We start from the raw sequence: 144,179 nt of genomic DNA on the forward strand, positions 1-144,179 counted from the left end.
TAACAACAATAATAGTAGGAGTGTTGAATCATTCAACAGTCACTGTCCCATATCTTGTTGTAGTATGAACCATATTACCAAAGGGACATGATTTGTACAGACTATCCTTAAATTTAATTATAAATTAAGATATAGAATCGTGTTATAGGAAGATTTATCAATCCTTTATAAAAGCTGATAACACATTCTGTGTGTAAGTCATGTTATATGTTCAGGATTGCTGACATCGTGTTTGCTGATTTATCTTTGGAGAACTTTAAGTGTCTTAAAAGGTGCTGTTTTTTTGTTTTGTTTTTTTGTTTTGGTCATGTGGTTAAAGTTCTAACAGAATGATAGTTTGCATCTAAAATAGCTCTCGGTACATTTTAAATTAAATTAAATTTAATTTAAATTTATGCATTTAGCAGACTGCTTTTATCCAAAGCGACTTTCAGTGCATTCAGGCTATCAATTTTGACCTATCATGTGTTCCTGGGGATTCGAACCCCCAACCTTGCGCAGTGCTCTACCGATTGAGCTACAGGAACACTAACACATTTTAAGTATATCTTGTTCGTATGTAGTCTTACTCTTCCGAGGACACAGTTATTCATTATTCATTTGAGTTTTTGTTTAGTTTAATAGTCGAGAATGAGAATTAAATGCAGTCAGGGAATATTATTGCTACATTATTTTTGTTTTGAGAGCACAACATGTAGGTCACAGCTGGCCGAGCAGATTGCTGCTAACCACATTTCTCTATTGTGTTTGAATTTATTGCCTGCTATTTAGCAAATCTGATGTCCTTGCTGTCTTCTTTCATTAATACTGTATGTACTCTCTTGTCTGGCAGCAGCACGGTGCATGTGGAAAAGCAATGAAAGGCTTCCGATTGGGTTTTATAAAGCGAGGCCATTGTGAGATGACTGCAGGAAATCGATGAGTCATATTGATGAACATGAGCAGTTAATAAACGAGGTGTTTTTAGTCAAAAGGATATCTGGGTCAGGTTTTGTCTGCAGATTCAAGACCGCTTACAAGTTTAGATTGAGGACACAAGGCAACCCCTTCAAGAAGATGCTGAAAGGAAAGATGTTTTACAGAAAGCGCATCAAGTTTCATTTTCAAACAAATGGTGATCTTTTGAACTCTTTTCAACGTCGATAATAATCAGAAATGTTTATTTAGTAAATTGGCATATTAGAATGATTTCTGAAGGATCATGTAAAATTAAACACTGGAGTCATGATGCTGAAAATATTGTATTAAATAGAGTACAAAATAGAAAATTTTTATTTCACAAATAGTACAGATTTTACCCCAAAAAACTGAATGGTAGTGTGTGTGTATAGTATACGGTTGCTAGGGTGTTTTTGGTGGTTGTTGGGTGTGTTCATATCCACAGTACACCCTGTGCAATATAAGTTACACGCCAGACTTTAATACTTTAGGGAGTATGAGCATAGTGATTCTTCGACTTAACAAACACCGCTAATAAATCTTGAAGTTTGATGGCGTGCATCCCAGCATTTATGTTTCAAGTTCTATTTTTATTCTAGCACTGAATGTTTTCCAATAGAATTATGGCCTTGTCTGTTTAAAGAGAGTTCCTTAGTTGTTGATCTGCCTCAAGGCCTTTGCAAATGCAGCTTTCGTGCTGCTTTTTAATTTTTTTCCAGAGCGACGGCTTTAGAATTGCATTTTTCTGGTTTTTATGTATTGGGTTTATGGTCAAAATGACTCTTCCTTTTTTCATTTTATTTTATTCCCTCTTTCTGACTCATGTTTCACTCTCTATTAAATGTCAGCAGTCTGAATGCAGGTTATGATCTGTCTGATTTACTGGCCCCAGCTGACTCATTATTTGAGCTTTATTTCTATGAGCAAAACCATTTTTCATTTGAGTTAACAATTATAACCCTGCTTTTTAGATCAAAATGAATAATAGACGATATATAAATATGCACTGTTTCAACACCAGCATTTAACAGAGGATCAAACGTCTGGACCAGACACAAATATCTACAAGAGAAGTACAGATACAGACACACAGATTGACTCTGGAATAAAATGAAAACAAGAATTCCAGTAAGATTTGTTGAATGTAAATTAGCCGACACTTCAGGCATTAGAGAAATGTGTTAGTGTGTTTTTCATCGACACATCTCTCACACATTAGTGCCACAGCATATCAAGTCGATATTTCATACATGAGGATTCATGTTTGGGCATAATACTGTCTAGGTAGGCAGTTCAATTGGTTTTGAAAGGCAGCCTGTGAGCCATGTGCTTGAATGAAGAACATAAATTGGTATAAACACTTTTATTATGAGACAACACCCCATAAAGGATGACATTGCAAGATGTGGGTCTCTGTCTGTTGGCGGAGCATCAGTCAGTGACTGGTTTGTAACATCCCTGTGAATGTCTAATGAAAGAAACGTCATGCCAAGAACTTGTGTACTGTAATTCTTTATGTAATTGGTCACCACACAAGCGTCTGCTCTTTCGCAGTGACGATGTGGAGGATGTAAGTGGAGCACTTGTCTTTCTGTTCATGTGTCCACTTTCTATGTTCTGTCGAGGCCTGGGTGATGAAAGCGTCTCTCCACGTCAATAATGCATCAGCACAAATGCACTTGCTGCTAATGGCTTCGACGCTCCCAAAAAGTGCTGAAAAACCTCTCAGCAAAAAATAACCCTGCAGGGAAAAAGCCCAGATTCACATGTGAAGAAAGGAGGAAGAATTTTTTTTATTTTTTTTAAACCGTAGGAAGTACACAACTTGTTCATTCATTTGTTCATTAATTAATTTGTTACTTCATTGTTTTACTGAAAATACTGTTGTAGAACAATGTTTTAGACATTGACCTTAGTAATACCATGTTTTTGGATATTTACCTTAATAATTAAGTGTTTTGAAAATGTACTGTAGTAATATCTTCTTGGTCATTAATAAGAGCCTTTTTTTTTTTTTTTTTTACATTTGCCATAAGTAATGCCATGTTTTTTGGACATTTACCATAATAATTCCATCTTTCTTGGTCATTTATCTTAGTAATACAATGTTTTTTCTTTCGTTCTTTTTTTTTTTTTACATTAAAAGTGACGAAAGTGACGTGACATTCAGCCAAGTATGGTGACGCATACTCAGAATTCGTGCTCTGCATTTAACCCATCCGAAATGCACACACACACACACACTGTGAACACACACCCGGAGCAGTGGGCAGCCATTTATGCTGCAGCGCCCGGGGAGCAGTTGGGGGTTCAATGCCTTGCTCAAGGGCACCTAAGTCGTGGTATTGAAGGTCGAGAGAGCACTGTACATGCACCCCCCCCCCACCTACAATTCCTGCCGGCCCGGGACTCGAACTCACAACCTTTCGATTGGGAGTCCGACACTCTAAACATTAGGCCATGACTTCCCATTAACCATGATAAAAATGTATTGGGACATTTACTAGGGTCATGCTTTTTCTTAGACATTTTCCAAATTTCACTATGTTCTTTCTTCAACTTAGACGAGTTGATATGTACCTCTCCCATCTCAGTGCTTGCACTTTTAATCGCTGTAGCGCACCGCGCCACTATGTTAGCATTTAGCTTAGCACCATTCATTCTTTAGGATCCAAACCGGGATGAATTTAGAAGCCATCAAACACTTCCATGTTTTCCCTATTTCAAAGACGGTTACACGTTAAACAAGTAAGTATGGTGACCCAAAATAAAATGTGGTGATTTCGCAGCACTTCGACCTCGGCGCAGTAACGTCATCACTCCTGAAACTGCTAAGCTAAATGCTAACATAGTGGCACTGCATGCTACAGCGATTAAGTGCATGCACTGAGACGTGAGAGGTACGTATCGACGTGTCTAAGTTGAAAGAAGAACATCGAAAAACGGTCGGTGACGTTTTCCTTTACCCTTAGTGATACCATGTTTTTTGGGACATTTACCATAGTAAAATGATTGACTTGCATGATATTAATATTGAAATGTTTATCAATATAAATAATAATTAGCCTTCTGCTCTCTTTCCTCTAGTCCTAATGTAATCTTACTGCTGTATTCTGTATGGAGAATCTATCTGTCAATCATTCAAGTCCCCACCCCCTTGTTGCCATGGAGACACAGCCACACCTCCAGGTTTCCATCCCCAACAGGCTGAGCCAATCTAATAAAGCCAGTGCGGGATCGGTCATGGATTGGTCAGGTCTGTGAGCGCTGCTCTGAGCTCAGCTGTGTTCAGTTGGTGCCCGTCTGCTGCCTCTCATTACACACTGATCTCTCCCTGCCGTCTCTCTGTTTACTGTCTATCTCTCTCTGTCATCGATTCTACCTGTCTCAGAAGGGAAGCGAACAACACTGCTCAAGGCTTTAAATAGGGGGGAAACATTCCCTCTTCAACTTTGGATTTTTACAGTCTTGGATTTAAACCCAAAAGGTTTTTTATTTTATTTTTTTGCAAATTATTCCTCATGGAAGGGGTCTGACTGTCTTCAGCCTGTTGCTGCGTATCTCCTGGTGGAGGTGATCGAGCTGTTGGGTGGGGGGGCTTGGGGTGGGGGTGCCGATAGCTGTCAGAACCGCCGTCACCAGGAGGGCGAGGGACACGTGTCGTATGCTGCAGATGGTACGGACCCTCGCCCAGTTCACCATCGCCCTGGAGGAGATGCAGGAGAGCGGAGAGAGCACCAGTGATGACGGAGGAGGAGGAGGAGGGGTGGGTGAAGAGGTGGACAGGGGCGCTGCTGTCGAGCCCAATAGAAACAGGGTTGGGGGCAGCTTCAGCGCCCCTCAGACCAGTTCTGAGGTACGAGTCTTACAGCAGAGACCAGTGATGGTTGTTGTACTCTGAACCTGTTGCCGTGGTTGGTTTCTGTGTTGTTTTTGTTGTAAGAGAGCATCTACGTTTGTGAGGCTTTATCGTCAGGGTTTTTTCATAGCAGTTAAACTGTTACTTGTTTAATCTGTTCAATCTGTCACTTTTATTTGTCTTTTGTGTTTTTCTTACAACTCTCAGTAGGTAGGTAGGTAGGTAGATAGATAGATAGATAGATAGAGAGATAGATAGAGAGATAGAGAGATAGATAGTGTACAGTAGATAAGCTGTTAGAGGAATAGATAGGTTGGCAAATAAACATGTCAGTAGATAGGTCAGTGTATAGATAGATAGATAGATAGATAGATAGATAGATAGATAGATAGATAGATAGATAGATAGAAGAAGGATATATTTTAAAAACAGAAAGGTTGATAGATAGACAGGATGGTAGATGTGTAGTCACAGATAGACGGAGCAGAGAGGAGAATCTTTGGATTATGTCCAGACACTGAGGGGATTTACCTGTCTGCACTGACCCTGTGGGCGTCTGTCTTAAGACTGTCTCACAATCTGGCACATGTAATTAGGTCCATCGCTGACCGGTGTGAATCTGCAAGATGATTGGCTCATGTTGGTTTTCGCTGCAGCCAATAGAGTTTTGTTTCTCCAGGCTCATTGCACTCTGTAATCTACAAACTACCTCGTGTTCTTGAATATTTTCCTGCTATTTTTACTTTCCATCTGCGTTTCTTTTCTTTTTGCTCATTTTTGGCTTTGTTTTACTCTGCGATGCTCTTTCTCAGCGTGTTTATTGCTCGTGAGTGTTTTACTCCAGCCAGAAATAGCCGACTGGCTGTGATCCCATGACCTGTTTTTGTAAAGGCCTGGCAGAGCTGGCATTGAGCGTCTGGTACTGCGTGCAGTAGAAATATCTGCATGTGTACATCTCTTTATAGTAGCTTTTCTTGCTTCGTTGTTCTACGTTAGTGGTTATTAGTATGTTGCTAGAGTGTTGCCATTTCTGGTCTCTATGTTATTCTTGTCTCTAAATCCTTACTGAAATGTAAGTTTTGGGGATTTTTTCAACCACTTATTGTTTGCTACATGAAAATAACAAAAGTCTGATTGCTTAGAAGCCACACAATATGAGGGATCATTCATGTCCATTAGCACAGACAGTGTGTGAATTATTGTGTACTTTTGTTGTTATTGTTGGTTGCCTTTGTTGCTTGTATTGCTTTAGATTTGACACATTTGCTAAGATAAACAAAGACAGTAAATCTGTCTTATGAGGGATTTTTGTTATGGTCTAGTGAAAATAGCCATGGCCTCAGGACAAAGCCCAGCAAAACAGGGAACAGTGTAGTCTCGACTTATTTATTAATTCATGCATTTATGCATGCCCTTATTTATTCAAATTTTTCAATTTTCATTTATTTATTAAATTATTAATTGTATTTATTTATTAAATTAATATTTTAATCTTTTTTTTACAATGGGATCTGATCTGATCTGATCTATTTTATTTCATTGCTTTTTTTATTTGTTAACCCATTGTTTTTGTCAGCTGCTGATTTGGACAAACTGGTCAGTGGTGTTTTGATCAGTATTGCAAATGGAAAGTGATCAGGCAACGTCAGCCTGACAGACTCATGCACAGCGCCATGTGCTTTTCCAGAGTCATTGTCATAGTTGCATAACCTTGTTGAAGAAGCTCTATAGGACAGTATATTTCTTCCTGAAAGCCAGTTGATGAACTGAGGGAAGGATTGAAAGGAGAGCAGGATGAGCTGACTTTAGGCTGTGTGATTTCAGCTCTTGTGATGTGGGAATGACGACAGTGGAGATCATCTATGGTGTGGAGGGAGACTCTGGTGCTAAGCAACTAGCTGCCTGCATTTTCAGTGCTCGGTTTGCTCTCTGCTGCATTTGTTTAATTTCAGTTAAATTGATGTGATTTTATTTTTAGCACTGATAGTTGACTATATCACCAGATTTTTGCTTTGATTTTAATATATCATGCAAATTAGTAGTCATTAAGCAGATGCTTTTACCCCAGCATAACACGATTATAGCTCATGCACCAATTCAACCAGCAACTTTTGATTACCAGCCATATGCTTTAACCAGTTCAGCACACCACCTGTATCTGTAGCGTGCCGGACACCGACAGCACCTGTTTGAACCGTGTCCAGAAGACAGATTCCCATGTAACGCTTGAACATTCTCTGCCCCTATTTCGTGATTGACCGTGCAGAATTTTCTCGTTGTGATTAGCGACCGGTGACCATTTCTGATCAGATCAAAGCGAGGTTGATTTGATTGCTGACGAAGGATCAAATTGCAGATTCCACCTGCTTGATTCAGAGTGCAGTAAACGTGCTCTAGCATGTATATGTGTGTTTTTCTCAAGCCATAGTGGTTGGCACAGAGACTGCGTTTGGCTGAAATGCATAGTGTACCTCAGGCTTTAGAAGGTAATGAGATCTTCTTGTAACTTAAACACACTCTTGCTTCATTCTGCTAATAAAATAACCAATCAAACGCTACAGCCAGCACCTCGGACAGAGGTGTCCCTTTGATCAGACATGGGTATTTAAACCAAACATGGATGTTTTCAGATTCAGAACATTTTTTTACCTTGAAAATCTGAAATTAGACTGCTGTGATTAATAGTACCGGTAAATCTCCATCACGTGCTTTCAGATGGAAATTATTCAGATGCATTTAATACACAGAGCTGTAGATCACTGACAAGCTACGCTCTATCATGTTCATTAGACTGTCAACACTGTTAGTGTTTTATTAATGCCATTTGTTTTTATCAAATAAATTAATGTAACATGGCAAATATGAATGCACTTTCGGAAGTTGAATGTAAGGGAAATGTAATTTTGGAATTTCTGTGGTCTAATGTGATATTGTTGTTCGTGTTCTTGTTCATGATTCAATTTTATTTTATTGCTGTAATTCATTTATAGCATTAACAAGATGGCCCATTGTATTCATTTTGGTAGTGATGACTTGTGAATGTATTTTTAGTCCAGTGCCTGTATATAAGATTATTGACTATGTTCCGAGGCTGTCATGTGTGGATCAACTTACTGTGGTGTGCATTTTCATCAGTTTCAGTATGAAAAATAAATTTCATATTGATTAAATAGATTTCTTGCATTTGTTTTTATTTTATAATAAATATTTATTTACCCGTATTTTATTATATTTTTTATGTTATTACAACCTAAAGATGCTAAAAAGTTAGAAGTTTGAAACAGAAAATAGTGAAATATACTCTCTCTCTCTCTCTCTCTCTCTCTCTCTCTCTCTCTCTCTCTCTCTCTCTCTCTCTCTCTCTCTATATATATATATATATATATATATATATATATATATATATATATATATATATATATATATATATATATATATGAAATACTCAAATCTGTAGTTTCAAATTATTTTTATTTTTTTATTAAATTACAAGAAAAGCATTTGGATGTTCCTGCATTCATTATATGATTTCATTACAAAGATATTGCCCCATAATTCATCAGGGGACCAGCTTTGATGGGTGCATAAGGCACCTTTTGACGTTATGTAAGCCAAACAGCAGGAATGTTCATGGCTTACGCTGATGTTTAAATGAATTGTATTCATGAAGTTATGAAGCTGTGCTTTGACTTTGAGACCTGCACTGTGTGTGTGTGTGTGTGTGTGTGTGTGTATCTAGCTGTTGTGACCAATCTAGTCACATTATGATTATTAGAGCCATTAAAGGGTTTAAAGCACACATAATACTTGTGTGTGTTTGTGTTTATGAGATCAGGCTACTATTGAAATCCAAGTAGTAGTACTGAGAGAAGTTTTTTTTTTTTATGATTTTCATTTTAGTCAGTGTAGAAGTATTGAGAAATAGTGTATACATACTGTAGTTATATTATAGTTTCCATTAGAAAGTTATTTTGGATAAAAGAATCAACCAAGGGCAGGAGTTTAAAGTTTAGGTTTTCATTCATATTTCAGTGCACATTTATATTTTCTGTTTAACATCATTATTTGTTTGTTTGTTAAGATTTGATTTTTTTTTTGTAATAATAATAATAATAATAATAATAATAACAATAGTTTTAATAGACAAGTCTTTCCAAATCCACAGGGTGTACCTGTGACTGGATGTCAAGCTGTGTCTTTCCATCAGGGCATTTCAGAAATACCCCAGAGCTCTTTTTTGGATGTGTTTTGTGGCTCCCACACATGCTGTTGGAGCTGCTGGGCACATTTCTGGCCCCCCGATGAGACTCCAGAGGGCGTTTCGCTCTAAATGCAGTTTAAATGTGTTTTTATGGCCAGTTTATATTTAGGACCAAGTTCAGGCAAAGGCTCAGTGATCTCCTAAAACTCTTCGCAGCATATACAGATCCTTCTGTGTGTGCCGGTTTGATTTGTCCTGGGTGAAAAGTAACAAGATTCTTGGGAAATTACTTTAAACCAGTCCAGAATTAGTCTGTTTAGAGGAACTCACAGCAGGTCTGTAGGTTTGTTTCAGGTTTATTCAGTGCAGTTAAGAGCCGAACGTGTCAGCCAAGAGAGCATGCTGGTTAGTTGATTCTGTCAAACTGTCTGCTTTTTATGGGAGGAAATGGACTGGATGACATGAGCATCAGTCTGAGAGATACAAGCACACTTAGCACATATCAGCCACTTGTTTTCTTGCTTTCTTTCTTTCAATTTGTTTTTTTTTTGGGGGGGGGGCTGGACATGACCTTTTTCCAGTTCTATACTACCATGATAGTACAATTTTTTTAAAAAAAATATAATCAGTTAATTCTATATAAGATAGAAAAAAATATATACAAAAAATATACAAAAGAGCAAAAAAATGAAATATTACGATTTAAAATAGCTCTTTTCTATTTGAAAATAATGTAAAATTGCATTTCAATTGCTATGATCAAAGTTTAATTTTCAGCATCATTACTCCAGTCTTCAGTGTCACATGATCCTTCAGAAATCATTCTAATATGCTGATTTGCTGCTCAGTGTCAGGATATCCAGCTGGAGTTTTATTTATTTATTTATTTATTTATTTATATATCAAAGTTTAATATAACTCACGTTGCCCAAAGTGCTTCACAGTCACAAGCTGAAAAAAAAGATAGACATATCCATCTCACATAAACTAACATAAACATTAACCCATTTAAATAAGCTCTTCGTTTGAATTTAAAATATGTTGTTTTAACACAGCTTTGCTGTGCCCATAAGTTACTCTAGAAGGCACTCCATTTACCTGTACTAGAGCTGTAATGGGGCCTTAAAAGTTAGGCCCGACAGGACCCGAGCCCGACAGGTTTCGGCCTGAGCCCGACAAGTACATTTTGATTGACAGCTTTTTTAAAGCCCGAACCCGTTAACAGCCCGACATTATTAAAATGTGCGCACGCACACAGCTATTTTGCCTTTTGCCAACAATTAGTAATTTATATATGTTTTAACATAATTTACTCATAACTAACGTGGACTAGACCACTTGGAAGTTGGAATAAAGAAATAAAATTCTGTGTCACATCGTAACATCTCAGCATTCTAGACATAGGCTTATTTAACCTATAAATAGACCAACTCACCAATAAAAACGAATCATTAAAAAAAATTAAATTAAGATAAATTTTAAATTAAGATGGGTATTTGGCAATAACGAAATTAAGATAAAGGCTCCGCCGGATTTGCTTTATTTAATAAAAGAATAATGCCAACATTAGCGTAAATACTCTGTCAACATTATGCATTTAAGACTCAATGAATATTTAGTTCATATTTAGAAAAACCTTTACTCACAGAGATTAGGCTAAGCCTACATGTTTTTGTGGAGGAAAATGAATGAATCCACTGTATATGTCTTCAGCGCGCTCCTGCGCTCACTGATGGTGCATCATTATTCACTCATTATTCTCATTATAAACATGGTCAAAACTTTTCCACACCTCAGAGTTTGCTTTAGTTGCTGGTGCAACCAAAACGTAATCACAGAAGCAATCCTCCGTTACACCTGCTCAGCATTCATTTTCGCATCTGTCTCGCACTAATCGAAACACATCACATGACCGCTCGTTTACCTCGCAAACTGGAGCGCAAGCCCGAGCCCGGCCCGAGCCCGCATAAGATGATAGAAATTAAGCCCGAACCCGTCGGGTCCCGACGGGTCCCGTCGGGTTCGGACAAAGATCTTCAGCTCCAACCTGTACCCTTGTTTTAAGAACCACATCTCCCATAACACCCCTTGCCAGGAACTAATTACATGCACAGCTGTTTCCTTTTAGAAGGACTATTTAAGTTACACAAAATCACTCTCGCATTGCAAAGTATTGATTTGCCATTGCCCTTACCTTGTTTCATTTATTTGTTACTTTGGACTGTTCACTTGGATTTTGACCATTGCCTGTTGCCTTGGATTACTCTTTTGTCTTTGCATTGGATTACATTGTTTGTTCTATCTTTACCCTGCCTGTTTTGACAATGCCTTTTGCGTTAATAAAGTTTGCACTGGGATCTATCCTCCTCGTTACAGAAATACTTCACCTTACACAGAACCAGCAGCCTGTGCTTCACCGCACTCCTGGACTTATGCTTGATTTGGCTTAAGGATGGAGGGAATGTCAGGATCTCCAACTGGAGTGCACATGAGATCCTCTAGAGGGCACTCCATTTACCTGTACCATTGTTTCACTGACTTTATCTCCCATAACACCCCAAACCAGGAGCGTATTACTTGCACAACTGTTTGCATTTAGGAGGACTATTTAAGTAACACACAATCACTCTCACATTGCGAAAAGTACTATTTTGCTGTTGCAGACTCTACCAAGTGTTTTTTCAATTGCCATTGCCGTGGCCTTGTTTCATTGATTGGTTTAATTGTTACTTTGGACTGCTCACTTGGATTTTAAACATTGCCTGTTCCCTTGGATTGCTCTTTTTTTTCTCTGCCTTGGATTACATTGTTTGTTTGATATTGACCTTGCCTGTTTTGACCATGCCTTCTGTGTTAATAAAGCTTATACTTGGATCTATTCAAGAGTCCCCGTTACACTCAAGAAATCATATGTGGAACCAATTTTGTATGGTGATTTTTGTGTGAGATGCTACTGACGTACTTTCAGAAATAAACTCTTATGAAGCCGTACAGGTGTTTTAATAAACATTTGGAGCTTTTCTACTCACAGTAACCAGTTTAAAAAGCAAGCCTAGTAAATGATCTCTCCTCCGGCCTGTTTCATGGTATACGTGACTTTGGGTGGCATACGCTGGACGTGACTTCCTGTTGAGATTACATCCGTGTCACATTGCGTGTTTGAGCTGGGCATTTCAGAGAAGATGCTGCTTAACATACTCCATCATGAAAGAGCAGCACACATCCTGCCCATTATCAGCTCTTCTCTTAAACGTCTCTGTGCCTGTCTTGGTCAGTTGTGTTTGTGGTGTGGTGTCGCTCAGGGCTGAATCACAGTGGTTAGTGAAGGTTATCTGCTCTTAGACGGAAACATAAACATATTTGGCTCAGTCTCTGACATGAACCAGTAAACAGGAAACTCTTATTTTGATTAGAGCTTCATTGTAAAGTGTGTGTTCGTGTGTGTTTCCGTTTCCAAAAATTACTAAAGCATCCAAAATGCCATAATAATGTTCTTGACTGCTTTAAAATCATTATAAGTTTTTTTTTTTTTTATTACAGAATTTTTTCCTTTGGATAAAATGGAGTAAAACTCACTATGATGTTATGCCATAGTGTTTTTATGAGGTTGCTGCGATCTTAGATGTCTACTTTAATGTCTATTTTTGTTCTTTATTTTAAGTGCATTCATTTTGTTTATGTGTGTGCGTACTGTGTTTTATGTGACTTGCTGTAAGTTTTATCTCTATATTTCTCTCTACAGGATATGAGAAGACATGTGATCATGACTCTGCTGGATACTGAACAATCTTACGTTGAGTCTCTGCGCACACTTATTCAGGTATTAAACACATAAATAAATCAATACTGGCTGCCTTTGAGCTTATATAAAGCTGATAATATTGACTACTGGTTTTGACTTCTGATTTTACCTCTGAGGATGTCTCCAAAGGAAGTTTTTGTCATTTTGATTTGCTTCTTGGGACAGTAAATAACAGTCATCACATTAAACACAATGGCCTAACCAAGGATGTTGCAGAACATTCTTCATTAAAATAAAAAAAGTACTCTATCATTAAGAATATGTCATTTGTGAACAGAACAGAAGAACAGAAACATGATTTTACTGAAAGAGCAAGAGCGGAAGCTGCATACAGAATTTAATAAGCAAAAGAGAGCAATAAATCATCATCTTTTCCAATCTCTCCTGACTCATAACAACCTATTCTAGCTGGTGCAGCGGTTGCCGTGGTAACAAGGTGAGCAAGTCCTGGAGCGCAGCAGTGTTTGAGCTCGATCACCCAGCGCTGCTCTAAAATGTCCCATTACTGAGTAATTCTCACCAGCGTTAGTGCTGTCGTTCTGTGTTAAAGGAAGCGGTTAGCTGTGGGGTAAATGATTGTGTTCCAGTCAACATCATTACTTGTAGATGGCCCGCAGCGGGCGAATCTGAGCCAACAATGAGAGAGAAGCACAAGCGCAGGTCAATCAGCTTCGAGGTGTGAATGTGGACGGACGGATGACAGGCGAGAGCGCTTGATCGTGGCACTGGCATGTCTCTGGGCACGTTTTAGGGCGTTTGAAATGCTAGAAGAATGTTGGCCAGATGTTTGCTTGTCAAAACACAAACTGAACCAGACACACTACTGTGTGCCAACAGGGTTGTGTGTGTGTGTGTGTGTGTGTGTGTGTGTGTGTGTGTGTGTGTGTGTGTGTGTGTGTGTGCTCTTGTTTTTGTGTCATATCAGGACACAACTCTGTATAATGACATGGGAATGACACAGGTATTACAAGGAGAGGGTGACTTATGAGGACATAACCCATGTCCCCATTTTTCAAAACGCTTATAAATAATACAGAATTAGTTTTTTGAGAAAGTAAAAATGCACAAAGTTTCCTGTGAAGGTTAGGGTTAGGTGTAGGGTTGGTGAAGGGACATAGAATATACAGTTTGTAAAGTAATAAAAACCATTACACCTATGGGATGAACACACTTAAACAAACGTGTGTTCGTGTTCATGTGTGTGTGTGTGTGTGTGTGTGTGTGTGTGTGTGTGTGTGTGTGTGACTATATAGCTGACTATAGCAATAGTTTTTTTTAAAGTATAATTTAAATTATCATGTAGACCATAGTATAATGTATGCGTATGATTATCATTCAGTACCATAAAATACATGAAATAACATGAGATCTAAATCAACAAATTATATTCTTTTTAATTCCATTTCAGTAATAATTATTTGAGGTAATAGTAATGTAATGCTGCCTATCTAGTGTTTGTGTGGATGTGTGTGTGTTTTATGTATTATTATTATTTATTCTGATTTATACAGGGTGGGGAAAAATAAAAATTACAAATAAATATTTGTGTTTAAAGGTAATGATTAAATAAAACATGAAGGTAAAGCATTGAAATATACAAACGTAGATGAACAGAATAGTAGAATCACTAAGTGCAAACATTCTGAATGTTTTTTTTTTTTTTGTTTAGTTTAGTTTTTAAGTGTCTTGTTGGTTGTTAACGTGTCATTTTAAATAAAATGTTTTGGAAATGACATTTGGAAATGAAACCCCTTTAGTACCCAGAAAACCTCCCCTAAAAATTAAATAAAATATGAAGGTAAAGCACTGAAATGTACAAACATAGATAAACTAAATATAATGTGTACTTTTTGTTTCATTTAACATTCTATTACATATGAATAAGTTGTTTTATAGAAGTAAAATGGGTTGCACATGACATTTAACCTGAACTTTTTTGAATGAGCTTGAGTAAGTCATTGAGATGCATCTTTGGTTTTATAAAGGACTTGTTTTGTAACAGTAAAGACACAGAAGCAGAATGTTTATCTGCATTTGATGTGACACAGTTTACGTCCCAAGAGGAGAGGCAGGCATTTCCTTTAATCAGAGTCTGTCCCAGACCACCACAGGCACACACCAACACATTCTGTCATTTACTAATGCAGATCCTTTACTATTTGCATGCATACTCATTTAGGTTTATTTTTGAGCTGGCCATAATGCATTGCAATGAAAATGTTCAATAATAATTAATTCAGTACTAAAATGTAACAATTGTTCCAGTTTCAGCTCTTCTCACATTACCGCTGTCTCTCCGTGTTGTTGTTCTGGTTTCAGGGCTACATGAAGCCCCTCAAGCACCCGGAAACCTCGCCTCTCTGTGACCCGTCTCTGGTGGACGAGATGTTTTACCAGATCCCTGAGATCTTCGAGCATCACGAGCAGTTCCTGGAGCAGGTGCTGGACTGTGTGAACCAGTGGCACGACAAACAGACGATCGGTCATGTGCTCATACAGTCGGTGAGATCCTAACCACTAATTCAAAACAATTTGTACCGTATTATATGAGAATAGCATCCAAAACCATATTAGGCTATGCTGAAAATACTGTACTGTACCAGAAAAGCTCAGATGGTGAACATTTTCAATGGTTTTTTTGGTTTTCTGGATCCGTGCATGTTTTTAGGATAATATTGCTCACTGTCTGGAAGAGAAGAACGAATGCTGTGTCCCGGTTTGCATACTATCTATTCTAAGTAGTATGCAACATTAGTATACTGAATATAGTGAATATTAAAGTATAATTGGATGCTAATATGGGGGCCCTTTGTTTGTGGAAAATCATCCAGAATCAAATTTCACAATAATTTCATTTGATTAAAACTATCATCAGTCACATACAGAAATCAAAGGTCTTCACTGCTCTTCACTTCCTGCCATGTCTCATAGTGATGATGTCATTCATCCTCTGTAATTGGCCACACACAAGGCTGGTGCATTTAACCAGAGATCTGCTCTGATAGTGCATGAGAAAGCTAGGCTCTCAGAACGTGTAGCAGGTGTTTGTTTTCCGTCCTAAAGAGATGTCAGCTTATTAGCCGACAGAGACGCCACACTGTCTCACCTCACTGTCCTTCACACACACACACACTAGGGCTGGGCGATATGGAGCAAAAAATATATCTCGATATATTTTGCTATATCTCGATATACGATATATATCTCGATATCTTTACAGGAAAAATAACCCCCAAAAAACTACTGCAAAAACAAATATGGCAAAAATTACATGTTAAGGGGCCTATGAAACATTTTATTTTTTTCTTCACCATATGTTTTATTGTTACCTAATTCTGTGTTTTAGCATGTGCAATTATTTAAATGCATAAAAACAACTTAATTAGTTAAAAACAATTCTTAAAATAGCCTTATGTGAAATGTTTTTTCCCTTCAGAAATTCTGTGTATTTACATTTTTCTGATTATCAAATGAAGGCATAAAACATTCATTTAATTTATCTTTTAATTATTTAAAATTAAGCAAACTTTATTTTTTGGTAAACAAAGGGGATTTACTATTAAAAATAAAACATGGGAGAAATGTTGTGTGATTATTCCTTATAAAATTATGTTCGTTTCATTTTAATAGTAGTATTAGTGGGCTATGTAAATTCTGCTGAACAATAGTGATAGATTTCAGTCAAATACTTTTATTTTGACGGGTTTACCTTTACAGTTCTGTGTATGTGATACTACAGTCTATGATGTGATATATGAGGGTAGTTTTACTCAAATCAGACGGTCAGATGCTCATGAAGTGACTCTCAGTGCAGTTCTGGAGATGTTCCTCATGTGTTCACATCTTTATTTAGAGAGAGGAAAGACAATGAAATCAGCGCGAGCGTTATGCGAGCTTCAGTGTTTAATGAATGAAGACGCGCTTCTGCTCCATTCGTTGACACAGACACGCAGAACATGCAGGATTCATATTTAAATAGACTTTTCCGGGTTAATATTTGCAGATATTAGTCCATTTCGCGATTTGATGTAAGTGCATGACCGACTTTTGATTAATTTATTTAAAATTTGACCAATTCCGTGACATTCCGCGTTAAACTGTAAATTCCATTTTTATGACTGGATTCCGCGATTCCGTTCGCGTTTCATTGGGCCCTACAGTAGACATCTGCCTGCCGTTCGCCCTACGCCTTAAAACTGAAGTATCTCCATATAATGGAGCCAGTTGTCTTTTTTTTTTGACTAGTTCTCTACACGCGAGGTGAGAAGGGACAAAAGCAAGGAGGCGGGGGGCGAGCGAGCGGGGGCGAGCACAGCACAGGGAAGGCAAACAAGCAAAGTGGCGGAATCAGAATATAAACAATATATCGATATATACGATATGTCAAAATCCATATCGTGTTTAAAAAATATCTCGATATATTTTAAATATCGAGATATCGCCCACCCCTAACACACACACACACACACACAGCATTTCTCCTGCTGCTAGTTCCACATTTTACCTTAAATATCATCTCTACCATTCAACAGTGTTGGGCAAGTTACTTTTAAAAAGTAATTAGTTACAGTTACTAGTTACTTCTTCCAAAAAGTAACTAAATTAGTTACTCAGTTACAAATTTTAAAAGTAACTAGTTACTTAAGAAAGTAACTATTGCGTTACTTTCAAGTAAAATTAAATTTTAAATGCTCAAATGTGACCCCACCTCTACCCCTCTTTAAAGGAACTTAAAATACATGTGCATGTTCAATTATTTATGATAAATCTGAATAGTATAATGAAATGGACACTTAATACAATACATTATTAACAGAAACATGAAGCATTGTACACACATCTGAAGTGAGACTAGCCTCCAATCAAATTCCATGTATGTAGATATTATGTTTATATAGTGGATCAATGCAAATAACACGATAGATTTTTGGGAACTTTTGATATTTCCTTTTATTGTTTCTTTAATTTCTTGAAGGAAAAAGTAATGTATACTTCTATTTAGAGAAGGCTACTGTTGGATTATTTGGGCTCGTCGCCATACCTGTCTCTCGTTGACTGACTGGCTTGTGTTGTTCCTTGTGTGTCCTGTCCTGTCCGACTATGCGTTATGATGTGTTGTTCGCAATTCATGAGCGTTAGTGATGATGGGTTGTTCGCGAATGAGCGTTAGTGATGATGGATCGACTCGTTCGCGAATGAGCTTTTGATGAGTCGTTCGCGATTCGCGAATGAGCCGACTCTAAGAGCCGGCTCTTTTAGTTGAACTTCGGGAGCTGGCTCGCATATCTGAAGAGCCGACTCTATTTTATCAAATTTAGCCTATAGAAATTAAATAATTATGTAATAAAAATTGAAATATTATAGTCAAAGTCATTTAAAGAGCCGTTTGTGAGCCAAAGAGCCGGCTCTTTTCAGTGAGCTGAGTCAAAAGAGCCGAATTCACATCACTACCTATGCGTGCTTTCGAACACCCGCCCAACTCTACCTCTGATTGGCTTACAATGAAATTTTACTCTACCTCAGCCAATCGTCAGGATTTATGGGCTTGTCTCGTGCTCTGCCCACTAACCAAGGAAGAACAGTAAAAAAAAAAATATTTGCCTCTCGCTCAGAGATCTAGTTGGTCTGATGAAAAAAAAGAACAGCTTCATCATCAGTTATAGTAACGCGCCGCATTTTTTGGCAGTAACGGTAACGGCGTTATTAAGATGAGAAGAGTAATCAATTAGATTACTCGTTACTGGAAAAAGTAATGCCGTTAGTAACGCCGTTATTTATAACGCCGTTATTCCCATCACTGCCATTCAAAATGAATACTTTCTTTCAGCAAAGACAATTTAAATGGATCAGTAATGACAGTAATGACATTTATCATTTTACAGGAGAAAGCTATTTCAAATATATGATAAATAAAATATAGCACAGTTTCCAAATAACAAAATGAAGCAGCTAAACTATTTTCAACATTGATAATAATCCGAAATGTTTCCTGAGCAGTAAATGATCTGAAGGATCATGTGACACTGAAGACTGGAGGAGTGATGCTGAAAATACAGCTGCGCATCACAGAAATAAATGATATTTTAAAATATATTAACATAGGAAATAATTTTTTTAAATTGTAATAATATTTAAAATTTTTACTGTTTTTACTGTATTTTTAATAAATAAATGAAGCCTTGATGAGCATAAAAATCTTTTTTGAAATATTTGTAAAAATCTTACGAAGCCCAGTCTTTGGAACTCTAGTCTCTGTTGTGTAAGTCTGCTGAAGCTGAAGGGACGCTGAGTGTCTCTGTGTGGGGTTTTAATCTGTCTGACCCCCTGTCCCGCTATACTGGAGTAAACCACCTCACCATTGCTAGTTCAGTGTTGTTTAGACGTTCCAGCCAGAGTCGACCAACTCAGGTAGTTAGAGTTTTATGAGTTTCTTTCAGGATCTGCGTCGCTTTATAGTGCCGCACTGAACCCTGTGTCTCTTATGCTCATGCCTACGCTCATGTTGTTATTTGAGTGTTTTCATTGTCGTTTTGTAATAATTCCGATGTTTTTTATGGATCTGAAAGACATTTTTCTTACTAGTTTTTTCCATAGGGACTTTTAAAAGCACTGAGATTCATCTAACATTATAGACACACACACACACACACACACACACACACCTAGCAAAGTTTTGTGACTTTTTGTACTGCAAGAAAGGGGCATTATCTTGTTTTATTAATTTTATTAAATAACAAAAAAGCCAAGTCACATGCTGAAGCCAGAATGACCAAAAACAAAACATAAAAACTGAGGGTCGTTCACCTTATATTCAGTAATCTACAATATCAAATCATTTCAATTATTTCATCGAACTTGTGTTTCGTTTGTTATATTACATTCATGCGCACTTTAATGTACGACTTAAAACTAGACACGAGGAAACCTGAGCATCGGGTGGCGGAACATAAACTATGAAACCGTTTATTGTATTTTTTTATTTATTATTTTCATGTGTACTTGTAATGTTCAAATGCAAACTAGACACAAGGAATCCTGAGCATTAATAATTATTATTAACTTCATTGTTTTTATTTAATATTTTATTTTACATTCATGTGCACTTTAATGTTTCAGTACAACTGTAAACTAGACTCAATGAATGCTTAGGCAGCTGTACCTAAAGCTTATAAAAATATTTTCTTTATTTGATTTGATTTACTTTTTTTGCATTTATGTGCACTTTAATATTCAGTATAGCTGTGAACTACACAAAGGGAAACCTGAGCATCAGGTGGTGGTACATAACATTTAAAAATAGTTTTTATTTTATTTTGTTTTATCGAAGTGTCAGAATGAAAAGCATCCATGAAATGGAGATTGTGCAGATGTGTCCGCCTGTTCTTCAGGGCTCGTAAAACAGGGCAAATTATCCCCCTGTGTGCGCTACAGTCATACGCTCATAGCGCTGGAGATGATCTGTTTCTCCTCATGACCCGCCAGAGATGTATTTGAGGACACACACCATCCACAGACAAAGATAATACTCAGTGTTGTCCTACTATCACATAGGAAGCCGTTTCAGTTACAAAAAGCACCTTTGTGTTGGTTTTTGTTTTGTGGCTTAACATGATAACATTGAAAAATTCTCTAAAGCCATAAGACAGGTTTCTATCAATGATTTGAGTTTGTGACGGTGCACATCTGTTCTGTTCAGTGCTGCTAATGTCTCGGCTTTCTCCTCACAGTTTTCCAAAGAGATCCTCGCCAATATTTATTCAGCGTACATCGACAACTTCATGAACGCCAAAGACGCAGTGAGAATCGCCAAGGAAGCCAAGCCTGCTTTCCTAAAGTTTCTAGAGGTACATTACAACGTTGTTTCTGTGCGTGTGTGTTGGTAGAAATACTTTTACACTGCAGTAATCCTCTCGAGAGGCTGTTCTAGCAGCTCTTGGCCATTTGGTACAGTTTAGCTTTGAATGATATGAAGATGTGCAAAGAAACTGTTCAAACAGCTACACTGGGTTCATTTTCAGTGTTTAAAGATGGACTACACATGAGTGGTGACACACATGAGGTTAAACCAGTGTTATTACAGTATTATTTATACTAGTATTATTTATTCATGGTTTGAAATCACTTTTATGTTCATGTTCTTTCATTTTCTTTTTTCTGTTTTACTTTTAGTAAACTTGAACCTGTTTAAGTTAATTTCCAAAGCAACATTTATAATAAATATATATACACATAAATTCCCTCCTCCTTTCATATGCATATTTATGCTTTCATATACTCCCAGCCGAATCATAAAATGTTTCGAGGGTTACTGCCCTCTAGTGGTGCCTCCTTAAACTGACCCGAAACCAAGTTATCTAGTAAAGCATGGTTGGGTAAACTGTACACATGTAGTTAAAATCAAGATAAAGTATAGTTGTTCTTCTAAACTTTTTGTTTGTCTCTCTCTTTCCTCTTCAGCAAAGCATGCGTGAGAATAAAGAGAAACAAGCTCTGGGTGATCTGATGATAAAGCCGGTACAGCGGATCCCACGATACGAGCTGCTAGTTAAGGTGACACTAACCTTCTCCCATTTTTCTTTTACCTTTTTGTGCCTGTTTGTTTTTTTATTGATAACATGTCTTGTTCGTTTGGAACACATCAGACAGAGCTGAATGATTAATTTAAATAATTTCAGAATTGTAATATAACGTGCAATTGGCAAATTGCAAAAACTGCATTATATTTAAACATGTGCACAGCGTGTTTGTAACTGCTAGCTGTGTTCATTCACAAGCATGTAGCTTTTTTAAACACTGTTTTTACAGTAAATGCATCGCTGCATAATTTCAATCTTCGTATCATTGTGTCACTTATGTTCATTTGGGAATAAAACATGTGCCATCAATTTGAGCAAATTTATAAACCTAAACTTGGCATATTTTCCCCTAAATATAAGCTCAAAGATATAATGTTTGAAATTAGGAAATTACGACATACATTTTAATATTGTAATGTTACTGTTGTGCTATAAAATAAATAAATAAATAAATAAAAAATATATACTTTTTATTTAATAGTAGTAGTAATAGACTATTGTTAGAGTACTCAATTAAAAACTATAGTTTTATTTTACAGTCTAACTTTAAAATTACAGGACTAAAATGTAATAATTTCTAAAAATTTAAAATGATAATAATATAATGAGTCATATTGATAAATAACCATATTTTTTGTTTTTATGGCCTAATTACAAACAACTAAAGAAAATCTGGACCTCTTTAAAAAAATACATTTTAAATCACAATCACAATTCTTATCAGGAAAAACGAATGCTATTTGATATTTCACAAATCACATGTTTTGTATGTGATCACAGTTTAGCAGCTAGTTAAAATCCTTCATATTTACTCATCTCGTCTCTTAATGTTAAGGACAAAATGCTTAAATTCATTGTCCTTTTGCTCTGAGATGCTGTTCTTGAATATTCAGCACCGAAACTATGCATTTTATAGGTGTCTTTGTTAGTTTTGGTAGTTTAGTTTTTAAATGAACCGTTCTGTTTCTGTGCTTCAGGATCTTCTGAAGCACACTCCCGAGGATCACCCAGACTACCTGTTCCTGCAGGACGCCCAGAAGAACATCAAGCGATTGGCTGAGAGGATCAACAAGGGCCGACACACCGCCGAGGAGCTGGAGCGAGAGACACGCGTCATGCAGGAGATCGAGGCGCACATCGAAGGCGTGGAGCACGTGAGATCACTCAGACTCACTCCTGCAATTCATCAGCTGCTTTGATTAAAACATGATTTTAAATCCATTTTTATTTATGATTTTTTTTTAAATCGCTTTTATGAAATTTGGCATATAAATAAACTTCCGTTTCCTTGCCTAATTGTTGGAGGACTAGTCCACCATTACAGTTACTAATACATTGTAAAAATGATTTTTTTAATATCTTCTTGTTTTCCATTTTAAATATCGAAACATTCTTTAATCCAGATTTATATATTTATTTGAGAAGCAAGATGACATTAAGTCTTGTTTTACGAAAAATAAAAAAACGTCAAAATTAAGTGCTTTTTGTCATAAAATCAAGAAAAATATTATATTTGTTAGTGAGGTAAGAAAAATAATATTGTTTTCTCTTTGAATTATGTTATTTTTTATGACACCATTTGCAGATTTTTTTAAAGCTTAAATTTTGATACATTTTTCAGAAGACAAGGCTTAATATTTTATATCATCTTATATCATGTTTAGATATTTGTACGGCTGGAAAAAGACAAAAAAAAGTGAGCAAGAAAATGTAATGGACTAAATATGAACAAACAAAAACTAAATAAATCCCTTTATTTAAAGCAGTTTAAATTATCATATTAATATACCTTGCCTTACTCTACGATATTAAGTGTTGTTTTGTGACAAATGCACAAATTGCACAAAAAAAGGAGAATATATTTGTCAAATGGAAGTTTATTTTTATAACCTCACTGTCAGATATTTTTATTGTTTTTCAGAAAACAAGGTTGAATATGTTTGTGTATATTTACTTGTGAAAACAGACAATTATCAAGCAATAACCTTTTTTCAGTGTATTTACAGTTTCGGTTGAAAATCTGATTAAATATGTTCGATTGATACCACACAAACATGTTCCAGTGGTATGAAGACTAGTTTGCCCTCAGTAACACCTAATAATGTATTTTCCTGTCAGATCCTGAATCCACAGAGGAAGTTCCTGAGACAAGAGATGGTGGTGGAAGCGGTGAGCACTAATAAGCACAAGAAATCAAATTAGTTAAAGCAAACGGTTGAGCTTCCTAAACCTCTGTCCTTCTCTGTGCTGTAGAAAACGGTGGGCGGTAAGAAGGACCGCTCTCTGTTTCTGTTCAGCGATCTGCTCATCTGCACCACGCTGAAGAGGAAGTCTGGATCTCTGCGCCGGAGCTCCATGAGTCTGTGAGTGCGGCTGTGCATTTGCAGCGTTCTTTTAATAGTCCAGAGATGTGAGAAGGGCCTGGGAAACTGCTGTTTGGTTTAGAAACCCCAGAGTCCCCTGAGCTCTTCTGTTCTGATGGCCACAATAAAAGCGGTTTATTTGTGAATAGCACTGCGCTCTAGTGGACAGTCATGGAAACAGCACAGAGACAGTCTGTTTCATGTGTCGTTAACTTGCAGGACGCTTATTTCTTTGACAGCAGCAGAAATATGGAAATGCATCACATTAGAGCTCTGTAAACACTCTTTTGTGACTTGTTTAAGAGTTCGGTGACCTTTCATGATGAACCCTGCACCGCATTTGAACCAGCAACATTTCAGACACCAGACTAGGACTACAAGTGCACACTAACGATGTTGGAAATATCCTTGACTGATGAACATTGGTCTCTCTTTCAGATACTCCACTGCTAGTTTCATTGACACCTCCAGCAAATACAAGTTCTTGTGGAAACTGCCTTTAGAAGACATTGAAGTGGTTAAAGGTACTGATTTTCATCTAACATGCTCTTAAAAGTTTAAATTCACACTGAGTTCATTTTTAAAATTAAGAGCCCTTTCTTGAATGTCCTAGAGTTATCTTACCTTTTCTTGCTTGTTTCTTTATTTAAATTAACGAATTATTCATTTTAATTATCATTTAATTATTTAATTGTACCTGGTGTTTTTTTGTTTTTTTTTTTGCATTTTTATGATTCTTTTCTGTTATTTATTTCATGCATTATTTTTATATTTAATGAATAAATTTTATGCATTATTAATGTATTTTATTTTATCCCCCTTTTATATTATTCTTTGCTATTACACTTGAACTTTGGTGCTCTGTTACTGACCCATTGTCATTTCTTCATCACAGGTTCTAATCAAGCCACGAACAGAGAAAACATCCAGAAAACCATCAGCCGTCTGGATGAAGATCTCAGCACGCTGGGCCAAATAAGCAAGCTGTCAGAAACACTCAGTTTCCCCCATCAGGTCTTTCTGATTTAGCATTAAAAATACTTCATTCAGGTTTTTTCTGACGGATTACATAGCTGTCCTGATTGGTTGTAAAGTGGTGGGGAAATAATGGTGCATGCAAATAAACAAAATAAATTTAAGTCTTTCTGTGCATATTTGGGATATAAAAATAGAGAAACTTTTAGAAGACAGGATAAAATGTTGTTTTGCTTGTGCCGACTTATTCTGAAGTGAGTTTGTGTGTGTGTGTCAGAGTTTGGACGATGTGATAAAGGATCTGATGGCGTCGGTTCACCGGGAGCTGGCAGATAAACAGTCTGTGGCCTTCAGCATGACGTTACTGCCCACTAAACTAGAGCTGACCAGCACTTCAGCCGAGACCACCTTCATCTTTGAGTTCAGCAGCCCTGATACCCGCAGTAACTTCGAGCAGGCCTTCGAGGAGGCCAAGAAGAAGCTCGGTAAATCATCAGAGCTGACCCTCTGTTTCTGTTCTGAGTGATGTACAGTGATCTAAGAGCAAGTCACATCAAATGATTCTTTTCCTACAGAGAGAAAAGGGGGAAATTATTATTTTCTGTTATGAATCTTTCGTTGACATTTAGCACAAGACAAACTAGTGAATAAAACAAGAAATCGAGAATCCACTGTATAAACAGAAACCAGTGTTGTTTTACTAATATTTATTTGATTGTAATTAATACAGTATTTGTAAAACTATGATATAAATAATACAAAAATATTATATATATATATAATATATATATATATATATATATATATATATATATATATTTTTTTTTTTTTTTTTTTTTATTTTTTTTTTTTTTGTAATTTACTAATTTTGTTTTGTAATTTGTTTTACCTTTACTGACTGAAATTAATTTTTAAAAACTAAAATTACAAAAAATTAACCTATTTTAGTTGCCAACATTTCAGATTTTTTTTCTTTTTCTTAAGTTTTACATATAAAATGTATTGCCATAAATCAAACAGTAATTATATATATGCACAAATGGCACAAAAGTACTTAATATATTAATGTGTGTGTGTGTGTGTGTGTGTATGTGGGTCTAAAGCTCTGAAAGTACCTCATATTTTCATGAGAAGTTTAAGAAATACTGCATATTGATTTATAAATACAGTATTTGTTGAAGCTCCTATTTGCAATAATTTTTAATGTGTTTTTGTAAATTGATCTAGTATTTGTTAGGATTTTTCATAGATATTTATGCATAGTCCGAGAAATACTTCCTATATTCATGTAAAATCCAATTAATACAGGATATATTAACTAATGAAAAGAAAATTGTATATACTCAATGAAAATGCCAATAAATGCTGCACAAAATTCATAACAAAGCCCAAAAAATACTACCTATTTTTTATGATAAAATACAAATTTGCATATATTTTTGAGAAGGCCAATAATATATACTTCATATATTTCATGTTAGCCCTTTAAATATGCTGTATATTGATTATTTGCCCCACATTTTCCTCAAAAGCACGCTGTTTCCCATCTTTTGTCCAGCCATGAACAAAGACCAGTGGGACCCTGAGTTCCTGAAGGCCATTCCCATCATGAAGACGCGCAGCGGGATGCAGTTCTCCTGCGCCTCCCCCAGTCACAGCTGTCCAGAGAACACATATGAGGTGTGGGTGTGTAACAGCGATGGCTACGTGGGTCAGGTGTGTCTGCTGAACATCCGGGACGAGCCCACGGTGGAGGCCTGCATCGCTGTCTGCTCCGCTCGCATCATCTGCATCGCAGCCGTGCCGGGCCTGAAGAACAGGTGAGACCCGACCGGACTAATAATAGAGGAGCTGTCCTAATGAGCACCATGAGACCAGATGCATCATGCTCACACTGCTAATGTCACAGTGTGCTTAAAAGAACAATAGAGGTTATTTTCAGCCTGATGTTTATGTTCTGCATATGAGGCATGCTTGGAAATTAGTTTCAACATTTTTTGATGTATGTAAAAGAACAGAACATGTCCACTAGATCCACCTATTAAGGATAATCTATGTTTTAGACAATTTTGTAGCACAAATAATAAACATTTTTACTGAACAATTTGTGCATCTACATTTATAAGTGCACACGTATGTGTGTGAATATATACAATTATGTGCATGTTATTTTAGTACTATTTTTAATTTGATTTTATTTTTATATTTTTCATTTGAATTTCATTTTAGTCATTTTGCTGCGTGCTTGAGTCAAAAAAATACTATATATATATATATATATATATATATATATATATATATATATATATATATATATATATATATATACATATATATATATATAATATCTTTATTTTGTTAAAGATATTTTTGTATCTGCATTTTGTTTTAGCACTTTTACTTACAAAACAAAAAATGTTTTATCAAATATTTCGATTTTATTTCAGGTTGATTTTAATTGCCAAATTTGTTTTTATATAGTTTTAGTTAACAATAACAAGACTGATATTCTAAATGATTGTTTCTGGTAACTGACAACATGCCATACACGTGTTATTACGTTGAAAATACCCTGTTTTGTGGCTGTATATTTTTTGTATTTCTATTTAGTTTTAGTTTCATTTCAGTTTTAGGACTTCATCTTAAATTTATTTACGTTGCAATAAAACAACATTTCATTATTTAATTTTCAACCAAGCAACAGCTTTTTATGTTAGTTTTTCATTGAATGTTAGTAAATGTTTTATTTCAATTGCAAATATTTTTAGCTCTTCACGTCAGCATGGAAGCTGTAGGGGTTGGGGGAGTTAGTTCAGTCCCTGTAATTTCTTTCTTTTTTAAATAGACTTTTCTTTTTAGGGTAGTAAGTTCTTGGGAAAGAGGTAGATTCAGTTTTTGTTTATTATTTTGGCCTTAGCCCAACCCTAAAGCCCTCACTTTCTATTTGTGCGCTGTTTATTGCCATTGAAATTGACTGGTAATTAAAAATTTAAAATTAAATTAAATTAAATTAAATTAAAAATAATTAAATTAAATTAAATAAAAAAAAAAAAAAAAAAAAAAAAAAAAAAACAAGCAGTCCGCTGTTAAAGACCTTTATTTATGCTATTTTCCTAGCACCTAGATCTGGGATGTAACAAGTTTAACAATAACAACACTAATAAATATTCCTGGACAATTCTATATGATTATATGTGCTAATCGTCCACATCTCTTGCATGTTATCAAATTGAAAATCCCCTGGAATATGCCTTTTAAAACAGGTTTGCCTTTCAGTATAATACACAATGTTTCCACACATAATAAGCAGTTTGCATGTTCAAAAATGTCCATTCTGTTTCCTGCAGAGAACGTGTGGGTCATTCCAGCCCCTCCGTCCCATCTGAGTCAAATCCTACCGCGTCTACACAGCCCCAGCTCCACATCTGCATCTCCGGCTCGTCTCTGGAGCTCAACGAGTCGCCCGCGGTCCCCGCCGCAGAGCTCGTGCCCTTCGATAGCGACGACAGCGATGATGAAGACTCTCCCAGCCCTTCATCCACACTGCAGAGCCAAGCCTCCCGTTCCACCATCTCATCCGGCTTCGGCAGTGAGTCACACTTACAGTCTCTAGAATCACACAGAGTACTCGTGTTTGTGATCTGGGTCGTATTGATGGTGATTTGTTTCTGTCAGATGATGAAGTAGCCGTTTCAAAGGACATGGTCACTGAGACCACCAGCTCGGAGGAGGAACAGGAGTTTCCCGTCCCCAGCTCGTTCAGTGCGGACAGTCCCATGGACGGCCGAGCCATGCGGCGGTCCAGTCGAGGGTCCTTCACCCGTGCCAGTCTGGAGGACCTGCTGAGCATCGACCCCGAGGCGTACCAGAGCTCTGTCTGGCTCGGGACCGAGGACGGCTGGTGAGGCAGCGCATGACAGAATAAATCACTTCTGCATTGGGATGCACAGTAGGGCGGCACTTTAAGCATTATTTATATACTTTATATAAGCATTTATTTTTACAGTTTTTAGTTTAGTCTGGTTTAGTCATTTTGCTGTGTGCTTTTGGAAAAATATTTCTAAAATTTCATTTGTATTACTTAACTTTACACCTTAACCTTTATTTTCCAAGGCAACATTTCTAATTTAAGTTTTCTTTTTAAGCTTATGTTTATATGATAAGAGAAGAAATAACTCCTAATGTTATAAATGGAGCTATTTGATTGGATCTGTTAAAGTTAGATATTAAAAAGTAGATATTATTGGTTTTTATTTTCACCAGCCAACTCACTATGATTATATCAGTATAAACCAATATATATATATATATATATATATATATATATATATATATATATATATTTATATTTATTGTGTTTGAAACGAAGACTTTTTCTTCTTTAAAAGTAACGTGCTACAGTGACACCTGAAATTTAGAGAAATTATTAAGAAGGTAAATAATGCTCATTTTATGACGTTAACTTTTAGATGCAGGTTATATATATATATATATATATATATATATATATATATATATATATATATATATATATATATATATATACACAACAAGTAATGACAAGAAAAAGAAATATAACATATAACAACAAAAACAATATTAAAATGCTTTGTGTGTGTTTATAAGACATTTATATTTAAAAAAATTAAGAAAAAAATGCATTCATATCAGTGTAAAAATTAACCGTTGTTTTCATGACACTTCTGATTATTTGAATGAAAAATGTATAATCTGTTATATAATGTGACAATGTTTGTTAATGTAATATTAGGTAGTTATTATGAGTGTTCAAACTGGTGTTTAGACAGCATTTAAAAGCCCATGGGCCTAATTAAAAAATGAACGATAGTAACTGTGCTCCTTCTGTTTGGGGTTAACCTGAGGTGACCCTGCTCCCGTGTACCGTGTTCCCACAGAGACACTCATTACCTCAAGCTCAGACCTGCTCGTGTCCTCAGTGCATCCGTCTCTTTCCATGCAAACATTTACTCTCTCTCTCTCTTTCTCTCAGCGCTTGCTCTTGCCTCGCTGCCAGCTGCCCGTCAAAACAAACTAAACACAGTCAGATGTCTTAGAGAGCGTTTGATTGATGCCTGAAAATATAATGCATTTTAATTCCTAATAATATAAACTGCTTCATGTTATTTCGGATGTTATTCAAGTGCATTGTAATGCTTACCAGTTTATGATTACACCTTTAAAATGCATTGAAATCAAGACATTACACAGGTGTTGATCATGTGTTCGCATTGTGAGTAAGATGAAGAGAAGTATGAATGTCTTTTGGGCCGATTCATTTCTATTCAAGTCAATGTTAACTAAGTTAGATTTGTTGTTGTTGTTGTTTTGAGATTGTGCTATTTCATGCCCAGTCATTCTGTCTCTAATATCAATCATTTTTCATTATTTTATATGAAACTGATTCTCAAATCCCAACCCAAATTAACAACACATTTATAATTCATTATGGAAACAAAGATCAAGTAAAGTGTTACCAAATATGGTACTCTTCAAGAGAATATTTAATATTCCATCAAGAATTTATAAAATTGATCAAGAGTGAAATATTTCTTAAGCAGCAAATCGGCATATTTTCATGATTTCTGAAGATCATGCAACACTGAAGACTGGAGTTATGATGCTGAAAATACAGCTTTGATCGCAGGAATAAATTACATCTTACAATATATTTAAATATGCAACAGTTGTTTTAATATGCAATACAATTTCACAATTTTATTTTTATTTTAAATAATTGTAGATAACAACAAAAATGTCAAAAACATTAAAAACTGACCCCATACTTTAACATTTGTGTAACTTAAGTTCATGATTACCAAGGAAAAATTATTGCATTTCATAATCATAATGCTGTTGTAATAATGATTGTTCTATTTCAGTATTCATGTGTACCAGTCATCAGACAACATCAGAAACAGGAAGAACAGTATGAAGATGCAGCACTCTGCCTCTATCCTGTGTATCCTGTAAGCAGCTTCCTCCTCAATGATCTGACGCAACGTCTGCATGGACACTGAACATCTTTTTCTATTCCCAGGTATCTGGACAACAAAGTGTTTGTGTCCCTGGCCAACGGAGAGGTGATTGTCTATCAGAGGGAAGCAGGTGAGCTCAGATCCATCCCAAATGATTCATTTGAGTGATTTTCGCCAACTCTCTGTGCTTCTTCTGCACAACAGGAAGTTTCTGGGATCCTCAGAGCTCTCAAACTCTGTGTCTGGGCTCTCCAAGCGGACCTGTGACCAAAATGGTTCCCGTGGCAGGAAAACTGTGGTGTGGCTGTCAGAACCGAATCCTTATCATCAACACCAGCACTTTAGCACAAGAGGTCAGATGCAAACTACATGCAGACATTTCGGTTTAAGCCTTACGCTGGATATACTTTACCTGATTTAGTGTTCTTGATCAAAAATGACCACCTTTTTAAAAATTGATTGTAAATTTGTTTCAAGTTAGCACAGGTTTGGATTCCTTCTTGGAACTGATTGATCATAAGATTCATTGATCTGTGTTCATGCACCTCAGATTTTGAGCAAAAAAATGCATTGAGATGCATTAGCTCTGATCAGTGAGGCCTATGATCAACCAGTTCCAAAAATGAATGCAAAACCTGTGCTAACTGAAAGAAAACAATTTGACAAAAAAATTGAATCAAATATTGGGTTATAATATAACATTTGAGAAATGCATCATTTTTGACTGAAAACATCACATGTGCAGCAAGTTGGGAAATTATCGCCACTTTTACGAGAAGTTTTTATACCCTTTGTGAGAAAAGTCAGTAACTTTTAGTCCAATGCCAAAACATTTTTCAGAAAATAGAAAAAGGGTTAAAAGACTATTCAGTAATATTATCATCGGATAAGAATAACATTTGAACTGAATAATGACACTAACTCTGCAACATCCACACAGAAATAAAAATGAATTGAAGATTGAGCAGATTGAGTTTAAAATATGACAATGATGTATACACTTGACATCACATTCATGAACAGCGATAGACATTCATGCACTTGAATCATTTTTGCCATTGTGTGTTTGGATGTGTTCTTCAGCACTCGTTCCAGGTGGCTCAGGACAGCGCGCGCTGCGTGACCAGTATCGTGAGCTGTGGTAAAGGCGTGTGGATCGCTGTTCAGGGCAGCGCTCATGTGCGACTCTATCACGCCTCCACCTACGAGAGCCTGACGGAGGTCGACGTGGCACCAGCCGTGCACAAGATGCTTGCAGGTACTGTTTAGTGTGCATTATAATAACAGCCCTGCATCATGAAAACAGGATGAGAATTATCTAATCTGATGATGCCGAGTTCAAAACTATCTCTATTTTGTGTAAAAACTTTCCATCACTTTAAAGATTTTAGATGTATTATACAGTACCGTATTTTCCGGACTATAAGTCACACTTTTTTTCTTAGTTTGGCTGTTCCTGCGACTTAGAGTGCGACTTATTTATCAAAATTAATTTGACATGAACCGAGAGAAATGAACCAAGATAAAACATTACCGTCTCCAGCCACCAGAGGGCGCTCTATGCTGCTCAGTTCTCCTGTAGTCTACACTGAAGACACAGAGCGCCCTCTCGTGGCTGGAGACAGTAATGTTTGTAATTTCACTTACAATATGCATTTTTTTTATATATATTTAGAACCATATAAAAAAAAGATAAAAACTGAATAAAATGACAAAAAAGTTTACTAAAATATAAAATTAAGTCTAATTAAAAAATTCATTAAAATGCTTTTTAATTGAGCTATAATAGTATATCAGTGATAGTAAAATAACTCTGCTTTTATAAAGAACTAATAAAACCCCTGTCTGATTTTTGTCTTTTAGGCTCTGATGCCATTATCCGGCAGCACAAAGCAGCGTGTTTGCGGATCACGGCTCTTCTGGCGTGTAAGGACCTGCTGTGGATCGGCACCAGTGCAGGGGTGGTCCTGACTCTGGCCATCCCACCCGTGTCCTCCAGCACTGGGCTGGGCTCGCTGCGTGCCCCCTCCTCCCCATGGGCTCCGCCCACGGACACACCGGACATGTGCGCTTCCTCACGTGCATTGAGCTGCCAGAGGGCTTTGACGTCAACTTCCCACTGCCGTCTGAATCAGGTAAGTTTCTCACTGCCTATTGCAGTGAGGGTGATATTAACAGAGGACCTGGCAACATAATTCTACATTAGTGCAATCAAGTAGTTTAAACTTGCCTGGTTAGGCCTGAGTAATACTTGTGATTGGATGCATCCAAGACAGATGTCTAGAAATAGAGGCGTTCAATAAAATGCATCCAAATGGCATCAGATGACGAATCTGTGATTTCTGTTATAGTGAACTCCACACAGAACAGCTCAGAGAGCAGCAGTGGAGGCCTGCAGAGACGAGACTCAGCCCGACGGCGTGCCTCCACCATCCTCCCCGTCAAATCCAACCTGCTGGTCATCAGCGGCGGCGACGGCTATGAAGACTTCAGACTGACCAATAGCAGCGAGACGGTGGGGCGGGACGATAGCACCAACCACTTACTGCTGTGGCGCGTGTGACGGAAGCCCCGCCCCCTCGACACAGAAGCCGCTGGACCAGCCCACGCACTTCCCATGAAACCCCGCCCCTTCCTGTTCTCTGATGCATTGTGCATGAGCGTGTAGGACGCCGACCAATGGGGTGTTTGTTTATCGTTACGTTGTGTTATGGGTCATTTTGTTTCTTGACGTAAAATCTAGCTTACCATGTGTTGTTTCCTGTGGCCGCTTTTGAATATTGTGTTGAAACTTTAAAGCAGCTTTAAAAGAAGTGGACAGAACTATTGTAAAAACCCTTGAAGAACATAAGATAGACATCAGAAAGAGAAAAAGCAGGAAAAGGTGAAGTAAAAAAAAGCAAGGAAGCAAGATTTGTTGGATAGCGAGAGGGTTTGAATGCATAGCATGAGGCAGGGAGGATTGTGGGTAATCTGAATGGACGTGCAAAGTGTAAAGACGTGTTTTCTTCATCCTTCACTTCATTAGAGGACAGTCCGCACACTTTTATGGTCAACTACTGGTCTTGACAGACTGTGATTTCATTGGAGAATGAAGATGTTTTTGTTAAAGCGAGATGAGAGTTAATCTTACATAACCAATGTGCAATATAAGGCTAGAGTACCTACAGACTGCTATATGACACGCACACACACACACACACACACACACACACACAATTTACTACTTCAGTAATCATCAAACTCACAGTTAGAGTTATTACACATTATCACTTTATTCTTCTGGTTATCGAATCATCTTTGTGTATATAAAAAACAAGATTTCACTATGTTATGTAAAAGAACAGCAATGACATTCCATATATAGGTATTGTGACAAAAATCCTTTTGTACAGTATTTATGTTTTTTCATTTTTAGTTGTCTTTTTTTTATAGCACTTAATTTATAAATAAAGTAGTCTGGCGTTTTTCTTTACATTCCATATATAGGTTTTGTGAGACCCAACGCTCAACTCAAGTTGGGTCAGTGAGGTCGCAGTCGTACGATTTTTGAAACATTCTTCAGGTGAATCTCACAAAGTAACATCCAGGTCATATTTCACCCCAAAATCAATATTTTGCATAAAGAAAATAAAAACCACTTAAGATTTTTTTTTTTATCGTCTTTGTTTTCATCACAACCCCCCCCCCCCCCTCCAACCAAAAAAAAAAAAAAAGATTTCACATTCCTGTAATACAGTTTCATTCTTCACTTCACTTTTTTTTTTTTATTAAATCTAGTCCAAATAATACTTTTCTTATTTACTGTATTTTTTTCACATTAAACGGTAACAATTTTGTGCATTACAGCAATTAGAATTTGGGTTAAATGTGATGAATTATGTAAAAACAAATGATTAATTTTGTGGTGAAATATAACTTCAGGATTGCTGCGATCTATTTCAATGCTCGTCTTCATCACTATGATATTTCAGGAAAAGGGAATTGTGTTGTTTCTTAAATGATGTTGCTGAAGACGGCTGAAGTGTGTCTGTGTGTAGATTAGGACATGTAGAATGAAGTCAGACGGGTTACAGCCCTTCGGCTTCTTGCGCGCACTTATGAAAGACAATTAAATCACTAAATCGCTCCATGAACAATTTCAGCTGCCTTAGTTTGCCTATTAAGAACCGCGTCAGTCACAAACACACCCAAATTCTCGCTCACCTGAAGGATGTGAAGTCAGACTTTTCCCAGACCGCATCACGTGTGTAGAAACGTCGAAGCATTGCAGAACGTAACTTCTTATTACAAACAGGATCCTCAGAGATTCATATTTTCGTAAACTGAGTCTGCTTTTTTATTTGTATTTTTTTATCAAACATCTAAATCAGTCAATGATGACAGTCCCGAGTCGAGTCATACTGTTGTAAGTGACCCTCACAGCCTTTTCTAGTGAAAGACATCATCACTCTTTATTGTATATATTGCTTTTCTCTGTACATAGTGCTCTCACAGTCCACGAGTGTTCATATGAATCTAATGGCATATTTTTATAAGTATTTTTTTTCCTCATTTGGCATGTGAAGTCTCATTTAAATTAAAACTATTCCTTTATTTTATTTTTTCAACTATTCCAGTATAAAAGAAGAGAAGAGAATCCGCTCTGCGTCTGTGGTTCCTGTAACAGTCGTCGTGCTTATTTCACACCGTTGTTTTATTTTGTCACTGTGGGTTTCTTTGTGATTAAACATTCACTGATGCCAGAATCCAGAGCCTCTGATGATTCCTTAACAAACACGCTCACACATGATCTCACCCGTCAGATGAGTCGCTGTCAGTGCCAGGAAGTTTATGAATTAGTTTTTAAATTCAAAAGGGAACAAAACAAAACTTGTAAATTGTAATGAAATGAGGTGAAGGAAATTTTGGGAGTGTCTGATGTGTCTGAACAGAACTGAACAACAACAAAAAGTGACATTAAATTATAATATAAATAAATAATGTAGATTTCCACTATTTCTCTAACTTCTGGGTATCACAGATTTATGAAACATCACATTTTTAAAATCACGCAGTAATGGTTGCTCACAAAATGTAGATCACAGCTAAATATTATGTGTGTGGCAATTAAAATAAGTTCATTTTACAGCGTGCTCTTTTGTCTTCTTTAAGTTATATTGGTGTCAAAAGGTGATGATTTATGCTTAATAGTTTTACTGATTGCTCTAATTAATATTTGCCCTGTGTGTGATAAGTGGAAAACTTGATTCAAGTCTGAATCATCACCTAGCTTAGGATTAATTTAACTTTCAAAAGCTTTGTCACAATTTTAAGGAGCTAAAGGACATTTTATGTGTTCAAAAGTGTGTGTGTGTGTGTGTATGTATGTAATAAACATTACTATTTTTTATGTTTTTGAAAGAAGTTTCTTCTGCTCATCAAGCCTGCATTTATTTTGAAAAAAACAGTAATATTGTGAAATATTATTACAATTTAAAATAATTGTTTTTAAATGTATTATACTTTAAATTATCATTTATTTCTGTGATGCAAAGCTGAATTTTTAGGATCATTATCACATGATCCTTTAGAAATCATTCTAATATGATGATTCATTATCAAAGTTGGAAACATTTCTGCTGCTTAATATTTTTTCCAGAACATGTGATACTTTTTTAGGATACTTTGATGAATAAAAAGTAAAAAAAAAAAAAAAAAAAAGAAGTTATGTTTTTAAAATATAAATATTTTGCACTATATATATATTTATATACTACTGGTCAGTAATTTGGGGTCAGTTATTTTTTTTTCTTTATTTTTTTTAAATAAAATCAATACTTTTATTCAGCAAGGATGTGAATTTTTTTTTTTTTTTTTTGAATAAATGCCGTTCTTTTTAACCTTTTATTGATCAAATATATTAGACAGCAGAACTGTTTCCAACACTCATAATAAATCAGAATATTAGAATGTTACATGTGACACTGAAGGCTGGAGGAATGATGCTGAAAATTCAGCTTTGCATCACAGGAATAAATTATTTTTTTAAAGTATATTCAAATAGAAAACTATTATTTTAAGTTGTAATAATATTTCACAATATTACATTTTTTTCTGTATTTTTGATCAAATAAATGCAGGCTTGATGAGCGGAAGAAACTTCTTTCAAAAACAAAAAAATAGTAATGTTTCTAAACTTTTGGGGTGTACTGTGTATATATATATATATATATATATATATATATATATATATATATATATATATATATATATATTAGTCATTATAAATGTCTTAACTGCTACTTTTGATCAGTGCTTGTGTTTCTGGTGTGTCAGCAGCACATGGTTTTGAATGACTGTCCGGCATTCATACAAACTGAATGAAATACACAAGACCAATTCACGTCATCTCACAGTGAACTAGTTGTGCGAGAACACAAAGAAAACTTTATAATGCCATGCAGTGAATGTTCATCGCCTGACTCTGCAGTTCATGGTTTGTGTGAGAGATCTGGTTTTATTCTGACGCATGATTCAGTTCAGTTGGCGCACAAGAAACCCAAAAATCATATACATACATACAAGCATACATGAGCTCGCTCTGAGTAACTAAGAACACTCATTTAATTAAAAACTTAAGGTTTATACAGAAGCATCAGTTAAGCCAAATATGCAAAAGCTTGAATAATTGTGTGCATAGTGAGGAGGGTGAACACTGAATAGATGGGTTGTGTTAATTTGTGAAAATTGTGAAGAAGAAAAAATTATATGATGATTAAATCTAGTTCTATTTTTATTGTTATTGTGCTGAAAGGTCTTTGCCATCTTGTTTGCTCAATTGAACAGGCAACAAAAGTTCTTTTGAATCACCCACTGCTTTGATGCTTTTAATGATTTTCAAAAACCAAAACCAATTATGTTTGGTTATTATTAAACACAAGCTGAAAAATGTCAAATATAATATACACTTTCATTGGCACCTGAAAGTTATTACAAATGTCATGTTAATTTAATCAACTGTGCAATTACATTTTAAAGGCAGGTGGGTTACATGTGCTTTAGACTCGTTCCAGACTTTAGTATTTAGATCTTTAATTGAATGCACATTTCATTAGATGGCTGCTTTCATCTGTACGACAACCATTAAATAACTTCAGAGTGATATCACTATTAACCAAAATTTTCAATGATTAACTTTTTTTTTTTTTTTTTTTTTTGTAGTGTTCATTGTTTAAACACACCCGGAATGACAAGAAATTGGTGTGCGATTTGTTAAACCACCCTACAGCATGTGCTCATACTGCGCTGGAGAGACAGAAACATTCAAATCCAAAAGAGCGGAGCGTGCTGTATATAGTCTCTATTTAGATTAAATATGTGACCCTGCAGCACCAAACCAGCCTCAAGTCTCTGGGGTATATTTGTAGCAATAACCAAACATACATTGTATGGGACAAAATTATAGATTTTTTTTAATGCCAAAAATAATTTATATTATATTGAGTAAAGATCATGTTCCATGAAGATATTTTGCAAATGTCCTACCGTAAATATATCAAAACTTCATTTATTCTGCTCATTTATTCTGATGGTGTATATACAATATGAAAAATTGACACTTGAGACTGGTTTTGTGGTCCAGGGTCACATAAGGTGAGATTTTACTTTTATATTTGTCCCAACCACGTAGAGAGAGAAAGATTTCCACATTTCTGCGTTATTTTACTTTGGGAACATGCTAAATTAATGTAATTTCATTATCAACTACAGTCATGGCCAGAAGTTTTGGCAGTGACATAAATTAAGTGTTTAGCAAAGTTTGCTGCTTAAGCTGTTGTGCTGTTCATTCACATGGTTTCTAGATTATTGTGTAGAGTGATCAGATGCATTTTAAATCATCGCTAATAGCTTCACTTGCCAAAAAAAAAAAATATTTTTACACATACACACAAAAAATCCCTGTTTTTTGATCCTGTGAAGTGTGAATGAGTACTATGGTTAAATGACTATCATACTAATTAGATTGTTAGAGCTTGCTCAGGAATGGCAGCATTTTGGAGTGAGAGCATCTGCATGCACAGTGAAGCCAAGACTTTTGGACAACGGCCTGGTGTCAATAAGGACAGCAAATAAGACACTTAATTCCAAGAAACACCAATTTTCCTTTTCCTTTAAGAGTGATTCAAATGTTCTAATACTTTTTCCGTTTCCCGTTTCTCTTATTTCCTTATGTATGCTGTATTATTACTAGACACTGTTTTGGCAATGCGGTAAATCTTCGTCTGAATGGTTAGAGAGCGCGCGCGCGCGCACGGCAGGATGGGAGGTGCACGCGCAGTGACGCGTCTCTGTGTTAGTGACTCGGTTCACATGTTGGATCTCCTGCTCGTCTCTGCGGTTCTGAGTCTCTCTCCCTTTCTGTGTGTAATTATAGAGCACATATCCAGCATATGATGATTATCGAACACTTATGATATCACAGTAAAACAGGTAAGAAAAGACATGAACTTTATTGACTGTGTGATGGGACAGTTGCGGTGCGGATGCGGCATTTCTGCCGGTGTGTTTTCAGTAACTTATGGATCGGGTTGTGTTCTGAACTGTAGGGTATGAGGGATACTGAGACGAGTGTGGATATACCTGTACTGAGCTGTACTTCAGTATGCTGGTGTTTGTAGAGTTTTGATGATATTTCTCTAATGAAACGTTCGATATAGGAGACAAAAGAAATGTGTTGAGTTGCTGTGGCGTGATATCTTTATGCACTATGATACTTTCATTCACTCCAATTGCTGTAAAACATTGTCGTCACTTTTTTAAAACACTAAAATATTGTTATTTTATAAATCCAATGTCTGAATATTCATGACCTTTGATTTTCATTATTTAAGAAAGCTCGATATTGAAACTACTTTTAAGTTACTACTCTGTATTATGATTATAATTCCTCCTTTACAGACGAATAAAATACGATTTAACAGGTCTTGACAACACTAGCTATATACCGTCATGACTTTCATTGAAAAGTTTACAAATATTATATAATTACTGTATAATGCTGAAACTGATGATTCAGCGTTGATTCAATTATTTTAATAATTGCATAAAAGCATATTTGAATGTGCATAATCTTTAAATAAAAAAAATTACCTTGTACCATTATTTTTTTTGACAAAATTCTATTTATTTGCTGTTTATTGGCTTCTAAAATAACTTTTTAACCACCAAAGTCACTGAGGAAGAAGGGAAATCAACAATGATAAACGTTCTGAAAGCTTTATACATTTATTGTATTACGTAATATTGTAATATTATTTTATTACCTAAAAAAGTTTATACAGCAATAACGATAGCTGTACTGTACCATGGTACATTGTTGTAAAGGGAAGTATTATTTATAGTTTGTATATATTCATTATGAAGTGTTACACTTACATGAGAATACTATTACAAATGCATAAACAATTTTTTTTAATATTTATATTTTAGATAGTACCTATATTTTATTATTGCATTATGCACCAAAACAAAATGTATCATTGCAGGATCATTGTGTTTTACTGTATGTTGTAAACTTACCAAAATCATTTATGGCTGGTCTATAAACATCTCGTACTTGTTACATTTTCCACAGAATCTGATATATGAGGAACAGCATTTATTGGTTTTACGAAACGAAGCATAACACAATAATGTATTACCATCATTTACCTCCTGTCATGGTGTCATCCACTTCAGCTCTTTAAAGTACCACAAATTGTTCTGCTCTTTTCCAGCGAACTCAGTTAACTAAGAGAAAACAGCGAGCATGTTTAAATACTGCTCAGCATAATATGTCGCCCACTAGTCAGCTTCTCTCTCTCTCTCTCTCTCTCTCTCTCTCTCTCTCTCTCACACACACACACACACACACATTCTGGCTCCAGACTTTGGCACGCACCGTGCCAGCTGCGGTTTATACCGGCTGGAAACACATGTATTTGCTGCATGCATAATTTATAGTCTTTACTATAAACAAAAATGCTGTGTTATAAAACACTGTATAACATAAATGTATAGGCATCAGAGGTTGTTGGATATATCCCAACATTCCTATTTAAAAGACTTTAAGTTACAAGGCCCATCTTTGTTGTTATAATTAACATCTTTTGTGAACCCTCCATGAATATTATAGTGATACGCAGCACTGGCACACAGCCTGGACTATTATAAAGCAGGATCTATTTGCCAAGTTTTAGTAGTTTAACTTTATTTCTCAGGCATTAAGACTAAGTTTTATGCTTACGTTTGAAATAAATCTGCACTATTATTAGCCTGTTCAGCATTACCTTCTTTATGAGCCATACACATGCTTTAGTAACTTCCAGGCAGTGTGATTAAATGCATGACTCTTATACAGGCGATGTTTGTCATCGGAGGGGCCAGCAGACTCACTCTGACATTGTAATATATTTGGCAATATATCTGTAATATATTTTAAGTCTGCACCACTTTACATAATTTGCAATTTTTAATCCACCTTTAATTCTGATCCACCCTACTGTACACAGCAAGGCATTAGAGGCAGAATATGTGAAGTACTTGGTAGTGGAAGCTGGACAAAGACAGTCAGTCTCATTAGAATTGATTTCAGCTAATTATTAGCATTTTTGCGTGCAATGTGCATTAGGCAGTTAATAAACAGACCACTAATTGGTGCCTTTACTGTTCTGTGCCTGCTCAAAATTCAGTGCATAAAATCCAGACTAAATTATGCCTGCTCAGACCCACCTCAGCCCCTAGTATTGTAATTGCTGTGCAAATGCATTCATGCCAGCTCTGAGCAACATTAAGCTGTCTGTATATATGTCTAAATGCTACTTCAGAAACACCTTTGCACTGTAAATTTGAAGCACTTTTGAAGCATTTAGGTGTCTTTACACCACCGTTTTAATGCTGCTCAGAGGTGGCATAAATGCATCTACAAAGCAACTGTAACTTAGTACTTTGAATCTAAGGGGCTGAGGTGGAATAGTTTAGTCTGGCTTTTATGTGGCTTTGTGTCTTTACACACAGAAGGCACAGAGCTCTGTGCCTGCTTAAAATTCTGTGCAAAGCAAAATGATGCAAAAAAGAATTACTTAATTATGCCTGCTCTCACCCACCTTAACCCTTAGTTTAAAAGTATACAATTAAACTGCAGTGTAAATGCATTTATGCCACCTCTGAGCAGCATTAACAGGCTGTGTTAAGATAACTAAATTGCACTTCAGAGGAGCTTCTGTGCCACATTTACACTGTAAAAATGGCATATGTTATTGTATTAAGATTGACTTAATACAATAAAATTCACTCTTCAAATTTGGCATTTAAGAGGCATTTGATTATCTTTCCACAGACTGTTTAATGCTGCTCAGAGGTGGCATAAATGCATTTACACAGCGATTACAATGGGTTCTTTGATACTAGGAGCTGAAGTGGTTCTGAGCAGGCCTTTTTTTCTAAAATTGTGTCTTTACAGTGAACTTTGCGTAAAGCTGATTATTTATAATGAAAGATTAGAGGATCTTCTACTCGAGAGACACATTGTTCAGACAAATTAATCTGCACAAGTGCCAGACTGTGGCAGAATGTTTTCATATAAACAAGACTTATGTTCATCTTCTCACATAGCTGGCCATGCATTTTCCACATGCTTGCATAGTTTAGTTTTTATAGAGATTATTTGACCATCCTGATTCTGTTAGTGTGACTCTGCTGTCCAAACAAGAACCAACTCTGCCCAGAAGCCCGAGAGGTCTTGCTAGGTCTGTTATCTGTAATTAGCCATGCTCTTTGCTTGACCCATACTGGAGCGACAGCACCAATTTTGAAGTAGACTTTGGTTGGCAGGATTCATTGCGCTCTGACATTGGGCACGCTCCTCTGAAATTATGAAGCAAACGTTTGGACAGAATTCAAACCCTCCACGGCTGGATGCAGGAATCAATGGTTTAATTAAAGCTTTATTATTTGTGTTGGTGGACCGTTTAGCCAGAAACAGCCCAATTTACTGTATACTTTCCGTCCCTCGCGTGCAGACATCTACCTGCGTTGGCTGCTGTGTCCGTGTTGACCTCTGTGCGGTTTGGGTGCTTCTGGCACGCTGACACTCTGACCTCAGATCAGCAGGGATTTACTCTGTGTGCCTGTGGCTTCTGCTGACTCCACTGCTGTGATACATTGAGTTGTGTGACTGATCATTAAAGGCACATTATGATATTTCTGCGAATTATGAAATGTTGAAATGGCTGTTCTGTAACACTATTTGCTTAGTCTTTTGATAAGAAGGTCAATAAATTAGTTAAAAAAAAATATTCAGTGATTCTTTTATGGCTTTTTACATGTGCCAAAAAGTCGTATGCAGGCCCTTTATTGTGTTTTTTTTAATTATTATTATTAATTTGCATCTCGTGTCTGAAAAAGTTTTTACTTTTTTTGCTTCAAACGTTTTTAATTGTAGACCCAAGAACCCCTGAAGGATTCACTCTGATTTGTGAATTAATCATTTTTGGTACGATGAGTAGGTGGGTTGTATTTTTAGAGAAATTAGAGAGATTCAGTTTGGTTTGTGAACAAATTTTTATGATTCATTTAGTCAGTGAGTTTTGATTTTAGCACTGAATCAATTCAAAGTGAATCAATTTGAATTGTAAAAAAATATATAAATATGGTCAGGTTGTTGTTTTCGAGACCTGCAATCTTAATTAATTATTCTTAGGTCAATGAGCCAGTGTTTTTTTGTTTGTTTGTTTTTTATCTGGGAGCTGCTTCAAGCAATTTAGTCTGATTTGTGAATGAATCATCATTGGTTTAAGGACTCCGTTGTTGAATTTTGATCTTCTCTGAATGATTCAGACTGTTTTGTGAACAAATCATTCTTGGTTCAATGATTCAGTGGTTTGTTTATATGAGAACTAATTCAGTCTGGTTTGTGAACAAATCATTCTTGGTCCATTGTTTTGTGAACCATTTCAGCCAATTCATCACAAAGATTTGACTCAAGAGAACAGTTCATTCCTGAATCAGAATTACTAGCATTTTGAAGAGCACTGTGAGTCTTGTTTGTGTATTTTACAATGTGTGTCCACTAGGAACTAAACCCAGGATCTTGGCATCACTAGCACTATGCTGAGCTCCAGGCATGTTCGTTTTTACACTAGCTGTGACCACAAAGACCAACACAAAGGGAAAATGTTGCTATTCAAGATGTGATGATACAGCACTTGGTGCCAGAGCCACATTTGGTCCACATTCAGGGAGTTATTTGAGGGCATAGATGGACATGTGACAGGAAGTCCCCTCTCCATCAGATGCATGGCCACATGACTCAGGCCTACACCCTCCCCAAAGGTCGACATCCAATTATTAGCATGGGTAGAGTGGGTAATATGAAAGCTTTCTTGGAAGAGTCAGCAAATGTGCTTCTTTTGTTTACAAATTATAATATGAAAATATATTCCATAAGAAGTGTCATAAAACTGCTCTTTGTCAATGGCATTCTGGTGCATTTAACATTCTTGCCATTACAAAACTGAGAGTGGAATTCCCCCTCAGGAAGTGGGATTCATCCACATCAAGGAAGTGTTCTCCTGGTATTTAATTTCCAACCTGATGAAATGAGCTAGTCTCACACCACATCTCTCACTTTTCTTCTCGTTTTCCAGCAGGCATTCTATTATGAAAAAGTAGCAGCAAAGAGTACTTATTATGAAAAAAATCAATATACTTTAATTGAAATAAATATTTTATTGTTACTTGTATTTAAATGAAAATGTATTATAGTTTAATATGTAATATTTAATATTCATTTTTATATTCAATTTAATTAGCTGAACTTAAGAGTTACTAAGTACATCTATATGTAGTTTTATAATTATTTTTATATCTCTGAAACACACTGAAAAAAAAAGTAAAAAAAAAGTAAAAGTAAAATATTGAGTTAAACATGTTTTTTTTTCAAGTAGAAACACTGATTTAATATTTTATATTTATTTACAATAAACATTTTAAATTCCATAAATTACATTTGGAGTAAACTAAAATGTAATGTAATTTCTGTGGAAATGTGTATGTTGTGAATTAAACATTTTGTAATGCCACATTTGTAATTTACAATATAAAACGAATAACACATTACAGTTCAAATTAAAATCATGTAGGCTATTTTACTTGCATTTTAGTGAGACAACACCTCAAAATAAGTTCAAAGCACAGCACTATGCTTTATATTATATTATATTAAAACGTGATTTAACGTACTTTAAAGTAAAACTTTTACAACTTTTATATAACTACAAAGTGGAATGTTTACTATGTTAAAAAACAAAGTTATGAAAGTGGCATTTTGTTTCATAATTTGATATTATCTGCAAGTACGGTTTTTAAATACTTCTGAGATGTGAAGTGTACTTCAAGTGCACACTAAGCACACTTTGTTTTCACAAGGGTTTGGCTGTTTGCATTTTACAGCTGCACTATTTCTTTTCTTTTCTTTTCTTTTTTGCAGATCAAGCTGTGAGAATCTCAGTTGTTGGCAATGTGGAATCACTTAACATATGGTTTACATTACCATTTATTTGCCAGAATGATCTCAGCAATGTTTTGACAGAGATTCCTGCTTTGTGTGCTTTATTAGGTTTATTAGGTTCAAGCATCTTATGATGTCCTTTTTCCTCCTTTCATTTTTTACGTTTCCTTCTGTAAGAAATTATTTCCTTCTCTTTTTCTATTATAGATAGTGAAATGTTTGTTGGATGCTGTGATAGTCTGCAAGCAAACACAGAGTCTGTTCCCTTGCAGGTGGTGATGTCAGCCTGTCAATCAAACGAGTGGAATCCTACACCAGTGACGTTCTTTCTCACTGGGTCCGTTTACATTCCCAGCATTGACATGGTTACCGCCAGCTTGTGTTTACTAATGTAAACAAACACAGCAGATACAAACAGTTGCAAAAGTACATGCATTGCACTCAATAGAAGTTCTGACACTACTAATGTCCCTGCGCTGCATTTTGCATAATATATATATATATATATATATATATATATATATATATATATATATATATATATATATATATATATGTGTGTGTGTGTGTGTGTGTGTGTTATGTTATATTACAAATACATTTTAAAAGATTTTGCGCCCTTGAAGCTGAAGAGCTTGATTTTTGTGGCAATGGCATTAAAAAATGAATTTGCATAAATAATGACTGTTTTCACACAGGTTTCCAAAACACTAATTAACAGATCGTCCTGTCCTACCATCAGTGCTGCTGTTCTCTACTCAGTATTATCATAGCTCTGGATGCTCATTTGTTCAGAAGCAATATAAAAGGAAGCCCAATACAGCTTCATGAGCAGAAACTCCCTTTTCATCCCATTGTCTGATTAGGTTTGTCCCTCTTTGGATGCTGTAATTTTTGTGTAACGTTCCACACCCCTGGTGACAGAGGGATTGTGGTGGTCACCGGCCACAGCACGTGGCTGGCACGTATCTTGAAACAAGCAAGACATACGACATAACATGCTGTTAGCAGCTCAAAACAAAGTGTGGTCAGTTCATTTGAAGGAACAGAGAGAGAGAGAGATGGAGGGAGTGAAAATGAGGGTAGGAAAATGGAAAGTGTCTGGTTAATAAAATCTTAGGCTATATCTGTCAGCATCGTCAGGCTGGTGGGGATTTGAAGAAAGACGGCGGTTTTGAACTTTCAGAGTGAGAACAGGAAGTGACATGTGGTCATATAGTACGTCAGCATCAAAACTTGCTGACAGGATTTACAAGACAAGCTCACATGGCTTGAAATCTTTAATAAGGTCAACAGGGTTTTTTAATGCTTTTATTCATCAAGGAGGAAATAGATTTCTCAAAAGTAACAGTAAAGTATTTAGTTTGACAAATATTTTGTAACAATGAAAATGAAAAAAATATATATTTTGAACTTTCTATTCATCAACGAATCTTAAACATATATATATATATATATATATATATATATATATATATATATATATATATATATATATATATAAAATTATAAAAGCAGCAAATCAGCATATTAAAATGATTTCTGAAGATCATGTGACACTGAAGATTGGAAGAATGATGCTGAAAAATCAGTTTTGATCATAGGAATAAGTTACAGTTTACAATATATTCAAAATAGAACACAGTTATTTGTTTATATATTTTGAATTGTATTTGAAGTCTGTCCATATATTTTAGCTAATCAATACTTCTGAAGGCTCAGCAAGAATGTGTCAGTCTAGCGATGGCTAGACTGTGGTTTCTGGTCTGAAGGTTTGGCTGTAGAACAGAGCTGTACTCTTGGACCGGGACTCTGGCTTTGTTTTGTGTTATGGCTTGATTCAGGTCTAGGACTCGAGTGTGGATCCTGGAGCAGCATGCTGGCAGGACGCGAGCTGCAAAACTCCACGCTCCCTAAAGTCAGGCCAGGGCAACCCCTTCATCGTTTTCAAATTTTTAACATGACCGATCCTAAACTGGAAAATTCTAGGTGATTGTTTTATGTTTGTTGTTTTTTTATTTACTTTGTGCCATTTTTCCATGTGCTCCAAAGCCACGGAATGGAGAAATTGGACAGTACGGACATAGATCTGTAAGAACTTGTAATTACTGTTCGTTGGGACTTTATTGCTTTTTAATGAAAGAGCTAAATTTAAGTAGGCATGGGGCACTTCTGACTGGCAGCTGATCTTGAAATGCCAAGGACGAGCCGTTTCTGTGTGATGGTTTGTGGGTGGGCGGCCGGGGCGGCAGAGGAGGAGGAGGAGGTGGGTGTTTGTTCATTCTTAGAACATTTCTCCCAAATGCCCTGTCATTTGTCAAGAACGATATATGATTACAGATATATGTGTAGAGTAGGTAATGAACTTTTGCTGTACCAGCACGGGCCAAAATGTCTTGCAGACAGGCCTTTTTATCTTTTTATTCATTCATGTTTTATATTCTTCACTTGGGTTTAGAAAACATTCATTTGGAAAATAAACTCTCCACCACAATCATCAGTAAACTCATGCGATTGGAGGATTGTGGTAAAGGAGGAGGGGCCTGTCTCGGGTGGTGGGAGGAGTCGTGGTTTTGAGTGGCAGTATAAGGAATGACAGCGTGATGCAGACAGGTACAGTGGGACAGTGAGCAGACGTCATCATAGTGAGCAGAGCATCCTCAGCTGTTACCAGGGCAACAGAGCACAGCACCACCCTGGGGTAAGTGTGTCTCTCAGTGGCACCTGTGTGTGTTCTGTTGTCATGGCGACGAGATCAAAGCACCACAGGCGTCTGGTTGTCTTAGAGATGATGCTGTTCTTTATTTATCTTTTTCATTCCTGCTGTGGAACTGGATGCTAAAGTGTTATATTTAACATTGTTTTATAAAGTTTAAAAAAGTTAATGTTATTTAGATATGAAGTATATAGTTTTTGTATTAGAAAACAGATGTCTAACACATATAGAAAACTAGCAAATAAGTAGACCAAAAATGTCTTATCTTACAGAATTTTGCTTTTTCAGATAAATTTGTCTAGTTTTAAATGACTTAACACTCTAAGAAAAGTCTGAAAACAATTATGATATGAAGTATTTTCATATTGATTTTCCACAGGTGTTTCTTCGTTTTTTTAAATGATGTATCGCATTGCATTGTGATTTAAGGTGAAAGGAAATATCTGTAAATTACTTAAATTAAAAATTATTTTTATTAATATTCATTCATTTTCTTGTTTTTTTTTTTTTTTTTTTTTTTTGTACAGTGTCGTTTTTTTTTTTACCTAACTTTACAGTTTTATATAATGTTCATTAAGTAGTTATAATATTGTCTTAAATATCTTTAAAAAAAAAAAACTAATATTGTATAAAACTATCTTAAAAAAAAAAAAAAAAAGCTTATTCAAAGCCCTGGGAAATTTTCACTGAGAAATTGCTAGTAAATTTAATGAATTTGCATATTAAGTATGTGACTTTTAATTAACACACTGAAGCAAATTTTGAGACCTTGCTGAGATCTCTTATTAAACGAGATTGGACATGTGAGAAAACTAATCATTTCCTTTGATACAAAATCAGAGATGTGAGAAACTCCATCTAAAGTCTGGTCTCCAGACTCTTTTATTTGTGATGAGAGTCTGAGATCCACAGCTGGCATCTCAGGGTCTGGTTTAGATCTTGATATTGTTTGTACGAGGGCTTTTTGAGCAGTAGCTCAACAGTGATGTTATACTCCACTATGACTTCATGACCTTCTCATCAGAGAATTATTCCTTTCACTCTCTCGCTCCAGTAGATCCAGTGAGTGGTTTCTGGCATATGTGGTCTAAAAATAGGCCAAGAAAAGCAGTCCTGCCCCAAACCACAGGCCTGCTTTAGTTCAGCTAACTATTTATACCACGCTTTAGCTTATAGATCACTTCTGTACAAGTACAATCCCACTTTGCCCATCACAAGAGAATCTAATTGCTGTTTACTTGTCTCTGGCATTGTGTGGTTTGGGTGGTTTCTGCTGATGCTGATGATGTTATATTTGCTGCCCGTGTCATTGAGTTCCTGCCGTATCCTTTTCAGATTACATGAGTATAGAAGAATATTTTGAAGAAGATGAAGAACCACCTTTACTGCTCAGCTCCTGTCTGTCTGATCGTAAGTATCAGACTCTTCATTAAAGAGAGAGAGAGTGTGTGCATGCGTGCGTGTGTGTGTGTGTGTGTGTACCTTTGATAATTGCTGTGTGCTGAAGTCAGCAGTGATACAGGAGGGATATTACAGTGTGGTTTCTCTCAGAACTGTGTTTCTTCTCACACTTCTTTGAATGTCCCTTCCATCAGTGCAATCTTATGCATCTTATTCTGTAATGTATACTATAAATTGCTACACTGTGCCATATTGTGAAATGTTAAGCTATTTTGCTTTTATAACTTGTCTTCTCTTAGACTAGTGGCAAGAAACTTACAAAATACAAATTTAAGTGTTTATTATTTGTTATTACACTTAATCTACAGTATTTGCATCTGTAGATTTCAATTAAGAAACACATTTGAGAGTTTCAAAAAAATTTTTTTTTCAAGCCAGAAATCTACACTGAAAACAGTTTTGTGTAGAAACAAATTTCACTCAAAGATTTTACATTTACAGAGAAACAGTAAGTGATACATTGAATTAAAAGGGAAATTTCTCAGTAGAAACACTTAAGTTTATTTTTTATTTCTATTTTATTTTTTATAACATAATCCAGTATTCTTCTATTTTATGAAGGTATTATGAATCATAGTCTTTATTATGAAGGTTTTTAAAGAGGGGTTTTTAAAATATATCATTTGACTGATTTAAAGAGTTACTTAAAAAAATGGTAATTGGTAATTTCTTATGTGATTGAAAGGAATATCCAAAAATCCAAAAATGCGATCTGGCTTTATCCAATGTTCAGATTTCTGTTCTGGAAATGTATGCATATTAGAGCATATTCAGTTAGATGATACCTTTTTTGAATATTTCAACATAACATTCCAGAAAACTAGTAATATATGACTAAACTTCAACTGAGGAATATATGGTGATACCCTCCTCACCTGTAGTGTCTTGCCTTAAACTACACTTTACTCTACTCTCCTGTGTTTTAGCCAATGTGTTGTACTAGTATTTATACAGTTTAAACACTGACTGCTGTCATTTGTGTGTGTCTCTGTAGCTGCTGGAGTTATGTGGGACATTAGCGGCGCAGTGTCGGTGGGAGAACGGGTGTGTGTGTCCTCTCTGTCCAGCCGGACAAGAGCCCACCACGGTGAGAGATAACACCAAAACACAGTCCATAAACATTTCTCTGTTCCTCTACGTCCTACATTACGATCTCTGTCCAGGGAATTCACAATTTATTATTGCATTTAATATTGCATTTTATAAAACTTATAAAGTGCAGTATTGTGAGTATATCTCATGAAAAAATTTCCAGGGAACATTTCACTAGAAATAAAAAAATATATACTGGGGCCCATTGAGATTTTTTTGCATTATGACATTATTTCCATTGTTTCCATTGTACAACCAAGTACACTTTCCCCGTAAATTGTCATTACTGTTTTCAATCTTATTTTAATACCAAGTGCACACACATATATAAATATATATATATTAATATATTCATTTGTTTATTTATTGATCTTTTCTAAAACACATTTCATTCCAGAATGAGAGACTTAACAGATGGTTCTTCTTTCGCACAATCTTAGGGGTGTGTATTTGTTTCTTTAAGGCTTGTGGGGAAGTTGAGAGTCCCGGTGAGACCGGATTGTGCCGGACTTGCCCAGCAGGCAGCTTCTCTGATACCCATGACACTGAGCCGTGCCGCCCACATCTCTCCTGCGGGACACTGAAGCGCTGGATCTCGACCGCACCGACCTCACTCTCTGACGCTGTGTGTGGAGGATGCCTTCCCGGGTAAAGAGCAAAAAATATTAAGTCTTCATCCCTGCATCACTTTGATTTCACAACAGATGTGTTTTTCTAGTCCCGCAAACTTTCCAAAACTGAATGAAATGGAAAGCGTAGAGGAGGCTTATCGCTGAACTGACATATTTTTCAGGTTTCACCCTGCTGCTACACGGAAGTCCTCCACCCTCCACGCCTGCATCAGGAGTAAGTGTTCAGCATTTCATACATCAGTGCTGTATGGAAGATACACAGCAAACCTAGAAAAGTGAAGGCAGCACCCCTCTATCTGATCAGTTTACTCATATCACATACAGTACAGACCAAAAGTTTGGAAACATTACTATTTTTAATCTTTTTGAAAGAAGTTTCTTCTGCTCATCATCAAGCCTGCATTTATTTGATCAAAAATACAGAAAAAACAGTAATATTGTGAAATATTATTACAACTTAAAATAATAGTTTTCTATTTGAATATACTTTAAAAAAATATTTTTTTCCTGTGATGCAAAGCTGAATTTTCAGCATCATTCCTCCAGCCTTCAGTGTCACATGTAACATCAGTCGATCACATGATCATTTAGAAATCATTCTAATATTCTGATTTATTATGAGTGTTGGAAACAGTTCTGCTGTCTAATATATTTGATCAATAAAAGGGTAAAAATAACTGCATTTATTCAAAATAAAAGAAAAAAATTCGAATAATATATATTCTAATAATATATTTTCTTTACTATCACTTTTTATCAAGTTAACACATCCTTGCTGAATAAATTGTATTAAAAAAAGAAAGAGAAAAACAATTTACTGACCCCAAATTACTGACCGGTAGTGTATATTGTTATTACAAAATATTTATATTTTAAAAACATAGCTTCTTTTTTTTTTTTTACTTTTTATTCATCAAAGTATCCTAAAAAAGTATCACATGTTCTGAAAAAATATTAAGCAGCAGAACTGTTTCCAACTTGATAATGAATCATCATATTAGAATGATTTCTAAAGGATCATGTGATAATGATCCTAAAAATTCAGCTTTGCATCACAGAAATAAATGATAATTTAAAGTATAATACATTTAAAAACAATTATTTTAAATTGTAATAATATATCACAATATTACAGTTTTTTCTGTATTTTTGATCAAATAAATGCAGGCTTGATGAGCACAAGAAACTTCTTTCAAAAACATTAAAAATAGTAATGTTTCCAAACTTTTGGTCTGTACTGTATATACAATACATATATTATTACATGATTTTTTACAATATTATTACATGATTTTTTACATTTACTTGCCCCTTTTGCATATTCTGAGCCTAGAATTGTTTCATTTGTAATTATGTCACTTGTATTCAATCTACAGAGCCCTACAGCCGGCGGAGACGTAATGTTGGTAAGAGCACCTCCATCAGGAACGCCACCAGTGTTCAGGGTCCAGAGGAGAAGAGCACGGAGTATGCCGTGTTTGCCCTGGTGCCCATCTTCTGTGTGATGGGCCTGCTGGGGATTCTCATCTGTAACCTGCTCAAGAAGAAGGGCTTCCGCTGCAACGCTGAGAAAGACGGGGTGGACGCAGAAGCTGGCACTCCGCAGAAAGAAGGTATTGCACACAATTACATGGGGACAGATTTATGCATAGATATTCTAAGCACTTCGAAGTGGGGTGGGCTTTAAGTTCAACTTAAAGATTCACTTTTAGTAGTGATGTTGAGAGACGCACAGACGCAGGTAATTCACACGTGCTTAATCGCTCTATCTATTTATTAGACTGCATTTATAACTGCATTAATCTATATCAGAGGCTCAAGCCTTCGTTATTAGATCTAAAGGGACATTAGGAATTGGAATTAGCAATGGAAAGCTTTGGATGAGGCATGTGAGAAACAAGTTCAACAAGCATGTTTTAATGACAGGAAGATGGCAAATTTCTTGAAATAAAAAACATCTGAACAATGCTTTGAGATGTGGTTGAGAAAATAATGCACATCTGAGGTGGTAATGCAGCCATGACTCCGGAGTCAGTATTCCTCCTTTACTTAAACTGTCTTCCTCTGTTGGAAAATAAAAGTGTTTCATGGTTTCCACAAAAATATGAAGCAGCACAACTGTTTTCAACATTGATAATAATCAGAAATATTTCTTGACCAGCAAATTAGAATGATTTATGAAAATTCAGCTCTGCATCACGTGAATAAATTTCATTTTTAAATATATTCACATAGACAAAAGCTGTTCAAAATGTTAATAATATTTCAGAATATTACAAATTGTACTGTATTTTTGATGCAATAAATGCAGCCTCAGTGAGCATAAGAGACTTAATTCAAATACATAAAAAATCTTACTGACCCCAAACTTTAGATTATATGGCTTTAACAGGACATATATACAGTATTCTGATCGGACCAAAAAGACATCATGTTCCACCATCTCTGATTTTTCTCTTAATAGTTATCAAATATTTAAATGCATTCATTTGACATCAGAAATTTGTGGATTTTTAGAACGCATTGTTTTTGTAAGCTGGTTTCAATAAATGCACTTTCTGGACTGTGGAAGATGTTTTGAGTCTTTTATCATATCAAATTTGATATGAACCTTTTAAAGAAACCCCTGTAATCACAACTCCCTGAAAGTCAAACATACAAAACAGTCCAGCACACACCTACAGTATATTAATGATGCAAACAGCTCCATACAGCTCGCCTGCTGTCTGTTAAGACTCACTCGACCTGAGTTTGATTTATGCTGTTCTCTGTTCTCCTTTGTGTGTAGTGTATGTGAATTATTGGGTGGATCCGCCACTGTTGTGATGAGCTCAGTGTTTCATTTACAGCAGCGCTAGTGTATGATGATTCAGGTTCGGCCTGTAAAGCGGGTACATCTCCAGGTATAAGAAACCTCAATCACAGCGTGTTTTACAGCTGAATAAGCAGAGCAGCAGAACTGGATTCAAGGTTTTGTTCAAGATGTCAGCCAGCATAATTAATTGTTTGCCGTAGAATAATGAAGTTAATCATGTAAGCCCCAAGAGGCTGTGCATGATGGTAAAAGGAAGAGTTCACCTGAAAATGTACTCACCATCAGGATATCCAAGATGGAGATGAGTTTGTTTCACCATCAGATTTTAAGAAATGTTGTGTTATATCACTTTCTCACCAATGGATCCTCTGCAGTGAATGGGTGCCGTCATAATGAGAGTCCAAACAGCTGATAAAAACATCACAGTAATCCACAAGTAATCCACACCACTACAGTCCGTCAGTTAACATCTGGAGAAATTAAACGTTGCATGATTTTAAGAAACAAAAAGCCATGATTAAGGCGATTTTTGTCTTTTATCTATAACAATGCTTTTCCAGTGTATCAGGAGAGAAATATGCACGGATCAAGTACTGTTTATAATCCAAAACAGTCTGAGGGGACAACAGAGATTGACTTTTTCACTGGATTAAGCATTATTGTGGATTCTGGAATCATATTTTTGTTAGAAGTGATGGTTTAATGTTAAAACATCTTGATGGATTTGTTTCTTACAAGCATGCAGCTTTCTGCTTCACCAGATGTTAAGTGGTGTGGATTATTGTGATGTTTTTATCAGCTGTTTGGACTCTTATTCTGACGGCACCCATTCACTAAAAAGGATCCACTGGTGAGCAAGGGATGCAATGCTACATTTCTCCAAATCTATTTTGATGAAAAACAAACTCATCTACATCTTGGATGTCCTGAGGGTGAGAAAACTTTCAGCAAATACATTTTTTTGAGTGAAGTATTCCTCTAAAGCAGTACAAGATTGTGAGAGAATTATCGCTTTATAGTATAGCAGCACCATCAATATGATAAAAGATGCAGATTTTTGGTTCTTTGCTCATGCAAAACTCTTACAGTGCATCAGGGCATTGCTGTGTGGACACTTAAGTGTTCTCCGCTTTCCTCATCTATCTTTGAGCAGCATTCAAAACCCTCCTGCTGTATCTCCTTTCCTTAGATCAATAATTCAGTCGGTTCTCTGCTTGTACAGTAGATGTTCTCTAGTTCTAATGTGGTCGGTGTGAACTACAGCAGATTCACATCGTTCTTATATGCTTCAGAAGAAGAAAATAGCCTACTGGGTGACATAGTGCACGTTTATGTAAGAAGTCAAAGTGCTTTCAAGCATTCACGAGCACTTCTACCTTGACCAGCACTTGTATACTTCTAACAGTCGAACAGTAATCTGATATAGACGTTTCAGCTGTGAGATGAATCCGTATAGATGTCCGAGCATTTGATTATCAGCTTTACTTTCTAAGAGAGGTCTGGTGCGGTATGAAGAAGATGATTCAGCTCAGGTGGCATCAGCATTGTCTTTATGTCGTTTGCCACACTTCTTCTTCTGAGATAAAACTATAAAGATGTCAAAGATGCATTTCCCAGCATCCTCCTGTCACAGCCGAGACACTTCAAGCACAATAAATGTATTAGTACAATAATGACAGAGCTAAAAAGAGCCTTTTTATGGCTTGCAGCAAGTTTGAAATTAAATGGAAGCTACTAGATAAAATCGTTCTGCAATACATTGCATCAAGTCTAGTGGGAAATTTTGTTGTAGAATAGCCTCACTAAATCATCTGAAGGTGAAGTCAGATGTTTTAGATCCATGAATATGTTTCTAATGTGTGTCTTTGGCTGTGCGGCAGTGCTGACGTGAATATACAGTAGCAGAGCGCTGAGTGAGCTCTTCTCTCCGTCTGCAGCTGCCTCACTGTGGAACTCTGGGATATAGTTACCATAGAGACACTGTTAACTGCACACTGAGCCTTCTGTATGCTCCACAAATGTGTCACAGTCAGAGTTCAGCAATGGTGTTACAACATTTTTGGTGTATTATGATCCCTTCTGCCTGTGGTGATTAATGGTGAATTGGCGTGTTTTAACTGGTATGGATGTGGACGGAGCACAGTGGCTTCCCTTTGCTGTTAAACTCTTAAAAATAGCAACTAATGATGGGGGTGACATCACAACAATACCCCATAGGTATACAGTATGTGTCATTTGCACAAAGAAAGTGAGAAAGTGAAGCTTATTTTTAGGTTAATGTTCCCCCAAGTTGTGAATCATTGTTGTTTTAGAATTATATATATTATATCATTTTTTTTTTGTTTATTTATCTTTTTACTTATTGTTAGGTATTAATATTTCAGTTGGATTGGCAAGGCAATATATAATTATTTTAGGTTTATCATCTAATATTTTGTATTTATTTATTTCAGCTTCATTTTAATTACAGAAAAATATTTTTATTAGTTTTAGTTAACAGTAATGTTGAAATAAAACAAAACTTTTTTTAATTGATAAAAAAACACATTTAAATTGTTAAATATTTATACAGTATTTATTATAATTTGCATATATGCTAATCTTTATAAAAAATATTTATTAAATTACCAATTATCAGGACAAAATACAATAATAATAATAATAATAATAATACAAATAATAAACTCATTTTATGAATCCAAAATACAATTTGTTAATTCTAAAAATATAATTTATTTTTATGAAATTGGGGTGAAACTGGACTGTGACATTTGATCTTGCGATTCATACATTTATGTCTTATTTTTTAAATATATTTATTTGGCTTCTATTTAAAAACTCTGAGATAAAATATAACAGGAAGTATATAAACTTCAACAGTTTTTGCTCTTCCTCCTCAGGAAACTCTTGTCCATACATCATTGATGACCCCGATGAAGACACCATCAGCATTCTGGTGCGGATCATCACAGAGAAGAAAGGTGTGTGTTGTTTCTCGGCACACTGAACTCACATCACACATCACACTGTGAGATCAGAGTTTGATTGTGTCTTAATGTGTTTGTGTGTTACAGAAAATGCAGCTGCTCTGGAAGAACTTCTGCTGGAATATGAGAATAAACAGATGGCCCTCAACAAGAGCTCATCCATCAAGTAGGAATATACAGAAACATGCTCGAAATACTTACACACAGAGTCCAAAATTAACTTTATACTGAGAAAATGCATTGTCCATAAATATTCCTTAACAGCCATGCAATTATATTTTGGCATTTTTTTTATTACACAATATATTTTTGTCCCTAAATCGATGGGATTTTTAAGATGTTAAGGGCAGCTGATTCCACTGAAACTTTGTATTCATTATGTTGCTGTTCCTAAGAAAGTTACAAAGTTCATTTATATTCACATTCCCTAACTAGGTAGAGAGTGACTTGTTTGCTCGAATGCTAACTTAAATATTCCCCATTGTAAATAATAAAAAGCAAGCGATTTTTAAAGCATGTCATTTATGAGATTATAGGTTTAATGTTGCCTTATGAGATAATTACAAGGATTTAAAGTGTGAAATGTACATTTTACACATAAGATTGAATACTGAAATTAATATTTTTATTCAGCAAACAGGACAAACATTTATAATGTTACAAAAGATTTTTATTTCAAATAAAAACGCTGCTTATTGGAGCTATTCATCAAAGAATCCTGAAAAAAATTACACTGGAGACTAGAGAAATTATGCTGGAAATTAAGTTTGTGTTCACAGGAATATATATTACATTTTAAATATATTCATTTCAAATAGAAAAGTATGGTTTTAAATTTAATAATATTTCATATTTTAATCAAATAAATGCAGCTTTGGTGATCAGAAGAAACTTCTATCATAAACAATAAAAAATCTCCCATCTTCTAAATCTTAGTGTATATGACTGAAGATGAACAGTTCATGCTTGAGTCGTTGCATGTCTCCTCTCCAGCAGTAACCAAATAAACTGAGCTCTGAGAGGAATTCCCAGTTACATTAGCTGAGCTAAAGATGCAGCTCGTTCTTGTAAACTCCTTAAAGAAAAGTCAATCAAGTGTTAGAAGAGCTAAGGGAGAGATCGTGCCTGTGTTAATGAGGTTGCACCTAGTTTGCGCTGAGAGAGCTATAAATCATCAAGAAGGAAGTGTGTGCTCATTATCTGACTGCAGCATCACCACAGTCAGGTCAAGGTCCCTTAAAACCAGAGAGAGAGATAAAATAAAATAAAAATCACAAGTTCAGCTATTATATTTTGGTCATTATTGTATATGCACTGTTTTACCGCACATCCAATCATATTTCAGAGTCTTAATTATGCATTTTATGATGTCAAATGCATCCTGACAGTGATGAGAGAGACCGAGCCTGCTACATCTCTCTGACATCATCACAGCTACACAGTGACCTCTCTTAAATGTACTGGCACAGAGATCTGAAATAGATGCTGAAATAACAGCATGTGCCGTCTGCTTATCCTTTAATTCCAGGCCGAGAGTTCTGCGTTACACAGCTGCTGCGCGCTCAGGGACCCTGACATCATCACAATGCAACTGTGGGAGGGGGGCGCGTGGATATCAGGACCACATCTATGTGTTTGGGTTTATGTGCTTTCAGTCTGTCCACAGAAGACCTGAATATACTTCAAGACTTATTTTAAGAACCATCTGCACTGCTACGATAACATGCCTCTTCCTGTATGACAAAAATCAAGCTTCGTTGGTATGCCTAAGCATTAATAAACACTGGATTTGGACTGGATTGTAGTACTGACTCTTAGGTGTTGCTATGTGATTATTAAGGTGTTCTGAATCGTTTAGGTGATTTCTATTTGGTAAGGTGTTGTTTAGAGGCAACATATTGAGCTGAGATCCTCATGTGAGCATCACAAGCTTGCACTGTTTCCCAGTCCTTTGAGTTTCATACACAGTATGGCTATGAGTTTGTAAGAGTCTCTGTCGGTGTCTCTCTCTCAGGTTTCCGGCTCTTCCTCATTTCTCTCCGTTCCGGTCGTTACCGCGGCTGTGTTCTCACCAGCATCACTTGCACACTATAAACGGGCTAGCGCCGCGCTCCGGCCTCTGCTGCTCCCGCTGCAGTCAGAAGAAGTGGCCCGAGCTGCTGCTGCCCATCGATACGCACAAGAGCCCCACGAACCTGGTCAAGACGCCGGAGGTCAACATCCTGTCTGTAGGGAGGTGAGAAAAAAAGAGAAGATAAAATATACAATTATGTGAATTCTGAGAAGAAGGGCCTTTATTCACGCTTCTGTTTAGTAACACCTAGTGAATGTTATTAGACATCATAAATGCAGTTCCCATATAAAGCCCATCCAAACCATTTCCCCCCCAAAAATTAAGATGCTTATTCTTAGGCAGTCTTGCAATTGCAGTAGTTTATTTAGTAATGTTTTAATTATTTAAGTGCTTTTACATTCTATTATAGTATTCATTCATATTTTGAAATACATCAGTTACTTCAATTTCAAATTTCTATTAGTAATTTTATTACAGTATGTGCTTTTCATACTCTATCCCTCACTCTCTCTCTCTCTCTCTCTCTCTCTCTCTCTCTCTCTCTCTCTCTCTCTCTCTCTCTCTCTCTCTCTCTCTCTCTCTATATATATATATATATATATATATATATATATATGTATTTATTAAATAAACCTTTGAGTTACATTTTTCATCTAATAATTCTATTTTATTTTATTTCAGGTTTATTTAAATTACCAACCATGGTATATTTTAGTAGTTTTAACTTAAATTGTATGACTTTTTTAGGAATTGATCCCAGAAAGCATAGCAGTTAGCTAAAATTTTAAATAGGACATGGACTGAATCCACAAAAAAAAAAAAAAAAAAAGAGGAAAAAAAGTAGGATTGTAATATGATAACATTAAAATATATATATATTATCTAACTTAGCAATAATTAAATAATGTTTCACCCAATATTACTGAGTTTAGTGTATTTTTGTGCATATTTGAATATATTAACTTATATCAGTATATCAGTGCTAGTGTCAGAGTTCAGAGAGTCTCTAGGTTTTGGAGCAGGCCTGTAAATCATCAGGTGTGTTGGTTTGCTCTCATTCTCACATACACACTCAGTTCTGCTGAGAGACACATCACTGACTCACTGACCTCTGTGTCACCCACACGTGAATTGGCAGGTTTCAGGTTGCTCAGATCCCTGAAATGAAGTCTGTTTCAAAGAAAGTGACCCAGCCGGAAGCGAGCGATACGGACTCCATGGACAGCGGCCACACCGAGCCTGCGGAAGAGTGTTCCCTGCTGGGCGTGTCCTCTTCCTGTAACTCCGCCTCCTCAAAGTCCAGACAGGAGGTGAGTGAGTAATCAAGCAGAACAGGAATATTCCTCCAAGTGTGTTTGGTTTTCTATAATAAATCCTTTTGGTTTGTAGTTTCCTCTTCCTCTTCTCTCCCTTTACTGCCTTGGCCTGAAGTTCACTGTCTAAAACCACGCATAAAAATCCCCACAGGAAGTCTGGCACATTTGTCATCAGTAGATGAATGGAAAACACTCATAATTATTTCTTTAGTCATAGCTAAATAGTCCAGATTAGTGAACACCCAGAGAAGAACACTGTAGACTGTAAAGGTTATTTTTATTTCCAAAAAAGGCCTTATATTATCTAATTTGATCATGCTGAGTTCCAAAATTTCCATTAAAAAAATTCAATCACATACAGTTTTATACTGGATTAGGCATAAAATAATGTTCAAACGCATGCAAGTGTGTGAAAATGGGCTGAGAATGAACAAATAGTTGTAATGTAGTTCAGGATCAGACAGGAATCGTGTGTATGTGGCAGTTGTTTTGCTGATTAAGTGTTAATGCAAGACATCTTCACATAAAAAATTATCAAAAGCAGAAATGCTATAAAAATTCACATATTTTGTAAGAATTAGCTGGAGTGCTGGAGCAAAACAGCAGCTATTTTTGAAATCGGCACCTCAAAAATAATAAAATTGGATCTCATTCAGCAAACATTCAGGGCCGTGTAATAATTGTAGTGGAGTTGCATTGAGGGAGGGTCAGTTTTTGTTAAGAAATTGTGCGCGGTGGGCAAATGTTTCACATTAACTATCAATAGCTCCAGGGATTTACAGAAATGCTTCTCTCCACGATTGATCCTTACAGCTGCTCTGGACATTTAACCTAAACTTTTGAAGTTATCATTTATATCGATATATTTTGTATGAAAAATTGTTATAAAGCTGTTTTATTTTAGTCCAATTATGTTTTTGACTAATTAACAATGAATATATATTTATATAAAATCAGTATTTGTTTTTTTACATAATGTGGTCTATAGAGGGTTAATTGTGTTTGTGTGGTGCTCCACGGTGACAAATGTGAGAATCCGTTTTTTTTTTTTTTTTTTTTTTTTTTTTACTGTCCTCCACTTAAACCTAAGCCTTTTTCCATCAAAACTGTAGTCAGTTTTTCCACTGGTTCAGTTCATGCTGAGTCAAATTATTTTGTCTGGCTCCCTCTGGTGGCTGGAAACGTTTTTGCATTTGTTAACCAACAAATGACTGTGTAGTGTACTAGATAGATGTAAACCCAGGATATCCTTTAATTTTTGTGGCTAATCTCACATCACTTCTTCCATTCTCTCTCGCTCTTTCTCAGATGAACATATGAAAGGCTGAGGAAGACGTCCACAGACGGGACATGTGACATCATCAGTGACCGAGCGATCGGGCAGACGTGTGACGGTGATGTCAGTATTCACCTCCTTGAGGAGCCTTGACTTCAAGACCTCAGGAAACATTCATATTTATTGCATAAGTCTTAGAACTATGTTGTTAAAAAGCTCTGTCTCTGCTAGCAGATAATAGGAGAGTGAAGGGTAGAAAGCATGTGTGCTTCCACAAGACACTAAAGAAAACAGCACTCAGAACAACAAGACACCAGTGAGACATTCTCTCCAGTTAGAAAACATTACTAAGTATTATTAGAAACTAGTTTGATTTTTATCTCTGGCCGTTTTTCAGTTCTTTTGTTTTTACTGTAGTTCGGTTTTTTTAGTATTTGAGATTTTAAAGGAGTTGCATATCTACAGTCATGGTCAAAAGTGTTTGCAAACACCTTGTTTTGTTAATACTAAATAAAATAAAACATACAAAAACACGCATTATTAATTTCATACACATATACAGTATATGAGTTATATATGCAGTTTTTATATAAATTAGTATTATGTGGTTTTTACATGCATAACTTATATATTCAAACAATGGTACAGGATATATGAAAATATTAAATGGTTTACACTAGCTCACAAACTAAAATATTTGCTAATACAGTGAATGTGCTTTTTTTGTCACATAATCCTCATTTTGGACTTTTATTTTGAATTTTTGGATTAAATGACACTAAATCAGAAACAACCAAGAAAACATTATGTTTTTAAACAGTCTGTCATTAGCGAAACATGTTCATTGTTAATGCAATCAAATATTATGACATTCACACATGTAAGGTTTAGGGTTGCTGTATATCAATGATTGGCTTGAAAAGAGTGCTGAAGTCTGTTTATTCAAACAAATGCTTGGTTTGATATTTGTCATCCGATGCAATGGCATTCAAACATTTTTAAATGCTTTTTGGGACAACAATGTTTTACATTTTCGGTTTACATTTTTATTTCTTTGAAGAAAAAAAAAGGCGGCTAATTGTTCCACAGTTTAAAATTTTTTCATGTGAATGGCACAGAAACAACAGCAATATCGCTTAGAAATGAGCATTTTCAGGTGTTCACAGGTTTTGACCTTGACAATAGAATGTAATATTTCATATATTAACAAACTCAGACTCTAACAAGCCGATACGCACAGCAACCTTCAGCTCATCAGCTTGATTAAAGCTTTTCTCTAAAAAACAAAGCAATTGAATAAAATATATTCATTTATATCTCTAGCAGATGCAAGGCACTAATCTAAGGGCAGACTGCTGAGAAATTCATGCTATAAGCTAAACTAATGTGATAAAAGTGATAAACGTCTGACTGACGTTCACGCTGCAGCTCAATGTCAATCAAATTTGAAAACCAATACTGAATCTGACGTTAGTTTTTAAATAAATGAAAATATGTTTCCAATCAGATTTTTTATGTGCGATTTCAGTGTTGTCAAAATTGATGAGATTTTCAAATCAAACTTACATCCATAATAACTGCACTCTTGTTTTTGTATGAATTTTTAAATAGTTGATGCACCTTACTGCACTTTTTTAATTATTATACACAAAGGTGCAAAAAATATATATTTTTAAATATATATTAATGTCTTATATGTTGTCAACCATAACATTGAAAATAAAAATTCATAAATTTAGCAACAGAAGCCTAAAGTTTGTGTAATGAAATATTATATTAAAACATATAATGAAATTTGCTGATGATCTTTTGGTCATTCACTGCAAAAATATATTTTTTTTGTATATATATATATATATATATATTTTTTTTTTTTCATTTTACATCCCTATCCCTATTTCATTCCGTTACAAAATTAAAATAAATAATTATTTAAACAAGAAAAAATATCTGTCAATGGGGTATGAAAAATAAGTTACCCTTTGAATACAATTTTTCTTGATTTTGAAATGTTAAGACATTTGTCCTGGAAAAAATACTGGGGAAGATATATATATATATATATATATATATATATATATATATATATATATATATATATATATATATATATAGTGACATTAAAATAGAAAAAAAATGCATAGAATTAGGATTTTCTTTCTTATTATATCAAGTTTATTTTAATTTTTTTCCACACTGACAGATATTTGTTATGTTCTTAAGTAATTCTGCTTCGCAATTAAATACATCTTGATTTTAAAAAATGTAATACTAAGTACAAAAAAACATTTTTGCCGTGTTTGTCCTACCTAAAAATAAACTTTGAAAACAATTGTAGTTGTTCAAATTGGCTCGCAGTGTGAACGAAACTTCTGACGTACATTTTGGTGTCATGCATCTTCCTCTTACAGGATATAGTTTAGTGTTCATCAGTCCATAGATGTAAAGAAACAAGAATCTACATGAGCTGTTGCATTTGGTAGATTGTGCAAGGCTTCAAAAATTACATGAAATTATCCTGAACCGTTCCGGTACGTTTCACAAAGACCTTGATTGCAAAATCAACTCCTCATCAAAACTTACTAAGATAACTGAAAAAAATTAAAATAGACATATATATATATATTATGAAATAATACTCTGTGTTTCATCATTTCCTTCATTGTATTTATTTGTAGTTAAGAGCAAGTACTGACAGGAAAGGCTACTCAAAGGCAGCATCACAGTTTTGTAACTGACATGTACATGCACATTTTATATAAAGTGAATATTTGATACAATACTTATGTTTGTTTGCAATCATATCTTGAATTCCATCAGTTATAGCTGGAGACATACATCGCTGTTACACCTTACTTTGCGAAGATCGACTAGAATGATCAGTTAAGGGGGAAACTCAGCTTTGTATTGCTGTTGCTTTTATTTATTATTTTCCTAATAATAATGTTTTTTCTTGATATTTCTACTGTTCAAATAAAGAACTTAATTGCAGTATCTGCATGGAAATTTATATTTACATGTCTTCATCTTTATATAGACTGATGTTAGCTGCATTAGGACTGCGATGTATTAAATTTTCACTTGTGATGATTTTTCTGGTAATGCACCATGCACCAAGTTTGAGGTCGCTAAGAATTTTTTATGTTTTTGAAAGAAGCCTCTTCTGCTCACCAAGGCTGCATTAGCAGTAATAGCAGTAATATTGTGAAATATCATTACAATTTAAAATAACTGTTTTCTATATTGAATAAATTTTAAAATATATATTTTTTCTTTTATAAAAGCTGAATTTTCTGCATCAAGTCTTCACTTCATGAATCATGATCATTTTTTTCAGAGTTCTTTGATAAATAAAAAGTTCATAAGAGTAGCATTTCAGTACACTGAAATGTATTTTCAGTATACACACTATTCTGATCTCACATGTAACGTAAACAATATGGCTTTTCACACTTTAAATAGTTAATTATGCAACATCACACTAGAATTTGGAGCATGCAAAATCTAGATGGATAAATGCATAATTCAGAGTCTGATGTCTTGGAAGCAGGGTTGCCAGGTCTGTGCAACAAAACCAACCCAAAAACCAACGAGGAGCTCCAAGTAGAATGTCACACATTGTCATCTCAGAATTACGGTAATTACGACATGGCATGAAGGAAGCTATTTTTATATTGTTTATATTAGCTAAATATTATATAAGTGAGGATAAAACAGTTTCTTCAATCCATCTGATGTTTTTCTGTCACTGTTTGACAGGTGAGGCACGCGATTGGGTGTCTGTTGCTAATTCAACCTCACTTCTACATTAGCTAAATGTGACAAATGATAACCCTGTGTTAAGCACAGTGTGAAAAGCCCTATTTTCCCAGGAAGATCCTGGCCAGATCCTGCCTGTCTGGTTCTGGCTTTGTTTTCAGAATTGCTAAAAGTAATGACGGAAAAGTAGTTTGACCAATGACCTTCAGGCATTGTGAATAATCGACCAATTATGGCGTTCATGAAGGTGGGATCTACATAAACAGTCAAAGCAATGCAATGCAAATACAGCCGGACATTTTGGCCAGTTTAGAAATCCTGGCCAGGACCTTTTCCGGGAAAATAGACCTTTTCGCATTGCGCTTAACCCAGGAATCCCAAAAAAAAGTACATATGGTCATTCTATAAAAATAAAGACATAAAAACTCAAGAAATTTTACTGTAATGTTAAAAGGGTTCTGTCAGACTTCCTGGTTGATTTCTTGTTGAAGCTGTTTCTGAAGCTCTGTCCTGCCATGAAGTAGAGGATGGGGTCAATGCAGCTGTTGAGACTGGCCAGAGGTCGCGAGACCTTGTAGATATTATTGGAGAGTAGTAATAAGTTGCAGTCGTGTTTGTCAAGGTAACGGAAGGTGTAGCAAATACTGCGGTTCACATGGAAAGGCAAGAAGCACACCATGAAAGCCAAGAGCACAATAACAATCATCTTCACCGACTTCTGTTTGGAGCGCTGTGACATTGGTTCTCTGAGATCTCCGGGATCAAGAAGTTTCTTCACCATCAGGCCACTGCAGACCAGCACCACCCCAAACGGTAGGACAAAAAGCAGAAACATCACCACCGTGCTGTAGACAATGTAGTCATTGAAGAGCTCCTTGATGGTGGTGTCATGACAGACCAGATTATTATTATTATAATTATGTCTCATCCGGGAGAAATAAAGAATCGGTGCCTGTAAGATGAGAATGATCAGCCATATTCCCACAGAAATCATACGAGCACGCCGGCGGTTCATCCAGTACAAAGAGCGCATCGGGTGGCAGATGCCTAGAAACCGGTGCAGACTGATGCAGCTGAGGAAGAGAATGCTTCCATAGAGGTTTGTGTAGAAGAGAAAGCGAATCAGCTTACACATCAGCTCACCGAACGGCCAGTCGTTCTTATCAGCGTAATAGTAGATGAGGAACGGCAGGGTGAGGATGTAAAGCGTGTCGCAGACGTTGAGGTTGATCATGTAGATGGTGCTGGGCTTCCAGTGTTTGGTGCGAAACAGGATGATGTACATGGCCGTGATGTTCAACCCCAGACCGAACACAAACACCAAAGTGTAACTCACCGGGAGGAGAATGTACTTGAATTGTTCTTTTAAAGTACAACGGTAGACTTGACTATCATTAGTTCCAGTCTCCAGTATTCCAGTACTGTTAAACATTGCCATTCTCAATCAGATCTGTCAGAGAATAAGACAATTAAATCATATCAATACATCATGTCATCATCATATTCATTTACAATGTGATATTGATGTGCCTTTCAATATACATGCAAGTACAGATAAAAAGCAACTTATCATTGGAACATATTGTGTATTGATCAATCAATATTTGCAATAAAAAATTAAATATAAACAATAAAAAGACTGTTCAAATGACTAAGCTGCCACACAATTAAAAACTTTTTTAAGTAGTAAATTGGATAAGAAAATATGGAAAATATATGAGGATCATATAGATCTTTTTTTTTTTTTTTTTTTTTGCATGAAAAATAAGTAAATAAAGTATGTTATCAGGACCATTCAAGGGATAGTTCAACCAAAAATGAATATTATGTCATCATTTACTCAAGTTGTGTCAAACCTGTATAAGTTTATTTCTTCTGTCTGAATATTTGAAGGATGTTGGTAACCAAATGGTTTCTGGTAGCAAAATGGAATTTATGGGGGAAAAAATACTGTGGAAATCAGTTCCTATCCCTATTAAGATTTGTATTGTGTCTTTATACATCACTGCAGTATGTGTTTAAAACTGCTTGTGCCGGGACCTTTGTTTTTGTTTAGGAAGACTCTTTTAGTTGGGACAAAAATTTTGATTCTCCATGGAAGTTGAACAATGCAGACCAGATTCTTTGTGTTCTTTTCTGCTGATACAGAACGTTCAAGCTGCGTTTGTTTTTCATCAGCCAAAGAAGAACAGCATAAACTGTCCATTTGGAAGGTAGCTACATAACTGTGGCGGGGGAAGCGTGGTTCAGCTAGGTCTGCGATGGGAGAGCGAGTGAGGAGACGAGCGGTGGTAAGTGGGGCAACTGAAAAACGATTAAAGGGATAGTTAACCCAAAAATCATAATTATGTTATTAATAACTCACCCTCATGTTGTTCCAAACCCGTAAGACCTCAGTTTATTTTTGAAACACAGTTTAAGATATTTTAGATTTAGTCCGAGAGCTCTCAGTCCCTCCATTGAAGCTGTGTGTACGGTACACTGTCCATGTCCAGAAAGGTAAGAAAAACATCATCAAAGTAGTCCATGTGACATCAGAGGGTCAGTTAGAATTTTTTGAAGCATCGAAAATACATTTTGGTACAAAAATTACAAAAACGACGACTTTATTCAGCATTGTCTTCTTCTCTTCCATGTCTGTTGTGAGTGTGTTCAAAACAAAGCAGTTTGTCATATCCGGTTCACGAACTAATCATTCGATGTAACCGGATCTTTTTGAACCAGTTCACTAAATCGACCTGAATCATTTGTAACGGTTCGCGTCTCCAATAAGCATTAATCCACAAATGACTTAAGCTGTTAACTTTTTTTAATGTGTCTGACACTCCCTCTGAGTTCAAACAAACCAATATCCCGGAGTAATTCATGGACTCAAACAGTACACTGACTGAACTGATGTGAACAGAGAACTGAAGATGAACACCGAGCCAGATAATGACTCGTTCACAAGTAAAGAACCATTTCTGTCAGACGCGTCGGATTCGTGAACCGAGGAGCTGATAATACTGCACATGTGTGATTCAGTGTGAAGCAGACCGACACACAGAGCGTCTGAACCGAACTGATTCTTTTGGTGATTGATTCTGAACTGATTCTGTGCTAGTGTTATGAGCACAGGTAAACCGAAGGCTTGCAATCATCGCCAATGACGCCATTACGTCGAGCGCAAAATAACCGGTGAACCATTTTCTTCAACCGATTTATTGAATCGAACTGTCCGAAAGAACTACTGGTGATACGATTTTGACTTCTCATGATGTTAATTACTGTACTGGAGTGATGTGTGTTACTTATTGTGTTACTTATTGTTATCCCCTATTATTGTGATGTTTTTACCAGCTATAACTGGAGAGGATCCATTGATGAGCAAGTGATGGAATGCTAAATTTCTCAAAATCTGGTCTATTGAAGAAAAAAACTCAAATACATCTTGGATGGTTTGAGAGGTGGGTACATTCTCAGGAAATGTTCATTTTTGGCTTATCTATTCCTTTAATTATGTAAGTATATAATATTGTTAAAATAAAAATATTGATCATCAGTTTACATAACACCAATCTAGGCATTTCATTGCTTCCCAAGCCAGGTCTTGCATAGTACAATAGATCTTGGTCTAGCTTAAACAAATGGATTTCATGTTGCAATCAAGTGCACATCATCTGTCTTGGCTCCTACGATAAACATGCAGCACACAGATATTTCTCTAAGAGGTTATATATGTTCATAAACAGCACACACACATACTGATACTGACATGCATATGACAGCCTACAAATATTCCTGAAACATAGTTCTTAACAGAGCTTTGAAGTAATTTCAAATGGTTTCTTTCAAACTCAGGGCACGAACAAATGTACAAAGTATAGTTTTTTTGTTCTGCTACTCACACAGTTTAAAGGGAAAATCCACCCCAAAAAGAAGATTTTGCCATTAATCACTTATCCCCATGTTGTTCCAAACCAGTAAAAGCTTTGTTCATCTTCAGAACACAATTTATGATATTTTGAATGAAAGCCAGGAGGCTTGTGTCTATCCCATAGATTGCAAAGTAAAAGACACTGTTCTGTATGAAGTATTCACTGTATAAGTATGAAAAGCAACGTCAGAATAGTCCATCTCCCATTAGTGGTTAAACCGTAACATTATGAAGCGACAAGAATAATTTTTGTACTTGAAGAAAACAAAAATAATTAATTTATATTTAATAATGACTATTCAACAATTTGTCTCCTCAGTGGACGGTTTGATTTGAAAGAAAATAGTCAATCCTTGTGGCGCGGCTGAGACAGAAGAGCGTACACTGCCTGTGTTCAGCTCATTTTCTTCAAAATGGCACTAAAATTATGGATATTTTTGTTTTCACGCATTACAAAAACAATTCTTGTCGCTTCATAACGTTCTTGTCACAAGCCTCCCTGTTTTCATCCAAAATATCTTAAATTGTGTTCTGAAGTCGAACAAAGCTTTTACAGGTTTGGAACAACATGGGGTAAGTGATTAATGACAATGGGCTCAGTACTAGGACCGCTACTCTTCACGCTTTATATGTTACCCTTGGGAGATATAATCAGGAAACATGGTGTTAGCTTTCACTGTTATGCTGATGATACTCAGCTCTATATTTCTTCATGTCCCGGTGAAACACACCCATTTGAAAAACTAATGGAATGCATAGTCAATATAAAAAACTGGATGACGAGTAATTACTTACTACTAAATTCTGAAAAAAAAATGTAGGTGTTAATTATAGGACCTAAAAACTCTGCATGTAATAACCTAGAACACTGTCTAAGACTTGATGGCTGCTCTGTCAATTCTTCGTCATCAGTTAGGAAACTAGGTGTGCTACTTGATCGCAATCTTTCCTTAGAAAGTCACGTTTCTAGCATTTGTAAAACTGCATTTTTCCATCTCAAAAATATATCTAAATTACTGCCTATGCTCTCACTGTCAAATGCAGAAATGTTAATCCATGCATTTATGACCTCAAGGTTAGATTATTGTAATGCTTTATTGGGTGGTTGTTGCAGCAGCAAGAGTTCTTACTAGAACCAGGAAGTATGACCATATTAGCCCGGTCATGTCATCGCTGCACTGGCTCCCTATCAAACATCGTATAGATTTTAAAATATTGCTTATTACTTATAAAGCCCTGAATGGTTTAGCACCTCAGTATTTGAATGAGCTCCTTTTACATTATACTCCTCTACGTCCGCTACGTTCTCAAAACTCAGGCAATTTGATAATGCCTAGAATATCAAAATCAACTGCGGGTGGCAGATCCTTTTCCTATTTGGCGCCTAAACTCTGGAATAACCTACCTAACATTGTTCGGGAGGCAGAATCACTCTTGCAGTTTAAATCTAGATTAAAGACCCATCTCTTTAACCTGGCATACACATAACATACTAATATGCTTTTAATATCCAAATCCGTTAAAGGATTTTTAGGCTGCATTAATTAGGTAAACCGGAACCGGGAACATTTCTCATAACACCCAATGTACTTGCTACATCATTAGAAGAATGGCATCTACTAGAGCTCCAGATACAGATCCCCTGTAAAGACCTTGTCTCAGAGAACCACAGGAAACAGATGATTCTTCTGCACAATCTGACTTTGCTGCAGCCTGGAATTAAACTGCTGGTTTTGTCTGGTCAGAGGAGAACTGACCCCCAAACTGAGCCTGGTTTCTCCCAAGGGTTTTTTCTCCATTCTGTCACCGATGGAGTTTCGGTTCCTTGCACAGACACTATTTAAACTGAAATGAGATCATGACATCTCAATGATAAATTGCCTTTAACTATCATTTTGCATTATTGACACACTGTTTTCCTAATGAATGTTGTTCATTGCTTTGACGCAATGTATTTTGTTTAAAGCGCTATATTAATAAAGGTGACTTGACTTGACTTGACAACATTTTCATTTTGGGGTAGAGTATCTCTTTAACAGCACTCTCATTTATGCCAGAAAATAGCACATCATATTGATGATTGAAGCAAATCAACCACAAAATATCTTGGAAAACTCCTGAGAATTTCCTAAGAATTTCTCCAGATGATGTTTCAATAACAGCTAGTCACAAAAACCCTCTAGGCACTTCCGACACAAAAGAAATCAACACAATGTTGTATCAAACGGAATACTTTGGGGTAACCAAAATCATGTTCAGCATAATTTAAAAATGTAGGAAACCGTAAGCAAATAAATCTGACAGTCTGTAAAAGGAGCCGCATGATCTATGCCATCTTATTATTGCACTATCAGACTTTCTTGCTCCACAACACAGTTTATTTATTTACAATTAGTTTATAATTCCCCATATACCTTTTAAAGTATAAATTTGTAAAAATTTTGGAACTTTACAGTTTAGACTTTTGTCTAATGTTAATGTGTTTTAAGGATGAATCATTGGTGTTGTAGAGCTTTCTTTATTTAGATGTCACTTAGAGACATCTTCTAAATGAATTAATGTAAACAATGTATACAGTACAGACCAAAAGTTTGGACACATCTTCTCATTCAAGGAGTTTTCTTTATTTTCATGCCTATGATAATTGTAGAGTCACACTTAAGGCATCAAGGGCTATTTGACCAAGAAGGAGAGTGATGGGGTGCTGCGCCAGATGACCTGGCCTCCACAGTCACCGGACCTGAACCCAATCGAGATGGTTTAGGGGTGAGCTGGACCGCACACAGAAGGCAAAAGGGCCAACAAGTGCTAAGCATCTCTTGGGGAACTCCTTCAAGACTGTTGAAGACCATTTCAGGTGACTACCTTTTGAAGCTCATCAAGAGAATGCCAAGAGTGTGCAAAGCAGTAATCAAAGCAAAAGGTGGCTACTTTGAAGAACCTAGAATATGACATATTTTCAGTTGTTTCACACTTGTTTGTTATGTATAAAATTCCATATATAATTCCACATGGGTTAAATCATAGTTTTGATGCCTTCAGTGTGAATCTACTATTTTCATAGTCATGAAAATAAAGAAAACTCTTTGGATGAAAAGGTGTGTCCAAACTTTTGGTCTGTACAGCATATCCTACAAACTAACATCTTGATAGTTCTATTTATGTCCAGATTTAAAAAGTAATCACTGTAACATGCTAAATAAAAAAATAATAAAATACTCACATGTGTTTTCGGCAGATTTTTTTCAGGAATGTCCCCTCGCGCTCTTCATACCTGCACAGTCCTGATCTTCCTCTGCTTGATCATGTTGCATTTCTTCATTGTGGGTGGGACTACTCATGTCAACACGCCTCAAGCCTGTTCTCATTGGTCAGAGCCTCAGTCAGTGGCCTGTCAATCACTTGGTATGAGAAGAGAACTGTTCTTTTAAGAAGTTCCACTAGAGGTAAAGGTTTCCAAAAACTCTTCTCATTCCCCTGTCTTCCATTGTTTTTTGTAAAATTACTCCATTAGTTGAACTATTTCTTTGAAGGGCAGAGCAATGAAACAAAACAGACTGTCTTTTGAATGGAACTGCTGCCAACTATTTTAATAAACAGTATATAAATCAGAATGCATTATAAAAACTGTAACAGTGGCACATCTGATTGACCACCCCATGCTACCTTAAAAATGTATTTGCTGCTGGCAGTTTGATGACATTTCATTACACCTTATCAGTATTTATTTTGATGTGTCGCAGCACTGCACATTGTTAATATATTAACATTGAATATTACAAGAATATTAATATTGGTTGCAAGTAAGTTTAAAGGTGGACACAGACTGCATGAGAAGTGCAGAGCTGTTCAAAATGCTGAGGCACAAAGCCACTTTAAGGTAAGTCGCTTTACATGGCGGCCATCTTTGAAACTCATCTCGGGCAGATATTTCAATCTGACAACAAATATCTCTAAAATATGTCATTTCTTATGATCAAATAGCGCAAAAAAAATAATAAAAAGCCTAAACAAACAAAAAAATTCAGGGTAAATCAGCCAATGTCCTTGTGCAATCAGAAATGTGCATCTCAAGACCCTAATCAGAGCTTCTAAAGGCACCTGTAGTGATGCGTCGATTTTTCCAATTAGCGATTGGCTCTTTTATTTTAAAGGCAGGACTATTCCCCTATATTGCTTGTTGGATTTTCTCCCGTTCTTAAAGTGTTCAAAAACAGTGCACAGTATCTGTGCTGTATATCTAAAAGTATTTGGCACCACTCACATCGTTTTCTATTAAGTTACATTATATTTGTCTCATAGCATTGTTAATGACTTCACATGTTTGTATAGACATTTTTTTCAATAATACATTTGTCTTTCTGTGCACTGAATAAAGTCTATGCTATAGAGAGATAAAATAATATAGATTGCTTGGATTTCTTACAGGAACAATTTTTGGTTCCCCGAAGAACCATTTTGTGAAAGGTTCTTTAAAGAACTGGTGTTACAAAGAACCACTGATGAATAGGTTCTTTTCTTTATGGCCCCATTTCTTCCAAAACAATATCCTAAAATGTATCATACTATCATACTATACATTTTCTTCTCAATAAGATTGTTCATAAAGTAATTTTGAAAAAAAAAAGTAACAAGATGTGACAAGATGTATGATTAAAATGTTTATTGCATTTACAGTATACATCAATGCAATATACATCCTACCCCAATACCGTGTATATGTGTTATAAGTAACAGAGATGTGCACAAGTACTAGAGTACTCAGACCTTACAACTGAGAAGTCACTGTAATCATTAATTTCATGACCATTCATCGCTGTCGAGTCTGAGTACTTTATTATAAGCTGACTTTATATTTGTGACCCTAGACCACAAAACCAAAGTCGCTGGGGTATATTCGTAGCAATAGCCAAAAATACATTCTATGGGCCAAAATGATACATTTTTCTTTTATGCCAAAAATCATTAGAATAGTAAGTAAAGATTATGTTCCATGAAGATATTTTATACATTTCCTACCATAAGTATATAAAAACTTCATTTTTTATTGATAATATACATAGCTAAGAACTTCATTTGGAGAACTAAAAAGATGATTTTCTCAATATATAATTTTTTTGCACCCTCGCATTCCAGATTTTCAAATAGCTGTATCTCGGCCTAATTTTTAGATCCTAACAAACTATACATCAATGGTAAGCTTATTTATTCAGCCTTTAAATCATATATAAATCTCAAATTTGAAAAATGGACACTAATATTTCTAATTTTATGATTGATTATGGCAGCATATTGAGTGGTACCTGAGCTCTGACTAGTTTGTGTTAGAACAGCATGCCATCCAGACAAAATCAAAACCACCAGTACTTGAAATAAAAAATGTGTAATAGAGTGAATACAGCAGGTTAATGTCAGTGCCCCCATCATCCACTGGTATGCTCTTTTTCATCCTGTTGAAACTGCCTCTGGTGGTTCAAAGAATTCCCGCTTTCACAGTCCTTTTGATGAATGGTTGAGGCTGAGGCTACCAAATCAACAAACAGTGTCCATACATTATACACAGGAGAAAATAAAATAATAAAACATTACACATACACAGAAATAATAAATCCCCCCTTCCCCCAGACAAAACTAGATTAAACTGTAAAATTAAACCGTATTGTGACATTCTTTAAAAAGAACAACTGAACAAAATGTTGGCTAACAAAACCAACAACAACAACAACATCATACTCATTTGAAATGGGCACAACATTTACAGACAACACCATGATGATTTATAAAATGGTAAATTCTGGCATAATCAAATAATGATGTGTGCATGTGTATCAAGTCCAGGTAGTCTCTTGTCTGTCAACAAGCTTGCCTTGTGACAGTTCCTCTATGCCATCGTTACGAAACCCCCTTTTTGGTTCTTCTTCTTTGGTGACTTTTTTTTTTTTTTTAAGTATTCAGTTCTTTAAGAAAAAAAATTACTGACCCAAACTTCTTTGAAGAGTGGTGTAAAATGGGCTTTTGCATTTTTGAGCATTAGGAATAGATAAAAGTGATATAAAATAAAAACATTACAATTTACACTTTAAAAATCCACAGAAAACACTGTATAATATATGGCCTTTTCAGTATACTAACACACTATTCTGATCTCACATGCTATTGGACGGATTATATGCAATAACCTGATGATTACCAGGAAATTGTTACAGTAACATAAACAATATGGCTTTTCACACTTTAAATAGTTAATTATGCAGCGTCACAGTATACTTTGAGCATGCAAAATCTAAATGGATAAATGCATAATTCAGAGAATTGAATTGTATGAATTGTAAACAGGGCTGCTAGGTCATCGCAACAAAACCGGCCCAAAAACCCACAGAGGACTTGGCAACCCTGCTTGGAAGAGCTCAGAGAAGAAAGAAGGCCACATATTGTCAATTTCAGAATTACGTTAATTACGACATGACTGAAGGCAGCTATAAGGGAGGAGTAAATGCTCTCTGTCACTGTTTGACAGGTGAGGCACGTGATTGGATATCTGTTGCTAATTCAAACTTGCTTCTGAATTAGCTACGTGTGTGAAATGATTAAATGCATGGTGAAAAGTTCTCTTTTTTTCATGGCCAGGATTTCTAAACTGCCTTTAATGTCTGGTTCTGGCATTGTTTTTATACTTGTTAAAGAAGTAATGACATAAAGTAGTTTGACCAATGGCTTCAGGCATTATGCATAATCGACCGATCGTGGCATCTAAGAAGATGGGATCTACAGAAAACGGCAATGCAACACAAATGGAACACATTTTAGCCAGTTTAGAAATCCTGGCCAGGATCTTCCCATGTCATTATATGAAATACAGATATTTGTAAAAATCCAGATTTTTTACTATAATAATGAATGTTATTTGTGAGTCTTTATTCTTGATTTCTTGTTGAAGCTGTTTCTGAAGCTCTGTCCTGCCATGAAGTAGAGGATGGGGTCAATGCAGCTGTTGAGACTGGCCAGAGGTCGCGTGACCTTGTAGATATTATTGGAGAGACGTATTATGCTGCAGTCGTGTTTGTCAAGGTAACGTAATGTGTAGTATATACTGCGGTTCACATGGAAAGGCAAGAAGCACACCATGAAAGCCAAGAGCACAATAACAATCATCTTCACCGACTTCTGTTTGGAACACTGTGACATTGGTTCTCTGAGATCTCCGGGATCAAGAAGTTTCTTCACCATCAGGCCACTGCAGACCAGCACCACCCCAAACGGTAGGACAAAAAGCAGAAACATCACCACCGTGCTGTAGACCAGAAAGTCATTGAAGAGCTCCTTGATGGTGGTGTCATGACAGACCAGATCATTATCATTTTGTCTCACCCGGGAGAAATAAAGAAGTGGTGCCTGTAAGATGAGAATGATCAGCCATATTCCCACAGAAATCATACGAGCACGCCGGCGGTTCATCCAGTACAAAGAGCGCATCGGGTGGCAGATGCCTAGAAACCGGTGCAGACTGATGCAGCTGAGGAAGAGGATGCTTCCATAGAGGTTTGTGTAGAAGAGAAAGCGAATCAGCTTACACATCAGCTCACCGAACGGCCAGTCGTTCTTATCAGCGTAATAGTAGATGAGGAACGGCAGGGTGAGGATGTAAAGCGTGTCGCAGACGTTGAGGTTGATCATGTAGATGGTGCTGGGCTTCCAGTGTTTGGTGCGAAACAGGATGATGTACATAGCCGTGATGTTCAACCCCAGACCGAACACAAACACCAAAGTGTAACTCACCGGGAGGAGAATGTACTTGAATTGTTCTTTTAAAGTACAACGGTAGACTTGACTATCATTAGTTCCAGTCTCCAGTATTCCAGTACTGTTAAACATTGCCATTCTGATCCAGATCTGTCAGAAAATAAGACAATTAAATCATATCAATACATCATGTCAACATCAGTATATTAATTTACAAAGCGATATTGATACACATTTCAATATGCACGTAAATACAGATTAAAAGTAATATCAGATAATATTCTGAATATATTCTGTTAATACAAACCCGATTCCAAGTTGGGACACTGTACAAATTGTGAGTAAAAAAAGTAATGGAATAATTTACAAATCTCATCAATTTATATTTTATTCACAATAGAATATAGATAACATATCAAATGTTGAAAGTGAGACGTGTTTAAATGTCATGCCAAATATTGGCTCATTTTGGATTTCATGAGAGCCACACATTTCAAAAAATTTGGGACAGGTAGCAATAATGTTACATTCTGTTTCCTTATTTGGTCATTTTCCTGTTCTTGTTTGGTTAATTGATTAATCCTCACCTGTCTTCATTCATCTGATTTCTCCCCTCGTGCTTAAATAGCCTGTCTTTTGAGTTCCTCCTTGCTCGTGATTGAATTAGTAAATTGATGTATGATGTTGTATCTAAATGTAATAATTTATAGGTTTGTTGGATGTGCCCTTATTCTCCCGCGATCATTAAAAGTACCCTTTAGTATATCTACTCATTTGTGTGCCTTCATTCAGCAGTCCAACTCCTGTGCCTGGAGCAACTAGACCGTTCGCTGGAAGACCACACTAGGGACTTTCTCGATCTGGCCAGCCGCCATCCCGCTGCACGGAGCTAGAGCCCACTGAGCCTGAGCCTATCATTGTCAGGGAGCAAGGACTCGAGAACGCAACTGACCAGGTGTGTGAGCCGGCAACACCGTGCGTCGTGGGATTACTAGACCTGTCAGTTCCTCTGTTCCATTTCCGGTGGTTCCATCCAGCCCTGAATCTCCTGTTTCTCCGCTGGTTCCGTCCAGCCCTGAATCTCCCGTTTCTCCGCTGGTTCCGCACAGCCCTAAATCTCCTGTTTCTCTGCTGGCTCTATCCAGCCCTGTTCCTCCTGTGTCTCCTCCCGGCCTCCCTCTCTCATCTCCTCCTAGACCAGCCTGTTCCTCAACCTCATCTCTGTTGGTGCCAGTCAGTCCCACAGCTCACTCTCAGTCACCACCATCTGGGCGCGATGGTTTGCCGCGGGACTTCCAGTCTCCAGCTCTGCCTTGGCGTGTGGATTCCCTGTCTTGGCGTGTGGACTCCACCTCGGCCCTTCGACCCTGTGGCTCCGCCTTGGCACCCCACTCCCTTGTCTCCACCGTGGCCCGTCATCCCACCGGGCTCCCTCGTCCCTCCGGATCCACCTTGGTCATTCGTCGACCATCCTCCGTCTTGGGACTCCACTCCTATGGCTTCGCCTCGTCATTCCATCCCTCCGGCTCTGTCAGGCTCCTCCTTCCCTCTGGCTCCACCTCTGTCCTCCGTCGCTCCGACTCTGCAGCGGGCTTCTAGAGCCCCGCCTCTGCCTCGGCTGCTGGTGCCTTCAGCGCTGCCTTGGACCTCCGGAACCTCTGCGTCACCCTGGCTCTGCGGCTGCTCTGCTCCATCTTGGGCTCCTCACCCACCGGTGCTGTCTCCGTCTGTATGCCCCCTGGGTTGTCGTCCTGGCTGGTCTCTGGAACACCACCTGGCTCTTTCTGCTCCGGGCTCCTCTCTGGCTCCTCCCTCCTACTCCATCCGGGGTCCTCTCCATTGCCTGCCCCTTGCCTGCCCCACGTCCGCTTCCAGAACCCCCACCCTCCCTCCGCTGGTATTCCTCATTCGGTGCGAGGACGCCCCGTTCTGGGAGGGGGAGAACTGTTACATTCATTGACTTTCTGTTTCCTTTTTTTTGTCATTTTCCTTTTCTTGTTTGGTTAATTGATTAATCCCCACCTTTCTCCATTCATCTGATTTCTTCCCTTGTGCTTAAATACCCTGTCTTTTGAGTTCCTCCTTGTCCGTGATTGAGTTAGTAAGTTGATGTATGATGTTGTATCTTAATGTAATATTGTATAGTTTTGTTGGATGTGCCCTTATTCTCCCGCAATCATTAAAAGTACCCTTTAGTATATCTTCTCCTTCGTGCGCCTTCATTCACACACCAGCAGCCGTAACAAATAAGAGGCCGGAAAAGTTATATGTACATATAAGGAACAGCTGCAGGACCAATTTACAACTTATTAGGTCAACTGGCAACATGATTGGGTATAAAAAGAGACACTCAGAGTGGCAGTGTCTCTCAGAAGTCAAGATGGGCAGAGGATCACCAGTTTCCCCAATGCTGCGGCAAAAAATAGTACAGCAATATCAGAAAGGAGTTTCCCAGAGAAAAATTGCAAAGAGTTTGAAGTTATCATCATCTATATTGCATAATATCATCCAAAGATTCAGAGAATCTGGAACAATCTCTGTGTGTAAGGGTCAAGGTCAGAAAACCATACTGGATGCCCTTGATCTTCTGGCCCTTAGACGGCACTGCATCACATTCAGGAATGCCACTGTAATGGAAATCACAACATGGGCTCAGGAATACTTCCATAAACCATTGTCGGTGAACACTATCCATCGTGCCATTTGCCGTTGCTGGCTAAAACTCTACTTCTTTAGGTCAAAAAAGAAGCCGTATACAAACTATCAGTGCTCAGTTCAGAAGCCTGCATCTCTGATGGTATGGGGGTTGTATGAGTGTGTTTGGCATGGGCAGCTTACACATCTTGAAAGGCACCATCAATGCTGAAAGGTATATCCAAGTTCTAGAACAACATATGCTCCCATTCAGACGTCGCCTCTTTCAGGGAAAACCTTGCATTTTCCAACATGACAATGCCAGACCACATACTGTATCAATTACAACATCATTGCTGTGTAGAAGAAGGATCAGAGTACTGAAATGGCCAGCCTGCAGTCCAGATCTTTCACCCATAGAAAACATTTGGCGCACCATAAAGAGGAAGATGTGGCAAAGAAGACCCAAGATAATTGAGCAACTAGCCTGTATCAGACAAGTTTAGGAATAGGAATGTTGTCCCATTTTTGAGCAAATAGTCTCCTCAGTTCCCAGACGTTTGCAGACTGTTATAAAAAGAAGAGGGGATGCCACTCAGTGGTAAACATGGCCTTGTCCCAACTTTTTTGAGATGTGATGATGCCATGAAATTTAAAATCAACTTAATTTACGCTTAAAATTATACATTTTCTCAGTTTAAACATTTGATATGTCATCTATGTTGCATTCTGAATAAAATATAGAAATGTGAAACTTCCACATCATTGCATTCTGTTTTTATTCACAATTTGTACATTGTCCCAACTTTTTTTGAATCGGGTTTGTAGATCAATATAAGCAGTAAAATGATGCTGTTTTATGTTAGAAAGAGGAAATCATGACTAAGCTGCCAGAAAATAAAAAGCTTTTTTTCAGTCGAGAATTGGTTAGGAAAATACATCAGGATGAATGCCTCTCAAGATCTCTCAAGACCATGTCCATGTCAAATTTAGTATTCCATCACTTGCTAACCAATGGATCCTCTGCAGTGAAAGAGTGCTGTGAGACTGATAACAATTTTTTGGTTTTTAAACGGTACTTGATCTGTGCATATTTCTCTCCTGATTCAAACTCATCTACATCTTGAATGGCCCGAGGGTGAGTACATTTTCAGTAAATTTTCATTTTTGGCTGAACTATTCCTTTAAATGAGTAAGCAAGCAAATAAAAATATAAATATATTGATAATCTGTTTATGTAAAACCATTTAAGCATTCATTGCTTCCCAAGCCAGGTCTTGCATAGTACAACATATCTTGGTGTAGCTTGAATAAATATATTTCACGTTGCAATAGGTTAATGTAACAAGTGCACATCATGGTGTCTGTCTGGGTACCTACGGTAAACATACACCACACATGTATTTCTTTAAGAGATGGTAAATATCGACAAACTGCACACACCCATATTGATACTGTCATGCATATGACAGCCTACAAATATTCCTGGAATATTGTTTGTAACAGAGCACTGAAGTAATTTTAAACTGTTTCTTCCAAACTCATGGCACGAACAAATGTACAAAGTTTAAATAGATTTTTCTGCTCCTCACACAGTTTAACAGCACTCTCATTTATGCCTGAAAACAGCACATCTTATCGATCAATGAAGCAAATCATCAACAAAGTGTGTTTAAATCTCCCGAGAATTTCCTAAGAAATTCATTGGATTATATTTCAATAACGACTAATTTTACAGTTTTTGCTTTCTATTTTGTATAATTCAATACAACAAATTTTTTTTTATATAAATTATATTATCAAATGGTGATAAAACCAAAACTAATCATGTTCACTAGCATAACTTGATAATAATTTAGGAAACCTAAAGCATAAATCTGACTGGAGCCTTCCGGACCCTGCATACAGTATTAGTTTATAATTCCACAAATACCTTTTAAAGTATAAGTTTTGGAACTTTACAGTTTAGACTTTTGTCTAATGTAACTGTGTTTTAAGGATGAATCGATGGTGTAGACTAGAGCATTCATTATTTAGATGTCACTTAGAGACGTCTTCTAAATGAATAAACTTAGAAAATATATATCCCACAAACTGACACGTCTTTATAGTTTTATCTATGTCCAGATTTATAAAAAAAAAAAAGTAATCACAGTGAAGTCCAATAATCATTGCACATTTTTGTAAGTTACACATTCTGATAAATATGATTGTGGACATGCCAAAAAAAAAAAATTGTAAGTCACGTACTCACATGTGTTTTCGGCAGTTTATTTTCAGGAATGTCCCCTTGTGCTCTTCATACCCGCACAGTCCTGATCTTCCTCTGCCTGATCATGCTGCATTTCTTCATGGTGGGCGGGACTACTCATGTCAACACGCCTCAAGCCTGCTCTCATTGGTCAATGGCCTGTCAATCACTTGGCACACTCTCAGAAATAAAGGTACAAAAGCTGTCACTAGGGGCTGTACCTTTTCAAAAGGTACACTTTTGTAACTACTGGGTCCTAATATGTACAGTACAGTTTATGTACTAATATGTACCTTTAAGGTACCAAAATGGACCCTTAAGGTACAAATGTACCTTTTGTAATGTTTTAATTTTGACATCACCTTGAAGCAGCTAAAGATTGGTTTTAAACATTACTTGTTTTCATGACTCGGAGACTTATGACTCGACTCTTTCTTTTAAAATACAATAACTTTACACAGTGCACTTTAAGATGTAAAACTTTGCAGGATGTTTTCATTCATTTAGAGCTGTGTTACACGCTGCATGAAAGGTGATTTTCAACAATCAATAACAGGGGCACTTCTGCTCCAATCTAAGTAGCAAATTCATTTAAACTTCACCCTTATACAGCTACATCAACATCTTTAAAACGTGCTTGTTTAACATGTTATACAATACTGCAATTGTATGTTCAGACTTGACAGCAATTCACCTGAAAGAAAAAAACTCACCATGGAAGACATATTTTGGTTATTGTGAACAGTATATGAGGTATTTATTGATTTTCTTGGTTTTTAAACAACATGATGTACAGTGTTCTTGATATTTAAATATTTCAGACACTTCTTTTACATTTATTCGTCAATAGCTAAATAATGGATTGATTTTTTTTTTAATTGTTTTAAGCACAAACATAATTTGTTAGATTTGTTTAAAACAAGAAAATTACAAGTCACTCATATGTTAATTTTCTTAAACTATAAACAGGTCTTGCCCTACACAACCTGTATTTGACTGTATTTGAGTTCTGATTGACTTTGTGCAATCTAAATCCCAATTCTTTTGCAAAAACAATATATTTTTTTTTTTACTTTGCATGAAAACAAAATTTGATAACGATAACAAATATTAGTTTTTTCTTCTCATTTAAATTTTTTCAGATATCACTACAATGAATATAAAACTATAGATCATATTCTGCATTTTGGGTTAAAAAACTAAACAATTAGACACCAAATTAAATGTCATTTATGCTTAACCTCTCCTTTACCATTAAATATAATTGTTGATGAATCTACTGACATTCCCTGATGGACTTAATTTCTTATTTTAATACTATTTATATAGAATCAAAGTATTAATATTATGAATTAACTGTTTTTATTTTAGTTTAAAGTTTAGTAATTTTGTTATGTTTAAATATTTCTAGCTTTAATTTATTTTATTTTCAGTTCTAGTTTTAGAAAATGTAGTATTTCAAATGAAACATTTAATTCATTTTAAATTAATTTCAGTTTCAAGTTTCTAATACTTATATTTTATTCAACTTAATTTCAGTAAATGCTTTTTAATAGTTTTACTTTCAGTTTTAGTTAAGAATGACAAAACTAGCTCGACTGATTAAAGGCATGTTTAGACAGCTCTGGCTGATTTGAATAGTATTCTGGAACTGAACCAAAATTTAGTGAAAAGCCATTGTCAAATGCCAAATTCAGTTAGAGAAAAGCCATTGTCCTGATACTAACCTTCCTGACACAACTTTTCATGAACAACTTAATCAGCCTATAATCCCATGAATCCTCAAACACAGTGTCAGTTTGCAAGGTTTCCAAACAAATGCAGAGTTTGGAATTTATTAATTGAACGCAGCACGTTCTCTGGTCAAAGAGTTGATATATTTAACCATATGGTCCTTCACGTTCTATAAAACATCTTTCAGAAGGGACACAAGGTCTTTCTATTTATTCAACACCAAATGGTTCCTTGTTAGGAGTTTCAGAGACTCAAAGATGTCCAGAGATTTCAAATGAACTGTTAATTCCATTAATATTTATCACAGTCATTTATCATGGGTCATTTCCCTGAGTGACTCTCTTCGATCACAAACTCTTTAAGAGAGGTTGAGGATGATTTCCTGTTTTCAAATCTAACTTTACTTTTCTTGCTCTTGATTCTGTTTCTGAAGCTCTGTCCTGCCATGAAGTAGAGGATGGGGTCAATGCAGCTGTTGAGACTGGCCAGGGGTCGTGTGACCTTGTAGATATTATTGGAGAGTAGTATTATGCTGCAGTCGTGTTTGTCCAGGTAACGGAAGGTGTAGCATATACTGCGGTTCACATGGAAAGGCAAGAAGCACAAAATGAAAGCCAAAATCACAATAATAAAAGTCATTGAAGAGCTCATAGCTTGTGGTGTCATAGCAAACTGTTGATTGTGGTGTCATGTCACCATTACTTTGAATTTTGAAAGTCTTTTTTTATAAAAGATCAGCATGCATTAGCCAGCTTGTATATGCATGCGAGTGTTTCTGAACTTTGTTGTTAACTGAGTGTGTTGAGTTGTTTTTTCAAAGCTCAATGCATAAAATGAGCTTTTAAAGTTTCACTAAATGGTTGTTCTCATAGTCACACACCCCATTAAGTGCTTGCATTAATGACACAGACCAACACATCTCGATCAGTGCACTGGATAAAGCCATAAAGTAGCTGAGAACTTCCTCAGAATTCCATCCAATATTTCTTATAGATCATATCTACATCTAATGACATTTGATGTGATTTGAACAAACCTATTAGACATCCTGACCATTTGTTAAACAGATTATAAATGTTATGAATGCATAATTTACTTTATCTCTCTTTGGATTGATTTAGATTTTTTTTTTTTTTCATTAACAATCTTTTTATAGTGCAAGCTCAATAAAGAAAAATGGTAATGCATTTTATACTGATGTTAAAGAATCATCCTTTGCACATGAAAAATAAAAAGCAACTCACACAGATGCTTTCAGTGGTTCCTTCAGCAACGTAACAGTTGTGCCTCCTTTCAGTTTGCATACCTACACAGCCTGTTTATTCTGCATACAGTATATCCACTGTGGGTGTGTTTACATGCCTCAGCCTGCTCTCATAGGCCACAGTATCAGACATTCTGGAAGCCTCACACAGTCACTTTAAAGAGATAATTCCCCAAAAATCAAAATGTGCTGAAGATGTGCTCACCCTCCAGTGAAAAAGTCCATCTCCTGTTGTCCTCTCACATCAAAATCCACCCACATATTTGTTTAGAGCTGTTTTGGCTTGTAAACAGTGCTTGATCTGTGCAGATTTCTCTCCTGATTCAGAAAAGAAAGCAATATTATGGATTATGAATATTTTCGCTAGAAGCAATAGTGTGAAGTAAAAAAACATCTTGATGGACTTGTTTCTTACAAACGTGCAGCTTTTTGCTTCAGAAGACATTATCTGATGGACTGGAGTGCTGTGGATTGCTTGTGGATTATTGTGATGTTTTTTTTTTCTCAGCTGTTTGGACTCTTATTCTGACGGCACCCATTTACTGCAGAGGATCCATTGGTGAGCAAGTGATATGTCCCCAAGAATAAACAAACTCATCTACATCTTGGATCGCCTGAGGATGAGTACATTCTCAGCAAATTTTCATTTTTGGGTAAACTATTCCTTTAACTCATACAGTTATTGTTATCAGTGCCATATTTCCTGTAAGCAATATTATTTTAGAGTTCCTGATGGCTTTACCTGCCGAGTCATTCCAGCAAACGTTTAAATCAATGTTGATTCAGATGATGAAACAAACTCATCTACTCATCTTGGATGGCCTGAATGTGAGTACATTTCAGCTGATTTTCATTTTTGGGTGAACTATTCCTTTAAAGTTCAGTAATCTATTTTTAATTATAGATCAATAATACTGAGGGAAAAAAGGAAGGAAAAAAATCACTGTGTTTTGCATTTTAATGTTTCAGAATAGAGCCCTTGGTGAGAACCCTGCAGAACCCTGCAGAGTCTGGCAAAGGAGAAAGGCATATGCTAATTATCAATAATTAACGTCTTGCTCGACAGTACAGTGCAGAGGAAATACACACAGCCTGAAAGAAACCGGAAACACATTCATTCAGGGAACTTGAATAAAACCATAGTTTAGATGTTAACGCATGAAACCTATTGCTTGGTTTCTTAACAAACCATGCAGTCCAAATACAAGAAAATATTCTCAACACTGGCACAGTTCCAGTGCAAAATGCTTCAAAAGGCTTTATCAGATTTGTATGAGGTCTGTCATCTTTCCTCTGTGACTGTGTTACTATAAAGGTAAGAAAGAATGTCAAGGAGTCCAATTGCTATCGTACTTGTCTCACAATACTGTAATAATTATTACCCTTAGTAAGCAGAGTTATGAACCTGGGCTATATGTGGTCAGTCTCTGCACGTACTACAATGTTTGGGAACACTTGACTGAATTTATGTTTCTCATGATCTTAAAACCCTTCAAATGTACAATCTTGAATGGAAGATTATGTATACGGTACATTTCTTAATATAAAATATTGTAGAAACGTAATTTTCTGTAAAGTTGCTTTGTAATGATTTGTATTGTAAAAAGCGCTATACAAATACACTTGAACTGAATTGAATATATATATATATATATATATATATATATATATATATATATATATATATATATATATATATATATATATATATATATATATATATATGAGGATGATCAGTCTACAAGTATTAGGAATACATGTGAACTACTTCAACAGAATCAAATAGATGCTTCAAAAGTGTCCCAACATGCACCTCATAAAGAACGGGCATCTAGCAAAGAAGCAGCTCAAATATAAGATAGTTTGTCACATATTTTGCTCATTATATAGCTAATTTATTATATAAAGTCATTATATAACACTTCCACTGAAGTTTCAGATTTTTCATTACACTATCTTGTAGAAAATAGTCATAATAAAAGACTGAATGGTGGTTTTGACTGTTCTTTCATTAATGTCTTCCCTTGTGACAAGTAGCCTGTTCAGACAGATTTATATTGTGAAAAAAAGTCAAAAGATCATTGTCTGTGAAACATTAATAGGAGGTTCATCATGGTATTGGAATCCATTCTGAGATCCTTAGATCTGATTATTGTTATGTAACATCCAGTGAAATGTATTTGACTGTATACGATCTATATTGCACATACACAAGAGCTTGACATATTCAAAGAAAAATCTTTGAAGGTGTATCCTCATGTTCAGACCTGCAGATTTAGCGGCTTTATATGTCAGATGTGTTATAGCCTACATTCCAGAATGGTTTGTCTAATTATTTTACGCATTTGAAATGTGTTTTTACCGAATTCTACAGTCGATAACTCATTTTGTAACTCTGTCCGAAGTACATCAAAATGTGTTATATTTTCATCCACTGGATAAAAAATCAATGGGATTGCGAAATGTACTAACATTACTATGACAAAGGCCTAGTTCATGAATAGTAATGAGCTCTATTTGCTGTTGGTGCGTTCTTGAACTGTCCAATCACGTAACTTCATTAATATTCAAATGACCCGATGACCGTTGCCCACGCACCAACGTTAGCCAATCAGGTTCGCCAAGTGAGCGAACGTCCCGTTACGTAATTAATATTCATGAGCTAAGTCTTCCCCGTAGTAGAGTTCGCGCAGCGGGCGATTGGTGTGTCCGGTCCGGGGCGCTGTTGGGCTGGATTTTACGGTTGGAGACTCATCTTTGGAGGCATATTCTTCTCTCTTTCATTACTTTCTCCCCTGATCTGCAGTGTTTGTTAAGCGTCTGCCCGACTGGACCTGTTTCATCATGGCCGTCTGAATTTGGATCCAAATCCCAGTCTGATCCCGTTTTCTCAATCATTTCTCCCGATCGCAGTGGGAATCATTTCTTTGGGATATTACTTCATTTGTGCCAATGTTCAAACATGCAGCCTCCGCCAAGAAAGGTAAGAACCCAGCGTTGGAACAACGCGTGTGTTTATTTATTTATTTTTATTTTTAAATGTGATTTGTTACATTTTCCCTGAGTTGCAACTTTGTATCGCGCCGCGGTTTGTTTTGAAACCATGTATCAAGAGTTTTCTCGAGCGGTGCTGTTTTTCTTGTTGTTTTTCAAGCGGCAGCGGTTGTAAATAATCCCGAGATTCAGCAGGTCATTTTCTAGAGATGATAGATGAGTGTTTTAGGCTGATTTGCCCTCAGATAACGGTTAAACCCTGCAGCCATGAGAGTCGTCTTGTGTTGTGTGTTTTTACTCCGATTGGACCGAGTCACTACGCTTTTGTCAAATAGACGGATCACCAATCATTATTCTCACCCTAAAGTCTGACATTGTGTTACACATGTGTCATGATGTCATGCACACGAGGGGAAGATGCGTTTAAAATCATATATCCTGCACAAAGATGTTTTACTGTCTCCCTCAGAGGTGACAGCAGAGGTGTTGGGTTTCAAACTCATGTCCCACAGGCTGCATGGAGGAATGTGAAATTACCTCGCGAAACCGTTGTATTCCTATCATCCCGCACACATTTATGCATTTTAATCCTCAAAGCATTACATCAGAGTGTAAAATCCTTAAAGGTGACGTCTGACTCGTTGCAGTTGCTTTGTCTTGTGGAGAAAAGGGAGGCAGATAGCATGTAGCACACGTTTACCCCACTATAGCCCTGTTATTTTGGCTAAACGATGTTTTAAAATGCAAATATTTTACAAAGAAGCGTTTGCTTTGCGCTGATAATATTCCCTCCCTTTTGAATGCACAATAAAATGACGTCTAGCTCTTTCTATAGAAATGCAGGACACAGGATAGGCTACAGTATAAATCCTAGGTTAAATGTGGGATTAAAAGGTGCATGTGCTGGACAGACTGTAAATGTGTCATCAAATGTGTCTTTCAAACCAAAAATCTGATTTGATCTGTGTCTGGCATCAGTGTGGATATTTCCACAACAAAGATCTGAGGAAATGCCAGGAAAATGTGCTGGTCTGTTGATGCCCTGTTGTTTTCCCCTGACGCAAATGCTGCTGTGAATGTTTCCTCCATCTCAGAGTAATAATGCTTCACCTGTACAGCTCAAAGTGTTGATGAGAGCCGTGCAGCCGGCTGTCAAACCATGTGTTATGGTGCAGCTTGTAACATTGTGTCCTGCTGATGCTGGTAGGGTTGGATGCAGGCGTTCTGTAGTATTCTCCATCCTCCTTGCCTTTAACCTTTAGGGAGTTGATACAGAACCAATTATCTCCTCACCTGCAAGTGGAGAACTTCTGTTGTAATTAACAATTGCTCCCCAGATATTAGTCAACCTGCCCGGGCTCATTGATCTGGTCCTGTTGTTTTTTTGTTTTGTTTTTTTGCAGCTGCGTATTAAACTTTCTTTTGTATTACGTTTGGTTCAGGTTCCAGTACCTGTTATTGAACCCAGACATTGAGGAGAATGTGTTCATCTTAAGTATTTTAAGAGCATTTAAGAAAATACTAAACTGAGAATTTACCCTCAAGCCATCCATTATGTAGGACAGATTTGGAGAAATGTGACATTCCATCACTCGCTCTGCAGTGAATGGGTGCCGTCAGAATGAGAGTCAAAAAAGCTGGTAAAAACATCACAATAATCCACACCACTCCAGTCCATCAGTTCACATATTGTGCAGCAAATATCTGTGTGATAATATCATCCATTATTAAGATGTTTTTATAAGATGTTTGGACTCTCATTCTGACGGCACCCATTCACTGCAGAGGATCCATTAGTGATGCTACATGAAGAAACAAACTTGTTTACATCTTGAATGGCCTGAGGGTGAGTACATTTTTGGGTGAACTATTCCTTTAACTCATAAATGTGTTGTTATCAATGCCATATTTCCTATAATCAAGATTATTTCATGGAGTTTTGGATGGCTGCGCCACATAGTCTTTCCAGCAAGGAGTTATTTATGAGCTTAATCAGTGTATGGAAGGGTTCTTTATCATTCCACGACTTTCACATCCACATAACTCAGGATGTGAGTGGTTAAAGGTCTTAATCGAAACCATCACCTGTGTCTTTATTGTTGACCTCAAAGCATTACTGTTGGCAACTTCCTGTAGATAAACCTAAAACGGTTTTCTTTCAGGTTACTGGTATGGCACTACACTCTGCCAATTTATTTGATGGTTCCTCTAACAAACATACCATTTCATCTTAGTGGAAAGGCATTCTTTAGATTATTAAAATGTTCTTCACATTAAGAAAATAATATGCTTCTTTTTTTAAAAAATCTGCAAAACCCTCTTTTGATACCTTTATTATTAAGAGTGAAACAAATGAAAAGTGCAACAAAATACAGGTATTTTTGGACAGAATATTTGGTATGTGAGGATGTTGCTCTTTCATTACTGTGATATGTTCTAAAGGTGTGGCTTTAAGTTTGCTGATTAAGTTCATGAATTCTCGGTTGTTGATACGGTACAAAGTCTACAGATTGCTTTTTAACATTTTTGTGTAATGCAATAGTTTCTGATGTATTTAGATCCCATTAGATGTGGAATATTAGGATGTCATGCCAGAAAAGATATCCTATCATGCTAAATATCAAAAAAAAATTATCATAACTCATCTGAACTGTTTTGATAAAATCATTTAATCTTATTCAGTCAACATAACATGGAAACATTTCAGACATTTTGAAGCCTTGGTTCAAAAGGTTGCAGAAATATGCAAATCTGTTTTTAATTATTAATTACTTTGGTTTTTGGTTTGCTCATCTCATAGTTTAGACTTTTGTAGAATCATATTTAATAGTCTAAATTATAAGATGAGCAGTGCTGTATTGTGTAACATAGAATAGTTTAAAGCTGAAGCGTGTTACTTTCACGCATTGAGTGTCAAAAAAAATGATGACCATTTTCAAACAGGTTTCCTGAGCACTGCTGGTCAGATTGTCCCGCCCACAAACTCACGCCATTGGTTGAGCCAAGGTTTTGATTGACAGCTTATCAAACTGGGTCAGGAAAAAGTTTTAACATGCATAGATATTTTTTTTTTATAGACGTAATCGACCATAAAACTGTGTCTGTCTGTTCTGTTCAAGTTTGATTAGTGGGAATTCTGCTCTTGTTGTTTGGAAGGACTGTGAATTTGTCATCGTGTCTTGTACAGTTGACTGGAGCTGGAAACGCAATAATGAGCTAACGTGGGACATTGTGTGTGTTTGTGCACCCTGGATGTGCCATCCTCTTCCTCACCTCTAATGATGTCGTCTGCTTTCAGGTAAAAGTGACACAGGAACTGAAGAACACTCATACGGAGCAGCTCGGCCGCCTGCATCTCAAACACCAGACGGAATGTGATTTATTAGAAGATATGAGGTAAGGATTTAAGTTAAAACACTGCCTAAAACACACACGCATCTATAAAAACAAACGGATAAAACAGGCCGCAGAAGAAGAAAAAAAAGAGTAAAAATTCTCCCCATTTTTGAAGAACGAACACAGGAGCGGGATGTGACGAAGGCATTTCCTTCGGACTTCCTGCTCACAGGCCAGTCGTTCCCACAGCTGGAAGTCATAACTGTGCTGCTTTTCTCTTTTTTCCCCTGTTTTTTCTCTCCTTGTCTTCTCTTAAAAGGGATTGCGGGCTGCTTCAGAGCAGGGGGAGGGAGTCGTGTTAAAACCTCTGCGTTTGGACAGAATTTATGCACATCTTGAGCTTGTATGTGTTTGTACATGCTTACGGATGTTTAAGAAGATATTTGACTGTGGCACACCCTCACAAGGGAGCTGAAGATGAAAATTGCAGTGCAATAGTAATCTGCTTTAGAGGCTATTTTGGTGTGTGTTTGTGTAATGGAGTGAAAAGAAGTTTGTGTCCAAAAGAGATTGAGAGAGAGAGAGTCAGGATAGGTTAAACTGCATATTTTTACAACTGATTAGTTGACAGACTGCCTAAAAGACTAGTCTAATTTAAGGGTGAGAATGTCATTTAGTTTATGATAATAAAATAATAATTACTTTTAAACTGGTTTTCTAAACACCTCTCCCATTTGCATTTGATTTTTTTTTTTATTGCAAATTATTTAAAAAAAAACGTTTGCTTGCTGTATTTTCCAAAATATCCATAAAGTCACATTTTTAATAATTTGAAACATGTTGCAACTTAAAAATGACTTATATACTTGTATTCCAGGTGCTTCACTCTGTTATACTGTATAGCTTTGCCCTTATTTATAACATACAGTAGAAGGGCCCGATTCTTGGTCTGATTCTTAAATTCAGTAATCTGTATGTCATACCTTCTGCTTGGAGAAAGGACAAACTTTATTGCATGTAAATTCTGCCAGCATCTAGCTTTGCATCCTTGCAGAGAACTGCTCGCTGCACACTTTAAAGGATAAGTTCACTTCCAGATTAAAGAAGAAAAAATGGAAAAGAATCCTGGAACGTATTCCTCAAAAACCCTCATTTCTTTTTGACTAAAGACAGATCCTGGATGTCATGGGAGTGAGTAAATGATCAGGAAATTTTTATTTTGGAAGTGCACTTATCCTTTAATAGCTTTATGCCTCATAGCCAAAGACCTTCAGCTGGTGTTTCTGCTGTCCCCGACTTCAGGCAGAAAAAAAGACAAAAAATAGTGAGACATGAAAGTCAGTCATGCAGTGAATCAGCTAACCATCTGGAATCCTGCTGAATGTGCAGATCCCTGGCTTCTGCTAGCGATGATGCTACGCACTACATCAATAACCTTAATCAGGCTAGACGCCGTATTTAAAGGTGACGCTTGTAGTTATTTATGGCGTGAAAATGCTCGTTTTTAATGTGCAGAAACAACTGCCACTGAAACATTGATCTGTTTTATTTTATTTATTTATTTTAGGCCTGTCAACTTTGTCTCATCTAATTTTGAATCACTCTTTGCCTGAATAATAGTCAAGGATGGAAAGGAAGGTTGAAATGCGTGAAAACCCCTTTGGAAACACTTTTTTATTTTTCATTTTTTTTATAACATAATTATGACTATTAATAATTTGGTTATGATTTTTAGCCATTTTAGCCAGTCTGATTGTGCATGTACCGGCAGCACACAGCACCTGCTACCACTGAATTACTTTATATTTGTCCCATATTGTCATTAATACACATACTGACTTCAACTTGGACCACTAAATAAATGGACTGCTATTGTTATGTAAGTATGAGGGATAGATTATTTAGTATACAGGACATTTCAAGAGGGATAAGAAAATATTTATTTTCATGCATTTTAAATGTTTAAAAATGTGGAAACCACTCATTGCGTCACATCTCCTGACTGCATTATTATTTGTAAAATAGGGGCTTTGAGTGTGTATACATGGTTATAAGTATATCAGTTTATAGTTCATTAATTTAGGGAAATGAACAAGTGTCTCAGCCCTCAAGGGACTATTTGGCCAACCAGATTATTCCTTCTTAAAAGCAAAATGTTATTAATAGTGTAAAAAACATCACCTTTAAAGCACATGCTGATTGATGGACCAGCATTACTCAACATTACTCACTACCGTCCAGCAACACTACATTCATTGAAGGTAAAATACTAGAAAAAACAGGAAATTTTCTAACGGTTCCCAACCCTAGATGTAAACTTGGAATTATGAGAAAAAAGTCAGATGTTTGCCACAAACATAGTTGCAATTACCTTTTTTTATTTTTTATTCTGTGGCAGAAACGGACTTAAATTTTCAATGCTGACTTTTCAATGAATTTAAAGGAGTAGAGTGTACTTTCATATAAATCTCATTGAGATTAAAAGTTCATCAAACATAGAGTTAGTCAAATTAGACTAAATTTACAGTAACATTTACCAGTGTTCTGCAAATTGAATGGTCATGGTTTAAATTGAGTCATTTCAATAGGAACGTGCACAGTTGGGAATTTCGCTTGAGGGTGGAAGATTTCCCCACGCAGATTTTGCATCGGACTCAAGTTGATTATCAAGTTGAATTTGTATTGACAATTGATTTGTTCTTTAGATTTGAGCTGTTTGTTTAGGGCCTTTCGCAAAAACTTATTTATGGTCCTGGGAAATAGTTTGTGCAAAATAGTCCCAGTACTTTAGCATAGTTCTGGATTATTACAGATGCCAAAAGCTGATTTTGTTGCAACAAGAAATCTCATGGTGTCATATTATACTAAGTGATTTTAAAAGTGACTTTTACTTTTACGGACTTCGCTTCTTTTTGCTCTCTCATTGTGAAATACATTCATAGATCTGGTCTCTGTGCTCTGTTCTTTGATTCTCCGTCTGACTGTTGCTGACAAACACGTATGCAAACAGTCTCAAGGTGGTCTAGAGGGATAAATCGACGTCTCAGCCAGGAGTCAAAGAGCCCCATTGATTGAGCTGCTCTTGTGAGTTTGATCTTCCTGTTTACCGCCTCTGAGCGTAATCTCTCCAGGACGAGAGGACGGCTGTGTGAGCAGATGTGTTATTACCCCAGAACTCCAACACAGTCACACTCGCACTGTGTCAGATATATTTGGCAGTGGTGAGTTCATGGTGTATTTTGGGTAGTGTTGCTGACTCTTCCAGACCAGAACGCTGGAGTCAGTAGTAACTCCAAACATGAAGCGCTCTGCTGTAGTCGGTGTTGTTCTTTTCCTCCTGTTGCTCACCTATTCGTTAATGCGCAGATGCTGACATCAGCACTTGTGTTACTTGACCTGTGTTAACTGATTTAGGGACCTTCCTTTTCAGTTCAACCTTTGCATAGACCGCCCCCTTAGTCACTGTTGCTACATTCAACAACCAATGGAGCTCTAATGCAGGGAAAAAGACATTGCCGACAGACAAAACAGAGCAGGTTATTTTAGGTATGAAACAAAGTGTCAGCTTTCAAAGTTGTCTTTTTTTAAAGAAATTTAAACCATTATGTGGCTCTTTAATGTGTGGTGAGAGATCGCTGTAGCGCCTCATTTCAAGTGGCACATGAACCAATCATCTCATCCTCTTTACTAGTTAAAGCATGAATTAGGGCTGGACAATATATCAAATGATATGATAATGTGCATCTCATCAGTAAAGCCGGTTCCCTGATTAGAGTGATCCATGATCCCCATCACCTATAAGTCTATAAGTATAAGTCTAGAATTGTTTGCCTTATGGGCAAAAATCAAGGTCTGATTGGTCTGAAGGTCTCTGTAATAAGAATTATTTAATTGCATGCATGCATGTATGTATGTATTTCCTATATAAAAAAATAAAGGCAAAAAGCTCCAGGTTTGCTGTGATTGTTTGTAAGGCTGCACCGTTGGGCCAAAACAAATTGTTGTGATTTTTATATACATAAATATGACCATATAATAATAATAATAATAATAATAATAATAGCATTAACAATAATAATCATGATTCTATTTATTGTATATCGGCATATTCTCTAAAAAAAAAATATTACAGAATTTTATCATACAGTATTGTAGTTTGACTTTATTGAATTTTCTATGGCTGTTCTAATATCTTCATTTTCAAATGTTAAACCATCATGCTTTTATTTTGAAAGAAAACCATTGGGAGCCTTTAAAGCTTATCTTTTGTTTACCGCAGCCAATTTACAATTGCTTCTCAAGAAGATGTTTAGTGCGTGTTGCATTTTCAAATGTATGTATGAAAACACTCTTAAACAAACAGCGCTTTTATTTATTAAAATACATCTTAATCTTTGTGATCTGAAAATTGTACAAAGCAATACCGCAATTTTGGTTTTATTTTGCTTAATCGTGCAGCCCAAAAAACAGCACGCCTCTCTTCTTCACATAACTTGAGGAATCATTCATATCTGCAGAACAAATGGTGTGGGACGAATTATTTGCCCAGGGCAGCAGTTGAGCGACTATCTATATCAGAGATGTCCTGATACTGCCGTCAGGAAGACATGGGAGGGAGCTGAGGGATTGTGGGAAATAGCTGAGGAATCCTGTGTGATATTAAAGAGTTGAAAAGAGTTGTTGTTTCAGAAACTGATAGATGGAGCAGATGAAAAAGAAGGAAAAAGCAAAGCAGACGAGAAGAAATAGTTGCTTTGAGGGAGCCGCCTTGTCCTGTTTGTGTACGAGAGACGTAATGAGTTCCATCAAGACTCTTCTGGCTAAAGCTGTGCAATTAATAGAAATACAGTTCCCTTTTCAGACTCAAACGATTATGAAACCCTGTGCCCCGTTCCGCCCCCCTTTCCAGCGGTGCGCTTTCGATCCTCCTTAAAAACCTTTTAGCTTAAGTTACTTGCCTAAGCAGTCAGATACTCGTTAAAATATGTCAAAATGCAGCGCTTGGTGATTATTATGTACGGAAACCCTTCCTGGTTATGTCTTAAGTGAATGCAAATGTGAGGAAGAAAATAAAATGCATCCACCGCGCAGCTCTTAAAGTGACAGTAGCCTATATTTCTGCTGCTGACTGTGTGCTTCGTATTAATCAAACAACAAAAGACAAAGAGAAAATCAGTCACTGCTCTTGACTGAAGGACTTTTGTAGCTTTAATAAGTTCTTACTATACTGCTTATTTTACATTTGATTTTAACATTTCTGTACTAGGCTTTTTACTGAATACTTTAGACTTGCATAAAAACGCAAATCACTCTTTGTTTCACTTGTATCTTTTTTCTTAGAATTATTTTTCAATCATGTTTGAAGACTTCAAGTAACCCTACTGGCATCTAAAATGTAGATGTCAGCAACCTCATTTACAGAAAACATATATTTGATATATGTCACTATATTTAAATGAATCTTTCAATCGTATAAAGTTTTGGTCATGTGGCCCACTTATAATCATGTTAAATAATCATACTTACAATATTGACCAATATGATTCTTCTCAGCCCTAATTCTGACTGGATCTGTTTCTCTTTTGCACTTTCTGATATAGGAACAATTTTTACTTTGAATTCCAGTAAAAATAGCTAGATTGTGACATTAGAATTTGGTCGTTGAAGGCTGATGTTTGCTCTTGTTATGTTGAGTTGTCCCAAGGTTTTCTGAGTCAGATCTGACCTGAGCATTAACTTTGTCTTCCAAATGCACAGAAATCCTGCTCTCCATCATTCTTTAATGAATGAGCTTTTCTTACAACCATCGTCACACACACAAGCCCACATCTCTCAAAGGCTTTAATGAAATTGAGCCTGCCTCCCGAATCTCAAGGCTAATTTGATCAGAGAGGTATTTCATGAAAAGCCTTTTCATTCTTTCAACAGCGTTCTCAAACACCGAAACGCATCTGCTCAGCCTCAACCTGCGCCACATGTAGACCGTAAATGATACGTAGTGTGAACAATTCAGTTCGGTCTAGATAGACATGAGATTAAAGTGAAAGTTTTAGATATGTGCAAATGTTGTTCCAAACCTGTATGACTTTCTTTCATCTGCAGAACACTAAAGAAGATTGAATAATGTCTTGATGTTTTTCTGTCCATCCTTTCAGTTAACTTCAATGGAGTCCACCGTTTTTTTGGGCCCCATTGGATTTCATTGTAAGGACAAAAGTAGTTGAAACTATTTTCTATGTTTGCTTTTTCTATTCTGGCGTGAACTATATTATTAATCTGAGGGAAATGTCTGTTATGGTCGGTTCCTCACACAAACTGATTATATGAATTTCTAAAACTTATATAGTACACAGTTTGCACTTCAGGATTCAGTAAAATGATCAAAGGTGTCAGAAATCTTTGGCAACGTTCTGATCTCTTAAATATTAAGCAGCACAGTTGTTTTCAACAAAATGGTTCTCGAGCAGCAAATCAGCATGTTAGAACGATTTCTGAAGATCATGTGACACTGAAGACTGGAGGAATGATAATGCAAAAGTAAAGTAAAAATGTCGGTAACACTTTAGAATAAGGTTCCATTAGTTAATGTTAGTTAACTACTTTCGTTAACATGAACTAAGCAAGAACAATCCTTCTACAGCATTTATAAGTCTTAGTTCATGTTCATTTCAACATTTACTAATGCATTATTTAAATCAAAAGTTGTGCTTGTTAACATTAGTTAATGCACTGTTAATTACCATGAACTAACAATGAATAACTGTATTTTCATTAACTAACATTAACGAAGATGAATAAATACAGTAATAAATGTATTATTCATTGTTTGTTCATGTTAATTAATACATTAACTAACATTAACTAATGGAACCTTATTCTAAAGTGTTACCAAAATGTCTTATATTTTTTCTGTTTCCTCTCATAAAGCTATAGTGCTATAATTTTAGTCATTCAAATCCCTAAAGGTTGTTTGTGAGAAGGAGTAATAGTGACTCTTGCCTTAACTAGCACCATGAATCTGTATTATAGCACTCTCCGTGATGTCTTTAGAGCACTAGAACAATAGGAGCGTGAGGCCCAGACATGCCTTCTATCCTGGAGATGATCTGGAGGGCCGTGTGTGTGTGTGTGTGTGTGTGCTTTCTATTGTGAGCTTTTAGTGTGGAAAAAAGCACATGCCTGTGATCTGGGAAGGAAAACAGCACAAATTCCTGCAGATTTCAGACTGTGCTGTGAGGATGGAGGCTTTACAACTTGAGGCAAGCAAAACGGATTCGGATGTGAAAAGTGAGCCAGTGTGTGATGTTATAGAGCATGATGGGGGGGTTTCTGAAAGGGAGAAAGGAATTTGAGGAGGCATGTGAGAGCAGGAGGGTGCTGATAAAGGAAGGAGGAGAACTGTAATGCTCGTCTCCCTGGAGTTCACATTCTCTCATGCTCACTTTAACACAAAGTCATGTTCTCCCACACAAACACAGCGTTCATAAGCAAATTCAACCATACAGGTTTATGAATTCTTAAAGAGAGCAAGCGAGCCTAATGCTTCAAAGTGGAATGCTTTGTACCGGCTCCAGAAAGTCACGAAAACATGTGCAGGTCACATTTAAAACCAAAATAAAGTTTTGCATTAGGAAAATGTAGCCAATTTTCAAAGAAATACTGTAATGCATCAGACATTTTAACCTCTTTATTTGAATCTCAACTGATGTTTTTCAGATTATGTTTACTGTAATGCTGTAGTTTTCAATTAAATTATCCATTGCATATAAATATTTTACAATATAAGTAACATTTCTTGAGTTTTAGGCAAAGTGTCATGAAAGTAATATCACAATGTACACTGCCCTTCAGAAGTATAGGGTCAATAAGATTATTAAATACTTTTGTTCAGCAAGAATTGATCAAAAATGACTGTAAAGACGTTGATAATATTACAAAAGTTTTCTGTTTCAAATAAATTGTGTACCTTTCCACAAAAATATGAAGCAGCAAAACTCTTTTCAACATTGATAATAATGAAAAATGTTTTTTTAAGCAGCAAATCATATAAATCAGCATATCAGAATGATTACTGAAGGAACATGTGACATTGAAGACTGGAGTAATGATGCAGAAAATTAATCTTAGCATCACAGGTATAATTTACATTTTAAAATATATTCAAATCAAAAACTGATACTTTGAATTGTAAATGCGTTTCAAAATTTTACTGTTTTACTGCATTGTTGATAAAAAAATGCAACCTTAGTGAGCAGAAGAGACAAAAACATTAACATCTTGCAGACACTAAACTTTAAAAAAATTGCAATATTCCTCATAATAGGCTTCAGCTACAGAGGATGTCACATCAGACACACACACACACACACACACACACACACACACACACACACACACACACTTGGCCGTCTGTGTTGTGTTGTGTGGAGATTGCATTGCTCTCACATCCAAACAAGCACTAATTGGAAAAGCTGGAAGTGAAATACAAGGCCTTGACCTCTCCGACCTCTTCCTCCCCTCTCACCAATAGCTCAGACGCCTCTGACACTCTTAATTAGATCGAAAACGCTCCTCCTAATGCCCATCGATTCATTTGTCTTTCGCTCGATCTCATCTCTGAGTCTCTCCATCTCTTTGTTGTACTTGGTTTCTTATTCTGAGGATTTAACTCTTCCGCTCTCTTGTTCTTGTCAAGTCAAACATCACTATTACTGGTTCTCATGCTTGGGGTTAGTGACTTTAACCCTTTAACCTTGAGTATTAAAGTACTGTTCCTCAAATATTGTTTCTTCACTTGCTAGATGATAAAAAATAAGATTGAAGGAGGGACTCAAGCGCCTTCGTATTTAAGGACCAGACTTTCTCTTTTGGCTTAAGACAGTAAAAAAAAAAATATTTGCACACAAAAAAATGTAATGTAGATAGTTAAGGTATTTTTTTATATTAGGCTGTAAAAATAGTTCACATTATCTTTCTTAGAAACAAAAACCACGTCATCTAAGGTTTACTGACCTCTGGATTCGTTTTATCTGTTTATAACTGAACACACACACACCCCACTCTCCCATCTGTATGTGTATTACTGTTTATGACTGTTCTTTTTAGGAAGTAATCAGTCATTTAACATTTAGTATACACAGATTTGTATAAACAACTCCCATCATGCAACGTGTTTTTTATGTACAGTGTCTTTTGGATAGTTCAGTCATGCTTAAAGGAATAATACACTCACTCAAAAAAGAACATTTGTGTCACTTAATTGAAACAGATTTGGGGAAATGTAGCATTGCATCACTTGCTCACCAGTAGATCCTCTGCAGTGAATGGGTGCCGTCAGAATGAGAGTCCAAACAGCTGATAAAAACATCACAATAATCCACAAGTAATCCAACACCACTCAAGTCCAGCAGTTAATATCTTGTGAAGTGAAAAGCTGCGTGTTTGTAAGAAATTAATCCATCACTTTAAAGAGTTGCTTCTTGCCAAAATACCAGTCCATAATAACAATCTCCTGTTGTCTCTCACTTCAAAATCCACCCAACATATACGTTTATTAGACTGTTTTGGCTTGTAAATGGTCTGTGTGTATTTCTGTCCTGATTCAGACGAGTGGCGAAAGCAATATAGGACAGAGGACTTGTTTAAATGATGGATTTGTTTCTTACAAACACTAATCTTTTAGCCTTTGGCTTGTAACGTCTGCCTATAAGATAAATGACATTGGCTGGGTCTGTGTGCGTTTGTAGTTTTGTGGGAGATTCCTGGGTTTACAGCTTGACTCTAGGCCCTCAAATTCCTCCGGTCTGCTTCGTGTGTTTCCGCACTAAACAATCTCTGCAGAAAGTGCCATTCTGCCCACCACAGTTCTGCTCTCAGTAAACACAATGTGTCTAAATGCTTCAAGTCCACTTGAAGTATTACCGAATATTTTTCATTTTGTGAATGTGTTCTGAATGTGTTGTTGTGGGACTAGTTAGGCCTACATATTTATGACTCCTAAGCGATTGAGGTGTTCTGTTGTTGGATGTAATAATGAACATAGCAGAGGTCATTTACTCCTGACATCTGAGCCGATGAAGACGCAGTGGATCACATTTGTTTCCAACATACATAAATGCGTTTATGTTCATGCAAATCATTCGTGATCCAGCTTCACATACAGAAGAAGGGAGTATAAGGTTTTTGCAAATCACCTTTCCTAATAATATGCTAATTAGTAAGTTTCTCGATGAATGCGGGTAGAGTAAACAGTCCCTCAGAGAGCAGCTCAGAAGAGAGGGGGCGGGGTCAGCAGAGCTCATTAACATTTAAAGGAATATACTACAAAATGGTTTGCTCTGAAAAGAGCTGTTTTTTACACTACCACTGAGAAAATGTAACAAACTATCTTACAGACTTTTCTTTAAGACCCTTAAGATTCATATTAACTTGTGGAAAATGGGCATCTGATGAGCCCTTTAATACTTGATTTGTTAGGGGTTAGTTGAAATGAATAGCAGTAATAGCAATGCTTGCAAGAGGAATCGTTATGATTGCTTCCAAGATATAATGATTGAATTAGCACATAACATTCAAGTTCTAATTGCAGTCATTGCTGTATTGATTTAATAATTTAAGTGGCATTCAATCCGGAATGACAGGGTTTCCAAGGACACTGCTGGGTTTTTCCCAGCTGTAGACAGACAGACCTGTTGGTCCCAGAGCAAGAGCCATCATTAGGCTTCCACGGCTCCTCAGGCTGAGATACTGCTCTGTAATTAGTCACTCTGAGGCTTGCTGTAATTATTGATTTAGACTCATATCTTTCCCCATTTCCTCTTCCACTGGATGTCTCCTTTTCTGTTCGGGTTCTCTTTGTTTCCATGTATGTGTATTTTCGGAATGCAATACTACATACTTTATTTTTTTTAAATGTGATGCCGTTATTTAGCAAAAATGATAATTAAGCATGTTATCTAAAAGAAACATTTGCTGAATTTAACAAGCTACATATTTGAGGTCTAGTATAGTATATTGGTTCAAGAGTAATATTGTGAAATATTATTACAATTTAAAATAACTGCTTTCTATTTGAATACATTTACAAATGTAGTTTATTCCTGTAATCAAAGATGAATTTTCAGTGTCTTCAGTTTCACATGATCCTTCAGAAATCATTCTAATACGCTGATTTGCTGCTCAAGAAACATTTCTGTCTATTATCAATGTTGAAAATAGTTAATATTTTTTGTGAAAACCTTTATACCTTGTTTTTCTTTTTATTCTCAAGAGTTCAAAAGAACAACATTTATTTGAAATATTATGTAACATTTTAACCGCTTTGTCACTTTAAATTTAAAGGATCCTAGTTGAATAAAAGTATTAGTTTATTTAAAAAATATCTTATAGACCCCAAACTCTTGAACGTTTGATAGCGTAGCTCACAGTGGAGACATATTAGTAGACGTGACCTCAGGCCAAGTGACCTCTGACCCTAACTGTGCTGTTTCCTATGTAGGTCAGTCATGGCAAAGATTTTAACATCTGGAGTTCACATGCTTCACTGTCTGAATGCGGCCTCTTCTTGTGGATCGTACTTCCTGTCTAGAAGCAACCAGTCCTCACCACACACACTGAGTCTGTTAAACCTTTGACACTGTATGCCACCTTCTGTTACCACTCCACACCTGTGGTCATCCTGTGCAAAGTCTAGAAAAAGACTTGAGTTATTCAGCTCAAAGTAGTCTGTGTGCGTGCGTGTGTGTGTGTACGTGTGTGTATGTGTGCGTGTGTGTATATGGGGAAGTCATGGCCTAGTGGTTAGAGAGTTTGACTCCTAACCCTAGGGTTGTGGGTTCGAGTCTTGGGCCGGCAATACCACGACTTAGGTCCCCTTGAGCAAGGCACTGAACCCCCAACTTCTCCCTGTGCGCCGCAGCATAAATGATGCCCACTGCTCCGGGTGTGTGTTCACAGTGTGTGTGTGTGTGTTCACTGCTCTGTGTGTGTGCACTTTGGATGGGTTAAATGCAGAGCACGAATTCTGAGTATGGGTCACCATACTTGGCTGTATGACACTATATATAGTAATGTTTATGTAAATATTTTTATGGAAACATTTACGGTATGTAAATATAGTATTATTACCATTCTATTCATAAGTGGGTTTCACATGTCCATCCATTCAGACCTGTCTGCTTGCAGTGCCCTGCTGTGAGATTAGCGTAATGTTAACTAACTAATGTTAATTAACACTATTCACACCAAACGTGATGTAAAAAAAATTAAAAAAATAAATAGCACGTTGCTTTTTTTTAAAGATGAATTTCCCCCTTAATATGAAAGGAGTCGATTATAATTCAGCTTCGTTTTAACTTTTTTAAAATTTGTGGCAAAAATGAATGCGCAGTGTACAGGCATTCAGTCAGACGGAGTGTGTGTGTGTGTGTGGTGAGGGTTATGATACAGCAGGAAAAAACAAATTTGTTGACTTGACTTTTGCAACAGAAAGTTGTTGTAGCAGTCAGAGGATGTGTTGTAACACCTGCTCTTGTCTGCTTGCATTTCTGTCTGTCACTGTCTGTGTCCGTGTGATCTGATGCAATTTCCATTTATAGATGCCACTTGATATTGTGTTGATATTGTCAGGCTATATGCATCCCCTTTTTGCAGGCAACAGCACTGACACAATCTTACTACATTAAAAAATTAAAAATAAATGAAAAAATGTCATAATATATTGGCTTGTATCCTTGTTCAAGGAAAAGATTGTTGCTATACTGGAACGCGAGGTCACCCTGTCCATGCTCTTATGAAACCAGTGACACTTTAATTAGCAGCAGGTTCACTTCATTCTATAGAGCTGTGGTCTGCAACTTTTTCGGCATTATGTGCCATTTTAAATTTTCCTGGTTAACCACTGCCCCCCCCCCCCTCCCCTTTATGCATTCTTTATTTAAACAGTACAGACACATTTTAATATGATACATAAAAAAATAATAGGCCTATTCCATTAATCACTAATCACTAATAGTAATCACTCATCATTACTGAATTTTACTACATTATATTTCTCAGCAAGGAGGGGGGTAAAATTGCTGTTTTTTTTTTTAAAGTAAACTCAAATTCATTGTTTGTAGAGAAATACATTCGCAGACAATTTTCACGTCTCTCTTAAAATGACTATATTTGAGAGAGAAAAATTCGAGTAGTTTGCATCACTGGATATAGCTGTTGGTCATTTAGCATTTCAATAGTTATAAAAGTTAACTAATATTAAATGATCTCTCTCTTTAGAGCTAAACGGATGCTTCATGCTCTGCTTCTTTGAACAGTAAACCCCGCCTACTTTTATATGATTGGCCATCTCAGTCATTTTGACATTGGTGATCGATGTTAGACTGCTAAGTCAGAAGTGCCTAGCAGCGATCGCACACACATCAGTAGACTAGCGCAATTGTATAATATGACAAAAACATGCACTTGTCCTTCCTTTTTAAATGTAGCTAAACCGATGATGTACATGCATAATGGCATTTTAATGTTTAATAAAAATATTGAAACGTTTTAGAGCATGCATAATTTGATATACATTTTAAAAAGTCTTTCTAATCTTCTAATAGCTCTAATAACTTAAGTTTTCATGCACATTAGGGATAAAAGATCATTACAAACAAAATCTATTCTTAAAGAAGAAAAATAAGAGTTTATAAATTTCTCTGACAGCTTGGGGGACTTTTCCGGTGGTTTTTCACATGCATTCTGGAAATTTTTAGGGAGTGAGTGTGTCAGTGGATTGATTTTGACACTGGGACAGCTCTAGAAATCTTCACCTCCCTGGGCAGTGCACTTAATAGTGGACAAGGGAGCTGACTGAGACGCTCCCTGGCTACCCGCCTACTATATATTAGGAAACAGTGCTATTTCGTATGCGGCCACAGTTTATTAGCACATCTAAATCCTAGAATAAGGTCTTATTTGTAAACATAAGTAAAAACATTAATGTATACTTGCATTAAAGTAAGTTAATAATGTTCATGAGTGCATTAACTAATGTTAACAGATTCAATGTTAGTTCATGTAGGTAACAAATGAAATCTTATTGTAAGGTATTACCAGCTTTTTAAGTCATTGCATTTCTAGGTGTGATTAAGTTTATTTAATTTATTTAGTTTTTATTGTAAATTAACAACATTGTTATTCAGAGGTATGTGTAACATGGATTTAAAAAGTATCACCTTTTGTATTGTTCTTATGTTTTGTGCATTTTAGAATTAGTTTTCTTATATTAATTTTAAATGTCTTTTATATAGGTTTTTTTGTTCATTGTACAACTTTTCTTGTCGAGAAGATAGCCTTGCTGCTGAAATGGTGTTAAAAGAACAATATTAACACTTTGCACCTTGCAGTAAAATCCCATTAGTTTATGTTAGTTAACTAATATTACCCAACAATCAGTAATACATTTGTTAAAGTATTTTTTTTTTCTTTGTTCATGTTATTTAATAAACATACAAAACTTTCCACTGTCGGGTCACATAAGCTCAGGCCCATTAATAATACATTAGTGCATTTTGGAAATAACGTTTACTAACAATAATAAATGCTTTAGAAGTATTTGTCATTGTTAGATCATGTAACTAATATTATTAACTTATGTTAACAAATGGAGCCTTAGTATAAAGTGTTACCAAAATAATAAATAAATTAGCTTGTTGTTTTTTCTTTAAAAATATTTGGGCAGCATTATGCAAATATTTCAACATCGTGATGTAGAGATGTGGGGGTGTGTTTGAATGAGATGTTTTAGGGGGCGTGGCAGAGTCTTAACTTTGATAAAGAATATCTCTTTGGATTTGAGACTTTAGTCTTGTAACACTCCAAAGTGAAAGGAAAAATTGTAATTGCATCATATGACCAACCCCCCTTTAAAACTGGAATTTCGCATGACTATTAACATTTTGCATAGTATGTGAACACGCAGTGTAAATGTGCAGCGGATAAAGACGTCTTTAAAGAAACCTTTTCAGTAGCCGTGAACTGGGATGAAAGGCCTTAGGTGTGTTCACTGGCCCACAGACCCTTGGAAAGTGAAAAGCGATGAGCAAGCATGTGTGACATACCACACGAAACCTCTTCCCCCATAAACTGTTGGCACTATGTAAGCCTATGTGAGCCTGTTTTGATAGGAATCTGGGTCCGGGCCACAGAGGTGTCCTGTAGTTAACTTTCCTGTGTATTTGGAAGTATTTCTGCAGGAAACTCCTGTCTTGCATAAAAGCAATGTCACAGAGTCCACAAACACACTAATCCCATAACCTGAACCACGACCCATATGATAGGACAGAGCCTGTTACCACGTTCCTTCATGATTTTTAAAACACGTGTCATGAGTTCAGCTGATTTGAAATTAAAATCAGAGGGTGCAGCTAAGGGATGAGATTATGGGAAAAGGAATTGGAGTCAGCAGAGAGAGGAAAAGCAAAACAAGTCGTCTAGTCTCAGGCTGTACTCATTTGTGATGCTGCGAATGGAGATGAATGCTCTCAAACCATCAGCTGTCTGGATGCCTTCCTGCCCTCTGGCTCGAAAACCAAAGCAGTCATACAAGGAAGAATGTTAAAAACACCGTCTCCACGGCCAACTCACAGGATGATGTGTGATGGAGATGAATGATTCTTGCAGCTCAGAGAGTTTGAACTTTGAAAAAAATCACAACTGTTAATCTTGTGATCTTGCTTTATGATTTAAATTCAGCATGAAACCAAAATGACCAAGTTTACATGATTCATGCATATTTCTAGTCTTATTGTGAATGTTATTCAAATCTGCACTGAATAAAAAAATGTTGTAGCATTTACTTTTGAAACAATTTTCACTTACAATTTTGCATAGAATTGAAATGGCAAATAGCACTTTTTTTCACTGTTTTTCTTTCTAATTGCAGAACTTACAGCCAGAAAAAGGCCACACTGGAGAGAGATTACGCACAGGTGAGATTACGGTTTTTCTGTTTCTTGATGTTGGTGATGATGATGATGTCTGAGGGTTCGTGCGTGTTAAATCTTCTCACTAAAGTCTACTCTAAAGTGTTGATTACAGCCCTGTTGCTTTGATTCATATCACGCTGCAGCCGTGCAAACATTCAATGCTCTTTTGGGAACCATCAAAACAACAGCAAATCCATCGCATACCCTGGTTTATTGCAATAATAGGATCACTGGAAATCTGGTTCTTCTGGCATAATATTAAGGAACCTCTTGTTCGATAACCAGGCAGTACTGAAAAGCCACTGTCTTTTGCTTTTCAGAGAAGTAAGAATCTGTCAACAGATGATTGATTTCAGCGAATCATTGTAAACCTGCTTGAGTTGTGCAGACATTGTGCCAGAAGTCCAAGTGTTTCAAACTTCTGTCGCTTTTGAATATTGGAAAGTATGCAAAGATCTCATGCCAAGTTAAGCTTAGCATAGATAAAGTATGAATTCTGTATAAAAAAGAAAAAGATAATAATGAATGCACCCTTTGGTTGAATAGATCGATTCAGTGAGATTCTATCTTGTAGTTTGCAGTGGGTTTTATAGAAATGATTTCTGGTTTATCATTAGTTGGTGAATTATGACCAAGCATATTGTCTCGCTGATTAAGTATGTTTCGTGTGCTTGTTTGATTGCATGATATAGCAAAGGTTTGTAAACGTGCATCACATTGAGGCATGGCAAAGTTCATAGATTGGTTCACAGGTGATCAGTCCTTGAGTTTATTACCAGGTTTAAGGTCTCTTCATATTTCATAAGCACACTTTTTTGTATTTATCATGCATTTTAACATTAGGCATCATGCCGGCAGATTTTAGTGCTAAAATATAATTTTCTTTTTTATTATTGCCCTGGTAATATCTTGTCAAGAAGATATGTATTTAGCTATCTCCAGATACTGTTTGAAGTGCATTGCATTTGAAGCTGAAGCATTCAAATGCAAAAGAAAAAGAAATAGCATCTTAAGAAAATGTGTTTGCTCTTTGTCGACCTCTGGATGTCCTGTTATGTGAAGTTTACTCGATGTGGTCAACTAAAAGTCAAGTTTCCGACATTGTTCACATGTCGTTTTGGTGTTTTTAAAATGATTAAAGACCAACCATGTGCAAATTCATCAGTCAACACCATTCGAGTTAAAGTGGAGCGGGTCTGTGCTGCTTTGATTGAGTGGAGGCGGGGACTATTTTGCATATTCATGTATCCACATAAGGGTGTAGTTTTATTAAAGCCATTTTAAGGCAAAAAAAAAAATAATAATAATAATAATAATACTCAGGAAAAATGTCATTTTGGTTATGAAAACTTTAAAGGGATAGTTCATCCAAAAGTGAAAATTGTCTTTATATACTCATCCTCAAAAAAAAAAAGTTTCTTTCTTCTGTTGAACACAAAAGAATGTATTTTGAGATATGTTGTTGATATGTAACCAAACAGTTGACCGTAGCCATTGAATTCCATAGTATTTTTCCCATGCTATGGAAGTCAGTGACTAAATTTGGGTAAATGATGACAAAATTAACATTTTGGGTGAGCTATCCTTTTAAGGGATATAATTAGTGACTGCAGGGGACTTTTAATTGTAGCTTCTGAGATATAAATGAAACTTGTATTTGCAGCATTCTCAACAGAAGAAAACTGAGGGATGATGTCATGCATCTGCTTCAACAAAAGATGTGAAGGGAAGCATGCTGTCCCTGAGATTATATGCCACATTATTAACTGTTGGATTAGGAGCTCGTATTCTGTGTGCGTGGTTGTACGGTGGTCCCATGTAATGATTTTGGCACTATTTTAGCTTATTCGGTGTATGACAACACTTAAGGAGACAGTATTATAGTGCACAAGCTGATTCAACCTGTAAAGATCTCACTATATTGTTTATACTACGGTAGATGTGTTTGCATGGCTATTAAGTTCCAAATAAAAAGGCGGAAATAATCAAATGAGATGACATGGATTTCGGTTCTGTATTTAATTCACTGCATCATCTTACGCACATTATAATGCTGTAAACACAAACGCCACATGGTCTTAATGAAGACGTGCACGCACAAACGCACCAGATGTATGACACATGGATGAGTATTTGGGTTTTAGAACAAACAGTTTGGTGGATTTAAGTTATAATTAAATTGGAAGAGTTTTCTTTATTCCAAAACTGCCTTGTTTTGCTGAATCTTCTAGAATCTGATTATTTGTATGCATAGGCTATTTGTATGCATGTGCGATAAAGTTTATAGACCTTTGAACTTTGATCCAACTCTTGTGTTACTTAACTCTTTCATAATTGACTTTCATAACTGAGTTTCTCCATATGTTGTCAGATTTTTGAGTAGTTAATGATTTACAGGTGGGACGTTTGTGATGTTGTTAATATTTAACTCCTATTGTATGCCTCAATGTTTAATCGGTTTCTGTTTTACTGTATGGCACATTTCCATAATCCATAGGACATAATGATGAATCTCGAAAGCAGTTTTTAGTTGAATCTCAGTTTGCATACTTTCAAAGCTGTATTATATGCAAAATTGGGTTTAGTGTATCCTAAATCATAGTATATTAAAATAGCATGACTATTGTGCTCTAGTTTTCTGTGGATTTTTGAATATGCATAGCTTTTACATTTACATTTACATTTATTCCTTTAGCAGACGCTTTTATCCAAAGCGACTTACAGATGAAGACAGTGGAAGCAATCAAGCTTTTGAGCAAATATATCGAACAGAGACTTGTTACATACTCAGTAGTATGTGTGTGTATAGCAAATATTTAAGCAATTTTTCTAGCACTGAAAGATTACATCCTTTACATTAATTCATGGAAAATTTAGCTGATTGTTAAAGTTTATTGCAAAACAAAATATTTTTTTTTTGTGAATATATATATATGTTTTTTTGCAATAAACTTTTACAATCAGAAACTTTAAATCGTTTTGTCTCATTAAATTCGATGTCTCACAATGCTCTTTTTATTTGGGATACTTTTTCCTGACTAAAACCAAGTACACATTCTTATATTTTGGTATTTTTGTCTGATTTTCGAATACTTTTTTGCTTAAAATGTTTGTGGTGCTGTTATTTCTCCCTAGCTGGCTATAGCTTAAAACACTTTAAACAAATATAAAAAAAATTTAAAAAAAAAATCCTAATTGGACAATTAATAGGAAAAAAATACTCAGGAACCAGTGCTGCAAAAAAAAAAAAAAAAAAAAAAGCACTAATGCACTCTATTGTTGTTGTTGAGCAGAACACAGGTGAAGGGGCGGGGCTAAGATATCTGTTCTAAATTGTTCTAATGTTGCCATGGCAACAATGTCCATCATTTTCTACCAAAACAGGCCACAATCTAATGGTTCCCTTTGGCCGATTAGGAAGGATAGGCTAATTCCTATTTCTCTGAATGGACCAGTTTTCATCTGATTAATAAAATGACTGAAAGTGAGCTTGAGGTCCATCCATTCAGCTCCATGAAGTCTTTTATCCTTTATCGCACTTGGCATGCTGGCCTACTCACGGCCTACTCACACATGAACATGGTGCGCTGTGCAGCTGTCCACACAAATAAACATTGTTTTATTGCCTAGGCCTGACGAACAGAGGAACACTTGTTTTTTAAAGAAGAGGGGGAAAGAAAGGGGGTGTGGCTTTGAAGCTGGAGTCAGTCTATCCTGTGAGCCGAGCCAGCGCTTGGATCGACTCGACCGCCATCACCGCAGTGATGAGACATTCAGTATCAGCGCTGGGAGAGACCGAGACATCCACACTGTACACTAGAGAGACAGTGAGGACAGTGTGTGTGTGTGTGTGTTTTCTGGATCGCACCGTAACAGATGGAGAAACTCACTCTCTCTCCTCACCGTTCTCTGTCTTTCTCTTTCTGTTCTTCGGCTCTAATGAGTTGCCCATGTGCTGCTGGCTCCTGATGCGGAGAAAAGGCAGGATGACAGGATGAAGGGTGAGAGATTGGGAGAGGAGTGACACATCACATGGACGTACATCGCACAGCGCGCAGACGTACATTAGACACGCCTGACGCAGATCACATCTACAAACACCTGCACCTGACGTACAGCTGGCAGATATGATCCTCTTATCTATATCATACTGACTAGTTTTTTAATTAAGTATCTCTATTTCTTCTCAAACATAGGATAAGGGGAATGATACAATTTTTTTTTACTTTACACTGAAATATTTCTAGTTTTATATTTGTGTTTATTATTATTATTGTTAATAAATAACAACAATTATAATAATTTATTTTAATTATTGTATTTTTTCCCTTTTATTCTTTTTTTTTTACTTTACACTGAAATATTGCAATAATATTTTCTTATTCACCTTAAAATGTTTTATTTATTATAATTATTTCGTACTTTACATTGAAATATAATATTGATTATCTTGTTTACCTTTTTTTATTTAGGAGTAGTAATATACTAATAAGCGAACAACAGTATAATATAATAATAATAACTATTATTATTATATTTTTCTTAAATGCTTTATTTAAAACTGAAATATTACGGTACTAATATTTGATTTAATTTAATATTTTTAAATAGTAGTAGTAAGAAGAGAATAGTCCAATTCATTTATAATCTTAAACTTGTATAATGGATAAAGCTGATGGGTAATTGGTCAATTCTAACCAATAACCAAATAGCTATTTTTCTCCATTTCCCATTTTTTTTAGTCTCACAGTTGCACCATTTCTCGGTCTCACTCGTACATCTAGAGCTTTCCCACATATTTGGTTGCATTTTCACAACCTCTGCTGCCAATGTAATTAAATGGCTTCATTTGTGAGGACATCCAGTGGGAATGTGAAATGTGGCCCATTTCTGGCACATCCAGCAGAAGCAGACCATGCTTTTGAACCTTTGGCCGTCATTATATGTAGATCACAAGCCCCTCGTGTGAAGGCAGAACTCATAGCTAATTGTTGGTCACTTGTGGGTGGAAGGGTCATAAAGTACTAAACTTTAACATAACTTATCCCACACCATTTGTAACCACCTAGCAACATGCTATTAATTATCGCAACCAACTAACATGATGGCAATGAGTATTGCATGGCAAGATCCACTATAGACTTACTCATGCACCAACCACAAATCACTGAGGGTTGAAAAAGCTTCTTGAGTGGTTTAGGAAGATTATTTGCTTGTGCATGTGTAAATATTGAGGGTAAACACAGGATTATATTTGTGTCTGCATGCATTAGATCTCACACAGTTGGTTTGTCTGAGTGTGTGAGAGAGAAGAGAGATTGTGCACATGGACCTGTATGTTGACCTGACACTGTGAGATCTCCAACATCTCTGTGGAAAAACATGCCTCTAGTTCACTCCAAAAACCTACCTACCAGGGTCCAGCTAAAAATGAACATAAGTGGCAGAAAGCATTGACAACTTGTATTGCTTTCCCACAAATGATGATTTCAGGGACAGAGTAACAATTAATAAACTAATTTGCATGCAGTTCCTTGCACAATAATATGTAATGACTTCAAAATGCATTTTAACATAGTACATGATTTATAAACCAATGCATTTTGATGTTTCCGTCGCATAAACAACTTCATATAATGTGCTTCTGTGATGTGCTAAACTTGATATTAGCACATATAGTACACTTGCAATTATAGAGACCTTAAAGGGATAGTTCACCTAAAAACAAAAAAAAAGAGACCTACGCTTTTTATGATGGATGGATGCACTTTATTGGACTTCTTTTGGATTATTGAAAAATAACACCCATTCACTGCCATTATAAAGCCTGGAAGAAACCAGAACATTTATATATATATATATATATATATATATATATATATATATATATATATATATATATATATATATATATATATAAAATACTCTATATATTTTTATAAATATTATATATATTTATAAAAACTCCAATTGGATTCTTCTGAAAGGATTTGGCCAAAATAATTAATTATGCTTCCAATATTTTGGAACAGCTTTTTTATTAAGGAGCAAACCTATGTAATATAATACAGAAGCACAGCAAACCTAGAGCTTAAAAAAAAACTCACAATTATTATTATTTTTATTATATTTTTCCTAAAAACATCCATTTAGTTTTTAACAATTTACTTTTTATTTCACTTTTAAATCTGTAGTTATTTATTACTTTTTATCACTTTTTTTCCACTTTCATTTTAGTACTTCAAGTTGATATACTATTATGGTTTTTATTAATATTTTTAGTTTTTCTTTTTGTGTTTTAATTTCAAGTAATTTTAATGTGTTTTGTCATTTGTATAAGTTTTTTTTATATGTGTAGTTTTTGTTATAGCAAATTTTAGTGTTATTCATTTTAGCACTTCAAGCAAGACAAAAAAAACTGCAAAATACAAACTATTATAGTTTTATTCATGTTTTTTAAATATTTTTTATTTTAATTTAAAATAATTTTCTGTTTTGTAATTTTTATTAGTTATTTTAAATATCTGTTTATTTGTTATAAATTTTGTCAGTTTTAGTTATTTTAGTTCTTAAACTATACAAAAATGGCATAAATGAAACAAACAGAGAGCTAGTCACATTCTCTCTCTTCCCACCATCTCTCTTTTCCCCATGGACACATTGGGCTGTAATTAAAGGTTTAAATATTTCCCTCTTTTCACTTTAATCTGGGTATTCTCAGCAGCATTGTGACACTCATCTGTCAGATGTAATTATCTTGCCAATAATCAGTTGTGCATGTCAGCGACACTCATCAAGCCCGTCAGATGTGGCTTTATCTGCATGTTCTGCTAACCGCGGTGAGATCACAGTAAACCAGCCTCAGTCGTTCAGAAAAGCATCTTCGCGAGCAGCGCTGGAATGCACAGTCTTTTCCATCCTTCTCTCCAGCTGAGACACAATCAGCCTGACGTCCGCAGTGCAGCTCTCCCCCCTTCACACGCGCTCCTCCAATCCCCCTCGCTCTCGTGCTCCCCTTCCTGGGAAAGTCTCCGGGAAAGGTCTTGCATTTGCATAATCGTCTTTAGTGCCATTGTGGGCGGGCTCTCGGGGAGAGCGGCAGCCGTCACTGGTCGGCTCGACCACCTGTCCAGAACAAATCAAGCGGCTCTTTGTGCAGCGGCCGGACCCCTCCCTGCTCGCGCTCACATCCACATGCTAATGAATAAATTGATTCAATATGACTTAGATGGACAAAAGAGAGCCATTAGTCTGTTAATGAGAGCCCGAAGGATTTATTTGTTTGAGAATAATGATAAATTGCAATATATCCATCTGTTTTCATTTGTTTAACTGCAAGTACATAACTGTTAGTCTCAATGATCACATTGTTAAACTTGACACTCGAAAACAGATCTTGTATCTGCATAGCCATAACTCACTGCAATTATTGTTACATTTATTGAATTATTTTGACGTCAATTAATAACGTTATTAATATGACGTCGTTTATAATCACTAAAGCTGCATTTATTTGATGAAAAATACAGTAAAAACAATTAAGTATTATGACAATTTATTTGTTTTCTGTTTACAAATATATTTTGAATATATTTGTATGTATTTATCTTAAATGTATTTAAAATGTTCATTTATTCCTGTGATCAATTGACAGCTGTATTTTCAGCATCATTCCTCCAGTCTTCAGTGTCACATGATCTTCAGAAATCAGAATAATATGATGATTTACTGCTCGAGAAACATTTCTGATTATTATCAATGTTGAAAACCGTTGTGCTGAACAATATCCAAACTGATAAATGTTTTCTTTTTCAGGATTCTTAAAAAAAAGAAAATTAAAATGCCCAGAATTTATTTTATATATTTTAAATGCAAATCATTTGTTACATTATCGATTCAGACATCAATGGTAGTGACATTTTGATACTTTTTGTGATGATGTAAATGAAACTCTCAATAACTTCCCCCCAAAAAAATATTCCACTCAGAAGAGAAATAATTTGAAAATGACTTTCTTTAGTAAAGAATATTGGTACTTAACTGTTCAAAACTTTCTGCAATGATGCTAGGGTTAGGGTTAGGGTTAGGGTTAGGTCTGCTGTATCTGTGTGTTCACACCGCCGGCGTCGAGAGCGTCAAAGTGGCCAAAAGTCATTCATTTTCAGTGTAAGCCGGCATCGAGCAGCGGCGAGGAGAGTTGAAATCAAGGCTTTATGGTAATTAGCTATGATGCTGTTGGGCAGCAACCAATCGGAACGCAGAAGTCCACCGCTTGAGAGGATTTCAGAGCTCTGACCACATTAGTTCCCAAGCACTATGGAGGACAGGTTAATTATTGCCGTTTCGCGTTTGCAATAATCTATGATGTGTCCCTGAGGGACATAAAAAATCAATTAAAAGTGATACGCGGACCAAGGTGTCTGAGATTGTTCATTTTCCTGGTGAGTTGCTGATGTGCAGTAACGTTATAGGAATTATAATCTAATGATATAATAAATAATTGTACTGTAGTCCCAGTTTACTTTTAAACAAATTTCCCTGATTATACTTACATTAAGTAATGTTTATACTTGATTATATTTACTTAAGTAGCATTTTCAATGCAAGACTTTTGCTTGCATCGGAGTATTTTTACAGTGCTTTATACATTATTAGGTAAAGGATCTTAATAAATCGTCCACAACAATATTTAATTAGGTTAACTTGAAACGTTACCCTCCTTGTGATTAGTCTGCACGTGATCAACAAGCTTGTTTGCTTTGCAAAGGTTTGGGGTCAAAGGTTTGGGGTCAGTGATGTGATACATACATGTATTCGTTTTTTTTTTTAAATAATGAATACTTATATTTAAGTTGATCAAAAGTGACCATAAAGAAATTATTTTACAACTTATTTCTCATCTGAGAGCAAAAAAGAAAAAAACTTTTTATATAAGCCACTACTCTAAATGTTTTTATTTGATAGATATTAATAATTTTTTAGTAATGATGCATTCATTGATTGATCAAAAGTGATGGAAAAAAGACATTTGTAATGTTACAAAAGCTTTCTATTTCTAATAAATGCTGTTCTTTTGATCATTTTATTTATTACACAATCCTGAGAAATAAAATATATATTCAGGTTTCCACAAAAATATGAAGCAGCACAACGGTTTTCTACATTGATGATAATCAGAAATGTATCTTGAGCAGCAAAATCAGCATATTTTAATGATTTCTGAAGACCATGTGAAACTGAAGACTGGAGGAATGATGCTGAAAATACAGCTGTGCATCACAGAAATAAATTACAAGATGAATCTATTTGAACTTTTTCACAAAATGACTGTTTTTACTGTATTTTAATGAACTAAATGCAGCTTTGTTGAGCAGAGGAGATTCGGCCCTAATTACTTCTCAAGGGAAGCAAGGGATCTTGTTAAAATTCTGTCCTCTAGCATGAAGGATGTTTTATTTATTTTATTAATGCTCGGCTTTAGCACAGAGGATTATAGGAATGCATTATTAAAGGCACATTAGCAAAAACAGAATCTTTAATTCAATGACTTCATGGGAAGAGAAGTTTGTGAAATGTGATTCTGATGTGGACTTTGTATGATCATGAAATGCATCAGTGGGTTTCTCCGTCTCAGGTACACGCATCTCGTGAGTCTGCTTCCATCAGCATCGACCCAGTCGACTGCAGCTGAACGCCAGAGAGGAGATGATGTCATGGTTTGGGGTGAAGCCCGTCTCCTCCTCATGGCATCATCAATCACGCTTCAGGGTGGTTCTGACACAACTAGAGGAAAGTGACTGGAGACTGATAATGTGAGATGGATAGACAGACAGACAGACCTCCAGTAGAGTGTGAGAACAGTGTGTTGTGATGCCCAGCTGACTCCGTGTGTTTGTCTGTCTGAGCTGATAATAGCTGATAATAGCCCTTTTAGAAAGTCCTGAAAACACATTAAGCTCCAGCACAGTGAGTCAGATGCTCTTCCAGGTACTGAGACGGAGCCAAGTCATCATTGGTAGGACGGACCCTCTGGAGGTCACAGGGGACATCCTATTTCATTACATGTCACTAAATTTAATGTGGAAACTGATTTGTTTGGCTGTTTTACTCGTTGGTCAGACAGCCTCTATTCTGCAGGTGTTACTCGCTGTATCGCATCAAAGTATCACATCAAAGTTGTGCATATGATGAGAATGATGGCCTGACCCATGCTCCATGCTGTTTTCTGCCAAAATTAAATCTCAATGCTTTAACTTTTGAAAATGAAGAAATTAACAGCCATAAAAATTAGACTTGTAATTTTACAGTTGTAAATTTTTATATATTATTCTTAAATACTTTACAGAGATAAGTTACAATTGTAATAACTTTTTACATTTTTGCTGTAATAATCAAAAAAATAACAAACAACAATAATTAAAAAAAAAATCTGTTTATTTATGTTACTGTCAAAAATAAATTACTGTTAAATATTTTTTACTGTCAAATATTACAATAGCAATAGTAATATGTTTTCAAGATTAACATTTTTGTTGAAAGACGAAGAAAAATAAAATTATACTACTACCAATAATAGTAATTGTTGTAATTATTATTATTATTATTATTATTACAATATATAATGATATAATATACAATATTATAACTATTATTATTTTATAATTATTCAAGTCATATTGATATATAATAATTATTTGTTTGTTTGTCTTTGGACAAATTTTGTAAATCTGGAGTTTATTTATTATATTTATTTTTCAAATGCTCAAATCATTTTCAGATTACATTGTTTTTTTCCTAAATTTTGAAGCCCGACCTGAATGCCGTACTATTTCTGTGCATACTTTTGTGTTAATGTCAAGTTTAAGACTTTGATTTCCTTCTGAAAAATGGCAAAAAAGACAGGACAGTGAATTTTTTTTAAACTTCTAACTTGCGCTGTGTGTTGAATGTTCAAGACACTGCAAAAGAGTCGTCTAACTCAGATGTACATAGAAGGACAATTGAAAACCACTGCAGTGGAATGCAAAAAGTCATTGTGTGTGAACAGCCCCTAACATTACAGATGCTTACAGTAGGTGACAGAAGTCTGTGCATTCCAGACGCAGAATTAAAATGCAGTGTGTTAAGCTAGTGTTTAGTTGAAGTGTGTGAATCGGGATTGAATCTATGTCTGTTTTAGGAGACACATATGTTAGCACTGATGTTGAGGTGCAGGTTGAAAGATGGGCGGGAAAGGGGCTGTTGCCATAGAAATGTGAGGGGTCAGATTCGGGGGGCATGTTGTTTTGTTTTTGTTTTCTGGAGCAGGTCATTCCAAGGCCAGATGTCTCCCCTTACTCCTTCCATAGGAATTTTCATCACGTAGCGCAACGCAACACATGCTTTCATCCCACCCGCTGTGTCTTACTGTATTAATCAGGATGATGAAGCGTAAAAATGGCCACGATCGATTCTCACACTCCTTTGTGAGCGGTGCTGGCACACGTTAATAGTGTTTTAATGCACCATGTCTCCGTTAAAACACTGATAATGTGGCAGCACCGGTCCCAAGGACAGATCACTTCCAAGAGGCTATGTGTGATGTTTAGATGTGTGAGCTCGCTGGAGGCGAGTGTTAATCTGAGTTTGCGCAGGGGGATTCGACATCTGTGCCAAATCCAAGCGCAGTCTGTGTTTCTGCCAGAATCCAGTGTTGTTTTGGGGTCTGTTTGGACACACACTAGAGCGATGAGTCTGGGGTCTGTATATCTCAGAGGAGTCATTAAATCGTGGACCAAGAGGTCAGAGGTCACAGGGTGAAAGGTTTGGTCCGTGTTGCACTGGGTGTCTGGACAGACAAGCGTTGTACGGATGAGATGAATTAGTGTCTACGCCTTTCTGAACCTTTTTGCATCTTCTGCACTAACAGCACAACTGTTTTCAACATTGATGATAATCTGAAATGTTTCTCAAGCAGCAAATCAGTATATTTTCATGATTTCTGAAGATCATGTGACACTGAAGACTGGAGTTACGATGCTGAAAATTCAGATTTGATCACAGGAATAAATTATATTTTTAATATGTATTCCAAAAGAAAGCATTTAATTTAAATTGCAATAATATTTCACAATTTTGCAAATCAATGCAAGCTTAGTGAACACGAGGCTTCTTTCTTTCAAAAACTGTAGTGTAAATGGTTGTTTTTGTTTAATTGATTATTTTAATAATTTCTTCACTCTTCATTTGTAAAGATCGTGAATAGCATAATGTCATATTGTTGAATTGAATTATCTGCACATCTATGTGACCCCCCATTGCTTACTCAAAACTAGGGCTGCATGATTATTCGCCTGATATTGCGTAGCTTGTCAGCGAATCACGGCTCTGTGTAGAAAGTGCCTCTCCATTTGAAAGCAGGTGATGGATATTTAGTACTAGTCACAGAACCAGCTTTACTAAAGAGACGTGCATGACAATCGCGTGAGATTAATTGTGCAGTCCTGCTCAAAACTATACGTTTTCATCTGGACTTTCACTGTTCACCTTTATCCTGGTTCTCACCGAGGAGAGTTTGACCACACGCATGATCCCTCCGTATCATCAGCACAAGAGAGCAACAGAGAAAGCTGGAGAAAAGGGTTTTCTTGAGGAACATGAGACAAACATGCAGCATATGGCATGCGTTGAGCCCCGGGGTAAAAATGAGCATCTAACCCGAAGCGTTTCCCTTTCAGCAGAACCATGAAGCATATGTAGTGCATGAGAGGAGAGTTTGGATGTCAGGACCCCGTCCCATTAGAAGAGCTTTGGAGGGATCGATTCAAACCTCGACATGCTCACACCTCTTATGTTTTATGATGTTTTTTTCAGTTTTAGTTGTTTTAGTACACCAAGATATACTGAATGAAACTTGGCAACTAGCTGAAAAAAAACTATATTATACTTCATCTCAGTTCAAAATTATTTTATTTCAAGTAAATAAAGTTATTTTTTATGTTCTTTGTTTTTATGATGTATGGAGATGTTTTCAGTTGTATGATATCTTTTATTATGTTTTATTACATTTTAGACACTTTTTTGCATTCCACATATATTATAAGATTATATATTTCAATATTTAACAATTGTGTTTATACTAGTATTAGTATTTATTTTTTAATTAAAATTCTGATTTAAATAAAAAATAATTGTATTACTTAAAAGTATGGTATTCCATTGACAATCAATAAATATGTAATTTTAAATACAAAAGTATCGATTTAAACAAACAACTATTTTTTATTTACATTTACTTCCATTTAATTATGCTGATTTAAATAAAAAACGTTAATGCTTAGTAGTATTTAAAGTAAGTGTCGTTTTAAATACAGTACTGGCATAAATTGGGATAAATAAAATGCAGTAAAATAAATATTATCAATATGCACAAATATCTATGTATAAATTGAATCTAAATAATAAAATGTCTTTATTTTAATTACTGTAATGCACTACTATTTAAATATTTAAATATCCTTTTTTATTTCTGGTATAAAGCAATACATTATTTTTCATTACACTAATGCGAATCTAATGAGGATCATCATTTAATGACAATTAACAAAACAAAACTTAAAACTGCACATCTGGAAGTATTACAGTAATTAGCATTTAAGGGTGAAATTGTGCTGAAAACAGTCATGGAAATAATTACATGCAAAAAGTTATTCTATTTCTTTATGCAGAGCTTATTTTCTTTTTCTTTTTTTCAGGGTGAAATGATTGAGTGTATTCATTGTAAACTCTTTTCCAGCGTTGTATAATATATGTGTGCTCTAGAGAGCTGTTGTTACTGACTCTTGTTAAGGTATGAAGGCCGTGGAGCGTTTGGACGGCATCCTAGTTGCATAAAAAGCACTGTATTGTCCAAACTTGTTCGCTGTTTAAAATAAACGGTGCTGTACTTTATACAATCCCAGAAGTCTGTCCAATCGTTTAGAGTCAGTCAATCTTTACACAGCACATAAATCATTAGCTTTCACAGCTTTCAGCCGGGTGCCAAGCTGCGGTCCCTCCGGACAGTGCCACCCCAGAACCAGCCAAAAGCCTGTTCACCCCTCAATCCAGAACCATGGAGAACGAGGGCACGAAAAAAACCCCTCTTTTACTAAAAGATGCACCTAGACGATGCCCGAAAGGCTCAGAGGATGAAGTAGCCACTTTAGGTGTTTTAACGGCGCTGAAAGGCAGTGCAGTGCCCTCTCAATGCCCCTTTTGTGCCCCTGTAAGAGGACAGGCCAGGAAACTGACCTTACAATAGAGGGATGCACAAAGAACAGCTTGTGCGGACTGAAGCCTGAAACACAAACACACACACACACACACAGAGAGAGAGAGACTCCCTCGTGTGATTATTATTTAGTCCGTTTTGTGATTTTGAAGTTTCTGTTTCCTCTCCTTGTGATGTCATGCTTGGATTATGACTCTTTTCTCTACGTGGGTGTTTATTTAACACTTATTGTAGCTGTAACACTTCTTTTTGTTCCCCATGTTTCTCTTTATATAAGTATTATTTAAATTGTTGTATATATATAGGTTATAGTTTTTATTAATATCATGAATTTGCTTCTATTTTCAGGTTTTATTCAGGTTTAACTTTAGTTTAAATTTTAGTCAGCTTTTTCTATATATATATATATATATATATATATTCTCATTTCCGGCAGATTTTCACTGCTTTCTCATGCTGTTTGTGATCTTATCGTTGTGGCATTTTGTGTTTGATGACAGTTGCACTGGTTGTTAATTTAGCTCTTGATGACAAGAACGACAGAGCAGGAAGGAGACGTTTATCTCTCCGTCTTTCTCACTTTTTCGTTCTCTCACTCTGTTTCGTCTGCTGCGGATATCCTGCTTTTGGGCTGGCCGCTCCAACCTCTGCCTGCTGACAGGAAGTGACTGTGTGCCCAGTGGTAGGAGCTTCCTGTTACGACTGGCCTGTTTGCTACCACACCTATGACCAATAATGGTCTTTTTGACACAGCAGCCGTATTCGTGAAGAGTGAGAAACATGAGTGCTGCTGTTGCTCGTACTTAGACATGAGGCGTTCGATGAAACCACAGGCACTGGTGCAGTTTGTTCAAAGTGATCACACTTTCGATTTGTAGCTGGTGAATTTCTAGTATGTTTTGTTTAATTTTGTAGTCCCATTTATTTATATAGTGCTTTATGTAATACAGACTGGTTTAAAGCTGATTCACGTTGTTAAAACATCAAAATAGGTCAGTTATTAAATTAAATTTATTTTAATTAAAAAACAGCTTTATCTAAGATATGGTGTCAATATTCCACTAATTTAAAGGGATAGTTCACCCAATCATAATTATGTCTCATGTCGTTCCAAACCAGTAAGACCTCCGTTTATCTTTGGAACACAGTTCCAACACGAGTCAAGAACCGTTTCATCAGACGTGTCTGATTCGAGAACCGAGGAGCTGATGATACTGCGCATGTGTGATTCAGTGTGAAGCAGACCGACACACAGAGCGTCTGAACCGAACTGATTCTTTTGGTGATTGATTCTGAACTGATTCTGTGCTAGTGTTATGAGCCCAGTAACCAGGGCTCAAAAGAACCGGTGAACCGTTTTCTTCAACTGGTTTATTGAAGCGAACTGTCCGAAATAACTGGTGATCCGAAAACTGATGCAACCGGTTCTTGACTCGTGAACGAGTCATTATCTGGCTCGGCTCGGTGTTCATCTTCAGTTCTCTGTTCACATCAGTTCAGTCAGTGTACTGTTTTAGTACATGAATTACTCCGGGATATTGGTTTGTTTTAACTCAGAGGGAGTGTCATTAAAACATTAAACAACATTAAAAAAGTTCACAGCTTAAGTCATTTGTGGATTAATGCGTATTGGAGACACGAGCCGGTTAAAACGATTCAGTTCGATTTGGTGAACTGGTTCAAAAAGATCCGGTTACATTGAGTGATTCGTTCGCAAACTGGATATCACAAACTGCTTTGTTTTGAACTGAAATCTAAAATATCTTAAACTGTGTTTCAAAGATAAACGGAGGTCTTACGGTTTTGGAACGACATGAGGGTGAGTTATTAATAACATAATTATGATTTTTGGGTGAACTATCCCTTTAAGTTTAACAAAAATTGTAAAAAATAAATGAATAAAATCTTTCTGCTTCCATTTCATCTGTTTGAGGGTCAGTTTTTGTAAATAAATTGATATTTTTATTCATCAAGGATGCATTCAATAGATCAAAAGTGTCTGTAAAGACACATAAATGTTACGAATGGTTTCTCTTTCAAATAAACACTCTTCATTAGAACTTTTTATTCATCAAAGAATCCTGAAAAAAATAAAATAAATCACAATTTCCACAAAAAATTGCATAACTGTTTCCAACATTGATAATAATCAGAAATGTTTTTGAGCAGCAAATCATCATATTCTGATTCCTGAAGATGATGAGATACTGAAGACTGTAGGGATTATGCTGAAAATACAGCAGTGAATCACAGAAATAAACTACATTTTAAAAACTATACGAATAGAAAACACGTATTTTAAATTCTAATAATATTTCTTTTTTTTTCTTTTTTTTATGAAGCCTTTCTAGGGATTTCTTACCAACCCCAAACTTTATAAGGGTAGTGAACTTGCTGTTGTAGTCATTTCTATAAATAACACAGATCTTAGAGTGTCGAAGTCTACTGTAATGACACACATTTGCGCTTCCTCTCCTCTTTATGTGTCATCTACTAAAATACATACTGAATGCAGTGCACACACCCATATACCACAAACCAGGCTTAACACAGTAATCTCTATACATTGTATTTTACTGCGCTGTATAACCTCTGTACTTCATATATTGTCTTGCATTTAGGCCAGTTCCCATTTTATCTAACATTTAGCCTGTAATGATAAGAGAGAAGAGATAAATTGCAGCTTCAGATGCTAGTCTAGACGACCTTTAATTAGTGTCCTCAAATGTGATTAGTTGGTTGCTCTCAGCAGGTCAGATGAGGACGTCTCAGAGAGAGTAAAGACTGAAGAAGGCATTAAAAGAGTAATGTCACGGCAGAATGAGCCTGAAACTGCTGATGCTTTACTAAAATCACATCTTTAAATGCATCCACTTTAAAGAGCTGCATCTATGAATGACTTTGATCATCGCATTTTAAATAGTTTCTGATTCTTGTTTGTTTTTCATTATAGAATAGTTCTAGTATTTGTCTAGCTGTGCTCTGCTTTTTATTGCAAGAGAGACTTTGCATAAATGGTCAGCTAGTAATAAAGCCAGCCTAATTCAGAGATCTTTAAGGGCTAGTTTTTGACACAAGTTACTCACTACTGCATTTTGAATTTACACAGCTGTGCTTTAATGGATTTTATGTTTGTTACAGTTGAAGTATGTACCGTATTTTTCGGACTATAAGTCGCACCTGAGTATAAGTCGCATCAGTCCAAAAATACATCATGATGAGGGAAAAAACATATATAAGTCGCACTGGACTATAAGTCGCATTTATTTAGAACCAAGAGAAAACATTACCGTCTACATCCATGAGAGGGCGCTCTATGTTTTCAGTGTAAACTACAGGAGCACTGAGGAGCATAGAGCGCCCTCTGGTGGCTGTAGACGGTAATGTTTTCTCTTGATTCATTTCTCTTGGTTCATGTCAAATTAATTTTGATAAATAATTCGCACCTGACTATAAGTCGCAGGACCAGCCAAACTATGAAAAAAAAGTGCGACTTATAGTCTGGAAAATACGGTACTTTCTCATATCTCAGTTAAAGTGTAGACACTACTAAAAGTAGAGAAATAAAACAAAAATAACTCTATGGCTGTGTTTTTTGCTGAAATACAAGCTGGATGTTTGAAAATAAAGAAATGAAAACAATTATAAGCACTGAAATTTTACAGTGAAATATTGCAATTTTTTTCATTTATCCTATTTTGTTAATATTTGTTATTATTATTATTGTATGGTCATATTTATTATTATGTGTAATTTTTTTGTCCCAATTTGCAGTCCTAAAAGCAAGCACAGCAAACCTGGGAAAAAAAGGCATTTTAAATCATAATTGCAGTTTTAACTATTTTTGCATTTCTATTTGCAAAGTCACAAGAGTCACATAATTGACATATTTCATGCTTGCATGTTTCTGAGATGATATTGCATGGTTATGTGAAATCAGAAAAAACAGACAGCATGCAATGCAATGCAATGACCTCAGTGCATCTTCCCGGGATCCCTCATGACTGAATGGACCACACTTTATCAGAGCAGTGGTCCGCCTTATCTAGACCGCACAGGAAGACTGTTCCGGTTGCCATGACGACCGCTCCACCAGGTGTTTATGGAGATGAAGTGCTGTGTTTGCCTGTAATTACCCGAGCTTGACTGCAGAAGTCTTGAATTGACTTCTATGCTTCAGGAGACGTGGCACACGCCTGTAGACTCTAGAAGCAACAATCAGCCGAGTCTGAACGCCTCCCTGGACAAAATGCATTATAGAGTGTATGCATTATGTGTGGTGAGAAAGAGAGATTCATGCTTGCTTGCTTCTCATGCACCAGGTTTGACCCTTTAACTGTGTCATTAGCTAGCGTTCCTGTCAGGTTTGAGACATTCAGGCCTGATTCGACAGGACAGTTCTGAATCTTTCACTCGTTTTGTAATATTTGGCCGTTTGCATCTTTAGACGGGCTCCTTCTTCTTCATGTTCATATCAGTGTCTCCTGTTTCTTCATGTGAAGTTCTTGTGTTTAAGGAACAGCAGTCGTGTTGTCGATGTTGTGTCAGTCTCTCTGGTGCCGTTCTCACCAGTCTTCGAGACAGAATGTCCACTTCCCCTTTTCTTCCCCTTCGTTTCTATTTTGTTGTGTGTTGTGGTTGTGTTTCTAGGTGTTTTTAAAAGTTTTTAGGATGTGTGTATATAAGAAAAAGGATGTTTCATATATATTCCACTGTTATTAAAGTAATTTGAAAAAAAAACAAGATCAATGAAGATGTTTAGTGCACAGCTAGTATATAAATGCATGGTTTTTTTTTTTGTTTTTTTTTTGGCTGTTGATGATGTTTAGTATACAGCTATACAACTATGTATTTTCTAAAATGATTTTATTTATTTCTTGGTTAATACATTTATTCATTTACAGATTGTTTTAATGTGTTTTTTGAACTTTGAAAATATTCTGTCATTATATTTATATATATATTTTTTTATGTATTTGCTAAAAGGGTTTTATTTTATTTATAAGAGAAAAAAAAAAAAAAAAAAAAATATATATATATATATATATATATATATATATATATATATATATATATATATATATATATATATATATATTTTTTTTTTTTTTTTTTTACTTTTTAAGATGTTACTCATGTATGTATTTGCTAAACGATTTGTTTATTTGCTTATTTATTTAATATGTATGGAATATAATGAAAACTGAGCCCTGAATCAGCTGATCAGAGGACATAATCAAATGAACACAATGCAGTACAATATTTCATAATTTTTAAATGTTTATTGATGTTCACCCATGTAAACAGTTATAATGAACAACACTGTTCTATTTAGCATTTATCTTCATATATTTTACTAAAATCTATGAAAATGTTGTGAAGAAACTGTTGAACTAATTATCCGTTGAAACATTTTAAAGTAGTAAAATCACAGAAATAATTTGTTGTGTTTTTAAAGGATTGGAAAACTAATCCAAATACAGAAAAATAACATGCAATCATTGTGATTTTCAGTGTTGCGTAAATTGTTAATATTTAATATTTCGCTCCCTGCCCTAGTGCACACGAAGACATTTTTGTTTGCTTTTCTCTTTGACCTTTTTAATTCGGTCTTGTTGGCCTTAAGTATGAGTGAGTGTCCAGCGGTGATGTGAGTGTTAGAAAAACACGTCCAGTGATTATTCTAATACGCAGAGGGAGTCATGCAGAGGAAGGAAAATAAAAGACGTCAGCCCAGCTGATCTGTAGCGTCCTGTTGAGGGACTGAAAGAGGCCAGTCTCTGCCACAACGCCGCCCTCAGACCGAGAGAACGACTCCTTTCTTCTGCTTCATTCCCTGCTGCTTACACAAACACATGCCATTCTCTCATCCCCACACACACTGAAGATGCTGTGCTCACTGCCAGCCACTTTTGGTATCTGGGAATCGGGCAGGTGGGGATGGGACGCCTCACGTAGAGGCGCATCTCTCTCCTCCATTTACAATATGGTGGAATAGAGAACATGTTATGAAGTGAGGCCGACTTGTTTGTTTCACAGAAAGTCAGGCGGCGTTTGAGTCCATTCTCCATCCCAAAGGAGAGCGCAAACTCCCCGCTCTTCAAACCAACAGCAAACATATGTCACGGTCGTTGGAATTTGGGTTGCTTTGTAACGCGTTGTGTGTTTGGGCTTGTGTTAATCCATGATAAATGGCATTCGATGACAGGGTCATGAGAACACGCATATGGCTTGTTAATTGCTTTGTGTTCATATTCGAAAACAAAATAACAGATGACTGCATACGACCAGAAGAACAGTACAGCAGACGTACACATCATCAAATATCTTGTTGAGCTTGTTGTTTTCTGTGTATGATTGAAGTTTATTAGCTTATTATTCATGAATGCATAACTTTTAAATTCATTTATATATGGCCTTTTAATAAGCGGAAAAGGTCTGTTGGGATTGAGTGATATTACCTAAATAAAACATTTAATTGGATCTTTTGGCATGTTTTTATAAATATACTAAGATTTTGTATTTTGCATACTGTTTGGGATGTATACGAATGGAACTGGGATGTAGTGTGATAACCCGAACACATTCAAGCATCTTATGCCGTTTTCTGTTACTTTTATATTTTCCAGGCCCTGCAGAAGTTGGCGAATCAGTATTTAAAGAGGGACTGGCCTGGGATCAAACCAGATGACCAGAGGACAGACTACCGGTGAATAAAACACCCTCTTTAACTAGTTTAAGATGAAATCATAAGGAGCTTGTTGTTTAATGACTGTTGTTTTCCTATGGGTGCTTTACAGTGATAGTTTGTGTTTTTTCAATCTTACAGCACAGCCATAACTATGTTTCCGAGTTGTGATTCTACTGTCAAAAAATAGAAATGGCAATGTTTTTACTCTAAATATAAATCTCTAAATCAATGTCTTAAAGGGATAGTTTACACAAAAATTAACATTTTGTCATCATTTACTTATTTTATCATTTACAGGTGTTCCATACCTGTATGATTGTTTTTCTTCTGCTGAACACAAAAGAAGAGATTTTGAGTTGCTGGTAGCCATTGACTTCCATATGAAAAAACCCCAATGAAATTCAGTTGGGACTAGAAACTGTTTGGTTGTCCACATTCTTCAAAATATAAAAAAACATAATCAGAAAAAAATAGAAAAATCCATACAGGTTTGGAACAACTTGAGGGTGTAATATTTGGGTGAACTATGCCTTGGGCTAAAAATCATTAAACCTTTTTTGACTACTGTAGGATTGCCACCTTTTTTTTGATTGACAGTTTGCATGGTAATGAAAATGTGATTTAAATCGAATAACCTGCCCCCTACAGTGACTAGGAGCCAATTTATCGACATTATTAAAATAAATGCTTTTCCTTAGGTAGGAAACATTGTATTAAAGCTGCAGTTGGTAACTTTTGACGCTCTAGCGGTTAATAAACAGAACTGCTTGCGTCTTGCGGAAGAACATCGTAGCCGGAACTACTTCTCTCTGTTTATGTCTATGAAGAATCACAAAGGTACTGGGTTACTCCACCGCGGTACCCCCGAAGCAATCTAAAATAGTCTGAATATATGAACTGTGCTAATGTTCTTTTACTGTAAATGCATGCAATCAGACACTGTCAGAATAGGGCTCCTGCTTTTGTTTGCATGGGAATATCACTCCATAAATAGTGTTTGCAATCAGTAGCCATGTTTTTCCTGCTGCAGGAATGTGTATGGAGTGTGGCGGGCTTATCTTGAAGGCACCGTGCAGGTGACCCAGTCTCGACTCAACGTCTGCGAGAACTACAAGAGCGACATTTCGGACCCTGCCAAAACCTTACGCCTCTACAAGGAACAGCAGCTGAAAAAGGTACTGACTTCGATCCTGTGTCCTTTGCCCTGATCCATCATGTAATTCTTTAACACCCCTCCACCTCTCTCTCTCTCTCTCTGCTGTCCGCAGTGCATTGACCAGCTGGGTCGGATCCAGGCAGAGCTCCAGGATTCAGTGAAGGATCTGGCCAAGTCCAAAAAGAAATACTTTGAGCTGGAGCAGATGGCCCAGGCTGTGCGGGAAAAGGCCGACATTGAGTCCAAGTAAGTGTCTCTGGTATTGCAGGTGCAAACGGCTCCAGAGGTGCCCAGATCAGAAACACGCACTTCACAAGTGATTGTACCATTAGTTAAAGAGTAAGAACTACATTCTCCGAAAAAGAAAAAATAAAGTATGAAGCTGTCACTAAGGTGGTAAAAGGTATTTCTTTGTACCATGTTTAACCCTAAATGATATATATTAGTACCTTAAAGGTGCATGTTAATACTTTAAAACTGCATATTGGTATCTAAAATGTACATATTAGTACCTTTTGTAAAGCTAAGTTTCACTTTATCAGTTAATGCATTTCTTGGGAATCAAACCCATAACCTTGGTGTTGCTTGCGCATGCTCTACTGGAATGCTTTTTCCATAAAATATGTGCATATCGGAAAGTTGTAATTGCATTATTTTTCAGTACAGCTCAGATCCTTTTATAGTTGTGTACATTATATTGGGAATCAAACCCATGACCACGGCATTGTAAGCACTGTGCTCTACTGTTTGAGCTTTTTGAGCCTTTTCCATAAAAATGTGCATATCTTGGTATAGCAATTTAATTATTTTTCTTTTCTATTTTCTTCCCTTTTATTTACATTTAAAATTGTGTATTTGGCGAAGCAACATGCTCTACTGTTTGAGCTGCAGGAATGCCTTTTCTATAAACATTTGCATATTTTTATTTATTTATTTTTTTTTAAGCAGGGCTTAAATCATTTTACATTTATTTACATTACATTGGGAATCGAAACTTAAATAGCACTTAAGTCCTTTTTCTTATATTTAAATGTTTGCATTTGGTAGAAACTTTTATGCAGAACCACTTACATTATGTTCAAGGTACACTTCAGTTCATGCAATCCCTGGGAATCAAACCCATGAGCTTGGTGTTGCTAGTGTCGTGTTTTACTGTTTGAGCTACAGGAATGCCTTTTCTATAAAAATGTGTATAGCTTGGTACTGTAATCTTATTTTTCAGTAGAGTTTAAATCCTTTTACTTTTTTGACTGACAGTATCATGCAAAGTGATTTATACTGCATTCAAGGTGCGCTTTATCAGTTTTTATATTCGCTAGGAATCAAACCCATGACTTTGGCATTGCTAGCTTTGTGGGCCTTTTCCATAAAAATATGCATAATTTGGTATTGGAATTTAAAATGTTAATGCACTGAGCAGTTTTTCACCTTGTCGAAGATATTAGGCTCAGAATCACAAACCTCGAAGCATTAAAAGTGCCAAAGACATAAGATGTGTTTTTGTGTTGAGATGCCTTCATTAAATATGCAGTTCCATGGCTGATTCTTAAAGGAGTAGTTCACTTCCAGAACAAACATTTACTTACCCCCTCGTCACCCGAGATGTTTTTGTTAGTTTTTTTCCAGTCATAAAGAAGTTGTTGTTTTTCTTTTTTTTCTTTTTTAAACATTTCATTTTTTTTTTTTTTGCTAAATAAGACCCTTCTTCCATGGCAGGGATCGTTTAATTAGAACCATTTGAAGCTGCATTTAAACTGCATTTTGGAAGTTCAAACTCACAGGCTCCATAGAAGTCCACTACATGGAGATAGTTCCTGAAATGTTTTCCTCAAAAAAACATAATTTCTTTACTACCAAAGAAAGAAAGACATCTTGGATGACAAGAGGGTGAGAACATTATCTCTTTTTTCTGGAAGTGAACTACTCCTATAAGCCCCCAGTAGGGAATACCCCACTCTGTTCAAAGCATTTTATTAGCCTGATGCAGAATTTGTTAAACACACTTAGCCATCTCTCTCTCTATCTTCAAGGGCCATTTGTACCCACACAACAATTGCCCTTCCAAAGCGTCTGCCAAAACCGGATTACACCGAGAGGCGAAAGACGAGTCCAGTTGCACGGTGTTGTGAGCTACTCACTCGGTTTTTCTATTGATTTTGGCTATGGATATTGTCCTGCTTCACATGGCCGTCAGTAAAGCTGAATTAGAATCAGTTATTGTTCTCAGCGGTCAGAGGAAGATGGGAGAGACTCTGTATTTGTCCTTAATTTCATGCAAAATTGATGAATCAAATTGTATTAGACCCCAGAACAACTTTGATATCTAATGATGAGGGCTCTGTGATGTGGGCGTAATCTCTGAATCCAGATGTAAATCTAACATAAACACAGAAAATTGGATGTTAATATTACATTTCAGAATTTTCTTAGATGGTTTGTGCAGACTTGTTTATGAATTTGAACATAGTTGGTAAAAAAAAGAAAGCAACTTTTGGTTTCCAATGAACATAGCAGTTCACCTATAATAGTGTTATCCTAATGTTATTCCAAACCCAAATGATACCATGGTACACAAAAGCATTGGTTCTTTTTTTTGGGTTGAACTGTTCCTTTAAGATAAGAAGTCATCTCAGAAATGGCATAACTTGATTTTGTGCCAGCTTTATAAAGCCTCTTCCTTCCTTTCACAGGTTGCAGGAGTGATCCACACTAGTTTGATTTATAATGTCTGTTTCCTCCTCGACACAAGGCTTTCGTTTCTCCTGCCTGTTGCTTCCGCCGGGCCTGATATATCTGTGATTTATAATACCTGCTCTGTGTTCTCTCAGGTCGAAGCTGGGTCTGTTCCAGTCCAGGATAAGTTTACAGAAGGCCAGTGTGAAGGTAAACACCAGCGTCTGTCTGTTTCTTTGAGAAACATTTTGCTTCAGCTCGAAAACCTAATTTACTCTTTATGCCATGTTAGTGTAGCATGACCACTATGTTTTTGGGTCTTCTGTCAAGCTCAAAAAATGTTCATATTTTGCTCAGCTGAACTAGAATATAGAAGTAAATGATTTTAATTTTGAAGTTACAGAAATGCACCATAAAAGTAGTGCATACAACTACAACATACACTATATTTCAAGTCTTCTAATAGTGTTCAGTGAGAAAAGGACACATGTGACCGATGGCAGTTCAGGATGAACTGAATGATACAGTGTTAGAATGGCTTGATGCATGGTTGTTTTAGAGGCTTGTGCTTTGCACTTCTTGAAGTTTTGGGCCTTCTGTGTGTGTTTCAGTTGAAAGCGAAGAGGAGCGATTGTAACTCCAAAGCGACCCACGCAAGGAACGAATATCTTCTCACATTGGCAGCCGCTAACGCACATCACGACCGATATTACCAGACCGACCTGGCCAGCTGCATCAAGGTGAGCACCACAGCAATGCACTGCTATTTTAGTATTCATTTGTAATTTTTCATATTTTTATATTTTTTATTTTTTTTATTTGTGTATACTTTTTGTAATTGTGATACTTGCTTTTGACATTTTGAATAGTATTATATATATATATATATATATATATATATATATATATATATATATATATATATATATATATATATATATATATATATATATATTTCCATTTAGATTTATTTTTTGTTTTAGTAATTGTAGTACTTCAATTTATTTATTTATTCATTTATTTATTTTTTTACGTTTAAATTTTCTTCTATTTCTATTTTAAATTATTCCCGCTTTATTTCGAAAAAATGAAACTTTGTAGTTTTAGGTGATTTAGTTTTAGGTAGCAAAACTCATCAGTGATGATGACCTCTGAACCAAGCATCATAAAGGCATAAAAACGCCCTTTATTAATTCTTTAGTTAAAAAAAAACCTTGAAAAAAGTTTTCTAAATCATCCTTTTTAAGGACTTTTCTTGGTGGATGACCTTGTGCATTATCACGTGGGTGGAGTTTGCTCCATGTCTACAGTGCTTAATTTAACTGAACATTAGAGTATTTATTTTGTCATTTCTGTTGTTGGTTGTGTATTGCACATCTTAAGGTTTTACATGAGTTATGTCTGTTGGCATGAATCTAGTACAGTGGTTCACACAATGATGTTATCTATGGACAGATCAAACTATGTACTTCCTGTGTCGATTTCCTCACAGGAAAAAGCTCCCTTACAGAGAGAAAGAGCTGCATACTTTCTTTCTCTGCCCAGTATTTCTCATTTACAGCTGGATAAGAGAGGTCTAGTCTTATGACACTGAATGCTTGCTTGCATTAAGCTGTAGAAACTGCGTTTACCTCCATTCTGGTGTGTGCATGTGTGTTTGTGTTTTAAAATCTCCTCTGGTGTTTCTAATAAGCATTGTGCCGTGCATGTAAACACACTCACTGACTGGCGACTATGTTACAGTTCCTTTCTCCTGCAGATGTTAAATGCTTGTAATTGCTGGATTACATAACTGAATGTTTGGTGTTTGTGGTCCAGCATATCTGGCTGTGTGTGTAATAGACAGAAGTTGGCTAGGACATTGAAGCACGTCTGGTATGTGTTCATATCGCTCGTGGGACTTTATCACAGCTCAGGGAACAAGTGTGGGATTAAATTAACCAAAATGTAGAAATAATCAAAGATTTGTTGATCGAGCTGTGTTGCATCACTTAATAAACAGCAATAGTTTTAATATTGCATTTCCTTTTAACCTGTGAGTTTAAAGTTAATTCACAACTGAGACTTAAATCAGAGTTTATAGTAACAGGGTTAAAGGTAAACTGTTTTAAATGTAAATTAAAACCAGGATCAAACTGATGGTTTAAAAGTTAGGTACAACAGAATTATTAAATAAACCCTCAATTTAATCTAGATTTATTTTTAAGATTTATTTGGTGCAGCCGAACTAAAACTAAAACCATTAAAAGCAAACAATTATTAATTATTGAAATTTAATAAATGTTATAGTTATAGTAAGTGTGTGTGTGTGTGTGTGTGTGTGTGTGTGTGTTTGATATATATACGTATATATATATATATATATAAATAATAAAATGTATAATACCTAGACATACAAAAAAATGAAAACCCATTTCTAAAACTTTATCTAAAATTAAAATAGGAACATATTAAAATACAAAATAATTCAAATAATGAGTAAATATGATCATACAATAACACATCCTGAGCTGTAAAAATATAAGTCCATTTTGCACTGGATGTATGGATAAAACATTTAGTTTAATATAGTGAAATATTTGTGATTTTAAAGTTTTGTCTCCATCAATAGAGCCAGATGGTGTAGTTAAAGGCAGGTGTTAACAGGGCTATGCTTAACCAACCAAACCTTGACCTTTTATTGACGTCACCCGAAAAGGAAATTCATTTCATAAGTGGAGCAGGTTATTGCACTTTGATGAAAGAGATGAAGACATTTGTTGTCCACCTTTGTGACAGTGTGCACTGATGAATCTCTCACAGTAAAACCAGAAGCGTGCATTAGGACTGTAAATAGAGTCGTGTGGATTTCACGTTGGCTTTAACAAACCTCATGCACGGTCCGAGCCCATTTGCAAATACATTTTCAGCCAACTATTCAGGCCTTGTAAGATGAGGAGTGTCCAGTGATGCTGTGCGGTCGGGTCAGTGGAGGGTTGTGCCAGCATAAATCAATGCTTCATCTCCACAGACTGACAGCCGCTCCACTCATGGCCTTATTTAGTGATGCACACCCTCTCGAATTCTTCAACATCTTTCTTAATCTTGGACCATTGGGAGCAGATATCTGGGAGAATGTGCTGGCAAAAAGACCACCACATCCTCAAAGATACATAGCATTCTTTAGTCAAACCGGTCTAAATCTGACATCAGAATATATGCTAGTCAAATGAGAAATGAGATGTTTTATTTGTAACTACAGAAGTGATGCATTTCAAACAGATATAAAAAGACACATGGCATCATGGGTGATGGAGAACTGAAACAGATTAACAGAACTAAAGCAGTACACGTTAAAAGGTGACAGTAAAATATATTAAGCTCCATTAACCATATGAAAGTCACTCTCTTAAAAGTATTTTGCAGCAGCACAAATACAAGGCACCATTATGCAGTACATGATTAAACATATTAATTATTTCATCAGTCAGCATGGTTTGATATCTTCACACTTGTCTATTTACAGTTCCCAGGCATCTTGCATTTACATTTATTCAGACCTTTTAAATATACATTTGAAAATATAAACTGTATAGAGTTTATTGTTTTTCTTAATGAAGATTATTTAATTGGTTGGTTTTATTGTAACTATTTTACTATTTATTAATTTGTTTTTGTTTTTAATCTTATGTTATTTTATTTTATTGTATTCTATCTTATTGGCATCCGTCTAATTGAGTATCATTGATATACTTTTATAGTTTTCATTAATATTAAGATTTATATATGTGGGTGTAAGTCGTTTTTAGTCATTTTGAGGTTTTGTCATTTTTAATAATTTTCATATCTATGTAGTTCTTAAATTGTTATTTCTGTTTTAGGTGTTTTAGTGCATCAATTTTTTTATATTTTATTTACTATGTAACAAAATGTAAGTAGTTAAGTTTTAGTTAACTATAACAATCCTGGCTTGCTTTAAATGTATTGTATTTTTTATTAAATCAGCTTCACAGTCAGAAGTTTGTATCCGATTGTTAATCTGTTGTTTAAATCTTTCTCTTTTATTTCTGCACTTCTACTCGTGATCAGACCAGACGAGCATTAAGTGAGCATTTTTCTACTTGATGGGTCTCATTTGTCTCGTAACGCAGCTATCAGCTTTGTTTCTCCACCGCCTCCAGAACCGAACTGCTAGTCTCCTCCTGTTCTTACCGGAGGACATCATCTGTGCTCCACCCGCTTTGTGTTTGACCGAGAGCCATACGAATGCAATCTGAATGAGAGAGAGAGAGAGAGAGAGAGAGAGAGAGAGAGAGAATCTGTCTTAAATTATTGATAGATGGAGAGTCAGTGCTTCAGGCTCCACCAAATACAGAACAACCGGCCCACCACAGCTGAGCCCGTATACTTGGTTATGGTCAATCTACCATAGCTGTACACAGAGCTCGGTAGATTACTTAGGAATTGTAATCAGTTACTGATTACAGAATACATGACAAAATTTGTAGTCTGTAAAATAATCTCTTAGATTACACATTTTTCGGTAACGTAATCTGATTACTTTTGGATTACATTTAGATTACATTTGTGCTAACCCTTATTTGATAGCACATATATTGAATTAGCCTAATGTTGTGCTATTTTGACACATACAACGAAAAAATATATTTAATTCACCAACAAGAGCCACAATTGCTTCTTTTTCAAGTGTAATGTGTGGACAGTTTTACTTACAAAATACTAACATTAATGCGCCTTGCTGTTAGTGTTTGCTAGTAACACTGAATAAAACTTATAATTACTTATAAGTAAATTTGGAAAACCGCTACACTACAAAAAACAATATTGAAAAACATGAAATTCACAGCAATATCACTGCCAGGTTAAATATTTAATGTAATAAAACACTAGAAGTGCATATGAATGTGTCAATGGAAAACAAAACAAAATAGCTACATTGCAAACATGAATTTTGAAAAAGACTAAAAAAGGAAGAAAAAAAAGGAAATTTAGGAGAATCCTACAGTGTTGCGCATTTTAACCAATCGCACACAATTCTGTTGAGTTTAGAAATGCGTTGGCCATGTCAAAGTCGTTCGGATGATGAAAACTCGATGAAACTCATCAGTTTTGTTGAGCACATGCACGTTCGCTGACTGAATTACGGACTCTTGCGAATTCTCTAATCATAAACAACAAAGCGCAGATGTGTGTACAATGTAAGTAAGAGATTCAATTCACAGTGTATATATCTTCAGCGATTAGAACAATAGTTTTGTTCTTTTGAGAGTACTTAGACTTAGATAGATCAATGTTAGTGATAATGTCACTTTCTATATATAATTTAATTGCTGTTTGAATAATCATGGAAAGTAAAAATTGATGAAAGGAAAAATTATATAGCCTAATTATAATTTTTTTAAAGGTTTTTATTAAATTTTAATCACGTTAATTACAAATTCAGCCCCATTAAACATTTTTTATTTTTTTTGCCTACATGACACCCATTTCTGGTTCATGCCTAAAAATACTGGTTTATGATGTTTAATACATTTGGCTGCTTTTAGCCTTGCCTTGGAGTTGGTTCACCCTCCGCCTATGCTCGTCAGTCATATTTCCAGATATATTCTTAGATATATATTCCATTGCTGTCAGGGTGGATTTAAAGACTTCTTTTACCCTGTCTTTTCCAATTTTTATTTTCCTTGCACATGTAGTTTTTCTCAGCATAAGTGTTTCCAGGTTCATTTCTCCATGTGTCTGTGGCAGTTGCTCCATAGTGCTCCATTTGGCGGTCCACATGAAAGGAATATTCCAGGTTAATTTACAAGTTAAGCTCCTAGACTAAGAGGCATATTGTCAGTTGCCATAGAAAATCATTTCGCTTGTTCCTCTGGGTTTTCATGTATATTAAAAGCAGACATCAGAATTAAAGTAATACACTTCCAATGGAAGTTAATGGACCATGCATTCAAGAGTTTAAGAGCAGAAATAAGGTGCTTCTATTTTTTGTAATTATATTATATTGTTTTGAAAAAATGTCTAAATTTTCCACACACTTATGTGTTAGTGTATATGTCAATTAGTGTATATGTGTAAAAAAGTTTTTTGCTATGTCATGTGCTTTCGTTGTGCACTTATTTTTACAATGAAAGAAAAAATGATCCAAAAATATTTTGGTGAAACCTGAAACTTTGTTTTGAGCTTTGCAAATGTCCATAAAAAGTCTTGAATCAGTTCATTAAATTCAGCACAATTAAAAAATTTCTAAATGTCATGAACCGTTGCAGCACTTTTTTATACAAACTCTCACATTGCATCATGATCCTGTTTTGAGTAGGTCTCTCTTTTAGTCCTTATTTTGACTTATATGTTTAACAGCATCTCAGAGGTTCAAGAGAGGGGATTTTCTGCTTTCGAGGTGGGCTGTGGGTTTTCCCCCATGTTTGTCATTGTTGTATTGTACTTGTAAATGTGAGGAAAGAGGTGAGAGCAGCCTGATGTCAGATGTGTGTGTTTTGCATGTATTCTTAGATCTTGTTCCTGTTTTTGTGCGTGAACCAGCCATCAAACACCATCAGCATTGTGTCACACTTCTGCTCTTGTCGTTTTTTATAGAAGGTTGACATTTACTGAACTGTGAGATAATGTGGCCTCCCTAGAAACACCCAAATGCACATATATTTCTATAAACTAATATGCCTGGTAAAAGCTTAAAGGAGAAGTACATCCAAAAATGGCAAGGTTGTCATCATTTACACACCCTCATGTTGTTGCAACCCTGTATGGCTTCTTTTACATATCTTGTGACCAATTACTGACCTTCTTTTGAATGGTGTTGAACATTAACATTGCGTTATTAAAACTACAATGATATAATTTAGTTTAGGTTGAATTTTTTTTTTCTTCGTAACCTCACATTAGTATAAACATGTATAAAAATAACTTGCATATTTATTTTGATAGCCTCTATTTATAGCCAGCAGACGGCTGTTGATAAATGTGCACCACAGGTTCATATCGAGTCTTCAAGAAATCTTCCTCTGTGTGTGTGTGTGTGTGTGTGTGTGTGTGTGTGTGTGTGTGTGTGTGTGTATGTGTGTGGTGGAGGGTTCATTAGTTTCCTGCAGGAGGCATTGGGGTGTAAAGTGAAGCAATTATTATGCAGCAGAAGTGTTTGTTCGGCTGATGCTTGTATTTGCTTTATGTATTTTCATGTGCTGTGTGTGTATGCGTGTGTTCCCATCCCATGCACGTGGAGACACATTTGGGTATGTTTTCAGAGAGTTTGTGAATGTATAGCCTTGACAAAATAACCTAGCTTAAAGAAATCGTTCACCGGCCCAAAAATTGCGAACTCTCTCTCAGGCTATCTGTGATGTAAATGAGGGTAACACTTTCATTCTTAAATCATTAACAAACATTATATAATTCTTGACTGATCATTAGGTAATATATATTCAAAACCACTAGAGATATGAGATAACGTGCTTGTTAATGTTTACTAATACATTTATGATCATTACCTAAGGATCAACGGATCATCATTTAATGTAAATAAAAATTCTTAAAAATGGCATTAAACTTTTCATCCATTTTATCATGCACTTCTTGTAAATCTACCAATTATTTTAACAGATGTGATGCAATTACTAAAAGCTTTTGTTAATGTGCAGCACATTTGCTGCGGATGAGGTGCGATATGGGTAAGTTTAGGGATGGTTGAGTGGGTCAGAAGAAGTATACAGGAGTCAGTTTTATCACTATAAGGAAACATGGTTCAATCGGTTTATATTAAATTGTTTCAATAAATGAACGAGTATTTTCTTGGAAACTAGATGTTTTCTCCTGTAGACTTACGATTCAAGGAATATTCTTTTTAATGATGTACAGTAGTACACTGATATAACTGTTGAGGCAATACAAATATATTTTGCACCCAAATTACAATGTGTTTTATGTTTTTAGCGAGCATTTAGTTAAACTTAACTAACGGCCCTTTACATAAACGTTGTTACAGCAGCTAAAAGTCCAATGCCCATAAAGATATTAAAAGATTAGGAAACAATAAGCATTTACAAATGATGAAAAGTGTCAGCTTTAGCTTGAAAACTGTGAAAAACACAAACAAATGATTAATAAATGATTATTAAGATGTGTAAATAGTAGACGTTTATACAACTAATGAAGACCGAATATATGACCTTTACTGACAGTGAGAGTTAATAAATAATAATATATTAACATAAATAGTTTGTGAAGTGCTTAAAATTACTAATTAAGCTCATTGTAAACATTCGTAAAACAAAAAAGCATTAGGTAATATGTGAACTGAAGTTTTAATGACAGTTGTTAGCAAAAGTACATTAACAAATAAGCTGTTAACATCTGCTAAAATCTTTTTTTTTTTTTAAATGAGCATGATCAGTATGAATTGAAAGTTTAATAACATTGGTAAGCATTAAATAATGATCTGTTAAGCATTATATAATGTCTATTAAAGATTTATTAATTACATTTATTATAAGGTATTACCTAAATGGGTCTTTTTCTTCATCAGAAAAGATTTTGAGAAATATAGCATTCCATAACTTGCCCATCAATTTATCCTCTGCAGTGAATGGGTGCCGTCAGAATGAGAGTCCAAACAGCTGATAAAAACATCACAATAATCCACAAGTGATCCACATCACTCCAGTCCATCAGTTAACATCTGGAGAAGCAGAAAGCCGCATGTTTGTTAAAAATGAATTAATATTACTTTCTCCAGGTAAAAAGTTGTCTTGTCTGAATCAGGAGAAAAATATGCACATGTCAAGCACCGTCTACAAATGAAAAAGTCTAAAGCCGTTCTAAACAAATTTGTCTGTGGATTTGTGTGGATTTGTCTCATTTTGATGTGTGAGGGCAACAGAAGATGGACCTTTTGGACTTATTGTTATGGATAAAGGAATTGTATTTTAGCCGGAAGAAACAGTTTAAAGTAAAAAAAAAACGCCTTATTGCTGGATTAGTTTCATACAAACACACAGCTTTTTGCTTCCCGAGACATTAACTGATGGACTGGAGTGGTGTGGATCACTTGTGGATTATTGTGATGTTTTTATCAGCTGTTTGGACTCTCATTCTGACGGCACCCATTCACTGCAGAGCATCCATTGATGAGAAAGTGATACAATTCTTCTCCAAATCTAATAAAAAACAATTTGGCTAAACTGTTACTTTAAAATCTCTTGCAACTTGGAAAGGTGAGATAACCACATGAAGCAGGTCCCGTGGCTCTCACACATGGACGTTATGGAGTTTGAGTGTGGTGGGTGGAGGTAGACATGATCCTATCAGGAGGAAGCACAGCCTCTTCTCCATCTCTCTCTCTCTCTCTCTCTCTCTCTCATGCATACACACACACACACTCAAGTGCTTCCTGACAGCGGCGCCACCTGCTGTAACCCGACGGAGCTCGTGAATCCAGAGCTGCTCATGGTCGGGTCTGTGTCATTTCCAGCTCATTCATACAAATCAAAGCCCTTTTCCAAAATACATTCCTACCCAGTGCTGCTGAACATGGAGAGAGAGAGAGAGAGAGAGAGAGAGAGAGAGAGAGAGGGAACAGCAGAGGTTTGGAGTCTTGTTTTTGCACGTCGAGGCCTTGGAATCTGAACTAGCTAACCTTTCCCAGCAGCTGCTGCTGTTTGAACAGTCTGCTCTGATCCGAGCGTCACACTCCGTCTGTTCGAAGGCTGCCGACGGGACGTTCTGTCCTGCTTTCTGTCTCTCATACAGATGTGTTTGGTGTATGTTAACACACTCATTTTTGTTTCTCTTATTTAGTTTATTCTGTTTTTTTTGTCCTGTTATTCCTTCTGTCTGTATTTTTATTTAACTGTTGTCTGCCGTTTCTATTTGTCGGTCTGTTTTTCATTGTTTTCACACTCTTATCATTCTATAGTTTTTCTGTATTTGTTCTACCATTATTTTTAATTTTTTGTCAGTTGTTCTTTCCATAATTTTCTATATTTTTGGGCTTCTCATTCTATCTGTCCATCATTTCATCACTGTATAGTTTTTCAATATTTTTCTGTTTATTGCTCTGTATTTTTTTTTTTTCATTTTTCTTTCATTCATTCTTTTTTTTTTGTCTTGATCATTTTGTTCTGTCGTTATTCTATTGCTCCATCATTTCATCATTCTGTTTCATTCTGTCTGTTGTTCTTTAAATCTTTCTGTCTTATTCAATAATTCTGTCATGGTTCTTTTGTTCAATTATCTAAGATTCTTTCTTTCGTTCTATCATTCGTCATTTGTCATTTCTATCATTCGATTATTTTTCTATATTTTGGTCTATCACTGTCTATTGTTCTGTCATTTTCTGGCTTAAATCTGTCTGTTGTTCTGTCATTTCATCATTCTATCTTTCTCATTTCACTTTTTGGAACCTCTGACCCTTTCTGAGAGCATTTGTTATTCTTCAGTTCAAACACAGACTATGTCATCTGTCTCTCTCTCTCTCTCTAGGGTCTGGAGGGGAACGTATACGATCATGTGAAGGATTATCTGATATCCTTTTGTCGGACCGAGCTGGAAGCGTTTCAAGCTGTCCACAGCACCTTCCAGTTCCTGCTGGAGAAGTCCAGTCGAGTGAGTCTCTCTCTTTCATAGTTTCATCACTCTCTTCATTCCCAAAAATAGATTCCCTCTGCCAGCGCCTCATTATCGGCTCCCCTATGAAGAAATCCCCTTCACACACACACACACATCATTCCTCCACTGCACTGTCAAACACATCTGTCTGAGCACTATTTCACTGCCCAAGGGCCCCTAATTTTACATACCACTATTGTGACAAGCGCATGTGTGTGTTTGTGTGTGTGTTTGTGTGTGTGTGCGCGTGTGTGTGCGTGTGTAGAAAGGTCGAGAGTTACACAAGGATCTTTCCTGCACACGTTTTTAAAGGGATAGTTCACACAGAAATGATCATTCTGTCATCATTTACTCACCCGCATGATGTTCTTTCCTCTGCAGAACACAAAAGATATCATGAAGGCTTTGAAATTCAATTGAAATTGTGTGCGCAAAAAAAGCTCTGAAGAAGAGAGAAAGAAAGAGTCTGTTTTTGGGTGAACGCTCCCTTTGAAGGAACATTTGTACATGTCATATAAACGTGTTTGTGAATTAGTTGTGATGTCATGTCCAGGTGATGCAGGACTTCAACCAGCAGCTGTTCCTGCAGGAGAACCCAGTGTTTCACAAAGCCCAAGACTTCCCGTTCCAGCCCAGCGACAGCGATACGGTGAGCTTTACGCATGCGTCTTCATAAACTGATCTGCAATCAAGGAATCATGTGCTGCTGTTCAAAAGTTTGGAGTCAGTAAGATATCTTTTTTTAGCAGGGATGCATTATATAAATCAGAAGTGACTGTACTGACATTTATAATGCTACAGTTCTAAAGTTGTTCATTGAAGAATCATTAAAAATAGAAATGCATCACACCTTTCACAAAAAAAAAATGGGGGGGGGGGGCGGCTGATATGTTCTTTGAATTTCGAGTTTATTTCTCACAGTTATGTATTTTAACTCGCAATTCCAAAATATCACCCGCAAATATCCTGCAATTATGAGATAAAGAGGTCAGAATTGTAAGTAAAAAAGTCACAATTACCTTTTTTTATTTTTTATTTAGTTAAGAAATGGGCTTCCATAGAAAACATATTTACTTATTAAGCAGAATATACTTCTTTCAAAAACATGAAAAAACATCTTACCAAGCCTGAACTTTTGAACAGTAGTGTATGTTTGAAGAAAAATGTGTCTTATTCATGTAATCACTTTAGTGTGTGAATATCTCAATTCTCTATCATCTCAAATGACATTTGATTCAGTTTGAACCATGTTATGGCAGGGAATCGGCCTCTAGTTTTTTTTTTTGGTTGGTTTCATTAGTCAGCGTATCAGCGCTCTCTCTTCCTGTTTGTCTCTTGGTCTTCTCTCTATTTAAAGGTTTAAATTGTGTTCAGACGTTTCAGATTTTATTCAGCGTTAACGACATCATCGACACATACCTCACAACTGCCGAAAAAACCTCCGAAATTTCATCACCACCTTCTATCTTTAGCCTGACGCTTCTGAGAGTCTCCGGGAACAGAATCTCTTGTTCCTGTGGTGATGAAGAAACATCCCGCTGTTTAAACTCTCGTCTGTCTCTGCGCGGGCTTTAATCAGCAG

The 144,179-nt window shown here is 36.0% G+C and overlaps 5 protein-coding genes across 7 annotated transcripts in view; 3 read left to right on the plus strand and 2 right to left on the minus strand.

The window, feature by feature from the left end:
- The first annotated feature begins 4,035 nt into the window (after positions 1-4,035).
- Positions 4,036-35,838, plus strand: LOC113076891 (rho guanine nucleotide exchange factor 17-like). Its single transcript, XM_026249503.1, is given in 21 exon segments — positions 4,036-4,795; positions 12,742-12,819; positions 15,121-15,303; positions 20,529-20,645; positions 21,259-21,351; positions 22,355-22,531; positions 23,496-23,546; positions 23,631-23,740; positions 24,179-24,264; positions 24,636-24,754; positions 24,993-25,200; positions 26,274-26,535; positions 28,063-28,304; positions 28,391-28,616; positions 30,616-30,702; positions 30,774-30,841; positions 30,916-31,064; positions 31,795-31,969; positions 32,575-32,730; positions 32,733-32,846; positions 33,063-35,838. Coding segments are annotated over 21 exon segments (3,105 nt in total). The 5' UTR covers positions 4,036-4,603; the 3' UTR covers positions 33,275-35,838.
- A 3,152-nt stretch (positions 35,839-38,990) lies between these two features.
- On the plus strand, positions 38,991-63,655 carry LOC113076892 (tumor necrosis factor receptor superfamily member 19L-like). Of its 2 annotated transcripts, none has more exons than XM_026249504.1 (11): positions 38,991-39,183; positions 49,293-49,367; positions 50,413-50,505; positions 50,974-51,158; positions 51,304-51,356; positions 52,519-52,755; positions 56,858-56,938; positions 57,032-57,110; positions 58,959-59,180; positions 60,157-60,328; positions 61,643-63,655. In XM_026249504.1, the coding sequence occupies exons 2-11, from the start codon at positions 49,326-49,328 to the stop codon at positions 61,652-61,654; spliced, it is 1,176 nt and encodes a 391-aa protein (XP_026105289.1). In that variant the 5' UTR covers positions 38,991-39,183; positions 49,293-49,325; the 3' UTR covers positions 61,655-63,655. The 2 variants fall into 2 exon arrangements, with proteins under 2 accessions (XP_026105289.1, XP_026105290.1); XM_026249505.1 differs by lacking the exon at positions 38,991-39,183 and adding an exon at positions 47,781-47,942.
- Positions 63,656-64,899: 1,244 nt separating this feature from the next.
- LOC113076893 (P2Y purinoceptor 2-like) lies at positions 64,900-72,572 on the minus strand. Its single transcript, XM_026249506.1, has 2 exons — positions 72,509-72,572; positions 64,900-66,819 (listed from the first exon to the last, which is right to left on the minus strand). Exon 2 carries the CDS (start codon positions 66,805-66,807, stop codon positions 65,806-65,808), a length of 1,002 nt encoding a protein of 333 aa, XP_026105291.1. The 5' UTR covers positions 66,808-66,819; positions 72,509-72,572; the 3' UTR covers positions 64,900-65,805.
- A 1,778-nt stretch (positions 72,573-74,350) lies between these two features.
- Positions 74,351-83,267, minus strand: LOC113076894 (P2Y purinoceptor 2-like). Of its 2 annotated transcripts, none has more exons than XM_026249507.1 (2): positions 81,914-83,267; positions 74,351-77,175 (listed from the first exon to the last, which is right to left on the minus strand). In XM_026249507.1, exon 2 carries the CDS (start codon positions 77,161-77,163, stop codon positions 76,186-76,188), a length of 978 nt encoding a protein of 325 aa, XP_026105292.1. In that variant the 5' UTR covers positions 77,164-77,175; positions 81,914-83,267; the 3' UTR covers positions 74,351-76,185. The 2 variants fall into 2 exon arrangements, with proteins under 2 accessions (XP_026105292.1, XP_026105293.1); XM_026249508.1 differs by having other exon boundaries at positions 81,910-83,267.
- A 4,357-nt stretch (positions 83,268-87,624) lies between these two features.
- LOC113076895 (F-BAR and double SH3 domains protein 2-like) overlaps positions 87,625-144,179 on the plus strand; it is a 60,776-nt gene continuing 4,221 nt past the window's right edge. The window contains exons 1-10 of the mRNA XM_026249509.1: positions 87,625-87,891; positions 91,201-91,298; positions 107,164-107,209; positions 128,087-128,166; positions 129,179-129,323; positions 129,417-129,550; positions 132,133-132,187; positions 132,589-132,717; positions 142,472-142,594; positions 143,151-143,246. Coding sequence (XP_026105294.1) covers positions 87,871-87,891; positions 91,201-91,298; positions 107,164-107,209; positions 128,087-128,166; positions 129,179-129,323; positions 129,417-129,550; positions 132,133-132,187; positions 132,589-132,717; positions 142,472-142,594; positions 143,151-143,246 — 927 coding nt within the window. The 5' untranslated portion in view covers positions 87,625-87,870. The remainder of the gene's footprint in view (positions 87,892-91,200; positions 91,299-107,163; positions 107,210-128,086; positions 128,167-129,178; positions 129,324-129,416; positions 129,551-132,132; positions 132,188-132,588; positions 132,718-142,471; positions 142,595-143,150; positions 143,247-144,179) is intronic.

Source organism: Carassius auratus, unplaced genomic scaffold, assembly GCF_003368295.1.
Source record: "Carassius auratus strain Wakin unplaced genomic scaffold, ASM336829v1 scaf_tig00021399, whole genome shotgun sequence".
NCBI lineage: Eukaryota > Metazoa > Chordata > Actinopteri > Cypriniformes > Cyprinidae > Carassius > Carassius auratus.

Coding starts and splice junctions, on each gene's coding strand:
- LOC113076892 (XM_026249504.1), top strand. CDS start 49,326: ATGAAGAACCACCTTTACTGCTCAGCTCCTGTCTGTCTGATC. Junction 52,756..56,857: donor TGGCACTCCGCAGAAAGAAG/GTATTGCACACA, acceptor CTTCCTCCTCAG/GAAACTCTTGTCCATACATC. Junction 57,111..58,958: donor AACAAGAGCTCATCCATCAA/GTAGGAATATAC, acceptor TCTCTCTCTCAG/GTTTCCGGCTCTTCCTCATT.
- LOC113076893 (XM_026249506.1), bottom strand. CDS start 66,807: ATGGCAATGTTTAACAGTACTGGAATACTGGAGACTGGAACTAATGAT.
- LOC113076894 (XM_026249507.1), bottom strand. CDS start 77,163: ATGGCAATGTTTAACAGTACTGGAATACTGGAGACTGGAACTAATGAT.